The sequence below is a fragment of the Ammospiza caudacuta genome, chromosome 11 (assembly GCF_027887145.1).
Source record: "Ammospiza caudacuta isolate bAmmCau1 chromosome 11, bAmmCau1.pri, whole genome shotgun sequence".
Lineage (NCBI taxonomy): Eukaryota > Metazoa > Chordata > Aves > Passeriformes > Passerellidae > Ammospiza > Ammospiza caudacuta.
In genome coordinates, this window is record NC_080603.1 from 319,874 (window position 1) to 464,052 (window position 144,179).

Genomic DNA, 144,179 nt, shown 5'->3' on the forward strand with positions numbered 1-144,179 from the left:
ACTGGGCTGGGCTGGCAGGGCCCTGTAAAAGTCCTGTGGTGCAAGTGTCCTGCAATGAGCAGGGACATCCTTAAAGAGATCAGGTTGCTCGGAGCCCTTTGCCACCAGAGCTGGAATGGTTGCAGGGATAGGGCTCCCACAAGTTCTTGGGGCAAGCTGTCCCAGGGTTGCACCATGCTCCGAGTAAGCAAGTTCTTCCTTAGACCTACTCTGATTAGATGCCCTTTGTGTTTAAAAATATTTGTCCATATCCTATTGTAACTGGCCCTGTTAAAAAAGATGTCCCGCACTTTCTTCAAAGCCACTCTGAAGTCTTGGAAAGTGGCAATAAAGTCTCCCTGGGGCCTGTTCTTCACAAAACTGAATAACTCCAGCTCTCTCTGCATTTCCTGACAGGGGAGGTGCTCTGTCCTCTGACCGTTTCTGTTGCCCTCTTTTGTGATTTGGTGGGGTGTTCAGTTTTATCTAATGGCAAAAGAATTGAAGTAGAGCAACGCGGGGTACAGAGACATGAAATGGTGGTGGAGGAACCCAAGGAAGCCAGTCCCAGCTGAGCAGTCAGAGATTTGGCTGTGGGAAGGAGGGGCTGTGGGGGGCTCACTGTGAGCCTCTGAGGGGCCCTGGTTTGTGCCCCCCAGCCCACCCTCAGAGGTTTCTGCCACGCAAACAGGGACAGCTGGGAGGGACTTGTCCCAGCCCCATCTGCTGCCTGGCACACTCAAGCAGACAGGAACTGCGCCAGGGTTGCTGCCAGGTTGTGTGGCAGAGAGGGAACTGCAGGGCCCAGTGCCACTGGGCTGGCCCTGCTGGGAAGGAAGGTGCCATCCAGCACATGAGGGACAGAGCATGGAAAGGTAGACACTGCTTTCTGTCCCTGTGGGAATCAGCACAGTGCCTGTCTTTCAAAGACAGAGGCCTATGTGAGTCATTGGAGTTTCCTGAACGGAAGAAAACCCAGGGACAGAAAGCACCATTTCTAGAGCACTGGCAGGGCAAAAATCCCAGCATGATGAAGACATCACAATAAACAGATGAGTGGGATTCTGGGCCAGGTTTGCCTGTGATGGCAAGGTCTTGCACATTGGGGATGACTGGGGAGCAGATGGTCCCATTGCTCCTCTTTCTGGGTCTTTCCAGGAACTTGATGTATCCTGATTGAGTCCCTGAAGCAATGAGCTTGGAAAGTAATGGTTCACAGTTCTTTGTTGTATTTTTTTTTTTCCGGTGGACAGCATCCATTTGTAACTTCAGCCAAGCCACTATTCATCCTGGAACAACTCATCAACTCAGTGAAGAAGACGAATAAACCTAACCCTTAACCCTAACCCTAAACCCTAACCCTAACCTTAAATGCTAAGCCAAACCCAAACCCTAACCCTATCCCTATCTCTAACCCTTACCCTATCCCTAAGCCTAAGCCTAAATCTAAGCCTAAGTCTAACCCTCACCCTCACCCTAACCCTAACCCTAGGAGACGAGAACATAGCAATCATGTCAAGATGTTATCTCTGTTACCAATTTAGAGAAGGATTGTAGAGTAGGGTTGCTGAGGAGATTTGTAGCATAGAATTATAGATTAGAGTTGTAATTAATAAAGTTTCTGAAACATCAACTCATTTGGAAAATTCTCCTCCTTCTGACCCATTCAGAAAATTCAACATTTCCTTCTGAATTACTAATTGTTTTTTATTGGTGCTAAGTCACACATATGGCTTTTTTTGTATGGTTTCATAAGTGAGGAGGGCTCTTCTTCATTCATCCTCTCCAGACCACACTGCTTTTGGAATATGACCCACTGGCTGGTTATGGCACAGCTGTGGTATTTCTAGTTGAGGCAGAAAGAGCAATGGCATTTGAAGGCAAAACCAAAGGAAGAATGAGGCAGCCCAAACATCTTGTGCAGATGCAGGCTGCTATGAAAAAAAATTCGGTTAATATTTTTTTGGGAGAAAAAGTTACAAAGAGGCAGCCAGATCACTGGCCCTGCCCAAGTTCTGTGTGTTTTGTTATTGTAATCACGGGACATTGTTGCTAATTGCTCCTTTTGTATTAGCAGAGCCTTTCCCCAGGCTAAGTTTTACCTTTCTCAGAATAGGGAAGACACCTGAGAAGGTGGGGGGGAGTTATGCAAAGTGACTCCCAAGACCAGAATGCTTTGTGGGACCCCCGACTCCAAACTCACGGAGAAACCCCAAAAACAACGAGCCACCTAAGAGTTGAGAGACTGGAGTGATGTCTGGATGTGAGGAGCGGAGTGCTGGGCCTGCAAGAGATGCTGGAAACCTTCATCGTTCCTCACCCTGTCTTGGAGATCCCCGGGGCCAGGTCTGGGAGGGGAGCGAGACTCAGACCGAACTAACATCTGAAGGGGACATCACGCCCTGAAGGCTCCCACGAGGACTGGATTCCCCCAGCTCTGCCCCTGGTGGACAGAGCTGTGCATATCCTCCTCCTCTGAGTCGCCCTGGGAGACAACGGGACGCTGCAGACCCGTCGAGCCGCCCAGTCCTGAGCTGATCACTTTTAATAAAGGCATTAAAAAGGAGAAGAAGTCTCCTGGCCCTGTTTATTTCACAGGCCTTCAGCTGTGACTGGAGAGCATTGGGGTTCCTGCCACTTGGATTTGTATCCCTAAATGCAATAATCTCTTTGGCTGGAGGAGAGCCTTGCTCAAGTGAGAAAGCAGAAAGATCAGAGAGGGTGCTCGGGAAGGTCTCCTGTGGCGCAGAGCTGTCAGTGCCTGTGAGGTGAGAGCGGGCCCGGCCTTGCCCGGGCTGGAGCCCCAGCAGAGCCCTGGCAGAGGCCGCAGCAGCCTGAGTCCCGGCAGAGGCAGGCTGGAACGAGGCCCTTGGAGCTGCAAGAGGCAGCAGCCGGGCCCTGGGTGCCTCTTCCCGGGAGCGAGTGAATCCTCTGCTCTCAGAGCCCAGGTGGCAGCTGGCTGCTGCCGAGGGGAAGCGCAGCTGTGCTGGGCACAGCCCAGCCTGGAGGCATTGGCCGTCTGGAGTGTGCCCAGGAGCAGGGAAAGGCCAAGGGCAGCCACGGGCCGCTGGGCTGCCTGAGGATTCCTCCTCTTCTGCCAGCTGCCCTGCAACTCCTGGCAAAGGCTAGCAGTGTGTGCAGCACTCTGGGCACTGGGGCAGGGAGATGGGCTGCTTGGCAGGCTGGAGCACAGGGCAGCTCCTTCAGGCCCAGCACTCGTGCCAGGGGAAGCAAGGCCAGCGTGAGGCAGGGACAGCTTGGCAGGGCACATCTGCAGGAGCCAGCGCCTCACGCAGCTCTGGGAGGAAGCGCCTGCAACCCTGCAGTTTTGCACTGAGCCAGAGCAAAGGTGTGAGATGCAGAGTGTTTGGCAGAAATATTCAGGCCCAGCAGGCCAGCCTGCTTTGTGCTCTCTGTCGCACAGCAAGTGCTGTGCAATGCAGCTCTGAGCTGCTGGGAGAGAGGCAGTCGGGGATGTGCCTGAGGTGAGTCAAGGGGTTAGCTGGAAATGGAATTAGGATAATTGAAAAGTGCAGATGAGTTGAGGGGCCAGCTGGGAATAGAATTGGGATAGTAGAAGATTGCATATTTTAGTTAAGATTTTAAAATTAGATAAGAAGCTAAGTTAGTAATACAGCCAGCAGAAATCATGTACCCTAGTTAAAGAGTACCAAATATATTAGGAACATAAAGCTAGGAGTCACAGGGATAGAGGAAGCAATTGTGAAGAAGCTGAGACCATAGAAATACCTTGCCTTAAGAATAATTGAACAGTTAGGAGAGGCTTGGACCATGAGCAGCAGGTCCAAAGGTCTTGCCAGCTGGCCATGGGAGAAGAGTTCACCATGAGGAAGACGGCTTTCTTCTTCCCATAAAACCACTCCCTCATTTCAAAATCCCACTGACCCAGTTAAGGAAATACAATTGTTCAGCTGTAATAGATATTCAGCTGATAAAAATGTGAAGCAGGCAGATAATAATTATGTATTATGGGCCCTTTGAAACCTAATGTGAAACCTTTTCTGTAGAAACAGAGAGCAGGAGTCTGCAACTCCTTGCGCGTGTCTTTGGAAACCAGTTCACATGTGTCCAGTGCTGCAATAAATACCCTTCTTTTCTACAATAATTAGTTGAAGAGTCATCTGTCCATGCTTCAAGGGTTATGCTGGAGTAGTGAACTGATTTGGAAGGGAGCAGAAGAGTTTCAGTAGGCAATTTTTGGAAGAGATGGAAGGCTCTTTTGACTGAAGGGAAAGCTATTTGGAATGGAGTAATGATCCCAAAGTCCATACAATTGTATCTTTGTGTCTGAATTTAAATCAGAATTATTATAGACAGCTTCATGCAATTTGTGTACAGATTTATCAGTCTTCATTCTTTCTTTGGTGAATTTGTGTAAAAGACATGGGGTGGAACTTATCTGTAAGTGCAAGGACAGCATTATATGCTAGTTGTTGGCTCATCTGTAAGACTTGATAAATGCTCCTAGCCTGGGCAGTGGCAGTAGCCCAGGGCCCTTTGCCAAGTAACTGCTGTGCTGTTAAACCATACAGAGGATCACCCTGCACTCTAGGTCTTGCTGCTTCTTGAGCACAGTTTTCCTCCCAGCTTTTATGCAACATCTCCTGCTGATGGGGTGGCATTCTAAGTCTTTTTAGGGTATGCACATCAGCTGGAATTAATGTGTTAGATGTAAAAATATACTGCAGAAGTGATTGTGCAAGTTGGGATTTTCAAGCAAATTGTGAAATTGCAGCTCTAATTTTTTCTAAAATCTTCCAATTGAAAGGTTCTCAAACTCTACTTGCAGCATTAGTTACTACAGGAAAAGCTTCTACATCATTGGAGAGACAAGTCCCTTCTACAATAGCTTCTGGAATAACGTTTTTCTACTGTAGTTTCTGAGCTGCTTCTATTTCAAGGTCACATTCCAACTCTAATTCCACATTCTTTACAGCGTGAGAGGGAAGATTTTGTTTAACCAGCTTGAATGGTGGCTCAGAGACAGAATGGAGGAGTTTTTGCAAGAGAGTGGCCCTATTCAGCCAATGCACAATCCAGCCTGCTTGTAATAATGGACAATGAACACCTTCACAAAGAATGAATTATGGACATATTCAGAAATGGGCTCGGTATATCCTTGAAAAAGATACAAGAAGAAGAGTCATCAGGACTCAGCAAGTTTGTCAGCAAGCTTGGGAAAGTGAGCCATGGGTAGGCCAGACAACCCCAGCAAGATGCGTTAAAAATGAGACGATCCAATCAGCATTCTATTTTAGATGTGTGAACAGCTAGGATTAACCAATCATTTATTAGCTAGAGACACGAGGACAGTAGAGATTTATTATAATAGAGTATTTTTAGGAATAATAAATGTAGCTTCACTGGATCATATTGGTTATGTTGTGATGTCCCTGAACCTCTGCACCACGCACTTAAGTGTGGGTTGCTGTTCCCCAGAAAATGTACACATTTGGGGAAGTGCCCTTGGAAGAAAGAGGCTTGATTCCCAAGGAAACTGCTTCCCCAGGAGCCCCAGTGAGACAGGTACAAGTGTCTCCATTTGACGCCCTGTGTTTCCTTCAGTCCTTGAGGCCCCTTGCACTTTGCAGAGGGGCATGCAAAGGGAGAAGGCTGTGAAGAAATACAAATTATGTTCTCTTGATGCAGAGTGTGATTTTATACACTCTCTCCTATGGTGCAGATGCTCTTCATTTCTACTGCGTTGATTATTCTTATCAATTTTAATTTGCTCTTGCATTCTTCCCATAGAAAAGCTTTCCTTGTGTATTTGATTTATGTCTGCAAATGTTGATAAGTAACTTCAGGTACCTGAATTTAGTCCATTTCTCCTCTCGTTTTAATTTGAGAAAATGTCAGAATTACAGATGTATGCACTAAAATATCCAAGATTTCTGTGCAACAGAAAGATGAGTAAACAGTAGTACAGCCCAATCTACATTACCTTTAGCAGTTACCAAAGCCAGTAGGTATGCCTTCTTTCAGCAATATTACAAATAGATTGTTATATACAAATTATAATATAATAATATTGGCTTTACAGAAATATTAAAATGGGTTCTATATGTGTGATGTTAAAGTTGTGACCTTTATAACTTTTTTATAAAGATATAGTTTTTATTTCTGTTGTTAATTAAGCTTAGAGAGCTCCCAAGGCCTTGAACATACTTGAGACTGATTTTGCAATAAACTATCTTTTAAAAGTCTGTTTGGAAAGCAGAAGGTAGGAACATCAGTCATCTGTTGTGTTTGACTTCATTGTTATTTGAGATTGTAGTAAATACTGAGCCTGAGCTGGGATGAAGATTGTAATTGCTCATCTTTCCAAAGATAGATATGGATACTATTAACATGCCCTGTCTATTGTTCCTAACTGACTAATTTACTGCAGTAGTTTTATAGTGCATTTTTATTGTTGTAATGTCTAAATGTAGTGGGAGAATATATATTTGACTTGGAGTAGTTTGGCTTTTGTTTTTCGAATAATAAAACCACTCTCTTCAGCCTGGTGAAGAAGAAATCTGCTTCTGTCCTTGTGTACAGCTATGGGTTTGTTTACATAGCTTCTCCTTCTCTTTTCTGTCTAGGATTTCTCACCTGCAGTTTTCAGTAGAAAAGCAACAAACCTTTGAAAGGCTAAACCTCAACATAACTGTGACCCTCAATCAATACTTCCTTCTTCCAATTTCTAAAGATCTCTTTGTCCTGGGCACTCAGTATGGCCTTTTTCCTCGAAGTTCTTTGGCCGTCTTGAATGCTTACAATGTAAAAGGTAATCCCTGATCTATCTTCAACTCCCTGCTCAGATGCAAACTGCTGGAAGGGAGCTAGAACTAGTACTGGAGACCTGGCAGCTTGTCCAGGAACCAAAATTTTTGAAATAATGGTAATGTGGAGAAGCATGCAAGTCCAGGTTGGTGAACTCATATATGCAAGTACTTGCAGTTTCCTGACAGGACTTTACAGTTCAAGGGTATGGTCTCTTCTTATTTCTGTCCCTTAATGCTCAATCCTTGCCACATTTCTTCAACTTCTTTTGCATTGTCATCTTTTGTGTTTTCTTCCTCTCTTCTTCTCTCTGTGACTTTCTATGCAGGATGGATACCCGGCCATACACTGTCAGCTTGCTCAGTGACCGAGCAGTGATATGATGGTGTAGAAATTGTAGGCACACAGTAGGCAAATGTGTCATGCTTCTGTGTGCCCTCTGCAGGCAGACCTGCTTCCCAAACCTTCAGTCAGACTTGGAAAAAAGGCTTGTCACCACTACTTTGTTGTGGTTTATGCATTGATGAAGAAACACTTCCATCTCAGCCCGCTTAAGCCACTGCAGAGTAGGAATTGTTGCTTTGGCAGCAGATGTGCTGTCAGGGTCCTTACAGCTCCACAAGATGTGCCTCTTCTAGAACAGATTTTTGCATTTTTGTACAATAAAAACTGTGCTTTAAATTGCACCAGTGTAAGTCATGCCCTCATGTAGATGTTTTTTCAGACATAGATATTTATATATTTGCCCAGTGAATCGCCTCCTGGGCAGCAGGAACAAATGAGAAAGGAAACTGGGCTGATAAAACATGCTTCTGCTTCAACAAAAACCCCTCAGTCTTCCCTTTCCAGAGAAGGCTATAAACTTTTTCTTGATTGACCTAAAGGGGATAAACAAGTCCCTCCATGTCCTGATTTTTACTAGTCTCAAATTATTTAGAAAAGTTTTAATTTATTATTTTTTGGTGGGGGGGTGGTGGCGTTTGGGTCTGTACTTCAGACCTGTTCTCCCAGCAGTCAGGGACCTGCACAGCTGCTGTGGGTGGGGCAGGTGCTCAGGTAATTACCAACAGGTGCTTGGTAATTGCTAACAGCAGTTGAGGTGAGAAGTTGGCTTGTGCCTGGCTGAGGGCTTGAGGACTGTGGTGAGAGAAGGGATAGGGAGTGGAGTGGAAAATATTAGTTACACAAGCAAATCTGAGGTGTAGGTGGGATTTACCTGGATTAGGTACTGCATTTCATGGACTTGATCACAATTTATGAAGAACTGAACATTTAACTATGAGATAGGACTATTTAGTTGTTATTCTAAATGCTGCATTTACTAATATGCAATGTAGTTTCTTTCTATTTTGCTCAGAAGCTGTCTCAAAAACATTGAAGTCCAACTAAAGTCTTCATAAACCCAAGTTAATAGCTTACTTTTTGTTAAAAACAGAAGCTGAAAGGGCCAATGGCTCTTGCATTCAGTAATTCACACATTTTAAAAGAAGTGGTTCTCTTCTCTTCCTGTGGCTAGCTTGTCTCTTCAGGCTAGAAAACATTTCTGGGAGCATTTCCTTGCTGCTCCTATATCTCTATGCCCTTGGAATCTGATGCTAATACTTTATTTTTCTAAAATTAGAAAATTTTATATTTCTGTAGGCCCTTTCATTTTGTAATTTGCACTTGTCACTCGGGGGGGAAAAGAGTCTGATAACTTTTTTTTCTTGTAGGCCTCTCAAATTGCAGCCCATTGCATTTAGCTGCAAAATCCTAGGTCATGCTAACAGGATGCCTGAAATGGACACTGGTAGAGGGTAACAGAAATTGCCTGATACAGATGCTATCAACAATTTTAATTCCTGACAGTCCAGTATTTCCCTTACCTAAGGGATACCTGTTCATATTTCCTTCTCTTTTTCTTGCACCTCTCAGTTCTGTGATGACTGAGAAACAAAAATACAAAGTAAGGGTGTGCAGAGTAGATAGACTTCATGAGAATTAGGGGGCAATTTGACTATACACTGATCTGTATGATTGCCTTCTTATGTGAGATTGTGATGATGTTGTAATATATGTTGGGAAATAATTCATGCTATAAAAGCATGCATTTCATTAAGATTGCAAAATCCAAACAAGTCTCTGACCACAAGCAGCCTGAGAGGCAGGCGTCAAAATTCCGAAATTCCTGAAGGTGGCCAGATAACAATCGGCACTTTAGCCCAAGAATAGACACACCCAGTGCGACGATCACCATTATCCCGAGACATCGTCATGTCATCAGAAGACACCTAAGAGTGATCATTGCCCTGTTGATAACATCGATCAAGATAGCCAAAGTCGCCAGAAAGATCATGTGAATATGTGACTTCCCTGAATCCGATCAGTGCTGGCTATCAACAAGGAAATGGTGATTGTCCAGCTCTGCACAGTGAAAGAACCAAGTATGAATATGCAGAGTTACAAAAGAAATTGGGACTTCTTCCCTCAGGCGTAATAAACTGTATAAAGCATCCCTGCAAGAAGTGGCTCTCGTGAATGGTGGAGGGTCCAATGCAATAGAGGTGGGATCCAGGTTCACCCAGCACCGAACCCGGGCTCAACACTGTCTCTTTGGCTGTGGTGGTTTTGAAGACCATATTTTAGTAGCGGAAAAAGATAAAGAAATCTTTTCACATTTTTTATAATTTGGCTTTCGATTGATCACTCATAACAGTTCCATAAAGATAATTCCACATTTGGTGTCTTGGTGAGTAAATCAAGAGCACAATCAGTTCATGAAAAGCACCAATACAAGCTGGACTTCCCAGAGCAGCCAACTGAAAGAATCTGAAAAGAAGAAATGCAGGAAATGACTTGGTAAACCTTGCCAGGAAGATAAGTAACTTTTTTTCAGTAATCTATAATCCATTCCCTTGGCCTTTGGCTTTCTTAACATGACCATTTGCATCCCAGATTCTCCATGAAGTGTGAAGCCTGAGCTTGTGGAAGTGCCTGAAAGATGCCCTTTTTCTCTGCAGGGACATTGAGGCTAGAACAGGAGCCCGAGCACTGTCTGGGGAAGCCTCCTCCGAGCTGGAATTTGTGCCGTGCTAGGAGAGCAGGAGGAGGGGGAGAAGGCTGGCGCTGTGTGGCAGGAGCAGCAGGTTTGGGCCGCAGGACATTCCGTCTGCACTGCTGCCCCGCAATGGGCAGCTGTGCCCAGGGCTCTGGGCCTGGCCCCGTGTGCACTGAGCTCCCTGGGCTGGGCTCAGGTTCCCGCTGGGACGGGGCAAAGCCTGGGCTCAAACTGGGGGCAGCAGCAGTGCAAAACACCTCTGGGCATCTGCGTTTCCTGCTGCTGGGAAGGAGCAATGAAGTGAGTCAAGAAGTTCTGGTTTCTGTTTCTCCTGGTGGATTTTTTAATTCAATTTGACACTATGGAGACAATTTCTGTGACGGCCTCTGTCAGCTTATTCTATTTCAACAGTGCCAGCAACAGGGCTGTATTTGAGCACTGCAAATGTGGCCTGTGTGGCTTTAATTTCCCTTACTTTAGTGCTCAGGGGCTGGTGGGCATTCCAGTATCTGCTGATCTTTATGTCCAAGAAAAAAATACTGACTTCACTGTCATGAAAGCACCATGGGTAGCACCAACTGAAAGAGGCACTTGTAGTTTTATGGATAAAATTAAGTTGGCAAGCAGAAGAGGGCCAAGAGCAGCCATGATCTCGAATTCCCAAGGCAAAGGCACCAGCAGCCTCCTGCTGTCAGCTCAGGGTGAGCAAAACAGTGCTGAAAACAGCACTGGGACCCGATCCTTTCTTCCTCTGAGGGCTGGCTCGGGGCAGCAAAGGCGGGCCCTGAGCAGTCAGGGCTGTGTGTGGGTGCTGGTTGCTCTGCTCCAGAACTGAGCTGGAAAAAGCCCTTGGGATCCGAGGCAGGAGCAGGCGGGAAGGGGCCGGCACTGCTGCTGCTCCTGGCCGGGAGCCCTGGCGGGGCCGGGCCGGCGCCCCCTGCGCTGCGGCTGCTGCTGCTGCCAGAGCCGGGCGGGACTCGGGGACAGGGAACGGACACGGGGGGACAGCAAAGGCCGGGTGGCTGCAGGGATGGTGGCGCTGGGGCAAGCACCAGCACAGAGCTTCAGCCTGCAGTTAACCCCGAGGGAAATGCTGGGGAAAGGCTCCATTTCAGACTTTCTGCACTCGTGGCTGTGAAGGGACTGAAATGAAAGGAGAACAAGCAGGGCACGACCCCGCCTGCTTTGGGAGGAGCCCCGGGCCTGAGGCTGTGAGGGGCTTGAGGGGCCATGAGGGGCTGTGAGGGACCATCCGTCATGAGGGGCCATGAAGGGCCTTGAGAGGCCATGAGGGGCCATGGGGAACTCAGAGAGGCCTTAAGGCCCTGTGAGGGGCTGTGGGAGCCAGGCCCTTCATGGAACCAAGGGTCCATCATGTCCTAGCACGGCCTTGTGGAACCAAAGGGACCATGGTGCCACTATGGAGCCTCATGGTATCACAGGTCCATTGTTACACAGCAGCCACAGCCTGGCTGCAGAACCAAGGAGATCATTGTGACACTGCACAACTGTGCAAACCTGTGAGCCTACCAGGGAAAAGCCAGCAGAAATGGCCTGGAGAGACACACTGTAGGCTCTGGGCATTCCTCACAGCTCAGGGTGAGGAAAGAGGCTTCCCCATGGTGCTCTGCAGCACTATGTTAATTTTTCCCAGTTCTGTACTGTCCCTTGGCCTTCTCTACCCGTTTAACTCCTATAAGTTCATGTTCTGGTGAGTTCTCCCTTCTCTGTTTTCCCACTGGTGTGTAACCCTGCCCATCCACCCTGGCATTTACTATTGGTCCCTTCCATGTGTACCGCCCCTGAACCCTCAGAGCATTGGATCCCCGGTGCTCTACTCTGAACCCTCTTTTCCTGCATTTGTACCCTGGACTCTCCTTTGTCTTTGTTTTTGGCCCCTGGACACTTTCAGCATTTCTCTGTGTGTGTGTGTGTCTGTGAGTGTGTCTGTGTGTGTGTCTGTGTGTCTGTGTGTCTGTGTGTTTGTCTGTGTGTCTATGTGCTGGTGCTCTCGTGGTTCCTACCCATTGGCACAAGAAACTTGGGGACGGTTGTGTGCAGACCACCTCAGACTGCAACAATAACTCCTTTTTTCATTTACTTTGTGGTGGGAATGAACCATTCTGTCTAATCACGATCAGAATAAATCAGAGCTGTATTTATATAAATTTATCTGGTATTCAATCTTTAATGCTGGGGGGAAAATTGCATTAAAGTTCAATTCCACCTGTCTAATCTTTAACACCTTTGACAAAGTCTGGGGCTGGGATTGGATCCAACCGCTTCCAGTCACCTCTCTTTGAAGGAATTTTAGAAGTCTCGAGGCCCTGCAGGGGTTTGAGGATCCATGGTGGCTGTTAGGTGTCATTTCTCAACCTCATGTCTCAGCAGAAGTTTCTCCAATAAAGGAATAAAGGTTTTGCCTGAAGCTCCCTTTGTGCCCATGACAGGAACCCCTGTGAGTGTCTGGGACATCCCAGCTCTTTGGCTACCTGGGGACTCCTGGGATGTCACCGTGGAGCCCCTGTGAGTGCTTGTGACAGATTGGTGCCTTTGCAGCACAAGGTGCCCTGGGATGTCACCACGGAATGGCTGTGACTACCTCTGACCACACGGCTCTTTACCATCCCAGTAATCCCCTGGGAGGTCTCCATGGAGCCCCTGTCTGTGCCTGTGACATTCAAGCTCTGGAACAGCCTGGAGACTCTTGGAAAGTCCCCATGGAACACCTCGGAAGGCCTGTGACAAAACTGATCCTTAGCAGGCAATGATCACCAGCCCCCTGTTCCTATGGTCAGTTTCCATGGTAACCATCACCAGCCCCCTGTTGCTATGGTCAGTCCCTCGGCAGCTCCATGGAGACCCCATGCCAGGGGTGGTTGCCATGGACACCAGCTCAGGCCTGCAGCCACAGCCCGTTGCCATGGCAACCATTGGCAGCCCCATCCCCAGGCTCATGGGATCCCAGAACCACAGAATTGGCTGAGCTGGGAGAAACCCATCAGGATCCTCCAGTCCAACTGCTGGCCCTGCCCAGGACACCCCAACAATGCCAGCCTGGGCCTGGCAGTGCTGTACAAACGCTGCTGCAGCTCAGAGAGCCCTGGAGCTGGGACCCTTCCCTGGGGAGCCTGGGCAGGGCCCCAGCAGCCTCTGGGCAAAAACCTTTTCCTGACATCCAACCTGAGCCTGCCCTGACTCAGCTGCAGCCGTTCCCTCCACTCCTGTCCCTGAGCACCAGAGGGAAGAGGTTCCCACAGCCCCAGCCAGGGACCCGCTCCCAAGGCTGTTGCCATGGCCACCATGGCTGGGACCAGCTGGGATGCTTGGTTTCCATGGGCCAGGGTTCAGGAATGGGATTCCCCAATTTCCTGCTCCTGCTAAAACCGTGCTGCCCTCGCTGCCCTCCCGCCTTCCATGGAAAGCACAAAAGGCAAAGATTCCAGGCTGGGATAAAAACCATTTATTGGGAACAGCAATGAGATAAGGAACAAACAGGAACAAAAACAATATTGATAACAGAAGGGATAAATAAAACTGTTTACAGGGAAAATTAAACACAACTCACTGGGTCTTCCTGGCCACAATTTCCCATGCCTGGAAATTTCACCCTTCTCCTCAGGGAGAGAGAGAGTGCCTTTCCTGCCCCTGGCAATGACCTGAGGTGGGAGTAAATGTAATGACAGGGCCATGGCCAGACCCTCATGTTCTTCCATCCCACATCATGTCATTGGCAGGGGCAGGAAAAGGGACAGGTGTCTTCCTGGCATGGATCACAGGGAACATGGATCACCAGGGCTCTTTCCAATATGGGTCCTCCAATGAGGGATGAAGCTGGAGCTGGGCATGAAGCTCTTCTGCTGTTGGGCCACTGACAGAACGTCCCTTACCGGTGCTTCCATTGGTGGCTGGTCAAGGCAGAGCTCTGGGTGAAACTCATCCCACACTAGGGACACTCGAAGGACCTCTTCCCTGTGTGGATGCGCTGGTGCCTGATGAGGGTGAACTTATGCTTGAATCCCTTCCCACAGTCAGGGCAGCGGAAGGGCCTCCCCTCTGTGTGAATCCGCTCATGCAGACGGAGATTTGAGCTGGTCTGAAACCTCTTCCCACACGTGGGGCACTCATAGGGCCTCTCCCCAGTGTGGATGCGCTGGTGGATGATGAGGTGGGACTGGCGCTTGAAGCCCTTCCCACACTCAGGGCAGCAGAAAGGCCTCTCCCCAGTGTGAATGAGCTGGTGTCTGAGGAGATCGGAGCTGGTCCGAAAGCTCTTCTGGCACTCGGGACACTCGTAGGGCCTCTCCCCGGTGTGGATGCGTTGGTGGGTCACAAGGGTAGACCTGTAACTGAAGCCCTTCCCACACTCCCCACACTTGTAGGGCCATTCCCTTGTGTCGATCATCTGGTGGCTGATCAGGGTGCTGCTGTGCCTGAAGCTCTTCTCACACTCTGAGCACTTGTGGGCATTCTCCCGATCATGAAGCTGCTCACGAACCACCAGCTCTGTGCTCTGGCTGAAGCTCTGTCCACCTTCCTGGCTCAGGGTGGGTCTTCTCTCCTCAGAGCACCCTGGGCTGGGTTTGCAGCCCCTACTCCTGTGGGATCTCTGAGGCATTTCCTCCCAGCTGTAATTCTGCACCATGGCACTGCTCAAAATGGCCTCTTCCACAAGGTTCTGCTCGGGAGATTTGTCCTCCCTGGTCTCCATCCTCAGCTCCTTCTCTGGGGGAGGAAGGACAAGGAGAGGATGGGATTTGCCTCCATGCCAGAGGGAAAGGGAAGGAGATCCCCTCAGTGCATCCCTGGAAGGACGGCGTTGGCAGCAGGGTTGTCCTGCAGCCAGGGGCCGTGCTGGGCTGGGAGATGGAGCAGGAGAGAGGGGGAAAGGGGCACTGACTTCCTCCTCACCTGCCTGGGTGTCCTGGGGCATCTTCCTCTTCCTTGCAGTCTCTCCCTCCATCTGGCTAAGTTTTAGGAATGGGAAATTCTGTTTTGGGAGGAAAACAAGAAATGAGCACACTAAATTTTGTACCAGATTGAAGGTGAACCAGGGGGAGAGTCTAAGTCAGAATTCCAATTCAAAAACAAAATTAGGATCAAGGCAATGATACAGAAACACTGCCTTAAACTGACAGAGTCAGAATATAACCTGACACCATGTTGGTCAGGGTGGTGGCTGCAGTCCCATTAAATGGTGGCTGCAGTCCTGTTGGAGTGATGAACATGATTCTGTCCAAGAAGTGATGCTGTAGAAGAGTCTGGTCTTCCTCTGAAGGTCCACTGGTGGTTATGGAGCTCTTGTCCTCTGGGAATCCAGTAGGCAAGGTGCTGCTGGTGTTGCCAGCCTCAGCTTATATCCAGGTAGGAATTCTTGGATCCTCCCTCTGGGCGGAGCATCCCACAATGGGATGATGGAATTTTATTAGTCCTGCAGTGACACTCAATGGCCCATTCACAGAAGATATCTCCCCTGGAGGGCGTTATCAGAGGTGATTCATGGAAGAGATAAAGAACTCTGCCCCACCTGCTTATAGCAGTTGATGAAGATGGGGATTGAAAACATGCATTTGGTTACATCTTGCATTGCAACCTGAAACAGTGGGGTAATCCCTGCTCAGGGGGTGAACACCACCCCCCTTACCCAAACTGGCTCAGGTGTAAAACCCCCACCCTGGGAAGGCCACACACACAGGGGACAATGTCACACTTGCCCTGCCCCAGGTGACGTCTCTGTCCCTGTCACTCTCTTTCAAAGGCTGGAGGCTTTGCCAAATGTTAGAGTAATTTTTCTCTTTGTCCCTGTCACCTTTGTGACAGCTACACAGAGCTTCCCCTTCCTTTTCATAATCCGTATTGGGCCTAATTTCAACATTTCTTTCATCAGAATGTGCCAGCAGCTGAGCTGGAGCTGTGCAGGACCAATGGAATTTGGATTTGCCACAAAATAGCTTCTATTGTAAGTTTATAAAATTTTGGGATTTGTTTGCATTTCCATCACAAGTGACTTGTGGGAAAAGCAAATTCAAGGCATTTTATCTAGGATTAATTTTGATTTCTGACAAGAAACAACATTACTTTGTCCTGTGCCCAGGGTTGATCGAGGAGCCTCTGTGCCTCTCCCTCTGGGGTGTGCTTCGGGAGGTTTTACCCTGTCCCAGACCATTCCCTAGGGGGTTTGTCCCAGTCCCTGTCACCCCAGGCCATACCCCAGGGGTCTCCATCATTCTCACCCCAGGGGGGTCTCCCTCCCTCTCACCCCTGTGCCAGGGGATGCTCAGGGGTCTCTGTCCCCTCACCCTGGGGGACGCTCGGGGGGTCTCTATCCCTCTGGCCTCAGGCAATGCCTGTGCAGGGCTGGGGACCAGGGGCTCTGTGTCCCTCTCACCGCTGAGGGTGCTCGGGGCTGGGGGGGCTCTCTGACCTTCTCACACCTGGGGAGGCCGGGGGGGTCTCTGTCCCTCTCAGCCCTGCTGTGACCCCACCCAAACATCATCGGGGTCAGAGGGACAGAGACACCCCCAAAGCCCCAGAAGGGCTGAACTTGTGGCGGGAAAAAGCTCAGCTGCCCTTTTCTTCTGGTGCCTCCTCCTCTCCTCAGCTGAGGATGTCAAACTCCCCAGGAGCAGGAAAATCCCCATTCCCTGTTTCCTTGTAGCTGCAGCCTGGAACATCCACTCAGAGTGAAGAATTTTCTGATAGCTCTGCTGAATGACAATGGCAAGAGGTTTGTGAGAATGGGAAGAAATTGTGTTTTGATAGTAAATAAAATGTGTAAAATTATTTCGTTCTGACATATTCCTTTTCAGTCAGTTCTGGTTTATTTTCAGAGTGCCACCTTCTCAGCTGATTGTGTTTGTGCCTTCCTTTCTCTCCTACCTTTCTTTGCCTGCTCAGTTTCTCTCTCAGCATCTCCCTTGACCCAGGGCAGCTCCCACCAAAGACCCTGCCATGATTTAATTCCCAATCCCAGACCTACAACAACCATGGGTGAAGATATGAAGGCTGGCAGTGAAATGTCACTGTAGGATCTTGCTCTACTTTGCTTTTGGCTCCTTCTTGAGAGCTTTTCCTTCCAGGGCAGGAACACCTTTTGCTGGCAGGGAACTGGAATTCCAGCCCCTGGGAGTGTGTGCCATGGATCGCAGAGGGGCATTCCTGAGCCTTCCAGGACAGAGGGAATGGGGATTTTCCTGCTTCTGGTGAGTTTGACATCCTTGCCAAAGGAGAGGAGGAGGCACCAGAAGAAAAGGGCAGCTGGGCTTCATCTTTCCACTTGAATTAGGTGGGGGGGAAATCTCTCCTCCTGTCTGTAGCTGCTCCCACAGGGATGTGACAGCTGATATCAGAGCCCCAAGGGTCAAAGTCAGGGCTGCCCTCAGGGAATGCTCACCTCATATCTTGGAGCACCCAGTTGCCCCCCATGTGTGGAGGTGCCTGAGGAGGGCTGGGACAATGCCAGGGACATCCCGCAGTGATATCCCCTCTGTCCCACTCTGGGTGAGCTCAGTCTCAAACCTGACCCTGATCCTGGTCTCAATCTCACTCCATGTTTAGACACACTCACAGTTCTGTATTTATTCTCATCCCAGTGCCAAACTTGTTTAGCCCCAGACCCAATCACAACCCCAGCCCTAAAGCTCATCCCATGTCTACCCTTAACCCCAATCCCAGCTCTAATCCAAATCTCAGCCCCAACTCCAAGCCCAGCCCCAATTCCAGCCCCTTCCTAAATCCTCAGCCCCAAACCAAATCCCAGGTTCTGCCGTTCTGGGGGTTTGGGGGTGTCTCTCTCCCTCTGACCCCGATGATGTTTGGGTGGGGTCACAGCAGGGCTGAGAGGGACAGAGACCCCCCCGGCCTTCCCAGGTGTGATAAGGTCGGAGAGCCCCCCCAGCCCCGAGCACCCTCAGCGGTGAGAGGGACACAGAGCCCCTGGTCCCCAGCCCTGCACAGGCATTGCCTGAGGCCAGAGGGATAGAGACCCCCCCAGCGTCCCCCAGGGTGAGGGGACAGAGACCCCTGAGCATCCCCTGGGCTGAGAGAGACAGAGACTGCCCCGAGCACCCCCTGGCACAGGGGTGAGAGGGAGGGAGACCCCCCAGGCATTTCCTGGGGTGAGAATGATGGAGACCCCCTGGGGAATGGCCTGGGGTGACAGGGACAAGGACACTCCCAGGGTGAAGCCCTAAAGCAGATAGCCTTCCAGAAGTAATGGGTTAAAACATGGAATGAGAGGCATGTAAAGAAGGGCCTAGCACTAGAACACACGGAGAAAGCACAGCACTAGGAAAACAGAGCAATAAATTAGATAAAAGGTAGAGCATCATGACAGGGGAAGAGATAGGTATAGGAGAAACTAATAAGCTAAGCGGGTTTAGAGCCAGCAATGTCAAAACGACCCTAAGGGTTTTGCCAAGCCACGGGATCTAAGCCAAATACACCGGGAATTGACCAAATTAGGAAAAGAGTTCAAAAGTTTAAAGAGGAAGACTCATCGGAAAGACCCCGTCTATGATGAAGGCAACAGGAACGACCACCTGAAAATTCCCCAAAAGAGATGTCTCCACCTACGCTCCGCCCACGCTCCGCCTACACCACGCCCCATATGAATATGCATGATTATGTATCTGATCTGATGTAATCCTATACCCAAAATTGTATATAAGGCTTGCTTTTGCTATGTGAACTCAGAAATCCATTTTGTGATTTCTCCGACGCGTCGCTAATAAAAATACCTCCTGCTTAATTGACTTAAGCTGAGTCTGATTAGGCAGTCACTCTGCCTGTTTGGGCCAAAATTTGGCATCATTTTCTGGCGAGCCAGGCAGGAGATATGGCACCAGACAGGAGATCCAAGCCTTAAGGGTCCTCTCCCGAGCCGGGTCTGGGGTCGGGGTCTTCTGGGCGCCTCTGACGGCTTTTCGTCGGGAGAAGCTCCTTCCCTGGACCGGTGCTCTCGGATGGACGCTGGCTGCATCTCCTGCTCAATTAAGAGGTATTTTAATTGCCTATTGGCTTTAAGAGGTATTTGAATTGTTTGTTGGTTTTGGGATAAAGCGCTTTGTTTGGAAAACGAGGGTCAGACGTGACCGCTCGCAGGGTAAGCCGGAGGGACGCCTCGGTAAAAATCCCTGATTTTACGGGTTAAAGTCCCGTAAATACGATACGGGTTAAAGTCCCGTAAATACGGGTTAAAGTCCCGTAAATACGGTACGGGTTAAAGTCCCGTAAATACGGTACGGGTTAAAGTCCCGTAAATACGGGTTAAAGTCCCGTAAATACGGTACGGGTTAAAGTCCCGTAAATACGGGTTAAAGTCCCGTAAAAAGAGTACAAAAGGAAACGACTAGGTTATGGTAGAGAAGAGTTGAACTTGGTATCTTTGGTTTGTTTTGCTGTATGGGAGATTGCCTACTGTTCTTTGAGAACGGGAGAAAGATGTGTTAATTGGTGGTTTTATGTGTTTGTTTTATGTGTCCGTTGTAAAATCTTATAGGGGACGCTTTTATTACTTTCTATGTAAACAGATTAGAAATGTATGTGCATGAACTTGGGAACCCGGTATTTCACGGTCTATCGGCGACCAAGGCCATAAGGTAGGAACCTTTCACTGTACGAGTGTGTGTGGAGTAAGTGAGACGCAGCATCGCTGCGAAACGAGAGCGGAGTCCCGATCCACATTTCCTGGACGAAGCGAATGGAAATTGTGTGAATGAAGTGTTAAGGTATATTGGCATATAGTACTTGTGGAAAAGAGCACGAATACAGAGAATAGCCATGGGAAGCCAACAGAGTAAAGATATAAATATGAAAACCCCTTTAGGATGTATCCTAAAACACTGGAAGGACCTGGGAGGGATTCCAGGGGGAAACATAAGTAAAAAAAAAAAACACTTCTTAAGTATTGCACACAATGGTGGCCCCTGTACCGTCTTGATGACGGAGAAAAATGGCCACCAGAGGGGACAACTAACTATAATACCATTTTACAACTTATGCTCTTCCTCCGGCGGCTCAATAAATGGGATGAGGTAATATACGCAGACATGTTTTTCACCCTAAGGAATAAACCTGAGTGGCAAAATGAATGTGGAATTAATGTAGCCCCTCAGGACCCCCTAGTATTGGCTTTGGAAAGAATAGTGAATGACGGGGACCGGTGGGCCGTACCCTAGCAGACCCACTGGTTAAAATGGAGCTAGGGGAAGGTAAAAAGGAATTGAGCTTTTTAATTGATACGGGAGCAACTTTTTCGGTTTTAAATCAGGAATTGGTACCTAAAAGTGATGAATTTGTACAAGTTGTGGGAGCAACAGGCCAACCAGAAAAAGCTTACTTTTTGAAACCCATTAAATACAAAAATTGGGAAACAAATGGGAATACATCAGTTCCTGTATTTACCAAATTCGCCAAAGCCCTTATTGGGAAGAGACCTATTGGAAAACCTGGGAGCCATAATAAAGTTCAACAAGGACAAATTGGAATTTCAAGTAAACGATGAACAACTGATTACAGCCCTAAGCCTAACAATCAGTTGTGTGGAACCCAAACCTGAGAACCACAATTTCGAGCGAATCCTGAGCAAGACTTATCCATTGGTATGGGCTACGGATATACCTGGAAAATCAAAACGAGCGACACCGATTGTTGTCGAACTTAAGGTCGGGGCAAGACCGGTGGTAAGAAAACAATACCCTCTGAGGATAGAAGACAGAAAGGGAATTGAGCCCATAATCAAAAGGTTTTTAGAACTGGGGTTATTGGTAGAATGTGAATCGGATTTTAATACACCGATCTTGCCAGTAAAGAAACCTAATGGAACGTATAGGCTCGTTCAGGATCTGAGGGCAGTAAACGAAATAACCAAGACATTACACCCGGTGGTTGCTAATCCATATACGCTTTTAACTAGGCTAAAGGATAGCCTGGCCTGGTTCACCGTATTAGATTTGAAAGACGCATTCTTCTGCCTTCCCTTAGCCCCCGAGAGTCAAAGGATTTTTGCCTTTGAGTGGGAATCAGTAGATAGGGGGAGAAAGACCCAACTTACCTGGACACGGTTGCCCCAAGGCTGGTCTAACTCGCCCACGATCTTTGGGAATCAGTTAGCCAAAGAATTAGAACAATGGGAAGGGCCGCCGGGAGATGGCGCTCTCCTGCAGTACGTAGACGACCTCCTAATAGCGACAGTGACGGAGGAAGAATGCATTGAATGGACTATTTCCTTGTTGAATTTCCTGGGTTTAAGTGGATATCGAGTCTCTCAACAGAAAGCACAACTGGTGCAAAAGGAAGTGGTGTACCTGGGATACGAAATCTCCAGAGGACAGCGATCCCTGGGAGCAGCCAGGAAAGAGGCCATCTGCCAGATGCCCAAACCAGAGACGGTGAGAGACCTGCGCGCCTTTCTGGGGATGACAGGTTGGTGTCGGCTATGGATCTACCAGTATGGGATACTCGCTAAACCATTGTATGATTTGCTAAAAGAAACCAAGAATGTCCTAGTTTGGACTCCCGAGGCGGAAGGGGCCTTTAAGAGGCTGAAGCGGGAGCTGATGAGAGCACCAGCCTTAGGTCTCCCAGATGTGTCGAAACCATTCTGGCTATTTTCCCATGAGCGGCAAGGGATGGCCCTAGGAGTACTAGCACAGCAGTTGGGACCACACAAGAGAGCTGTGGCCTACTTCTCCAAGCGATTGGATGAAGTAAGTAAAGGATGGCCAGGCTGTCTGAGGGCAGTGGCCGCAGTGATAATTAACATAGAAGAGGCCAGGAAGCTTACGCTGGGCCAAAAGGTGACTGTGTTAGTATCCCACACTGTGTCAGCTGTGCTGGAACAGAAAGGCAACCATTGGTTGTCGCCTTCCAGATTTTTAAAGTACCAGGCCATCCTGGCTGAATCAGATGATGTAACCATTCAGGTAACTAATATTGTGAACCCAGCTTCATTCTTAGAAGGAAGAGCTCCAGCAGAACCCATCGAACATGACTGCCTGGAAACAATTGAAGCCGTCTACTCCAGTCGCCCAGATCTCAAAGAAGAGCCGTTCGAAGACGCGGACAACTGGTTTTCAGATGGCAGCAGCTTCGTGAGGCAAGGAGTAAGAATGGCTGGCTATGCAGTCACCACTACAGAGAGGGTAATTGAGTCAAACCCCCTGCCTGCAGGGACTTCATCTCAAAAAGCAGAGCTGATAGCCCTGACCCGAGCCCTGGAATTAGCAGAGAACATGCAAATTAATATATGGACAGACTCTAAATATGCCTTTTCTGTCGTACATGCTCATGGAGCCATCTGGAAAGAAAGAGGACTGTTGACTACACAAGGAAAAACAGTCAAACATGCAGAAGAGGTTCTGCGACTGCTGGAGGCGGTCCAACTCCCAACACAGGTGGCCATAATGCATTGCAAGGGGCACTTGAAAGGCAATACTATTCCAGAAATAGGGAACAGGAAGGCAGATACAGAAGCTAAATTGGCGGCCACAAGAAATAGGGAAGCGGAAATAGCGGCCCTAATACCAGGGGAGCTGGATATCAATATCCAGCCAGATTACCAAGAATCAGATCATAGGTGGATTCAAAGGAATAAGGGCAAAATACTAGAAAATGGTTGGGGTCGATTAGAAACAGGACAGTTAGTGATACCAGGAAACGTGATGTGGCAGTTTGTGAAGGCAGAACATGAGAAGGCCCATTGGGGCCTAGATTCGCTTTACCAATATTTGCAGACCAGAATAGCAGGACCAAAATTATTTACTACTATAAAACACGTTACGTCCCAGTGTGAACGGTGTCTGAAGAACAACCCAAACACAGGAACCAAAGTACACCTAGGAGCTATAAACCGAGGTAAATTCCCAGGTGAGATATGGCAAATTGATTTTTCTGAACTCCCAAGAAAAGGGGGGTTTCGGTACCTGTTGGTATTAACTGACACATTTTCTGGGTGGCCTGAAGCATTCCCCTGTAGGACAAATAAGGAAAGAGAGGTAACTAGAGTACTGTTGAATGAAATTATTCCACGGTTTGGGGTACCGAAGAGCATTTCTTCAGATAGAGGTACACATTTCTGTGCAAAAGTAGTGAAAGCAATAAGCAAAGCATTACAAATCAATTGGCAATTGCACACGCCCTACCGTCCACAGGCCAGTGGGCAAGTGGAAAAGATGAATCATCTTATCAAACAGCAAATTGCTAAAATATGCCAAGAGACTAATTTGCAGTGGTATCAAGCTTTGCCTATTGCTCTGCTGAGACTGAGAGTCAAGCCAAGATCGAAGGAAAAGTTAAGTCCTTTTGAAATTCTATATGGTAGACCTTATGCTATGCAAGCTGTAAATGGGGATGTCATAGACCAGATTGGTAATCAATACATTTACGATTATGTAATTGCGGTGGGGAAACAGTTTGATAAGAATGCTGCTGTGATGATAGAGCACCAACCTAAGCAACCTGATTGCAAATTGCATCCGTTTAACCCCGGTGATTGGGTGTATGTTAAGAATCTTTTAGGAAAACCCCTACAAGAAAAGTGGGAGGGACCTTTCCAAGTGCTGCTGACTACCTTCACCGCGGTTCGGATCAAGGAACGACCTACGTGGATCCACTATTCACGGGTCAAGAGAGCTCCGGAAAACAAACAAGAGGAGATTAAACCTGCCCTAGATGTACAGACTTCTGAGTCAGCTGTCTCCGCAGGATCACGTGAGAATCCAACATAAACTAACATTGACTTTGCCAAAACCTTTATCTCTCATAGCAGAATTTAATGCCGAAGCTAGAGCTGCATTGCGTAGCATGCCAATACAGTGGACAGGGTGGGTTGAAACATACAGTCAACAAGGACCTGACCCACAGGACCCTATTCACGATCAGCCGTGTTTTGGGTGTGGGGAAAGAAATTGTGTGGGACTAATTGGATTTCTTTGTGGAGGTTGTGATAGAAAATTTTGGAACGTACAAAGTTGTTTACTGGACCTCCAATGTTATGAGTGTAGCTGCAAAGAAGCAAGGGAAAATGACGACTATTTGGCCTTAGAGAAATTCGCCAACAGACCCATTTTAGAGGCTAGGGAATTGTTTGAAGCTCCCGAACAAATTGTATTAGGGTGGTGCCATTGGAAAGTACACCGCTGGTTACAATATTGTTTGAAACTTAGTCGTTCTAAGGTTTTATCGACCCGTTGCTATTCTTCTGTCCCACGACATCCACTAACAAGTGACCAAATTGGACCCTTTAAAAAACAAAGAGATTTAGACACTGAACTAGAAAAGGCTATTTTACGAGTAAAACAAATTCACATCAAGCAACGAGAACGCCAAAAGAAACAAAATTGACAGCCAGACATTATGACCCCGACTCCACCCCAAACCTTTACAACTCTGATCATTGGACTCTCGATAAGTATAGCTCTTCCCCAAGACTCTTCCCCAATAGACCCATGGTCTCATGCACATCAGTGTATCCACCCGGAATTAGGAATGAGCGGACCCTATTTCGAGGTTTATGCCTTACGTAACAATCAGCCATATGCAAGTGAAGTATGGGATCAGCCCTCCATGATAGCATACAAGGGAGACCAAATCCAAATTGGGTGTCGAGAGCTTGACCCAGCAGGAGAAAGAGAAGGAAAAACAAGGCGGCTGGTATTAACAATTCAACCCTCGATGCCAGCCTCTAAACAAAACCTAATTACCTTTAGTCTAGTGAAAATGGGCAAGCCTATTGCCTGGACTCAACAAAAGGGCCCAATTTCATGTCAGTGGAGCGACTTCAGGGAAGATCCACCTGGATCACAACCCCGAAACTCGGTGATTTATAGAGAAGATTCACTTGGGGAGCTACACCCTCAAAACATAACCTATGACCCTCACCCCCTTCTCCATTCTCCGGGAGAAATTGTAGCATCTAGTGGTCCTGAGGGAGGAAAAGCACTGTGTGAGATGGCATTTAGATTGGATCAGTCAATGACGTTCACATGTGAAAGGGAGTTGAAAACACTGGGACAGGGTTTTAGCTCCCTCGGGCGTGCTCTCGGGCGTGCTGTCGAATATAGGATACAATTACCAGGAGACGTGATCCCATTGTATCCAGATCTAGACTTGCCTCAAGAAACCACCCTACCAGTGGAGTGTAAAGCAGTACACAACCTAACCTTTATAGGGCCTCAGGTGATAAGAAAATCTAACGAACTAAAATTATTGTTAGACCCCACTTATTCCCTGAAAAAGGTGCAAATGAACATTCACACCGATATTACTTATTTGCAAAAGGATTGACGACCATTTATACAGCAAAGCCTTAAGGGATGGAATGCATGGCTAGCGACAAGGTCTCATCACAGAAAAACAAAAAGAGATCTAAGTGGGTGGATTGGCACCGGATTTGGCATAGTAAACACAATAGATCAAGAGGTATTAGTAAACAAATTAAGTACCGTCACATCGAGCTTAGGAAAGCTTAAGGTGCCTCTCAGTGCATCCATGCTTACATTAGCTGAAACACAATCGCTGGTGGTGAAATTACTAACCATGGTAGCAAACCATACTGCAGAGGATTTTGTAAAGCTCACTGACTACACAGGGGAACTCAGCAGAGACGTTGCACTCGCTATCCAATGCTCTCAGACGCAACAATGGGTACAATCAGTAGCGGCAGGAATAATGAGAGAAGGAACGTCAGGTATATTACCTCAAGAAATAAGGGAAACAATATTAAAGGACAATCACACTACACAATTTGAGAGGGACCATCAGGCTTGGTGGCAACTAGTGAACTTCACCTATGAGCCTCAACAAGAACACATTGAAGCTTATGTCCTCACCATTAGTGCGGCAGAGGAAAGAGCTATCTTTCCCATCCTCACTCTAGGGACAACACACCAAGAAGTCGTTGTTAGGCCAATAAACCATAACGTCTGGGCCAGTTATGATTACACCAAAAATAGGTGGCAATCGGTTAGCACAGAAGCATGCATCCCTAGAGGACAATTAGGCTATGTTTGCGAAAATGCTGTGGTAGAAGCCGAAGATTTATGCTTAGATGCTGAAAATAGTGTATGTACCTTAGAAATGCTTCCGCATGATAGAACACAATCACAAGTTTACTATATAGGAAATGGGTGTGCTTGCGTAAGGACAGCTTGTGACAACGTCACTATAGATAATTGCCTAGAAGAGACTAACAATACTAACTTTTGTGTATGCAACTTTACCAAGATCATAGGTTGTGATTTTCATTACACTGTCCCAATAACCACCCAACAGCTAATTAACGCAAATTTCAACCTATATCAAGAGATACCGAAATTACAAATAGGGATGGACGTCAAAATTCTCAAAGCAGTGCTTGCACACCCTGAAGTAAAGAAATTGGTGCAAAAGGTGAATCAAACAACTAAACGAATGGTATGGCAGATAGAACACAATTCAGAAAAGATAAAGAATGTCCTGACCGAAGTAGAACAAGTAGGCCAGCATCACTGGTGGGACATCTTTACAGGATACTCCCCAACAGCTACACAGGTCTTCCATTACCTGGTGCACCCAATGCTAGTAGTAATTGTAGCTTTGTTATTACTAACTCTTACAAACATTTGTTTGTGGTGGAGACTAAGGGGCATAATGAAGAGGACCCAAATGATTTGGGCAATGGTACGAGCCTATCAGCGTCCTGTGGGACCAGAACTTGACGAAAGAATTCGTAAGTTACAAGAAAAAGGGGGGAAATGAAGCCCTAAAGCAGATAGCCTTCCAGAAGTAATGGGTTAAAACATGGAATGAGAGGCATGTAAAGAAGGGCCTAGCACTAGAACACACGGAGAAAGCACAGCACTAGGAAAACAGAGCAATAAATTAGATAAAAGGTAGAGCATCATGACAGGGGAAGAGATAGGTATAGGAGAAACTAATAAGCTAAGCGGGTTTAGAGCCAGCAATGTCAAAACGACCCTAAGGGTTTTGCCAAGCCACGGGATCTAAGCCAAATACACCGGGAATTGACCAAATTAGGAAAAGAGTTCAAAAGTTTAAAGAGGAAGACTCATCGGAAAGACCCCGTCTATGATGAAGGCAACAGGAACGACCACCTGAAAATTCCCCAAAAGAGATGTCTCCACCTACGCTCCGCCCACGCTCCGCCTACACCACGCCCCATATGAATATGCATGATTATGTATCTGATCTGATGTAATCCTATACCCAAAATTGTATATAAGGCTTGCTTTTGCTATGTGAACTCAGAAATCCATTTTGTGATTTCTCCGACGCGTCGCTAATAAAAATACCTCCTGCTTAATTGACTTAAGCTGAGTCTGATTAGGCAGTCACTCTGCCTGTTTGGGCCAAAATTTGGCATCAAGGGCATGGGCTAGGGTGACAGGGACAGGGACAATCGCAACAAATTCCTCCTGAGCATCCCCCAGGGCAAGAGGCACAGAGACCCCTTGAGCATCCCCAGGGCACTGGACAAAATAAACTAGGCATAAATCAAACCTAATCCTACATAAAATACTTTGATGAATATTTGATTTTCCCGAGAGTCACATGTGATGGAAATGCAAACAAATCCCAAACAGGAGTAAACTGGCAATAGAAGAAATTCTGTGGCAATTCCAAGTTTCATTGGTTCCTGCACAGCTCCAGCTCAGCTGCTGGCAGGTTCCAATAAAAGGAAAGTGGAAATTAGGCCCAATCAGATTAATAGAAGGAAGGGGAAACTCTGTGTAGCTGTCACAAAGGTGACAGGGATGAAGAGAATAATGATTCTCACATTTGGCAAAGAACCCAAGCCTGTGAATTCCAGAGTTATTTGGGAATTTAGCTACTTGAATTGTGTTTTTTGTTGGACTTTTAGCAGCCTTGTGTTCCTCACCATGGGGTGAATGAACCTTGTCAGTCTCGCTGGTAACATTTGCTCCCTTTCCTCCAGTGATTTTAACAAACTTTTCAAGGAAGGACAACAAAATATTTTCTTTTTCACTGGCCACCTCTAACAGCCATTTTCCTCATCAGTTCTCCCATAAGGTGCTCAGAGGAAGCTGTGTCCAAGTTTCCAAGAGTTCCTCCAGAGAGAACCACAACCTCCTCAGAGGAGGGAACCATGCTGTTGTCAAAGGCACTTGGGGTCAGACAACGGTGCCCTAACCCACTATGGCAAAATAATGTCGCAATCTGCTTAAGAAAATTGTTGGAGAGATTCCTCTGCCACAGTTAAGATACTAACAAGACCAAATCCAAGGTGGATTTTATTGAACAGTAAATGTGAGGTAGAGAGTGAGTTGGAAAGAAAGAGAAAAGGGGGCAGAATAAGGGAGTGACAAGGGACAGAGGCCTCACCTGGAGCAGGGCCAACTGTGACATTGTCCCCTGTGTGTGTGGCCTTCCCAGGGTGGGGGTTTTACACCTGAGCCAGTTTGGGTAAGGGGGGTGGTGTTCACCCCCTGAGCAGGGATTACCCCACTGTTTCAGGTTGCAATGCAAGATGTAACCAAATGCATGTTTTCAATCCCCATCTTCATCAACTGCTATAAGCAGGTGGGGCAGAGTTCTTTATCTCTTCCATGAATCACCTCTGATAACGCCCTCCAGGGGAGATATCTTCTGTGAATGGGCCATTGAGTGTCACTGCAGGACTAATAAAATTCCATCATCCCATTGTGGGATGCTCCGCCCAGAGGGAGGATCCAAGAATTCCTACCTGGATATAAGCTGAGGCTGGCAACACCAGCAGCACCTTGCCTACTGGATTCCCAGAGGACAAGAGCTCCATAACCACCAGTGGACCTTCAGAGGAAGACCAGACTCTTCTACAGCATCACTTCTTGGACAGAATCATGTTCATCACTCCAACAGGACTGCAGCCACCATTTAATGGGACTGCAGCCACCACCCTGACCAACATGGTGTCAGGTTATATTCTGACTCTGTCAGTTTAAGGCAGTGTTTCTGTATCATTGCCTTGATCCTAATTTTGTTTTTGAATTGGAATTCTGACTTAGACTCTCCCCCTGGTTCACCTTCAATCTGGTACAAAATTTAGTGTGCTCATTTCTTGTTTTCCTCCCAAAACAGAATTTCCCATTCCTAAAACTTAGCCAGATGGAGGGAGAGGCTGCAAGGAAGAGGAAGATGCCCCAGGACACCCAGGCAGGTGAGGAGGAAGTCAGTGCCCCTTTCCCCCTCTCTCCTGCTCCATCTCCCAGCCCAGCACGGCCCCTGGCTGCAGGACAACCCTGCTGCCAACGCCGTCCTTCCAGGGATGCACTGAGGGGATCTCCTTCCCTTTCCCTCTGGCATGGAGGCAAATCCCATCCTCTCCTTGTCCTTCCTCCCCCAGAGAAGGAGCTGAGGATGGAGACCAGGGAGGACAAATCTCCCGAGCAGAACCTTGTGGAAGAGGCCATTTTGAGCAGTGCCATGGTGCAGAATTACAGCTGGGAGGAAATGCCTCAGAGATCCCACAGGAGTAGGGGCTGCAAACCCAGCCCAGGGTGCTCTGAGGAGAGAAGACCCACCCTGAGCCAGGAAGGTGGACAGAGCTTCAGCCAGAGCACAGAGCTGGTGGTTCGTGAGCAGCTTCATGATCGGGAGAATGCCCACAAGTGCTCAGAGTGTGAGAAGAGCTTCAGGCACAGCAGCACCCTGATCAGCCACCAGATGATCGACACAAGGGAATGGCCCTACAAGTGTGGGGAGTGTGGGAAGGGCTTCAGTTACAGGTCTACCCTTGTGACCCACCAACGCATCCACACCGGGGAGAGGCCCTACGAGTGTCCCGAGTGCCAGAAGAGCTTTCGGACCAGCTCCGATCTCCTCAGACACCAGCTCATTCACACTGGGGAGAGGCCTTTCTGCTGCCCTGAGTGTGGGAAGGGCTTCAAGCGCCAGTCCCACCTCATCATCCACCAGCGCATCCACACTGGGGAGAGGCCCTATGAGTGCCCCACGTGTGGGAAGAGGTTTCAGACCAGCTCAAATCTCCGTCTGCATGAGCGGATTCACACAGAGGGGAGGCCCTTCCGCTGCCCTGACTGTGGGAAGGGATTCAAGCATAAGTTCACCCTCATCAGGCACCAGCGCATCCACACAGGGAAGAGGTCCTTCGAGTGTCCCTAGTGTGGGATGAGTTTCACCCAGAGCTCTGCCTTGACCAGCCACCAATGGAAGCACCGGTAAGGGACGTTCTGTCAGTGGCCCAACAGCAGAAGAGCTTCATGCCCAGCTCCAGCTTCATCCCTCATTGGAGGACCCATATTGGAAAGAGCCCTGGTGATCCATGTTCCCTGTGATCCATGCCAGGAAGACACCTGTCCCTTTTCCTGCCCCTGCCAATGACATGATGTGGGATGGAAGAACATGAGGGTCTGGCCATGGCCCTGTCATTACATTTACTCCCACCTCAGGTCATTGCCAGGGGCAGGAAAGGCACTCTCTCTCTCCCTGAGGAGAAGGGTGAAATTTCCAGGCATGGGAAATTGTGGCCAGGAAGACCCAGTGAGTTGTGTTTAATTTTCCCTGTAAACAGTTTTATTTATCCCTTCTGTTATCAATATTGTTTTTGTTCCTGTTTGTTCCTTATCTCATTGCTGTTCCCAATAAATGGTTTTTATCCCAGCCTGGAATCTTTGCCTTTTGTGCTTTCCATGGAAGGCGGGAGGGCAGCGAGGGCAGCACGGTTTTAGCAGGAGCAGGAAATTGGGGAATCCCATTCCTGAACCCTGGCCCATGGAAACCAAGCATCCCAGCTGGTCCCAGCCATGGTGGCCATGGCAACAGCCTTGGGAGCGGGTCCCTGGCTGGGGCTGTGGGAACCTCTTCCCTCTGGTGCTCAGGGACAGGAGTGGAGGGAACGGCTGCAGCTGAGTCAGGGCAGGCTCAGGTTGGATGTCAGGAAAAGGTTTTTGCCCAGAGGCTGCTGGGGCCCTGCCCAGGCTCCCCAGGGAAGGGTCCCAGCTCCAGGGCTCTCTGAGCTGCAGCAGCGTTTGTACAGCACTGCCAGGCCCAGGCTGGCATTGTTGGGGTGTCCTGGGCAGGGCCAGCAGTTGGACTGGAGGATCCTGATGGGTTTCTCCCAGCTCAGCCAATTCTGTGGTTCTGGGATCCCATGAGCCTGGGGATGGGGCTGCCAATGGTTGCCATGGCAACGGGCTGTGGCTGCAGGCCTGAGCTGGTGTCCATGGCAACCACCCCTGGCATGGGGTCTCCATGGAGCTGCCGAGGGACTGACCATAGCAACAGGGGGCTGGTGATGGTTACCATGGAAACTGACCATAGGAACAGGGGGCTGGTGATCATTGCCTGCTAAGGATCAGTTTTGTCACAGGCCTTCCGAGGTGTTCCATGGGGACTTTCCAAGAGTCTCCAGGCTGTTCCAGAGCTTGAATGTCACAGGCACAGACAGGGGCTCCATGGAGACCTCCCAGGGGATTACTGGGATGGTAAAGAGCCGTGTGGTCAGAGGTAGTCACAGCCATTCCGTGGTGACATCCCAGGGCACCTTGTGCTGCAAAGGCACCAATCTGTCACAAGCACTCACAGGGGCTCCACGGTGACATCCCAGGAGTCCCCAGGTAGCCAAAGAGCTGGGATGTCCCAGACACTCACAGGGGTTCCTGTCATGGGCACAAAGGGAGCTTCAGGCAAAACCTTTATTCCTTTATTGGAGAAACTTCTGCTGAGACATGAGGTTGAGAAATGACACCTAACAGCCACCATGGATCCTCAAACCCCTGCAGGGCCTCGAGACTTCTAAAATTCCTTCAAAGAGAGGTGACTGGAAGCGGTTGGATCCAATCCCAGCCCCAGACTTTGTCAAAGGTGTTAAAGATTAGACAGGTGGAATTGAACTTTAATGCAATTTTCCCCCCAGCATTAAAGATTGAATACCAGATAAATTTATATAAATACAGCTCTGATTTATTCTGATCGTGATTAGACAGAATGGTTCATTCCCACCACAAAGTAAATGAAAAAAGGAGTTATTGTTGCAGTCTGAGGTGGTCTGCACACAACTGTCCCCAAGTTTCTTGTGCCAATGGGTAGGAACCACGAGAGCACCAGCACATAGACACACAGACAAACACACAGACACACAGACACACAGACACACACACAGACACACTCACAGACACACACACACACAGAGAAATGCTGAAAGTGTCCAGGGGCCAAAAACAAAGACAAAGGAGAGTCCAGGGTACAAATGCAGGAAAAGAGGGTTCAGAGTAGAGCACCGGGGATCCAATGCTCTGAGGGTTCAGGGGCGGTACACATGGAAGGGACCAATAGTAAATGCCAGGGTGGATGGGCAGGGTTACACACCAGTGGGAAAACAGAGAAGGGAGAACTCACCAGAACATGAACTTATAGGAGTTAAACGGGTAGAGAAGGCCAAGGGACAGTACAGAACTGGGAAAAATTAACATAGTGCTGCAGAGCACCATGGGGAAGCCTCTTTCCTCACCCTGAGCTGTGAGGAATGCCCAGAGCCTACAGTGTGTCTCTCCAGGCCATTTCTGCTGGCTTTTCCCTGGTAGGCTCACAGGTTTGCACAGTTGTGCAGTGTCACAATGATCTCCTTGGTTCTGCAGCCAGGCTGTGGCTGCTGTGTAACAATGGACCTGTGATACCATGAGGCTCCATAGTGGCACCATGGTCCCTTTGGTTCAACAAGGCCGTGCTAGGACATGATGGACCCTTGGTTCCATGAAGGGCCTGGCTCCCACAGCCCCTCACAGGGCCTTAAGGCCTCTCTGAGTTCCCCATGGCCCCTCATGGCCTCTCAAGGCCCTTCATGGCCCCTCATTGTTATGAACAAAAATTCGGTTAATATTTTTTTGTGAGAAAAAGTTACAAAAAGGCAGCCAGAGCACTGTAGCTGCCGAAGTTCTGCGTGTTTTGTTATTGTAATCATGGGTCGTTGTGGCTAATCGCTCCTTTTGTATTAGCAGAGCCTTGCCCGAGGCTAAGTTTTACCTTTCCCAGAATAGTGAAGACACCTGAGAAGGTGGGGGGGTTATGTAAAGTGACTCCAAGACCAGCATTCTGTGTGGGTCCCCCACTCCGAATGTACTGAGAAAACCCCAAAACCAACGAGCCATATAAGAGTTGAGAGACTGAAGTGATGTCTGGATGCGAGGAGCGGAGTGCTGGGCCTGCAGAGATGCTGGAAGCCTTCATTGTTCCTCACCCTGTCTTCGAGAGCCCCCGGGGCAGGTCTGGGAGGAAGCGAGACCCAGACCAAACCAACATCTGATGGGGACACCACGCCCTAAAGGCTCCCACGAGGACCGGATCCCCCAGCTCTGCCCCTTGTGGACAAAGCTGTGCATATCCTCCTCCTCTGAGTCGCCCTGGGCGCCACGACAGGGACTGCAGCCCTGCCGACCTGCCCACTCCTGAGCTGATCACTTTTAATAAAGGCATTAAAAAGGAGAAGAAGTCTCCTGGCCCTGTTTATTTCACTCATGACAGATGGCCCCTCACAGCCCCTCACAGCCCCTCTCAGCCTCAGGCCTGGGGCTCCACCCAAGGCAGGAGAACAGGTTGGGCCCTACTTGTTCTGCTTTCATTTCAGTCCCTTCACAGCCATGAGTACAGAAAGGCTGAAATGGAGCCTTTCCCCAGCGTTTCCCTCGGGGTTAATTGCGGGCTGAAGCTCTGTGCTGGCCCCGGCCCCAGCACCACCATCCCTGCAGCCGCCAGGCCTTTGCTGTCCCCCCGTGTCCGTTCCCTGTCCCCGAGTCCCGCCCGGCTCTGGCAGCAGCAGCAGCCGCAGCGCAGGGGGCGCCGGCCCGGCCCAGCCGGGGCTCCCGGCCAGGAGCAGCAGCAGCGCCAGCCCCTTCCCACCTGCTCCTGCCTCAGCTCCCAAGGGCTTTTTCCAGCTCAGTTCTGGAGCAGAGCAACCAGCACCCACACACAGCCCTGACTGCTCAGGGCCCGCCTGTGCTGCCCCGAGCCAGCCCTCAGAGGAAGAAAGGATTGGGTTCCAGCACTGTTTCCAGCTCTGTTTTACTCACCCTGAGGTGAAAGGAAGAGGCTGCTTGTGTATTACAGCAACCTGAGTGGGTCGCTGGGGTGGTGAGAGAAAGACGAGAATCTTGTTTCTTGATCAGAAGGCTGAATTTATTGATATATGATATATAATACATTATGACTATACTAATAGGAATAAAGAGAGAAGTTGCAGAGCTGCTAAGCTAAGCTAAGAATAGAAAGAAAGAATCTATAACAAAGTTGTGTCCAGGGACTCTGTCCCCAGCTTGCTCCTGTGATTGGCTCTTAATTATAAACATCAGAACATGAACCAATCACAGGTGCATCTTATTGCATTCCACAGCAGCTGATAACAATTGTTTACATTCTCTTCCTCTGGGGCCCTCAGCTTCCCAGAAAATGCAGAAATCTGAAAGAAAGTATTTCTGTGAAAAAATGTCTGCGACACTGGTGCCTTTGCCTTGGGAACTGCAGATCATGGCTGCTCTTGGCCCTCTTCTGCTTGCCACCTGAATTTTATCCATAAAAATGCAAGTGCCTCTTTCAGTTGGTGCTACCCATGGTGCTTTCATGACAGTGAAGTCAGTATTTTTGTCACAGGCATAAAGATCAGCAGATACTGAAAAGCTCACCAGCCCCTGAACACTAAGATGAGGGGAATTAAAGCCACACAGGCCACATTTGCAGCGCTCAAATACAGCCCTGTTGCTGACGTTGTTGAAATAGAATAAGCTGACAGAGGCTGTCACAGAATTTGCCTCCGCAATGTGGAATTAAATAAAAAAATCCACCAGGAGAAACAGAAACCAGAACTTCTCGACTCGCTTCATTGCTCCTTCCTAGCAGCAGGAAACACAGATGCCCAGAGGTGTTTTGCACTGCTGCTGCCCCCAGTTTGAGCCCAGGCTCTGCCCAGTCCCAGCGGGAACCTGAGCCCAGCCCAGGGAGCTCAGTGCACGCGGGGCCAGGCCCAGAGCCCCGGGCACGGCCGCCCATTGCGGGGCAGCGGCACAGACGGAATGTCCTGCGGCCCAAACCTGCTGCTCCTGCCACACAGCGCCAGCCTTCTCCCCCTCCTCCTCCTCTCACAGCACGGCACAAATTCCAGCTTGGAGGAGGCTGCCCCAGAGAGGGCTCCAGCTCCTGTTCCAGCCTGAGTGTCCCTGCAGAGGAACAGGGCATCTTTCAGCCACTTCCACAAGCTCAGGCTTCACACTTCATAGGGAATCTGGGATGCAAATGGCCTTGCTAAGAAAGCCAAAAGATGAGGGAATGGATTAGTAATTAGTAGAAAAATTTACCCTTCTTCCAGGCAAGGTTCACCCGGTCATTCCCTGCATTTCTCCTTTTCAGATTGTTTCAGTCAGCTACTCTGAGAGGTCCATCTTGTTCTGGTACTTATCATGAACTGATTGTGCTCTTGATTTATGCACCAAGGCACCAGATGTGGAATTCAGAAACAAACTCCCTCTGTCAGAGCATTTTCACATTCCAGATAATTTTCAAGATGTCCAGTGACGGGTTGGAATGATCGTCACACAACTCTCCACTTGAGGCTGCAGGCTCTGGAGATTCTTTCTCTGCATTCAGCCAGGCTTGTATTCCCTAACAATTCTTTGTACCACCCCCTATTTTCTTAGCCTAGAAAAGCAACAATGAAAACCTTACCCATAGCACAACTCCCCAGTCCACCAGGAAAAGAAAGGACAAGTTGTCAAGTCCTCAAAACTTTTGTCCTGTTTTGCTGCAAGAGTCCTGCTGCACACAGTGTGGAAAGCCAAGAGAAGCCGCAGTTGGTGGCACGTCTTGTGACAAGAGCTCAACCTCATTCTCCAGGAAAGGTCTCTGAGAAGAGCAGACAGGATCACAGAGAAGATTCCTGGAAAACTGAACCAGCATTCCAGAAGTGAAATGAAAATGGAAAGAAATCATCTGAAATGTTTTCCTCAGTTTATTTCTATGCTCCTCTTTTCCATCTTGCAATACTTCTCCATGCCATGAGTTCTAAATGCATCTCACCTCTAAGATCAACGACTTAGTGAGTTTTAGACACACTAAAATACCATGACCTGCACAGTTTGCCTTCCCCTGTTTTTGTTGGAAAGCAAAGCTGGAGACACAAGTGCAGCGCTTGGGTCAGGCACAAATCCTGCAGTCAGGGAATGTGCTCTGGCAGTGTGTGACCCTCAGCAGGGACAATGCTCAGCAATGCTGCAGGCAGGGAATGTGCCCCGGCAGTGTGTGACCCTCAGCAGGGACAATGCTCAGCAGCGTTGCTGTGCTCGGTCTCCATGGAACCATGCCAGGAGCAGCTGCTGAGCACAGAAGCCATCGCAGCCCCCGCCCTGCTCCAGAGCCCCTTGGCAGGGTGGGCTCCTGCCCTGGCTCTTTGTGCCAGGAGCTGGCAGCGCTGGGTGCAAGGAGTCCAGGGAGGGCACAGAAACGCTGGGTGAGAAATGCTGGGGCACAGCGAGATGGGCGAGTGCAGCTGGCCAGGGCAGAGGAGCAGCACGCACAGGGGGCACAGCCTGCAGGACGGATGGCCAAGGAGAGAAAACATCTTCTCAGGAGGGTGGAGAACAAACTTTTAGTTGCAAACTTCAGAGAATGAGGTACTTGGGAAATCTTAAATAGCATTGAATTACAGTAAATCACTTCATAAAGCACTGACTTAGCAAACTCTAACCTGTCCAACTTCAAGTTATCCAGATTTCGAGACGATGAAGTCAGGAGAAGAGAGAGAGGGAGACAGAGATCCACAGTCAGTCATGGATCTCAGCTGCTGTGAGCTCCAGGGCCGTGGGATGTGTCAGTGTCACACCCGTGTCACAGCCTGACCTGCTCTGGTCCCTCTCTCAGGTGGGGTTTTTGGGGTACCAGGGGCTTGGCAATCACTTTGGGGCTGGGCCAGAGGCTGCAGTGGCTGGGTTGGGGCAGTGACCACCCCACCTATGCAGAACTCTCCCTGCCCCCAAACACGCACTGGAGATGTCTGGGGCCGTTCATCATTTCTCTGCTCTCCAGCACCAAGGCAACGGACTCTGGCTACAGCTCTGAGCTCGTGCCCAAGGCAACCACCCCTGGCAATGGGGGTCCATGGAGCTGCTCTCAGGAAAGACCCCCAAGAGCTGGGGAGTGCCCAAAACTGCCTCAGAAACATGAGATACTCCAAAATCTCTTCAGGAATGTGGATTATTCAAGAACTCATTCAGTAATGGGCTCCCCCTCCCTTCATCATCCCCAAACTTTGGCTGTCTCATTCCAGACCCCAGCCCACCTCCCCAGTCAATCCCCAACCCATCCCACCCCTCCTGGACATCAACGCCCCCTTTCCAAGCCATATTTCCCCCATTTCCCACCTCCCAAACCCCATCCCACCCATCCTGCCCCACCTAATGCCCATGTCAAGCCTCCTGATTTGAAGGCCACTTTGCTCAATCCCCTTCCAACCCCATTCCACACCAAAGAGCTGTGGAATCCAGGAGTTTTGGGGTGGGATTGAGTAGTTTTCAGTGGCATTGAGTTGACAGATTGAACCCTCTTGTCTCTTTTAGTGCCAAGAAAGGGAAACAAGTACATCAAATACCCCCAAATTCTCCCAATTATCTCCCTGAATCCCAGATTGCCCTGAAACACAAGTAAAAAGTGAGGCTTTAGATGCCCTTGATGAATTTATTGAGTTTTACCCCAATTTTCTCTTTTTTAAAGAGATGAAGATGAATCCAAAGAAAATTAGGGTCAAAACAAAAGAAAGTCCAACCGCCTTCCCAATGCAGATCACCAGGAATGTGGATGGCCAGGGCTCTGACCAACGTGGGTCCTCCCATGGGGGATGAAGCTGGAGCAGAGCATGAAGCTCCCCCTGCAGCTGGGGCACTCACAGGGCTGCCCTTACCGGTGCCTCTGTTAGTGTTGGGTAAAGAACGAGCGGTCTGAGAAGCTCTTTCCACACTGGGGACACTCTTAGGGCCTCTCCCCGGTGTGGATGCGCCGGTGGGTGACGAGGGTGGAGTTGTGCCTGAAGCCCTTCCTGCAGTCAGGGCAGCAGAAGGGCCTCTCCTCGGTGTGAATGCGCTCATGTACAAGGAGGTGGGTGCTGGTGTGAAACCTCTTCTGACACTGGGGACACTCGTAGGGCCTCTCCCCAGTGTGGAACCTCTGGTGGACAACCAGGTCAGACCTGTGGCTGAAGTTCATCCCACATTCCGAGCACTCGTAGGGCCGTTCCCCAGTGTGGATCCTCTGGTGGCAGATCCGGTTGAATCTCTTCCTGAAGCTCTTCCCACACTCCAAGCACTCATAGGGCCTCTCGCTGGCATGAAGCTGCTCATGGGCCACCAGCTCTGTGCTCTGGCTGAAGCTCTGTCCACCTTCCTGGCCCAGGGTGGGTCTTCTCTCCTCAGAGCACCCTGGGCTGGGTTTGCAGCCCCTCCTTGTGTGGAATTGCTGGGGCTTTTCCTCCCCATTGGGTTCCTGCACTGTGGAGTCACTCAAAACAGCCTCTTCCATGAGGTTCTGCTGTGGGGATTTGTCCTCCCTGGTCTCCATCCTCAGCTCCTTCCCTGGGGAAGGAAGGACAAGGAGAGGATGGGATTTGCCTCCTTGCCACCCGAAAGGGGAAGGAAATCCCCCCAGTGCATCCCCATCAGGACGGGGTTTGCAGCAGGGTTGTCCTGCAGCCGGGGCCCGTGCTGGGCTGGGAGATGGAGCAGGAGAGAGGGGGAAAGGGGCACTGACTTCCTCCTCACCTGCCTGGGTGTCCTGGGGCATCTTCCTCTTCCTCCAAGCCTTCTCCTCCTCCATATTGCCAAGATTTGGGAATGGGAAATCCTGGTTTGGGGAAAAACAAGGTGTGAATGCCTTGGGCTGGGGATTCCTCCCACCCAAGTCCATCACCAGAAGTCATCTGGTGTCCATAAAATCCTTCAAAAATCAAGAGTGAATCAAAAAAAGCCACCAGGATTTTCCCGTTTCCCGTCTCTTGGGTTCTGGTGGTCCCCTGTCTCAGGGCTGTTGGAGATCCCATGGGCACTGGGGATCTCCCCTCTCCAGGGTCCTGCTTGGGGATGTTGGGGGGTTTTGGGGTCCCCTTCTCCAGCTTCACCCCAGTCCTGTCACTAGGGGCTGTCCCCTCTTCCCACCACCCTGTCCTGGTTTAGGGCAAATTTGGGAGAAAATCTCCAAAAGAGTTTCCTCTAGAAAGAAGATTCAAGTGGCCCCTCCTCCAACCAGATCAAGAAAATATTTCCATGGAGAAAAGGGGAAAAAACCTGTTTATTTAACAGGCAAAGCATTCACCAGCACAAAAAATGAACAATATTAAAAAAGAAAACTTCTTGCCGCTCCAAAAGAGATGACAAACTCAGAAAGTCCCTCCGTGGGCTGTAGCTCAGCTCACTCAGTCTCTTATCAGTCTCTTATGAGTCTGTTAACGGCCCCTCCAGCACTGGAACTGCTGCGGCCCAGGCTCAGCCTGGTCGGCCACAGGTGTGAGCTGCCAGTGGTGTTCTGGGTGTTCAGTCCAGAGCAGGTTTAAACAGCTCCAAAGAAATAGAAAAACCACAGTTGGGGGAACTTCTCTGCCTCAGCGAGCTAAAACTAACTAAAAGCAAAGGAGAGCTCTGTCCTGCTGTCTGTCCAACTGCAGACAACCAATACCTTAGGTTTTAAATTTTTCCATTCTGTTTTGATGTGCAGCTTTTAGCTTTATATTAAGTGTTACTGGGATCTTTTCACAGGGTGGTGAAGACAAAACAATCCTTTTCTAGCTGGAGACTCAAGGACAATCTCTTAAAACTTCAGGCCCAAAGCATAAACAACGTGAAAAGAGGAGAGCAGGCATGCAAGCAAGGAAGATGTAACTTCATAATTTGAAACTATTAATTGAGCAGTTAACTTCTATATACAAATGGACTAAAACTCATAAAAATGTGAGATCTCATGAGCAAGCCCTCTTTTGCTCCCATCTTGGAGCCATCCACACAGAGCCACAGCTGTGGCTCCTCTGCTGCCAGGGTGTGGCCTTTGAAGGCACTTCAATAAAAATCAACTTTACTCCTCTTAACTCCGTCTGGCCTCTCTTCCAGCTCCATAAGGTACAACAGTGCAGGAGCCGGAATGTGGAGGAGTGAGTTCAGTGTATGAAAACAAACTACTGCTTCTCCCTCCTCCCCTTCGCTCTCAGAACCAGCCTTAAAGGTGCAGAACTCATTTCTGGGCTAAACGGACCTATGGGGGTACGAGCATCATGAAGTCACCCCAGGACACCCCTGTCAGGGTCAGGGGGTCTCGTCCCCGCCTCATCTCCGGGCTGCCGGGGGTCCCCCAGCTCCGGTATCGCCCCTTTCCCTCTCCCCCCCCCGGGGGTCCCCCGTTCCACAGCCCCGGCTCTCACGGGGATCCCCAAAACCAATGTCCCGCCCCGTCGGTACCGGGCCATCCCCACGTGGACCCCCCGGACCCTCCCGAGGGGCGATCGCGGCTCCTCTCCCCCCGAAAAAGCTCCTCTCAGGGAGCCCGGAGATATCCGGGGCTCGAGTCCGGGATCTGCTGGCTCCGAACACTCTCCAAAAAATCCTCCCGGAGACCCCTGGCTGGAGCCGGGGCGAGCTCGGCCTCCGCCCTCACCTGCGGCTCGGGGCTGGGGGCGATGCTCCCGGGGCAGGGGTGCTGCAGGCTCGGCGTGCGGGCGCTGCGAGCGCCGCGATTCTCCCGCTCCTGCTCCTCCTCTCCCTCCTCTTGCTCCCGCATTTCCTTCGCTCCAGCCCGGATCCCCCTTTCCCACCGCTCTGCCCCGCGGCCCCGCAGCACCGGCTGCTGGGTGGGGGAGCCCCCGATCGGCCCCAGGGCTGGGCAGGGGGCTCGGGGACCCCCCCGGGGCGGATCCGTCCCCCCGGCCCCGAGCACCCTCAGCGGTGAGAGGGACACAGAGCCCCTGTCCCCAGCCCTGCACAGGCATTGCCTGAGGCCAGAGGGATGGAGACCCGCCGAGCACCCCCTGGGCTGAGAGGGACAGAGACTGCCCCGAGCATCTCCTGGCACAGGGTGTGAGGGGGAGTGGAACCCCCAGGCATTCCCTGGGGTGAGAACGATGGAGACCCCATGGGAATGGCCTGGGGTGACAGGGACAGGGACAACCCCTCCAGCCCCTCCCAAGGATTCCCAGGCCATGACGTACAGAGACCCCTCAAGCATCCACTGGGCACTGTGTTATAAATGAGAAGCTTGACTGGGCCAATATTCAAGCAGCAATCAATTTATTAATTAATATGGTAAAGCATGAGCAATACAGCACTGGGTACAGTGGGGGAAGTTTTCCCTCCAACTGCACACCAATAGTTGAGGCTTACAGGTACTTATAGGGGTACTCATCAGCTTTATCAGCAGTTTCTATTCCCAATTTTTACATCCCAATTCTATACCTATTGTGAATTAATTTTTCTCAGGATGCATCCCAGAAAGGAGTATCTCCAGATGGTGGTGGTTCAATTTCCGAAAGAAGGAAGAAATCTCCCAGATGGTGTGGTCCAGCTCTCCAGATGTGGGTCCACCTTTTAATTGCAAGGACTATAAATCTCATAACAGTGATGTCCAGCTACTCTTGGTCGAAACCATAAATCCTTGAGTTGATGTTCATCTTCCTTTCTCATGCTGCTGTTCACAGTTTTAAGTGTGTGATAAGCCTGTTTCCTTTTATATATTCTAAAGCTATAGTTTCAAAGATCCTTACTACAAGAAGTATTCTCAAATTATACTTCAAGAGGTTATTATTATTGCAAAACTCTTTAAGACTTATCTACAAGCAGAAAGTTCCTGTCAAAAAGCAATATCCTAAAAGCGTTAATTCAAATGCTCCTATATCACTTTAAGACTTATCAAGGATAATTACAAACAAAAGATAGATAGGTTCAAAGACCTTCTTCCAAGCTTTGCTTTCCTCAGTAATTATTAGAATTCATCTTTATACCTGTCCCATGGTCAGTTTCCACACAAATTACAATCACAAATACCACGTTGCCTGTATGTACCTGGCACGAAACACAGCTTTGTATTTCACAGGGGGGCACAGGGACGGCTCCTTTGAGAAGCTGCTGGAAGCTTCCACCGTGTCTGGCACAGCCAATTCCTGGTGGCTTCAAAGATGGACCTGCTGCTGGCAAAGGCTGGGCCAGTTACAAATGGTGGCAATGCCTCTGTGATAACAGATTTTAAAAGAAATCAAAATAGAGATTGTGGCGCAGTTTAAACTCCAGTCAGAGGAGAGCAGAGGGAGAACATGTGAGAAAAACAACTCTGCAGACATCAAGGTCGGTGCAGAAGGAGGGGCAGGAGGTGCTCCAGGCCCTGGAGACCCAGGCACCCTGCAGGAGAGCCATGGAGAGAGGGGCCCTGCTCCCAGGCTGCAGCAGCCTGTCCCTGGAAGAATGCACCCCCTGGAAGAGTGACCCATGCTGCAGCAGTTTGGGAAGGACTGTTGTCCCTGGCATGGACTCACACTGCAGCAGTTTGCAGAGGGCTGCTGCCCCTGAAATGGACTCACATGGGAGAAGCTCCTGCAGAACTGTCTCCCTTGGGAGGGACCCACGGTGCAGCAGGGGAACCACTCCTCTCCCTGAGCAGGGGCAGAAGCCATGGGTGATGAACTGACCATAACCCCCATTCCCTGTCTCCCTGCACTGCTGGGATGGGAGACAGAGCTGGAAGGAGGGAGGTGAGGGGCTTATTTTATTTCCCCTTTTCCTGCTCTGACCTTGACAGTAATAAATGAATTTCATATCTCTAAGCTAAGCCTGTTTTTCCCAGGACAGTATTTGATGAGCTATCTCGCCCGGTCCTTATCTCAACCCATGAACCCTTTATTAAATTCTCTTTGTCCAGCTGCAGAGGGGAGTGAGTGAGCAGCCCACATGGATGCCTGGCATTTGGCCTGGGTCAACCCACGACACCTTGGTGCCACAGGGTCACAATGGACCCTTGGCTCTATGGGGTCTCATTGGTTCCATCAGGCCCTGCAGGGCCACTTAATTCAACAAGGCCCCAAAGTTTCACAGTGGTCTTCAGGATTCCATGAGGCCCTGCAATGTCAAAATGGACCTTTGGATCCATGGGGGCCCACAGTGTCACAATGGGCTCTTTTGGTCCTACAGCTTCACAATGGCCCCTGGGTTCCATGTGTCCTGCACTGTTCCATGAATCCTTAGTTCCATGGGGTCCTCTGGGGTCACAATGGTCTCCTTGGTTTCATGGTGCCACAGTTGCCATAATTTCCATGGTATCACAACTGCCCTTGGATCCCAAGAGGCCCCAGAGTGTGACAATGGCCCTTTGCTTCCATGACACCCTGCAGTGTCACAATGGTGCCCATGATTCCATCAGGCCCTGCAGTGTCACCGTGGACAGTTGGTTCAATGACACTCCATAATGTCACCACGGCCCCTTGGTTCTACAGAGCCCCACTGTGTCACTGTGGTCCCTTTGCTTCCAAGGCTCAGAAGTGCCAGAATGACCCTTTGGTTCCATCAGGCCTTGAAGTTTCAAAATGGTCTCCATGGTTTCATGAGTACCCCCTGTGTCACAAGAGACTCTTGGTTCCCTGAAATTCTTCAGTGTCACAATTGACTCCTTGGTTCCATGAAGGAGTCCTGCTGTGTCACAATGTCCATGGTTCCATGAGTGTCCATAGTGTCACCACGGTCTCCTTGGATCCCCAGTATCACCATGGTCTCCTTGGATCCCCAGTATCACCATGATCTCCTTGGTACCATCCAGGCCTTTTAACAAGAGATAGGGAGCCATTCTGTGCCTTAGATGAAAAGCTGCAGAACTCATGGTTGTGAGGCTGTGTCACTGACAAGAAACAAAAACCACCTGAATCTGAACGCCAAATATCATCTCAAGTACCTTCAATCCCAGCCTCGACAGAGATAGAAAATACAAACAGATTCTACAGTAAATCAAAAACAGGGACCATATTTTGAATGCAGGCAAAATGCATTCAAGTGCATTTGAATGCACTCGCTATGATGGGGAGGTGATAATCCCCTATTCCAAGAGTGAACTTACGAAGGGCTGACTATTGAAGGAACTACAGAGAACCACAATATAAGAAAAGCAGGTGGCACAAGTAATTCTGGGATAGGGAGCCCAGAAAGCAAGAGCAGATGAACCAGTGCAGTTGCCACCAAGAAGATCACGTTCACACGCTGTGGGCAGCAACCCCATCAGGCCGTGTCACCATCCCCTGGTACAAGGGGGGTCACGATGGTTCATTTCACTGATCTCAGGGTGCAAAGACACACAGCAGGGGACTTTCAGTATTGACCAAAACAAATGCACCTTTTTGTGAGTGCCCACAGGAGATGCAACAGAAAGATTAGAAAGGAGATGAAGGATAGAGAGACAGAGAAAAGGAGGGGGGGGAATAGCTGCCACCAGAGAGATTAAATCATCCTCATGGTCCGGCCAATAGATCCGTCTGGTCATGTCAGGGACAGTCTCAAAGTCTTTGGTTAACTCAGGGCTCTTTTATAATCTACCGCCGGAAGGGGAGCAGGACGGCACATGGAGGGAACAGTGGAGAATAAATCCATTGGGAGCAGGTACAGACAGTCCAGTTCTGAACACACAAACCGGTGCCAGCAGTGAGTGGGGCCCGTTGTTTCAGGACTGGTTCCTATGGGAAACCTCCTGCTTCCCATGGCAGACATCCCGCTCCAGTCAGGCCAGCACCCCTGGGTTAGAATTTGAAGGGTCTCAGTCTCAGTCCTTGGGGAGGGCTTCAATCTCTGTCCTTGTAGGCAGCTGTGAGGCAGATGAGGGATCTTTGGACCGTCTCTTACAGACTGACATCCCAAAACATAAAAATAATTATGCCTTTCCCCTTATAAAGAAAATTTACTGAATTCATAAAATTTAAATTATTTTTCTTATTTATAATAGTATTATTCTATATTTGTATTACCAAATTGTAATATTTATATTTTAAAGTCCATACCTTTTGAGCAAGCAAAAAAATTATTGGTCATTGGTTCTAAGTAACATAATTCCCTTCATTAATTCATTGAACAGTGTGGCTATTGATTTCTCCTTCTTTATGCTAATTAGTACCATTAAAAATCCTTTTGTGATTTTTTTTTATCATTTTCACAGACACGGTAAAAAGGGCCATTTGGGGTCTGTGCAGAACTTTCTGGGGCACATTTGGGGCAGTTTTGGGTCTGGGAAGGGAATTCAGAGAGAACTTGAGGGTCTGGAGGACACTTCGGGGAGCCGGGTGGGCACTTGGAGGGGCACTCAGGATTCCGAGGGACAGTTCGGGGTCCGGGGCAGCACTTGGGGGTCCAGGGGGGCCCTTGGAGGTCAGGGAGGGGAATTTGGGGCCCTTCGGGGTCCGGGCGGGCCCTTGGGGGACTCTGGCGGGGCTCTCTGGGGCGCGGGGGGTGATGGGAGTTGAAGGCGCGGGTGTATTGCAGTTTATCGTGGCCGCCGAGCATCACGGGAGTTCGAAGCGCAGCTGCAATGGCTCTCAGTGGAGGCGCAGCGCATGACGGGAGATGAAGTCCCGGCTCCAACAGCGCTGGACGTGTGCCGTGGAGCATGATGGAAGCCGTAGTCCCGAAAGTGGCTCGAACGCGGCGTTTGCAGGTGCAGGAAGGCTCTTCGGGGAAACTTCTGCATCGAGCCCCGACTTGAGGTCCTCGGGGGAACGCAAACGGTTCGGGAGCACTTGCGGGGATCTTGGGGAGCTCTAACCGGGCTCTTTAGGGCCCAGCGCACGGCAGGAGTTTTAGGCGCCGGACGGTGTTCTGAGGGGCTCTGGGAGAGGAGAAGAGATGAATTCCCAGAAGTGGCTGTACCGGGCATCTGAGGGATTGGGAAAACTCAGGGGGTCCGGGGACGCTTCTGGGGGGTCCTGAATGGGTGCTGAGGGGGCACTGAGGGATCCTGGAGGGTCTGGGGGACACTTAAGGGACAAAGGGGTGGCGGATCCCGGGGGGGGGGGGGGTGTCTGTGGAGCGCAGGGCATGACGGGAGTTGCAGTCCCGACTCCAATGGGGCTCAGTCGGGCCGCGGGGCATGACGGGAGTTGTGGGTACCGTAGGCACCGTCCCCGAGTCTGCGTTCTCTGGTGCTGATTGGATTCGGGCGATTACGGGCGGGAGTCTCAGCAAATGGGATGCTGGATTCGGGCGATTACGGGCGGGAGTCTTGGCAAATGGGATGCGGTGGAGGCGGGAACAGCCCATTCAACCTCTCCAGTCCCTCCCAGTACAGCCCAGTTCATCCCGAGTGCAGACCAGTACACCCCCAGTACAGCCCAGTTCATCCCAAGTAGAACCCAGTACAAACCCAGTGCCCCTCCAGTCCCTCCCAGTACAGCCCAGTCCCTCCCAATACACCCGAGTTGATTACCAGTCCCTCCCAGTTCCCCCCAGTGTCATCGACACGATGCCCAGTGTCCCCAGTCCTCCCTGCAATGGCCCCAGTGTCTCCAGTTTGACCCAGTATCCCCCAGTATGTCCTGGTATGTCCCAGTCTGTCTCAGTGCACCCCCAGAGTCCATTCCCAGTCCACAGAGATTCCCCTTCAGCACTCCCCGTGTTCACAGGTTGTCCCAATATCCCCCAGTGTCACTCCCAGTATGTCCCAGTCTCTCCCACAATGTTCCCAGTGTTCCCCAGTATGTCCCAGTCCTCCCCAGTGTCACTCCCAGTATGTCCCAGTGTCTCCCACAGTGTTCCTAGTGTTCCCCAGTATGTCCCAGTCCTCCCCAGTGTTTCCAAGGACAGTTTCATTTCTCACGGTGGCCGTGGCAGCCAAACCCAGCAGTGGGGTCAGTGCAGTGCCCATGGCCACAGCCCCTTGCAGTGGCCCAGTGCAGCTTGGGCTGATGATCCACCCTCACAGCTGGCCCAGGGCAGCTCTGCAGTGCCTTTGGTGGCACCTGGGGCTGGCACACACCTGAGCAGTGTGTCTGTTTGCACTGGGGAAACTCAGCAGTTTGAGATTGCTGCAAAAACAACAAAAAGGGAAAACCCCTCTTAGGCTGGGTGCAGCCAGCTCTGCAAGCACAGCAGGGCCCAGGGCAGTGAGCACAGACAGGATGGGGCTGGGCAATGTGGAGCAAGGCTGTCCACACTGGGTCAGAGCTCCAGGCACAGCTTCTGTGAGCAGGCCAGAGCTGCTGAGGAGAGACCCTGGGTCAATATCAATCACAGAATGCTGCAATCATCTCTGCTCTAAAGAGAAATTTAATAAAAGACACCCTTTAAAATAGGAATGTATATTTTATTACTGCTCTTTGAAATCTTTCTCCATAACTGGACTAGGAAAACTTTAATGACCCTCTCAGGGCTTTGCTGTTGTTTACATCAGACTCAGTCCTTGAGAGTGTCTTGAAAAAACTTCTCAGGAACTCAAAGTTAAATTTAGACTCCAAAGTTTCTTGAAGTTTTAATGGGTCCCACAGAGGGACACGACTGCCTGCCTCTGCCTGCTCACACAAAGGTTCCTTCTGGGGGACGTGCTGCACCACAGCCCTGTCCTTGCAGGGAAATTCCTTTCTGTTTGGGTCCTGTCTGGCTCTCCCTATCTGCCCTTTGCATTTATTCTTTCTTTATTCTGGGTGTTCTCTATTTTTCCAAAAGGATCCACCATCTCTGAAACCTCCCTTCAATCCCTCCCATGGCTTCTCTGCTGTCCTCAGTCTCCACTCCACTGAGCACAGAGCTGCTTTGTCCCTGTACATGAATTTGCTGTTTCAGAGGGTGTCATTTATTCAGGCCAGAGCTCTAGTGAGGGATAACTCCCAACCTCACATGGACATGTAATTCTACCAGCGTGTTGCTTATATACAGTCACTAAATGTGAATTACAATTTACCCATTTTCATAAAACCCACCCCAAGTTCCCAGATTCACTCCTTGTTTTCTCTGTCCCTGCACTCCTGAGCCAGATGTCTTCATCTTCTCTTCCAACCATCCTTGCTGGGAAAGCAGCCCCTGCATGCCTTGTTCCTGTGCTGAAAGTTCACAGGCAGGGTAAAAATGGAATGCACCCTTTTGGTATCAGCCCCAGGCTTTGTGTGGGCAGGCAGAGGCAGGCAGGAGGCAGAGCTGTCAGCAAAGGAAGGGCCCAGCCAGGTGGGGCAGCCGGGGGATGCCAACAGCCTGCAGGGACAGAGGCGCAGGGCAGGGACACCGTGGGACAGCCTGGGCTGCACAGGGCACAGGGATGGGCAGCAGCTGCAAGACAGCCCTGCCAGAGCCAACTTGGGCAGCACTTTGGCCATGGCTGCTGGCCCTGGGCCTGAGGCAGGAGCAGGAGACAAGTGACCCTTGCAGGGCTGGGGCCTCATTGCCTCCTTGTCCCTGCTCAGCAGCCTGGCAGGGGCCGCCCCATGCTCCTGCCCTTGCCATTGCACATCCCCACATGCCAGTGCCCATCCCAGCAAGAGCCCTGAGCAAGGAGGGAGGGACAGGATCTGCCTGGCCAGGGGCTGGGGCTCAGGCCTTGGCCCTTGGAATTCCTCAAACGCATCCAGCTTTGCTCAGCACCAGAGACACCTTTGCCTTGTTTCTCCCCAGCTGTCATCACTGCCTTCAGTGTTCTGCTCTAACTGGAACCTGGGGACACTTTCCCAGTTGTGTCTCTCAGTGGGAGCCATTAAAACTCCAAGAAAATTTGGAGTCTAAATTTAACTTTGAGTTCTTGAGAAGTTTTTTGAAGACACTCTCAAGGACTGAGTCTGATGTAAACAACAGCAAAGCCCTGAGAGGGTCATTAAAGTTTTCCTAGTCCAGTTATGGAGAAAGATTTCAAAAAACAGTAATAAAATACACATTCCCATTTTAAAGGGTGTCTTTTATTAAATTTCCCTTTAGAGCAGAGGTGATTGCAGCGTTCTGTGATTGATATTGACCCAGGGTCTCTCCTCAGCAGCTCTGGCCTGCTCACAGAAGCTGTGCCTGGAGCTCTGACCCAGTGTGGACAGCCTTGCTCCACATTGCCCAGCCCCATCCTGTCTGTGCTCACTCCCCTGGGACCTGTGGTGCTTGCAGAGCTGGCTGCACCCAGCCTAAGAGGGGTTTTCCCTTTTTGTTGTTTTTGCAGCAATCTCAAACTGCTGAGTTTCCCCAGTGCAAACAGACACACTGCTCAGGTGTGTGCCAGCCCCAGGTGCCACCAAAGGCACTGCAGAGCTGCCCTGGGCCAGCTGTGAGGGTGGATCATCAGCCCAAGCTGCACTGGGCCCCTGCAAGGGGCTGTGGCCATGGGCACTGCACTGACCCCACTGCTGGGTTTGGCTGCCACAGTCACCGTGAGAAATGAAACTGTCCTTGGAAACACTGGGGAGGACTGGGACATACTGGGGAACACTGGGAACGCTGTGGGAGACACTGGGACATACTGGGAGTGACACTGGGGAGGACTGGGACATACTGGGGACACTAGGAACGCTGTGGGAGACACTGGGACACACTGGGAGTGACACTGGGGCAAACTGGGACATACTGGAGACACTGGGGCCATTGTGGAAAAGACTGGGGACACTGGGGCATCCTGTGGATGACACTGGAGGGAACTGGAAGGGACTGGGAATAAACTCAGGGTGATTGGGAGGGACGGGGCAATACTGGGAGGGACTGGAGGGGCACTGGGGTTGTATTGGCCTTTAATTGGGATGAACTGGGCTGTACTGGGGTTGTACTGGTCTGTACTCGGGATGAACTGGGCTGTACTGGGAGGGACTGGACAGGTTGAATGGGCTCTTCCCGCCTTTGACACATCCCATTTGCCGAGACTCCCGCCCGTCATCACTCGAAGCCAATCAGCGCCAGAGAACGCAGACTCGTGGACGGTGCCTACGGTAGCCACAACTCCCGTCATGCCCCGCGGCCTCATTGAGCCCCATTGGAGCCGGGACTACAACCCCCGTCATGCCCCGCGCTCCACAGAACCCCGGGATCCGCCACCCCTTTGTCCCTTAAGTGTCCCCCAGACCCTCCAGGATCCCTCAGTGCCCCCTCAGCGCCCATTCGGAACCCCCTAAAAGCGCCCCCGGACCCCCTGCGTGCTCCCGACCCCACAGATGCCCGGTACAGCCACTTCTGGGAGTTCATCTCATCTCCTCCCCCGCGGCCCCAGAGCCCCTCAGAACACAGTCTTGCGCCTAAAACTCCTGCCTTGCCCCGCGCCCTAAAGAGCCTTGTTCGAGGTCTTCGAACTCCCCGCAAGTTCTCTCGAACCGCTTACGTTCCCCCGAGGATCTCAAGTCGCGGCTCGGACGCAGAAGTCTCCCCCGAGAGCCTTCCCGGACTCCCAAACAAAGCGTTGGAGCCACTTCTGGGACTTCGGCTCCCATCATGCTCTGCGGCGCATGTCCAGCGCAGTTCCACTTGGGACTTCTTCTCCCGTCATGCCCTGCACCCGACTGAGAGCCATTGCAGCTGCGCCTCAAACTCCCGTGATGCTCCGCGGCCCTGTTTAACCGTATTAGACCGTCGCCTACAACTCCCATAAACCTTCGCGCCCCAGAGATCCCAGTCAGAGCCTCCCAAGGGCCCGCCCGGACCCCGAAGGGCCCCAAATTCCCCTCCCTGACCTCCAGGGCCACCCTGGACGCCCGGGTGCTGCTCCAGACCGCGAACCGTCCCTTGGAATCCCTGAGTGCCCCTCCAAGTGCCCACCCGGCTCTTGCAAGGTTCCTCCAGACCATCAAGTTCTCTCTGAATTCCCTCTCCAGACCCAGAACTGCCCCAAATGTGCCCCAGAAATGTCTCTATGGACCGCAAAGTGGCCTTTTTTTACCCTGTCTGTGAAAATGATAAAAAAGATGACAAAAGGATTTAAAATGGGACTAATAAGCATAAAGGAGAAATCAAGAGCCACACTGGGCAGTGAATTAATGTTGGGAATCATGTTACTTAGAACCAATGACCAATACATTTTTTGCGTGCTAAAATGGTATGAGTTTCTTAATATAAACATTCAAATTTGGTAATACAAATATAGAATAATAATACTTTAAATAAGAAAAATAATTTTAATAATTCAGGTAATTTTCTTTTAAGGGGAGATGAATAATTATTTTTATGTTTTGCGATGTCAGTCTGTAAGAGACGGTCCAAATATCCCTCATCTGCCTCACAGCTGCTGTCAAGGACGGAGATTAAAGCCCTCCCCAAGGACTGAGACTGAGACCCTTCAAATTCTAACCCAGGGGTGCTGGCCTGACTGGAGCGGGATGTCTGCCATGGGAAGCAGGAGGTTTCCCATAGGAACCAGTCCTGAAACAACGGGCCCCACTCACTGCTGGCACCGGTTTGTGTGTTCAGAACTGGACTGTCTGTGCCTCTTCCCAATGGATTTATTCTCCACTGTTCCCTCTATGTGCCGTCCTGCTCCCCTCTCGGCTGTAGATTATAAAAGAGCCCTGAGTTAACCAAAGACTTTGAGACTCTCCCCAATGTGACCAGATGGATCTATTGGCCGGACCACGAGGATTTCATCTCTCTGTTGGCAGCTATTCCCCCCTCCTTTTCTCTGTCTCTCTATCCTTTCTCCCCATTCTAATCCTTGTGCTGCATCTGCTGTGGGCACTCAATAAAAGGTGCATTTGTTTTGGTTAATACTGAAAGTCCCCTGCTGTGTGTCATTGCACCCTGAGATCGCTGAAACGAACCATCGTGACCCCCCTTGTACCAGCGGATGGTGACACGGCCTGATGGGGTTGCTGCCCACAGCGGGTGAACGTGATCTTCTTGGTGGCAACTGCACTGGTTCATCTGCTCTTGCTTTCTGGGCTCCCTATCGCAGTATCACCTATGGCACCTGCTTTTCTTATATTGTGGTTCTCTGCAGTTCCTTCAATAGTCAGCCCTTCTTAAGTTCACGCTTGGAACAGGGGATCATCACCTCCCCATCATATCGAGTGCATTTGAATGCACTTGAATGCATTTTGCCTGCATTCAAAATATGGTCCCTGTTTTTGATTTACTGGGGAATCTCTGTTTGTATTTTCTACCTCTGTCGAGGCTGGGATTGAATGTACTTGAGATGATATTTGGCGTTCAGATTCAGGTGGTTTTTGTTTCTAATCAGTGACACAGCCTCACAACCATGAGTTCTGCAGCCTTTCATCTAAGGCACAAAATGGCTCCCTATCTCTTGTTACAAGGCCTGGATGGTACCAAGGAGACCATGGTGACACCATGGACACTCATGGAACCATGGCATTGTGACACAGCAGGGCTTCATGGAACCAAGGAGTCAACTGGGACTCTACCAAACCTCGTGGAACCAAGGGCCCATTGTGACACTGAAGAACTTCAGGGAACCAGGAGTCTCTTGTGACACAGGGGGTACTCATGAAGCCATAGGGACCATTTTGAAACTTCAAGGCCTGATGGAACCAAAGGGTCATTCTGGCACTTCTGAGCCTTGGAACCAAGGAGACCACAGTGACACAGTGGGGCTCTGTAGAACCAAGGGGCCGTGGTGACATTGTGGAGTGTCATTGAACCAACAGTCCACGGTGACACTGCAGGGCCTGATGGAATCATGGACACCATTGTGACACTGCAAGGCGTCATGGAAGCAAGGGGCCATTGTGACACTCTGGGGCCCCTTGGACTCCAAGGGCAGTTGTGATACCATGGAAATTATGGCAACTGTGGCACCATGAAACCAAGGAGACCATTGTGACCCTACAGGACCCCATGGAACTAAGGATTCATGGAACAGTGCAGGACACATGGAACCCAGGGGCCATTGTGTAGCTGTAGAACCAAAAGAGCCCATTGTGACACTGTGGGCCCTCATGGATCCAAAGGTCCATTTTGACATTGCAGGGCCTCATGGAATCCTGGAGACCACTGTGAAACTTTGGGGCCTTGTTGAATTAAGTGGCCCTGCAGGGCCTGATGGAACCAATGAGACCCCATAGAGCCAAGGGTCCATTGTGACCCTGTGGCACCAAGGTGTCGTGGGTTGACCCAGGCCAACTGCCAGGCATCCATGTGGGTTGCTCGCTGACTCCCCTCTGCAGCTGGACAAAGAAAATTTAATAAAGGGTTCATGGGTTGAGATAAGGACTGGGTGAGATCACTTATCAAATACTGTCCTGGGAAAAACAGGCTTAGCTTAGAGATATGAAATTCATTTATTACTGTCAAGGTCAGAGCAGGAAAAGGGGAAATAAAATAAGCCCTTTCCCTCCCTCCTTCCAGCTCTACCTCCCACCCCAGCAGTGCAGCGAGACAGGGAATGGGGGTTATGGTCAGTTCATCACCCATGGCTTCTGCCCCTGCTCAGGGAGAGGAGTGGTTCCCCTGCTGCACCGTGGGTCCCTCCCAAGGGAGACAGTTCTGCAGGAGCTTCTCCCATGTGAGTCCATTTCAGGGGCAGCAGCCCTCTGCAAACTGCTGCAGTGTGAGTCCATGCCAGGGACAACAGTCCTTCCCAAACTGCTGCAGCATGGATCACTCTTCCAGGGGTGCATTCCTCCAGGGACAGGCTGCTCCAGCCTGGGAGCAGGGCCCCTCTCTCCATGGCTCTCCTGCAGGGTGCCTGGGTCTCCAGGGCCTGGAGCACCTCCTGCCCCTCCATCTGCACTGACCTTGAGGTCTGCAGAGTTGTTCTTCTCACATGTTCTCCCTCTGCTCTCCTCTGACTGGAGTTTAAACTGCGCCACAATCTCTATTTTGATTTCTTTTAAAATCTGTTATCACAGAGGCATTGCCACCATTTGTAACTGGCCCAGCCTTTGCCAGCAGCAGGTCCATCTTTGAAGCCACCAGGAATTGGCTGTGCCAGACACGGTGGAAGCTTCCAGCAGCTTCTCAAAGGAGCCGTCCCTGTGCCCCCCTGTGAAATACAAAGCTGTGTTTCGTGCCAGGTACATACAGGCAACGTGGTATTTGTGATTGTAATTTGTGTGGAAACTGACCATGGGACAGGTATAAAGATGAATTCTAATAATTACTGAGGAAAGCAAAGCTTGGAAGAAGGTCTTTGAACCTATCTATCTTTTGTTTGTAATTATCCTTGATAAGTCTTAAAGTGATATAGGAGCATTTGAATTAACGCTTTTAGGATATTGCTTTTTGACAGGAACTTTCTGCTTGTAGATAAGTCTTAAAGAGTTTTGCAATAATAATAACCTCTTGAAGTATAATTTGAGAATACTTCTTGTAGTAAGGATCTTTGAAACTATAGCTTTAGAATATATAAAAGGAAACAGGCTTATCACACACTTAAAACTGTGAACAGCAGCATGAGAAAGGAAGATGAACATCAACTCAAGGATTTAGGGTTTCGACCAAGAGTAGCTGGACATCACTGTTATGAGATTTATAGTCCTTGCAATTAAAAGGTGGACCCACATCTGGAGAGCTGGACCACACCATCTGGGAGATTTCTTCCTTCTTTCGGAAATCGAACCACCACCATCTGGAGATACTCCTTTCTGGGATGCATCCTGAGAAAAATTAATTCACAAAGGTATAGAATTGGGATGTAAAAATTTGGAATAGAAACTGCTGATAAAGCTGATGAGTACCCCTATAAGTACCTGTAAGCCTCAACTATTGGTGTGCAGTTGGAGGGAAAACTTCCCCCACTGTACCCAGTGCTGTATTGCTCATGCTTTACCATATTAATTAATAAATTGATTGCTGCTTGAATATTGGCCCAGTCAAGCTTCTCATTTATAACACAGTGCCCAGTGGATGCTTGAGGGGTCTCTGTACGTCATGGCCTGGGAATCCTTGGGAGGGGCTGGAGGGGTTGTCCCTGTCCCTGTCACCCCAGGCCATTCCCATGGGGTCTCCATCGTTCTCACCCCAGGGAATGCCTGGGGGTTCCACTCCCCCTCACACCCTGTGCCAGGAGATGCTCGGGGCAGTCTCTGTCCCTCTCAGCCCAGGGGGTGCTCGGCGGGTCTCCATCCCTCTGGCCTCAGGCAATGCCTGTGCAGGGCTGGGGACAGGGGCTCTGTGTCCCTCTCACCGCTGAGGGTGCTCGGGGCCGGGGGGACGGATCCGCCCCGGGGGGGTCCCCGAGCCCCCTGCCCAGCCCTGGGGCCGATCGGGGGCTCCCCCACCCAGCAGCCGGTGCTGCGGGGCTGCGGGGCAGAGCGGTGGGAAAGGCGGATCCGGGCTGGAGCGAAGGAAATGCGGGAGCAAGAGGAGGGAGAGGAGGAGCAGGAGCGGGAGAATCGCGGCGCTCGCAGCGCCCGCACGCCGAGCCTGCAGCACCCCCTGCCCCGGGAGCATCGCCCCCAGCCCCGAGCCGCAGGTGAGGGCGGAGGCCGAGCTCGCCCCGGCTCCAGCCAGGGGTCTCCGGGAGGATTTTTTGGAGAGTGTTCGGAGCCAGCAGATCCCGGACTCGAGCCCCGGATATCTCCGGGCTCCCTGAGAGGAGCTTTTTCGGGGGGAGAGGAGCCGCGATCGCCCCTCGGGAGGGTCCGGGGGGTCCACGTGGGGATGGCCCGGTACCGACGGGGCGGGACATTGGTTTTGGGGATCCCCGTGAGAGCCGGGGCTGTGGAACGGGGGACCCCCGGGGGGGGGGAGAGGGAAAGGGGCGATACCGGAGCTGGGGGACCCCCGGCAGCCCGGAGATGAGGCGGGGACGAGACCCCCTGACCCTGACAGGGGTGTCCTGGGGTGACTTCATGATGCTCGTACCCCCATAGGTCCGTTTAGCCCAGAAATGAGTTCTGCACCTTTAAGGCTGGTTCTGAGAGCGAAGGGGAGGAGGGAGAAGCAGTAGTTTGTTTTCATACACTGAACTCACTCCTCCACATTCCGGCTCCTGCACTGTTGTACCTTATGGAGCTGGAAGAGAGGCCAGACGGAGTTAAGAGGAGTAAAGTTGATTTTTATTGAAGTGCCTTCAAAGGCCACACCCTGGCAGCAGAGGAGCCACAGCTGTGGCTCTGTGTGGATGGCTCCAAGATGGGAGCAAAAGAGGGCTTGCTCATGAGATCTCACATTTTTATGAGTTTTAGTCCATTTGTATATAGAAGTTAACTGCTCAATTAATAGTTTCAAATTATGAAGTTACATCTTCCTTGCTTGCATGCCTGCTCTCCTCTTTTCACGTTGTTTATGCTTTGGGCCTGAAGTTTTAAGAGATTGTCCTTGAGTCTCCAGCTAGAAAAGGATTGTTTTGTCTTCACCACCCTGTGAAAAGATCCCAGTAACACTTAATATAAAGCTAAAAGCTGCACATCAAAACAGAATGGAAAAATTTAAAACCTAAGGTATTGGTTGTCTGCAGTTGGACAGACAGCAGGACAGAGCTCTCCTTTGCTTTTAGTTAGTTTTAGCTCGCTGAGGCAGAGAAGTTCCCCCAACTGTGGTTTTTCTATTTCTTTGGAGCTGTTTAAACCTGCTCTGGACTGAACACCCAGAACACCACTGGCAGCTCACACCTGTGGCCGACCAGGCTGAGCCTGGGCCGCAGCAGTTCCAGTGCTGGAGGGGCCGTTAACAGACTCATAAGAGACTGATAAGAGACTGAGTGAGCTGAGCTACAGCCCACGGAGGGACTTTCTGAGTTTGTCATCTCTTTTGGAGCGGCAAGAAGTTTTCTTTTTTAATATTGTTCATTTTTTGTGCTGGTGATGCCGAATTTGCCCCAAAAGGCGAGAATAACTGCTTAAGAGACTCAGCCTAAGTCAGATAAGCAGGAGGTATTTTATTACGACGCGTCGGAGAAATCACGAAATGGATTTCTGGATTATGCACCGCAAAAGCGGGTTTTTATACAATTTTAAACAAGGATTACATCATTTATTACATGCATATTCATAGGCAGGCGGAGTCTTCTGGGAATTCTTGATCTTCCTCAGTTAAATTTTAAGCTTTTCCTAATTTGGTCTTCTTCCTGTTATCCTTGGCATGTTTTTCCATGACTTAGCTGAAGTAACTGTTGTACTTGGCTTGATCCTAACGGCTTGGCAGGTCACTTTAACTTATTGGCTTCCACTTCTTCTTCTTCAAATATTCTAATTCCAAAGTTTCTTCTGTGAGTGTATTTTAGATTACCTATCCAAATATTGTGAGTGTATTTTTACATTGCCTTACCTAAGTATCTGATCAAAGATCTTCCTGAAAGTGTATTTTAGGTTATTTATTAACTGCTGCAATTCCCTTAATATATTTTGAGTGTCTTTAATTCTTTTATTTTTCAGAAGCTATTAACCATTATAATAAATGGCTTCATTTCCCCCCTTTTCTTATTACTTACGAATTCTTTCGTCAAATTCTAACCCTGTAGGGCGCTGATATGCTCGTACCATAGCCCAGATCATTTGGGTTCTTTTCATTATAATTCTCAGTCTCCACCACATGCAAATATTTGTAAGAGTTAATAGTAACAGAACTATGATTATTATTAGCGTTGGGTGCACCAGATAGTTAAAGACTTGTGTAGCTGTTGGGGAATATCCTACAAAGATATCCCACCAATGATGCTGGCCTACTTGTTCTACTTTAGTCAGGACATTCTGTATTTTTTCTGAATTATGTTCTACCTGCCATACCATTCGTTTGGTTGTTTGATTTACCTTTTGTATTAATTCCCTTACTTTAGGATGTGTGAGCATTGCTTTAAGGACTTCGACGTCCATCCCTATTTGTAATTTCGGTATCTCTTGATATAGGTCAAAATCTGCATTAATTAGCTGTTGAGTAGTTATTGGGACAGTATAATGAAAGTCACAACCTACTATCTTGGTGAAGTTGCATACACAAAAGTTAGTATTGTTAGTCTTTTCTTGGCAATTATCTATGGTGACGTTATCGCAAGCTGTCCTCACACAAGCGCACCCATTCCCTATATAATAAACTTGTGATTGTGTTCTATTATGCGGAAGCATTTCAAAAGTACATACACTGTTTTCAGCATCTAAACATAGATCTTCCGCTTCTACTACAGCGTTTTCACAGACATAGCCTAATTGTCCTCTAGGAATACATGCTTCTGTGTTAACCGATTGCCACCTATTTTTGGTATTATCATAACTAGCCCAGACATTATGGTCTATGGGCTTGACAATAACATTTTGATGTATTGTCCCTAGAGTGAGGATAGGAAAGATAGCTCTTTCCTCTGCTGCACTAATGGTGAGGACATAGGCTTCAATGTGTTCCTGTTGAGGGTCATAAGTGAAATTTACTAATTGCCACCAGGCTTGGTGGTCCTTCTCAAATTGTGTAGTATGATTGTTCTTTAGTATTGTTTCTCTTATCTCTTGAGGTAATATACCCGACATTCCTTCTCTCATTATTCCTGCAGCTACTGATTGTACCCATTGTTGTGTCTGAGGGCACTGGATAGCTAGTGCAATTTCTTTGCTAAGCTCCCCTGTATAGTTAGCGAACTTCAAAAAATCCTCTTCAGTATGGTTTGCTACCATGGTTAGTAGTTTTACTACTAGTGATTGTGTTTCTGCTAATGTGAGCATGGATGAACTGAGGGGCATTTTTAGCTTTCCTAAGTTCGAAGTAACGGTACTTAATTTATTCACTAATACTTCTTGATCTATCGTGTTTAATATACCAAATCCAGTGCCAATCCATCCACTTAGATCTCTTTGTACTCTTCTATGATGAGACCTTGTTGCTAGCCATGCATTCCATCCCTTAAGGCTTTGCTGTATAAATGGTTGGCAACCCTTTTGCAAATACGTAATATCGGTGTGAAGGTTCATCTGCACCTTTTTCAGGGAATAAGTGGGGTCTAACAATAATTTTTGTTCATTAGATTTTCTTATCACCTGAGGCCCTATAAAGGTTAGGTTATGTACTACTTTACATACCACTGGTAGGGTGGTTTCTTGAGGCAAGTCTAAATCTGGATACAATGGGATCACGTCTTCTGGTAATTGTATCCTATAATCGACAGCACGCCCGAGAGCACGCCCGAGGGAGCTAAAACCCTGTCCCAGTGTTTTCAACTCCCTTTCACATGTGAACATCATTGACTGATCCAATCTAAATGCCATCTCACACAGTGCTTTCCCTCCCTCAGGACCACTAGATATTACAATTTCTCCCGGGGAATGGAGAAGAGGGTGAGGGTCATAGGTTATGTTTTGAGGGCGTAGCTCCCCAAGTGAATCTTCTCTATAAATCACCCCCTTTATCGGTTGTCGTGATCCGGGTGGATCCTCCCTGAAGTCGCTCCACTGACATGAAATTGGGCCTTTTTGCTGGATCCAAACTGTGGGCCTGCCCATTTTCACTGGACTAAAGGTAATTAGGTTATGTTTAAAGGCTGGCATCAAGGGTTTAATTGTTAATACTAGCCGCCTTGTTTTCCCTTCCTCTGGGTCGAGTTCTCGACACCCAATTTGGACTTGGTCTCCCTTGTATGCTACCATGGAGGGCTGATCCCACACCTCACTTGCATATGGCTGATTGTTTCGTAAGGCATAAACCTCGAAATAGGGCCCTCTCGTTCCCAACTCTGGGTGGATACACTGGTGCGCATGAGACCATGGGTCTATTGGGGCAGAGCCTTGGGGAAGCACTATCGTTAGTCCAATGATTAGAGTTGTAAAGGTTTGGGGTGGAGTCGGGGTCATAATGTCTGGCTGTCAATTTTGTTTCTTTTGGCGTTCTTGTTGCTTGGTGTGAATTTGCTTTACTCGTAAAATAATCTTTTCTAGTTCAGTGTCTAGATCTCTTTGTTTTTTAAAAGGTCCAATTTGGTCACTTATTAGTGGATGTCGTGGGACAGAAGAATAGCAACGGGTCGATAAAACCTTAGAACGACTAAGTTTCAAACAATATTGTAACCAGCGGTGTACTTTCCAATGGCACCACCCTAATACAATTTGTTCGGGTGCTTCAAACAATTCCCTAGCCTCTAAAATGGATCTGTTGGCGAATTTCTCTAAGGCCAAATAGTCGTCATTCTCCCTTGCTTCTTTGCAGCTACACTCATAACATTGGAGGTCCAGTAAACAACTTTGTACGTTCCAAAATTTTCTATCACAACCTCCACAAAGAAATCCAATTAGTCCCACACAATTTCTTTCCCCACACCCAAAACACGGCTGATCGTGAATAGGGTCCTGTGGGTCAGGTCCTTGTTGACTGTATGTTTCAACCCACCCTGTCCACTGTATTGGCGTGCTACGCAATGCAGCTCTAGCTTCGGCATTAAATTCTGCTATGAGGGATAAAGGTTTTGGCAAAGTCAATGTTAGTTTATGTTGAATTCTCACGTGATCCTGCGGAGACAGCTGACTCAGAAGTCTGTACATCTAGGGCAGGTTTGATCTCCTCTTGTTTGTTTTCCGGAGCTCTCTTGACCCGTGAATAGTGGATCCACGTAGGTCGCTCCTTGATCCGAACCGCGGTGAAGGTAGTCAGCAGCACTTGGAAAGGTCCCTCCCACTTTTCTTGTAGGGGTTTTCCTAAAAGATTCTTAACATATACCCAATCACCGGGGTTAAACGGATGCAATTTGCAATCAGGTTGCTTAGGTTGGTGTTCTATCACCACAGTAGCATTCTTATCAAACTGTTTCCCCACCGTAATTACATAATCATAAATATACTGATTACCGATTTGGTCTATAACGTCTCCATTTACAACTTGCATAGCGTAAGGTCTACCATACAAAATTTCAAATGGGCTTAACTTCTCTCTTGATCTTGGTTTGACTCTCAGCCTGAGCAAAGCAATAGGCAAAGCCTGATACCACTGCAAATTAGTCTCCTGGCATATTTTGGCAATTTGCTGTTTGATGAGATGATTCATCTTTTCCACTTGCCCACTGGCCTGTGGGCGATAAGGTGTGTGTAGTTGCCATTTGATTTGTAATGCTTTGCTTATTGCTCTCACCACTTTTGCACAGAAGTGTGTACCTCTATCCGAGGAAATGCTCTTTGGTACCCCAAACCGTGGAATAATTTCATTCAACAGTACTTTGGTCACTTCTCTTTCCTTATTTGTCCTACAAGGGAATGCTTCAGGCCACCCAGAAAATGTATCAGTTATTACCAACAAATACCGAAACCCCCCTTTTCTTGGGAGTTCAGAAAAATCAATTTGCCATACTTCACCTGGGAATTTACCTCGATTTATGGCTCCTTGATGTACTTTGGTTCCTGTGTTCGGGTTATTTTTCAGACACCGCTCGCACTGGGACGTAACGTGTTTTATAGTAGTAAATAATTTTGGTCCTGCTATTCTGGTCTGCAAATATTGGTAAAGCGAATCTAGGCCCCAATGGGCCTTCTCATGTTCTGCCTTCACAAACTGCCACATCACGTTTCCTGGTATCACTAACTGTCCTGTTTCTAATCGACCCCAACCATTTTCTAGTATTTTGCCCTTATTCCTTTGAATCCATCTATGATCTGACTCTTGGTAATCTGGCTGGATATTGATATCCAGCTCCCCTGGTATTAGGGCCGCTATTTCCGCTTCCCTATTTCTTGTGGCCGCCAATTTAGCTTCTGTGTCTGCCTTCCTGTTCCCTATCTCTGGTATAGTGTTACCTTTCAGATGTCCCTTACAATGCATTATGGCCACTTGTGCTGGGAGTTGGACCGCCTCTAGCAATCGCAGAATCTCTTCTGCATGTTTGACTGTTTTTCCTTGTGTAGTCAATAGTCCTCTTTCTTTCCAGATGGCCCCATGAGCATGTACAACAGAGAAGGCATATTTAGAGTCTGTCCATATATTAATTTGCATGTTTTCTGCCAATTCCAAGGCTCGGGTCAGAGCTATCAGCTCTGCCTTTTGAGCTGAAGTCCCTGCAGGCAAGGGGTTTGACTCAATTACCCTTTCTGTAGTGGTGACTGCATAGCCAGCCATTCTTACTCCTTGCTTCACGAAGCTGCTGCCATCTGAGAACCAGTTGTCCGCACCTTCGAGCGGCTCTTCTTTGAGATCTGGGCGACTGGAATAGACGGCTTCAATTGTTTCCAGGCAGTCGTGTTCGATGGGTTCTGCTAGGGCTCTCCCTTCCAGAAATGAAGCTGGGTTCACAATGTTAGTTACCTGAATGGTTACGTCATCTGATTCAGCCAAGATGGCCTGGTATTTTAGGAATCTGGATGGGGACAACCAATGGTTGCCTTTCTGTTCCAGCACGGCTGACACAGTGTGAGATACTAACACAGTCATCTTTTGGCCCAGTGTGAGCTTTCTGGCCTCTTCTATGTTAATTATCACTGCAGCCACTGCCCTCAGACAGCCTGGCCATCCTTTACTTACTTCATCCAGTCGCTTGGAGAAGTAGGCCACAGCTCTCTTGTGTGTTCCCAACTGCTGTGCCAGGACTCCTAGGGCCATCCCTTGTCGTTCATGGGAGAACAGCCAGAATGGTTTTGATACATCTGGGAGACCTAAAGCCGGTGCCCTCATTAGCTCCAGCTTCAACTTCTTGAAGGCCTCTTCTGCCTCGGGAGTCCAAACTAGAACATCCTTGGTTTCTTTCAACAAATCGTACAGTGGTTTAGCAAGTATCCCGTACTGGTAGATCCACAGCCGACACCAACCTGTCATTCCCAGAAAGGCGCGCAGGTCTCTCACCGTCTCTGGTTTGGGCATTTGACAGATGGCCTCTTTCCTAGCTGCTCCCAGGGATCGCTGTCCTCTGGAGACTTCGTATCCCAGGTACACTACTTCTTTTTGCACCAGCTGTGCTTTCTGTTGAGAGACTCGGTATCCACTTAAACCCAGGAAATTTAACAAGGAAATAGTCCATTCAATGCATTCTTCCTCTGTCACTGTTGCTATTAAAAGGTCATCTACGTATTGCAGAAGGGTGCCATCTCCCAGCGGCCTTTCCCACTGTTCTAATTCTTTGGCTAATTGATTCCCAAAAATCGTAGGGGAGTTTGTCCATCCTTGGGGCAATACCGTCCAGGTAAGTTGGGTCTTTCTTCCTTTATCTACAGATTCCCATTCAAAGGCAAAAATCTTTTGACTCTCGGGAGCTAAGGGAAGGCAGAAAAATGCATCTTTCAAGTCTAATACAGTGAACCAGGTCAAATTATCCTTGAGTCTAGTTAAAAGCGTGTATGGATTAGCAACTAAAGGATGTAATATCTTGGTTATTTCGTTTACTGCTCTCAAGTCCTGAACTAGTCTGTAAGCTCCATTAGGTTTCTTTACTGGCAAGATTGGTGTATTAAAATCCGATTCACATTCTACCAATAACCCCAGTTCCAAAAACCTTTTGATTATGGGCTCAATCCCCTTCCTGTCTTCTATTCTCAAAGGGTATTGTTTTCTTACCACCGGTCTTGCCCCATCTTTAAGTTCAACAACAATCGGTGCTGCTTGTTTTGATTTTCCAGGTATATCAGTAGCCCATACTAATGGGTATGCCTCGCTCAGGATTCGCTCAAAATTGTGATTCTCAGGTTTAGGTTTCACACAACTGATTGTTAGGCTTAGGGCTGTAATCAGTTGTTCTTCTTTTACTTGAAATTCAAATCTGTCCTTTTTGAACTTTATTATAGCTCCCAAGTTTTCTAATAAGTCTCTCCCTAGTAGAGGTTTTGGCGAATTTGGCAAATACAGAAACTGGTGTATTCCCATTTGTTTCCCAATTTTGTATTTGATAGGTTTCAAAAAGTAAGCCTTTTCTGGTTGGCCTGTTGCTCCCACAACTTGTACAAATTCATCACTTTTAGGTACCAATTCTTGATTTAAAACTGAAAAGGTTGCTCCCGTATCAATCAAAAAGTCCAATTCCTTTTTACCTTCCCCTAGCTCCATTTTAACCAGTGGGTCTGCTAGGGTATGGCCCACCGGTCCCCCTCATTCACTTTCTTGCTGTGTGGTGGTAGTGGTGACCATTAACCTTCTCTTTAACTGGGGGCATTCCTGTTTCCAGTGTCCCGTCTGTAGGCAGTATGCACATTGATCTGGCCCTACTCTAGCTGGGTGGGGTTGGAACCTTCCTCCCCCTCTCACCGGGTAGCCTCTACCCCTACCCCTGGTTCCAGGTTCCGAGTGACCTGTCTTCTGAGCTGCCACTGCCACAGCCACTACTCGAGCTATCCTCCTGTCCTCCCTTTTCTTCTCCTCAACTTCTCTATTATTATATACCTTCCATGCCTCATTCAACAAGGCCTCCAGGTTTTTATTTTCTGGATGTTCAAGCTTTTGCAATTTCTTTCTGATGTCTGGGTTACTCTGTCCCATCATTAATCCTAACAGGTGTTGTTTCCCTTCTTCCGTTGCTGGGTCCAGGGGTGTGTATTGTCTCATGGCTGCCCTAAGTCTATCCAAAAACTCTGACGGGGTCTCATCCTTTCCCTGCCTAATGTCATATAACATCGACCAATTGATAGCCTTAGGGATCGCATTACGCAAGCCCATCGCTATCAGCTTTCTGTACTGTACCAATCGTCGATAGTGCTCTTCGTTGCCCGGATCCCATTCTGGTTTACTGCTGGGGAAATTATCTTCTAGTCTCCCTGATAATACTTGAGCATGTCGTTTTCCTGTTTCCAATACGAGTTCCCTTTCTGTATCTGTCAATTCTGACAACATCACCTCTATATCTTCCCAATCAATATCTAAATTCTTTGCCATTAATTCAAACCTCTTCGCTACTCCCTCTGGATTCCTCCTGAAGTTCCTTGCCTCATCCCTCCAATTGTTCAGATCACTTGTGGAGAACGGTACCTTTACCCTGGTCCTTTCTCCTACCATTGGCATAAGTTGTCGGAGAGGAGCTATTGTATGGTTCCGTTCCTCTTCTTGCTTTGCTTCCCTCCGTGCCACAGATCTGGTATAATACGAATGACTAGTCCCTTCCCCAGGATCTTCCTGTGCCTCAATGTCTTCCCTATTCTTTCTCTTCTCTTTTCTCTTTCCCTTTCCCTGTTCTTCATCTTCACCTTCTATTTCTGTTAACTCTTTTCCTACTACCCCCCTGGCATGGTTTACACAGTCCAGCCGCGCCTCGCTCTGCATCTGTCGCCTTTCTTCCCGCATCTGCCGGCGCCTATCCTGTTCCGGGCTACTGTCCTCATCTTCTGTTCCCCTTCCATCTCTCTTATCCTCTATCTGAATTATTATATTCAGCTTCTGTGAGTTGTTCTCTGCCTCCCTTTCGCATGTCTCAGTGTCATTCTTCTCACTATACCTTAGCTTAGAGACGTTGCCTCCCAGTGAGTTATCCCCAGTCCTCGGTGTGCTAGTTTCTATTCTACAGGTACCTGATTTCCCAAAACCTCCACTTCTGGGTGTACTACCATCCCCATATGGACTTAGTTCGGGGAGGCTGCGTGTCTCCCCTCGACTCTCTGTTCCATGTGGGCTGCCTTCTTCCCTCTCAACTTCTAATCTGGGTGGGCTGTCAGCATCCTTGTAGCTTCCCGACCCCTGTGGACTATCTGGTCCCTGCGGGCTGCTTTCCTTCTTGTCCATCCCCGATTTTAATAGACTATCCTCCTCCCAAGTGTTATCTAGTTTCTGAGGACTGTGCCCAAACTTAGATTTCCACCATCGTTCCAGCTCCTTTAAGGGGCTAGGATCCCCTTGTTCCTCCTTTGGCCTGGGAAGAGGCCCTTCCCGTCCTGGGGCGAATGGATGGTATTCCCACAGGCTTATTTCGCTCTCCTTTCCACTATCCCTTCTTGTCAATTTAAGACATTGTTGCCCAATGCTACATGCATCACAGCACCGTTCTTTAGGCTTTGAACCTTTCTTATCTTTTTCCAGGGCTAGCACTAGGGGGTCCTGAGGTGCTACATTTACCCCGCACTCTTTTTGCCACTCCGGTTTATTTCTTAGGGTAAAGAACATATCAGCATACATCACTTCGTCCCATTTGTTAAGTCGGCGAAGGAAAAGCATCAATTGCAAAATAGTATTATAATTAGTTGTTCCCTCCGGCGGCCATTTCTCATTGTCATCTAACTTGTACAATGGCCACCACTGCGTACAATATTTAAGGAGTGTCTTTTTACTTATGTTTCCCCCCGGGATCCCTCCCAAGTCCTTCCAGTGTTTTAGGATACATCCTAAGGGGGTTTTCATATTTACGTCCTTACTCTGTTGACTTCCCATAGTTATTCCCTGTGTTGGTTTAACACTTCACACACAATTTTCAGTCGCTTTTGTCCTGGCTTCTCGCGTCGCAGCGATGCTGCATCTTATTCACTCTCAACCATACACGCGCACCTTTATAAAGGAATTCCTACCTTATGGTCTATATCAGAACAGACTGTTACCGGGTTTGGTCACGCGAGGTCACCTACAGACCGTGAGACACCGGTTTGCCAGATTCGTGCAATCGCAACCGTAGACAGTGTAACAATTGCAGGAGGTCACAATTTTCTTCCGGATATCTATCAACTTATTCTCTTCTAAAAATTATAGAGAGAGCAGCAAAATATTTTTTTTGTAAGATTTTGCAACAAACACATAGAACAGACACAAAAGATCACCGGCTGACAGACCTCTTCAGATAGCAGTTTCAGTTCTTAACCCTTAATTCACAGTATTACAACATCAAGCACAATGTTAAAACAGTTTCCCATACAGACCAAAAAATACCAAGATAAACAAACACTTCTTTCAGCAGGACTTTTGTCCTTTTCTTTACAAAAACAATGCCGGGAATCTCCTGGCAAACCAATGCTAGCAACAACCCTGGCAAACCAATGCTAGCAACCCAATGGGATTCGTTACCGGGGCGTCCCCCAGCTTTCCCTTCGGGCGGTCACGTCTGACCCCCGTTTCCTTACCAATAAAACCAATAAACAATTAAAATACCTCTTAATTGAAGCAGGAGATGCAGGGAACCCTCCGTCCACCAAGGCGCCAGTCCAGGGGGGGTCTCTTCTTGACAAAAATTCGTCAGGGGCGCCCAGAGAATCCCGACCCCGGACCCGGCCCGGGAGGACCTCAGGGCCCGGATCTCCTGTCTCGTCCCATCTGGGTCGCCAGAAAATGATGCCGAATTTGCCCCAAAAGGCGAGAATAACTGCTTAAGAGACTCAGCCTAAGTCAGATAAGCAGGAGGTATTTTATTACGACGCGTCGGAGAAATCACGAAATGGATTTCTGGATTATGCACCGCAAAAGCGGGTTTTTATACAATTTTAAACAAGGATTACATCATTTATTACATGCATATTCATAGGCAGGCGGAGTCTTCTGGGAATTCTTGATCTTCCTCAGTTAAATTTTAAGCTTTTCCTAATTTGGTCTTCTTCCTGTTATCCTTGGCATGTTTTTCCATGACTTAGCTGAAGTAACTGTTGTACTTGGCTTGATCCTAACGGCTTGGCAGGTCACTTTAACTTATTGGCTTCCACTTCTTCTTCTTCAAATATTCTAATTCCAAAGTTTCTTCTGTGAGTGTATTTTAGATTACCTATCCAAATATTGTGAGTGTATTTTTACATTGCCTTACCTAAGTATCTGATCAAAGATCTTCCTGAAAGTGTATTTTAGGTTATTTATTAACTGCTGCAATTCCCTTAATATATTTTGAGTGTCTTTAATTCTTTTATTTTTCAGAAGCTATTAACCATTATAATAAATGGCTTCACTGGTGAATGCTTTGCCTGTTAAATAAACAGGTTTTTTCCCCTTTTCTCCATGGAAATATTTTCTTGATCTGGTTGGAGGAGGGGCCACTTGAATCTTCTTTCTAGAGGAAACTCTTTTGGAGATTTTCTCCCAAATTTGCCCTAAACCAGGACAGGGTGGTGGGAAGAGGGGACAGCCCCTAGTGACAGGACTGGGGTGAAGCTGGAGAAGGGGACCCCAAAACCCCCCAACATCCCCAAGCAGGACCCTGGAGAGGGGAGATCCCCAGTGCCCATGGGATCTCCAACAGCCCTGAGACAGGGGACCACCAGAACCCAAGAGACGGGAAACGGGAAAATCCTGGTGGCTTTTTTTGATTCACTCTTGATTTTTGAAGGATTTTATGGACACCAGATGACTTCTGGTGATGGACTTGGGTGGGAGGAATCCCCAGCCCAAGGCATTCACACCTTGTTTTTCCCCAAACCAGGATTTCCCATTCCCAAATCTTGGCAATATGGAGGAGGAGAAGGCTTGGAGGAAGAGGAAGATGCCCCAGGACAACCAGGCAGGTGAGGAGGAAGTCAGTGCCCCTTTCCCCCTCTCTCCTGCTCCATCTCCCAGCCCAGCACGGGCCCCGGCTGCAGGACAACCCTGCTGCAAACCCCGTCCTGATGGGGATGCACTGGGGGGATTTCCTTCCCCTTTCGGGTGGCAAGGAGGCAAATCCCATCCTCTCCTTGTCCTTCCTTCCCCAGGGAAGGAGCTGAGGATGGAGACCAGGGAGGACAAATCCCCACAGCAGAACCTCATGGAAGAGGCTGTTTTGAGTGACTCCACAGTGCAGGAACCCAATGGGGAGGAAAAGCCCCAGCAATTCCACACAAGGAGGGGCTGCAAACCCAGCCCAGGGTGCTCTGAGGAGAGAAGACCCACCCTGGGCCAGGAAGGTGGACAGAGCTTCAGCCAGAGCACAGAGCTGGTGGCCCATGAGCAGCTTCATGCCAGCGAGAGGCCCTATGAGTGCTTGGAGTGTGGGAAGAGCTTCAGGAAGAGATTCAACCTGATCTGCCACCAGAGGATCCACACTGGGGAACGGCCCTACGAGTGCTTGGAATGTGGGATGAACTTCAGCCACAGGTCTGACCTGGTTGTCCACCAGAGGTTCCACACTGGGGAGAGGCCCTACGAGTGTCCCCAGTGTCAGAAGAGGTTTCACACCAGCACCCACCTCCTTGTACATGAGCGCATTCACACCGAGGAGAGGCCCTTCTGCTGCCCTGACTGCAGGAAGGGCTTCAGGCACAACTCCACCCTCATCACCCACCGGCGCATCCACACCGGGGAGAGGCCCTAAGAGTGTCCCCAGTGTGGAAAGAGCTTCTCAGACCGCTCGTTCTTTACCCAACACTAACGGAGACACCGGTAAGGGCAGCCCTGTGAGTGCCCCAGCTGCAGGGGGAGCTTCATGCTCTGCTCCAGCTTCATCCCCCATGGGAGGACCCACGTTGGTCAGAGCCCTGGCCATCCACATTCCTGGTGATCTGCATTGGGAAGGCGGTTGGACTTTCTTTTGTTTTGACCCTAATTTTCTTTGGATTCATCTTCATCTCTTTAAAAAAGAGAAAATTGGGGTAAAACTCAATAAATTCATCAAGGGCATCTAAAGCCTCACTTTTTACTTGTGTTTCAGGGCAATCTGGGATTCAGGGAGATAATTGGGAGAATTTGGGGGTATTTGATGTACTTGTTTCCCTTTCTTGGCACTAAAAGAGACAAGAGGGTTCAATCTGTCAACTCAATGCCACTGAAAACTACTCAATCCCACCCCAAAACTCCTGGATTCCACAGCTCTTTGGTGTGGAATGGGGTTGGAAGGGGATTGAGCAAAGTGGCCTTCAAATCAGGAGGCTTGACATGGGCATTAGGTGGGGCAGGATGGGTGGGATGGGGTTTGGGAGGTGGGAAATGGGGGAAATATGGCTTGGAAAGGGGGCGTTGATGTCCAGGAGGGGTGGGATGGGTTGGGGATTGACTGGGGAGGTGGGCTGGGGTCTGGAATGAGACAGCCAAAGTTTGGGGATGATGAAGGGAGGGGGAGCCCATTACTGAATGAGTTCTTGAATAATCCACATTCCTGAAGAGATTTTGGAGTATCTCATGTTTCTGAGGCAGTTTTTGGGCACTCCCCAGCTCTTGGGGGTCTTTCCTGAGAGCAGCTCCATGGACCCCCATTGCCAGGGGTGGTTGCCTTGGGCACGAGCTCAGAGCTGTAGCCAGAGTCCGTTGCCTTGGTGCTGGAGAGCAGAGAAATGATGAACAGCCCCAGACATCTCCAGTGCGTGTTTGGGGGCAGGGAGAGTTCTGCATAGGTGGGGTGGTCACTGCCCCAACCCAGCCACTGCAGCCTCTGGCCCAGCCCCAAAGTGATTGCCAAGCCCCTGGTACCCCAAAAACCCCACCTGAGAGAGGGACCAGAGCAGGTCAGGCTGTGACACGGGTGTGACACTGACACATCCCACGGCCCTGGAGCTCACAGCAGCTGAGATCCATGACTGACTGTGGATCTCTGTCTCCCTCTCTCTCTTCTCCTGACTTCATCTTCTCGAAATCTGGATAACTTGAAGTTGGACAGGTTAGAGTTTGCTAAGTCAGTGCTTTATGAAGTGATTTACTGTAATTCAATGCTATTTAAGATTTCCCAAATACCTCATTCTCTGAAGTTTGCAACTAAAAGTTTGTTCTCCACCCTCCTGAGAAGATGTTTTCTCTCCTTGGCCATCTGTCCTGCAGGCTGTGCCCCCTGTGCGTGCTGCTCCTCTGCCCTGGCCAGCTGCACTCGCCCATCTCGCTGTGCCCCAGCATTTCTCACCCAGCGTTTCTGTGCCCTCCCTGGACTCCTTGCACCCAGCGCTGCCAGCTCCTGGCACAAAGAGCCAGGGCAGGAGCCCACCCTGCCAAGGGGCTCTGGAGCAGGGCGGGGGCTGCGATGGCTTCTGTGCTCAGCAGCTGCTCCTGGCATGGTTCCATGGAGACCGAGCACAGCAACGCTGCTGAGCATTGTCCCTGCTGAGGGTCACACACTGCCGGGGCACATTCCCTGCCTGCAGCATTGCTGAGCATTGTCCCTGCTGAGGGTCACACACTGCCAGAGCACATTCCCTGACTGCAGGATTTGTGCCTGACCCAAGCGCTGCACTTGTGTCTCCAGCTTTGCTTTCCAACAAAAACAGGGGAAGGCAAACTGTGCAGGTCATGGTATTTTAGTGTGTCTAAAACTCACTAAGTCGTTGATCTTAGAGGTGAGATGCATTTAGAACTTATGGCATGGAGAAGTATTGCAAGATGGAAAAGAGGAGCATAGAAATAAACTGAGGAAAACATTTCAGATGATTTCTTTCCATTTTCATTTCACTTCTGGAATGCTGGTTCAGTTTTCCAGGAATCTTCTCTGTGATCCTGTCTGCTCTTCTCAGAGACCTTTCCTGGAGAATGAGGTTGAGCTCTTGTCACAAGACGTGCCACCAACTGCGGCTTCTCTTGGCTTTCCACACTGTGTGCAGCAGGACTCTTGCAGCAAAACAGGACAAAAGTTTTGAGGACTTGACAACTTGTCCTTTCTTTTCCTGGTGGACTGGGGAGTTGTGCTATGGGTAAGGTTTTCATTGTTGCTTTTCTAGGCTAAGAAAATAGGGGGTGGTACAAAGAATTGTTAGGGAATACAAGCCTGGCTGAATGCAGAGAAAGAATCTCCAGAGCCTGCAGCCTCAAGTGGAGAGTTGTGTGACGATCATTCCAACCCGTCACTGGACATCTTGAAAATTATCTGGAATGTGAAAATGCTCTGACAGAGGGAGTTTGTTTCTGAATTCCACATCTGGTGCCTTGGTGCATAAATCAAGAGCACAATCAGTTCATGATAAGTACCAGAACAAGATGGACCTCTCAGAGTAGCTGACTGAAACAATCTGAAAAGGAGAAATGCAGGGAATGACCGGGTGAACCTTGCCTGGAAGAAGGGTAAATTTTTCTACTAATTACTAATCCATTCCCTCATCTTTTGGCTTTCTTAGCAAGGCCATTTGCATCCCAGATTCCCTATGAAGTGTGAAGCCTGAGCTTGTGGAAGTGGCTGAAAGATGCCCTGTTCCTCTGCAGGGACACTCAGGCTGGAACAGGAGCTGGAGCCCTCTCTGGGGCAGCCTCCTCCAAGCTGGAATTTGTGCCGTGCTGTGAGAGGAGGAGGAGGGGGAGAAGGCTGGCGCTGTGTGGCAGGAGCAGCAGGTTTGGGCCGCAGGACATTCCGTCTGTGCCGCTGCCCCGCAATGGGCGGCCGTGCCCGGGGCTCTGGGCCTGGCCCCGTGTGCACTGAGCTCCCTGGGCTGGGCTCAGGTTCCCGCTGGGACTGGGCAGAGCCTGGGCTCAAACTGGGGGCAGCAGCAGTGCAAAACACCTCTGGGCATCTGTGTTTCCTGCTGCTAGGAAGGAGCAATGAAGTGAGTCAAGAAGTTCTGGTTTCTGTTTCTCCTGGTGGATTTTTTTATTTAATTCCACATTGCGGAGGCAAATTCTGTGACAGCCTCTGTCAGCTTATTCTATTTCAACAACGTCAGCAACAGGGCTGTATTTGAGCGCTGCAAATGTGGCCTGTGTGGCTTTAATTCCCCTCATCTTAGTGTTCAGGGGCTGGTGAGCTTTTCAGTATCTGCTGATCTTTATGCCTGTGACAAAAATACTGACTTCACTGTCATGAAAGCACCATGGGTAGCACCAACTGAAAGAGGCACTTGCATTTTTATGGATAAAATTCAGGTGGCAAGCAGAAGAGGGCCAAGAGCAGCCATGATCTGCAGTTCCCAAGGCAAAGGCACCAGTGTCGCAGACATTTTTTCACAGAAATACTTTCTTTCAGATTTCTGCATTTTCTGGGAAGCTGAGGGCCCCAGAGGAAGAGAATGTAAACAATTGTTATCAGCTGCTGTGGAATGCAATAAGATGCACCTGTGATTGGTTCATGTTCTGATGTTTATAATTAAGAGCCAATCACAGGAGCAAGCTGGGGACAGAGTCCCTGGACTCAACTTTGTTATAGATTCTTTCTTTCTATTCTTAGCTTAGCTTAGCAGCTCTGCAACTTCTCTCTTTATTCCTATTAGTATAGTCATAATGTATTATATATCATATATCAATAAATTCAGCCTTCTGATCAAGAAACAAGATTCTCGTCTTTCTCTCACCACCCCAGCGACCCACTCAGGTTGCTGTAATACACCAGCAGCCTCTTCCTTTCACCTCAGGGTGAGTAAAACAGAGCTGGAAACAGTGCTGGAACCCAATCCTTTCTTCCTCTGAGGGCTGGCTCGGGGCAGCACAGGCGGGCCCTGAGCAGTCAGGGCTGTGTGTGGGTGCTGGTTGCTCTGCTCCAGAACTGAGCTGGAAAAAGCCCTTGGGAGCAGAGGCAGGAGCAGGCGGGAAGGGGCCGGCGCTGCTGCTGCTCCTGGCCGGGAGCCCCGGCTGGGCCGGGCCGGCGCCCCCTGCGCTGCGGCTGCTGCTGCTGCCAGAGCCGGGCGGGACTCGGGGACAGGGAACGGACACGGGGGGGGACAGCAAAGGCCGGGTGGCTGCAGGGATGGTGGCGCTGGGGCCGGGGCCAGCACAGAGCTTCAGCCCACAATTAACCCCGAGGGAAATGCTGGGGAAAGGCTCCATTTCAGCCTTTCTGTACTCATGGCTGTGAAGGGACTGAAATGAAAGCAGAACAAGTAGGGCCCAACCTGTTCTCCTGCCTTGGGTGGAGCCCCAGGCCTGAGGCTGAGAGGGGCTGTGAGGGGCTGTGAGGGGCCATCTGTCATGAGTGAAATAAACAGGGCCAGGAGACTTCTTCTCCTTTTTAATGCCTTTATTAAAAGTGATCAGCTCAGGAGTGGGCAGGTCGGCAGGGCTGCAGTCCCTGTCGTGGCGCCCAGGGCGACTCAGAGGAGGAGGATATGCACAGCTTTGTCCACAAGGGGCAGAGCTGGGGGATCCGGTCCTCGTGGGAGCCTTTAGGGCGTGGTGTCCCCATCAGATGTTGGTTTGGTCTGGGTCTCGCTTCCTCCCAGACCTGGCCCTGGGGGCTCTCGAAGACAGGGTGAGGAACAATGAAGGCTTCCAGCATCTCTGCAGGCCCAGCACTCCGCTCCTCGCATCCAGACATCACTTCAGTCTCTCAACTCTTATATGGCTCGTTGGTTTTGGGGTTTTCTCAGTACATTCGGAGTGGGGGACCCACACAGAATGCTGGTCTTGGAGTCACTTTACATAACCCCCCCACCTTCTCAGGTGTCTTCACTATTCTGGGAAAGGTAAAACTTAGCCTCGGGCAAGGCTCTGCTAATACAAAAGGAGCGATTAGCCACAACGACCCATGATTACAATAACAAAACACGCAGAACTTCGGCAGCTACAGTGCTCTGGCTGCCTTTTTGTAACTTTTTCTCACAAAAAAATATTAACCGAATTTTTGTTCATAACAATGAGGGGCCATGAAGGGCCTTGAGAGGCCATGAGGGGCCATGGGGAACTCAGAGAGGCCTTAAGGCCCTGTGAGGGGCTGTGGGAGCCAGGCCCTTCATGGAACCAAGGGTCCATCATGTCCTAGCACGGCCTTGTGGAACCAAAGGGACCATGGTGCCACTATGGAGCCTCATGGTATCACAGGTCCATTGTTACACAGCAGCCACAGCCTGGCTGCAGAACCAAGGAGATCATTGTGATACTGCACAACTGTGCAAACCTGTGAGCCTACCAGGGAAAAGCCAGCAGAAATGGCCTGGAGAGACACACTGTAGGCTCTGGGCATTCCTCACAGCTCAGGGTGAGGAAAGAGGCTTCCCCATGGTGCTCTGCAGCACTATGTTAATTTTTCCCAGTTCTGTACTGTCCCTTGGCCTTCTCTACCCGTTTAACTCCTATAAGTTCATGTTCTGGTGAGTTCTCCCTTCTCTGTTTTCCCACTGGTGTGTAACCCTGCCCATCCACCCTGGCATTTACTATTGGTCCCTTCTATGTGTACAGCCCCTGAACCCTCAGAGCATTGGATCCCCGGTGCTCTACTCTGAACCCTCTTTTCCTGCATTTGTACCCTGGACTCTCCTTTGTCTTTGTTTTTGGCCCCTGGACACTTTCAGCATTTCTCTGTGTGTGTGTGTGTCTGTGAGTGTGTCTGTGTGTGTGTGTCTGTGTGTCTGTGTGTCTGTGTGTCTGTGTGTTTGTCTGTGTGTCTATGTGCTGGTGCTCTCGTGGTTCCTACCCATTGGCACAAGAAACTTGGGGACGGTTGTGTGCAGACCACCTCAGACTGCAACAATAACTCCTTTTTTCATTTACTTTGTGGTGGGAATGAACCATTCTGTCTAATCACGATCAGAATAAATCAGAGCTGTATTTATATAAATTTATCTGGTATTCAATCTTTAATGCTGGGGGGAAAATTGCATTAAAGTTCAATTCCACCTGTCTAATCTTTAACACCTTTGACAAAGTCTGGGGCTGGGATTGGATCCAACCGCTTCCAGTCACCTCTCTTTGAAGGAATTTTAGAAGTCTCGAGGCCCTGCAGGGGTTTGAGGATCCATGGTGGCTGTTAGGTGTCATTTCTCAACCTCATGTCTCAGCAGAAGTTTCTCCAATAAAGGAATAAAGGTTTTGCCTGAAGCTCCCTTTGTGCCCATGACAGGAACCCCTGTGAGTGTCTGGGACATCCCAGCTCTTTGGCTACCTGGGGACTCCTGGGATGTCACTGTGGAGCCCCTGTGAGTGCTTGTGACAGATTGGTGCCTTTGCAGCACAAGGTGCCCTGGGATGTCACCACGGAATGGCTGTGACTACCTCTGACCACACGGCTCTTTACCATCCCAGTAATCCCCTGGGAGGTCTCCATGGAGCCCCTGTCTGTGCCTGTGACATTCAAGCTCTGGAACAGCCTGGAGACTCTTGGAAAGTCCCCATGGAACACCTCGGAAGGCCTGTGACAAAACTGATCCTTAGCAGGCAATGATCACCAGCCCCCTGTTCCTATGGTCAGTTTCCATGGTAACCATCACCAGCCCCCTGTTGCTATGGTCAGTCCCTCGGCAGCTCCATGGAGACCCCATGCCAGGGGTGGTTGCCATGGACACCAGCTCAGGCCTGCAGCCACAGCCCGTTGCCATGGCAACCATTGGCAGCCCCATCCCCAGGCTCATGGGATCCCAGAACCACAGAATTGGCTGAGCTGGGAGAAACCCATCAGGATCCTCCAGTCCAACTGCTGGCCCTGCCCAGGACACCCCAACAATGCCAGCCTGGGCCTGGCAGTGCTGTACAAACGCTGCTGCAGCTCAGAGAGCCCTGGAGCTGGGACCCTTCCCTGGGGAGCCTGGGCAGGGCCCCAGCAGCCTCTGGGCAAAAACCTTTTCCTGACATCCAACCTGAGCCTGCCCTGACTCAGCTGCAGCCGTTCCCTCCACTCCTGTCCCTGAGCACCAGAGGGAAGAGGTTCCCACAGCCCCAGCCAGGGACCCGCTCCCAAGGCTGTTGCCATGGCCACCATGGCTGGGACCAGCTGGGATGCTTGGTTTCCATGGGCCAGGGTTCAGGAATGGGATTCCCCAATTTCCTGCTCCTGCTAAAACCGTGCTGCCCTCGCTGCCCTCCCGCCTTCCATGGAAAGCACAAAAGGCAAAGATTCCAGGCTGGGATAAAAACCATTTATTGGGAACAGCAATGAGATAAGGAACAAACAGGAACAAAAACAATATTGATAACAGAAGGGATAAATAAAACTGTTTACAGGGAAAATTAAACACAACTCACTGGGTCTTCCTGGCCACAATTTCCCATGCCTGGAAATTTCACCCTTCTCCTCAGGGAGAGAGAGAGTGCCTTTCCTGCCCCTGGCAATGACCTGAGGTGGGAGTAAATGTAATGACAGGGCCATGGCCAGACCCTCATGTTCTTCCATCCCACATCATGTCATTGGCAGGGGCAGGAAAAGGGACAGGTGTCTTCCTGGCATGGATCACAGGGAACATGGATCACCAGGGCTCTTTCCAATATGGGTCCTCCAATGAGGGATGAAGCTGGAGCTGGGCATGAAGCTCTTCTGCTGTTGGGCCACTGACAGAACGTCCCTTACCGGTGCTTCCATTGGTGGCTGGTCAAGGCAGAGCTCTGGGTGAAACTCATCCCACACTAGGGACACTCGAAGGACCTCTTCCCTGTGTGGATGCGCTGGTGCCTGATGAGGGTGAACTTATGCTTGAATCCCTTCCCACAGTCAGGGCAGCGGAAGGGCCTCCCCTCTGTGTGAATCCGCTCATGCAGACGGAGATTTGAGCTGGTCTGAAACCTCTTCCCACACGTGGGGCACTCATAGGGCCTCTCCCCAGTGTGGATGCGCTGGTGGATGATGAGGTGGGACTGGCGCTTGAAGCCCTTCCCACACTCAGGGCAGCAGAAAGGCCTCTCCCCAGTGTGAATGAGCTGGTGTCTGAGGAGATCGGAGCTGGTCCGAAAGCTCTTCTGGCACTCGGGACACTCGTAGGGCCTCTCCCCGGTGTGGATGCGTTGGTGGGTCACAAGGGTAGACCTGTAACTGAAGCCCTTCCCACACTCCCCACACTTGTAGGGCCATTCCCTTGTGTCGATCATCTGGTGGCTGATCAGGGTGCTGCTGTGCCTGAAGCTCTTCTCACACTCTGAGCACTTGTGGGCATTCTCCCGATCATGAAGCTGCTCACGAACCACCAGCTCTGTGCTCTGGCTGAAGCTCTGTCCACCTTCCTGGCTCAGGGTGGGTCTTCTCTCCTCAGAGCACCCTGGGCTGGGTTTGCAGCCCCTACTCCTGTGGGATCTCTGAGGCATTTCCTCCCAGCTGTAATTCTGCACCATGGCACTGCTCAAAATGGCCTCTTCCACAAGGTTCTGCTCGGGAGATTTGTCCTCCCTGGTCTCCATCCTCAGCTCCTTCTCTGGGGGAGGAAGGACAAGGAGAGGATGGGATTTGCCTCCATGCCAGAGGGAAAGGGAAGGAGATCCCCTCAGTGCATCCCTGGAAGGACGGCGTTGGCAGCAGGGTTGTCCTGCAGCCAGGGGCCGTGCTGGGCTGGGAGATGGAGCAGGAGAGAGGGGGAAAGGGGCACTGACTTCCTCCTCACCTGCCTGGGTGTCCTGGGGCATCTTCCTCTTCCTTGCAGTCTCTCCCTCCATCTGGCTAAGTTTTAGGAATGGGAAATTCTGTTTTGGGAGGAAAACAAGAAATGAGCACACTAAATTTTGTACCAGATTGAAGGTGAACCAGGGGGAGAGTCTAAGTCAGAATTCCAATTCAAAAAACAAAATTAGGATCAAGGCAATGATACAGAAACACTGCCTTAAACTGACAGAGTCAGAATATAACCTGACACCATGTTGGTCAGGGTGGTGGCTGCAGTCCCATTAAATGGTGGCTGCAGTCCTGTTGGAGTGATGAACATGATTCTGTCCAAGAAGTGATGCTGTAGAAGAGTCTGGTCTTCCTCTGAAGGTCCACTGGTGGTTATGGAGCTCTTGTCCTCTGGGAATCCAGTAGGCAAGGTGCTGCTGGTGTTGCCAGCCTCAGCTTATATCCAGGTAGGAATTCTTGGATCCTCCCTCTGGGCGGAGCATCCCACAATGGGATGATGGAATTTTATTAGTCCTGCAGTGACACTCAATGGCCCATTCACAGAAGATATCTCCCCTGGAGGGCGTTATCAGAGGTGATTCATGGAAGAGATAAAGAACTCTGCCCCACCTGCTTATAGCAGTTGATGAAGATGGGGATTGAAAACATGCATTTGGTTACATCTTGCATTGCAACCTGAAACAGTGGGGTAATCCCTGCTCAGGGGGTGAACACCACCCCCCTTACCCAAACTGGCTCAGGTGTAAAACCCCCACCCTGGGAAGGCCACACACACAGGGGACAATGTCACACTTGCCCTGCCCCAGGTGACGTCTCTGTCCCTGTCACTCTCTTTCAAAGGCTGGAGGCTTTGCCAAATGTTAGAGTAATTTTTCTCTTTGTCCCTGTCACCTTTGTGACAGCTACACAGAGCTTCCCCTTCCTTTTCATAATCCGTATTGGGCCTAATTTCAACATTTCTTTCATCAGAATGTGCCAGCAGCTGAGCTGGAGCTGTGCAGGACCAATGGAATTTGGATTTGCCACAAAATAGCTTCTATTGTAAGTTTATAAAATTTTGGGATTTGTTTGCATTTCCATCACAAGTGACTTGTGGGAAAAGCAAATTCAAGGCATTTTATCTAGGATTAATTTTGATTTCTGACAAGAAACAACATTACTTTGTCCTGTGCCCAGGGTTGATCGAGGAGCCTCTGTGCCTCTCCCTCTGGGGTGTGCTTCGGGAGGTTTTACCCTGTCCCAGACCATTCCCTAGGGGGTTTGTCCCAGTCCCTGTCACCCCAGGCCATACCCCAGGGGTCTCCATCATTCTCACCCCAGGGGGGTCTCCCTCCCTCTCACCCCTGTGCCAGGGGATGCTCAGGGGTCTCTGTCCCCTCACCCTGGGGGACGCTCGGGGGGTCTCTATCCCTCTGGCCTCAGGCAATGCCTGTGCAGGGCTGGGGACCAGGGGCTCTGTGTCCCTCTCACCGCTGAGGGTGCTCGGGGCTGGGGGGGCTCTCTGACCTTCTCACACCTGGGGAGGCCGGGGGGGTCTCTGTCCCTCTCAGCCCTGCTGTGACCCCACCCAAACATCATCGGGGTCAGAGGGACAGAGACACCCCCAAAGCCCCAGAAGGGCTGAACTTGTGGCGGGAAAAAGCTCAGCTGCCCTTTTCTTCTGGTGCCTCCTCCTCTCCTCAGCTGAGGATGTCAAACTCCCCAGGAGCAGGAAAATCCCCATTCCCTGTTTCCTTGTAGCTGCAGCCTGGAACATCCACTCAGAGTGAAGAATTTTCTGATAGCTCTGCTGAATGACAATGGCAAGAGGTTTGTGAGAATGGGAAGAAATTGTGTTTTGATAGTAAATAAAATGTGTAAAATTATTTCGTTCTGACATATTCCTTTTCAGTCAGTTCTGGTTTATTTTCAGAGTGCCACCTTCTCAGCTGATTGTGTTTGTGCCTTCCTTTCTCTCCTACCTTTCTTTGCCTGCTCAGTTTCTCTCTCAGCATCTCCCTTGACCCAGGGCAGCTCCCACCAAAGACCCTGCCATGATTTAATTCCCAATCCCAGACCTACAACAACCATGGGTGAAGATATGAAGGCTGGCAGTGAAATGTCACTGTAGGATCTTGCTCTACTTTGCTTTTGGCTCCTTCTTGAGAGCTTTTCCTTCCAGGGCAGGAACACCTTTTGCTGGCAGGGAACTGGAATTCCAGCCCCTGGGAGTGTGTGCCATGGATCGCAGAGGGGCATTCCTGAGCCTTCCAGGACAGAGGGAATGGGGATTTTCCTGCTTCTGGTGAGTTTGACATCCTTGCCAAAGGAGAGGAGGAGGCACCAGAAGAAAAGGGCAGCTGGGCTTCATCTTTCCACTTGAATTAGGTGGGGGGGAAATCTCTCCTCCTGTCTGTAGCTGCTCCCACAGGGATGTGACAGCTGATATCAGAGCCCCAAGGGTCAAAGTCAGGGCTGCCCTCAGGGAATGCTCACCTCATATCTTGGAGCACCCAGTTGCCCCCCATGTGTGGAGGTGCCTGAGGAGGGCTGGGACAATGCCAGGGACATCCCGCAGTGATATCCCCTCTGTCCCACTCTGGGTGAGCTCAGTCTCAAACCTGACCCTGATCCTGGTCTCAATCTCACTCCATGTTTAGACACACTCACAGTTCTGTATTTATTCTCATCCCAGTGCCAAACTTGTTTAGCCCCAGACCCAATCACAACCCCAGCCCTAAAGCTCATCCCATGTCTACCCTTAACCCCAATCCCAGCTCTAATCCAAATCTCAGCCCCAACTCCAAGCCCAGCCCCAATTCCAGCCCCTTCCTAAATCCTCAGCCCCAAACCAAATCCCAGGTTCTGCCGTTCTGGGGGTTTGGGGGTGTCTCTCTCCCTCTGACCCCGATGATGTTTGGGTGGGGTCACAGCAGGGCTGAGAGGGACAGAGACCCCCCCGGCCTTCCCAGGTGTGATAAGGTCGGAGAGCCCCCCCAGCCCCGAGCACCCTCAGCGGTGAGAGGGACACAGAGCCCCTGGTCCCCAGCCCTGCACAGGCATTGCCTGAGGCCAGAGGGATAGAGACCCCCCCAGCGTCCCCCAGGGTGAGGGGACAGAGACCCCTGAGCATCCCCTGGGCTGAGAGAGACAGAGACTGCCCCGAGCACCCCCTGGCACAGGGGTGAGAGGGAGGGAGACCCCCCAGGCATTTCCTGGGGTGAGAATGATGGAGACCCCCTGGGGAATGGCCTGGGGTGACAGGGACAAGGACACTCCCAGGGTGAAGCCCTAAAGCAGATAGCCTTCCAGAAGTAATGGGTTAAAACATGGAATGAGAGGCATGTAAAGAAGGGCCTAGCACTAGAACACACGGAGAAAGCACAGCACTAGGAAAACAGAGCAATAAATTAGATAAAAGGTAGAGCATCATGACAGGGGAAGAGATAGGTATAGGAGAAACTAATAAGCTAAGCGGGTTTAGAGCCAGCAATGTCAAAACGACCCTAAGGGTTTTGCCAAGCCACGGGATCTAAGCCAAATACACCGGGAATTGACCAAATTAGGAAAAGAGTTCAAAAGTTTAAAGAGGAAGACTCATCGGAAAGACCCCGTCTATGATGAAGGCAACAGGAACGACCACCTGAAAATTCCCCAAAAGAGATGTCTCCACCTACGCTCCGCCCACGCTCCGCCTACACCACGCCCCATATGAATATGCATGATTATGTATCTGATCTGATGTAATCCTATACCCAAAATTGTATATAAGGCTTGCTTTTGCTATGTGAACTCAGAAATCCATTTTGTGATTTCTCCGACGCGTCGCTAATAAAAATACCTCCTGCTTAATTGACTTAAGCTGAGTCTGATTAGGCAGTCACTCTGCCTGTTTGGGCCAAAATTTGGCATCATTTTCTGGCGAGCCAGGCAGGAGATATGGCACCAGACAGGAGATCCAAGCCTTAAGGGTCCTCTCCCGAGCCGGGTCTGGGGTCGGGGTCTTCTGGGCGCCTCTGACGGCTTTTCGTCGGGAGAAGCTCCTTCCCTGGACCGGTGCTCTCGGATGGACGCTGGCTGCATCTCCTGCTCAATTAAGAGGTATTTTAATTGCCTATTGGCTTTAAGAGGTATTTGAATTGTTTGTTGGTTTTGGGATAAAGCGCTTTGTTTGGAAAACGAGGGTCAGACGTGACCGCTCGCAGGGTAAGCCGGAGGGACGCCTCGGTAAAAATCCCTGATTTTACGGGTTAAAGTCCCGTAAATACGATACGGGTTAAAGTCCCGTAAATACGGGTTAAAGTCCCGTAAATACGGTACGGGTTAAAGTCCCGTAAATACGGTACGGGTTAAAGTCCCGTAAATACGGGTTAAAGTCCCGTAAATACGGTACGGGTTAAAGTCCCGTAAATACGGGTTAAAGTCCCGTAAAAAGAGTACAAAAGGAAACGACTAGGTTATGGTAGAGAAGAGTTGAACTTGGTATCTTTGGTTTGTTTTGCTGTATGGGAGATTGCCTACTGTTCTTTGAGAACGGGAGAAAGATGTGTTAATTGGTGGTTTTATGTGTTTGTTTTATGTGTCCGTTGTAAAATCTTATAGGGGACGCTTTTATTACTTTCTATGTAAACAGATTAGAAATATATGTGCATGAACTTGGGAACCCGGTATTTCACGGTCTATCGGCGACCAAGGCCATAAGGTAGGAACCTTTCACTGTACGAGTGTGTGTGGAGTAAGTGAGACGCAGCATCGCTGCGAAACGAGAGCGGAGTCCCGATCCACATTTCCTGGACGAAGCGAATGGAAATTGTGTGAATGAAGTGTTAAGGTATATTGGCATATAGTACTTGTGGAAAAGAGCACGAATACAGAGAATAGCCATGGGAAGCCAACAGAGTAAAGATATAAATATGAAAACCCCTTTAGGATGTATCCTAAAACACTGGAAGGACCTGGGAGGGATTCCAGGGGGAAACATAAGTAAAAAAAAAAAACACTTCTTAAGTATTGCACACAATGGTGGCCCCTGTACCGTCTTGATGACGGAGAAAAATGGCCACCAGAGGGGACAACTAACTATAATACCATTTTACAACTTATGCTCTTCCTCCGGCGGCTCAATAAATGGGATGAGGTAATATACGCAGACATGTTTTTCACCCTAAGGAATAAACCTGAGTGGCAAAATGAATGTGGAATTAATGTAGCCCCTCAGGACCCCCTAGTATTGGCTTTGGAAAGAATAGTGAATGACGGGGACCGGTGGGCCGTACCCTAGCAGACCCACTGGTTAAAATGGAGCTAGGGGAAGGTAAAAAGGAATTGAGCTTTTTAATTGATACGGGAGCAACTTTTTCGGTTTTAAATCAGGAATTGGTACCTAAAAGTGATGAATTTGTACAAGTTGTGGGAGCAACAGGCCAACCAGAAAAAGCTTACTTTTTGAAACCCATTAAATACAAAAATTGGGAAACAAATGGGAATACATCAGTTCCTGTATTTACCAAATTCGCCAAAGCCCTTATTGGGAAGAGACCTATTGGAAAACCTGGGAGCCATAATAAAGTTCAACAAGGACAAATTGGAATTTCAAGTAAACGATGAACAACTGATTACAGCCCTAAGCCTAACAATCAGTTGTGTGGAACCCAAACCTGAGAACCACAATTTCGAGCGAATCCTGAGCAAGACTTATCCATTGGTATGGGCTACGGATATACCTGGAAAATCAAAACGAGCGACACCGATTGTTGTCGAACTTAAGGTCGGGGCAAGACCGGTGGTAAGAAAACAATACCCTCTGAGGATAGAAGACAGAAAGGGAATTGAGCCCATAATCAAAAGGTTTTTAGAACTGGGGTTATTGGTAGAATGTGAATCGGATTTTAATACACCGATCTTGCCAGTAAAGAAACCTAATGGAACGTATAGGCTCGTTCAGGATCTGAGGGCAGTAAACGAAATAACCAAGACATTACACCCGGTGGTTGCTAATCCATATACGCTTTTAACTAGGCTAAAGGATAGCCTGGCCTGGTTCACCGTATTAGATTTGAAAGACGCATTCTTCTGCCTTCCCTTAGCCCCCGAGAGTCAAAGGATTTTTGCCTTTGAGTGGGAATCAGTAGATAGGGGGAGAAAGACCCAACTTACCTGGACACGGTTGCCCCAAGGCTGGTCTAACTCGCCCACGATCTTTGGGAATCAGTTAGCCAAAGAATTAGAACAATGGGAAGGGCCGCCGGGAGATGGCGCTCTCCTGCAGTACGTAGACGACCTCCTAATAGCGACAGTGACGGAGGAAGAATGCATTGAATGGACTATTTCCTTGTTGAATTTCCTGGGTTTAAGTGGATATCGAGTCTCTCAACAGAAAGCACAACTGGTGCAAAAGGAAGTGGTGTACCTGGGATACGAAATCTCCAGAGGACAGCGATCCCTGGGAGCAGCCAGGAAAGAGGCCATCTGCCAGATGCCCAAACCAGAGACGGTGAGAGACCTGCGCGCCTTTCTGGGGATGACAGGTTGGTGTCGGCTATGGATCTACCAGTATGGGATACTCGCTAAACCATTGTATGATTTGCTAAAAGAAACCAAGAATGTCCTAGTTTGGACTCCCGAGGCGGAAGGGGCCTTTAAGAGGCTGAAGCGGGAGCTGATGAGAGCACCAGCCTTAGGTCTCCCAGATGTGTCGAAACCATTCTGGCTATTTTCCCATGAGCGGCAAGGGATGGCCCTAGGAGTACTAGCACAGCAGTTGGGACCACACAAGAGAGCTGTGGCCTACTTCTCCAAGCGATTGGATGAAGAAAGTAAAGGATGGCCAGGCTGTCTGAGGGCAGTGGCCGCAGTGATAATTAACATAGAAGAGGCCAGGAAGCTTACGCTGGGCCAAAAGGTGACTGTGTTAGTATCCCACACTGTGTCAGCTGTGCTGGAACAGAAAGGCAACCATTGGTTGTCGCCTTCCAGATTTTTAAAGTACCAGGCCATCCTGGCTGAATCAGATGATGTAACCATTCAGGTAACTAATATTGTGAACCCAGCTTCATTCTTAGAAGGAAGAGCTCCAGCAGAACCCATCGAACATGACTGCCTGGAAACAATTGAAGCCGTCTACTCCAGTCGCCCAGATCTCAAAGAAGAGCCGTTCGAAGACGCGGACAACTGGTTTTCAGATGGCAGCAGCTTCGTGAGGCAAGGAGTAAGAATGGCTGGCTATGCAGTCACCACTACAGAGAGGGTAATTGAGTCAAACCCCCTGCCTGCAGGGACTTCATCTCAAAAAGCAGAGCTGATAGCCCTGACCCGAGCCCTGGAATTAGCAGAGAACATGCAAATTAATATATGGACAGACTCTAAATATGCCTTTTCTGTCGTACATGCTCATGGAGCCATCTGGAAAGAAAGAGGACTGTTGACTACACAAGGAAAAACAGTCAAACATGCAGAAGAGGTTCTGCGACTGCTGGAGGCGGTCCAACTCCCAACACAGGTGGCCATAATGCATTGCAAGGGGCACTTGAAAGGCAATACTATTCCAGAAATAGGGAACAGGAAGGCAGATACAGAAGCTAAATTGGCGGCCACAAGAAATAGGGAAGCGGAAATAGCGGCCCTAATACCAGGGGAGCTGGATATCAATATCCAGCCAGATTACCAAGAATCAGATCATAGGTGGATTCAAAGGAATAAGGGCAAAATACTAGAAAATGGTTGGGGTCGATTAGAAACAGGACAGTTAGTGATACCAGGAAACGTGATGTGGCAGTTTGTGAAGGCAGAACATGAGAAGGCCCATTGGGGCCTAGATTCGCTTTACCAATATTTGCAGACCAGAATAGCAGGACCAAAATTATTTACTACTATAAAACACGTTACGTCCCAGTGTGAACGGTGTCTGAAGAACAACCCAAACACAGGAACCAAAGTACACCTAGGAGCTATAAACCGAGGTAAATTCCCAGGTGAGATATGGCAAATTGATTTTTCTGAACTCCCAAGAAAAGGGGGGTTTCGGTACCTGTTGGTATTAACTGACACATTTTCTGGGTGGCCTGAAGCATTCCCCTGTAGGACAAATAAGGAAAGAGAGGTAACTAGAGTACTGTTGAATGAAATTATTCCACGGTTTGGGGTACCGAAGAGCATTTCTTCAGATAGAGGTACACATTTCTGTGCAAAAGTAGTGAAAGCAATAAGCAAAGCATTACAAATCAATTGGCAATTGCACACGCCCTACCGTCCACAGGCCAGTGGGCAAGTGGAAAAGATGAATCATCTTATCAAACAGCAAATTGCTAAAATATGCCAAGAGACTAATTTGCAGTGGTATCAAGCTTTGCCTATTGCTCTGCTGAGACTGAGAGTCAAGCCAAGATCGAAGGAAAAGTTAAGTCCTTTTGAAATTCTATATGGTAGACCTTATGCTATGCAAGCTGTAAATGGGGATGTCATAGACCAGATTGGTAATCAATACATTTACGATTATGTAATTGCGGTGGGGAAACAGTTTGATAAGAATGCTGCTGTGATGATAGAGCACCAACCTAAGCAACCTGATTGCAAATTGCATCCGTTTAACCCCGGTGATTGGGTGTATGTTAAGAATCTTTTAGGAAAACCCCTACAAGAAAAGTGGGAGGGACCTTTCCAAGTGCTGCTGACTACCTTCACCGCGGTTCGGATCAAGGAACGACCTACGTGGATCCACTATTCACGGGTCAAGAGAGCTCCGGAAAACAAACAAGAGGAGATTAAACCTGCCCTAGATGTACAGACTTCTGAGTCAGCTGTCTCCGCAGGATCACGTGAGAATCCAACATAAACTAACATTGACTTTGCCAAAACCTTTATCTCTCATAGCAGAATTTAATGCCGAAGCTAGAGCTGCATTGCGTAGCATGCCAATACAGTGGACAGGGTGGGTTGAAACATACAGTCAACAAGGACCTGACCCACAGGACCCTATTCACGATCAGCCGTGTTTTGGGTGTGGGGAAAGAAATTGTGTGGGACTAATTGGATTTCTTTGTGGAGGTTGTGATAGAAAATTTTGGAACGTACAAAGTTGTTTACTGGACCTCCAATGTTATGAGTGTAGCTGCAAAGAAGCAAGGGAAAATGACGACTATTTGGCCTTAGAGAAATTCGCCAACAGACCCATTTTAGAGGCTAGGGAATTGTTTGAAGCTCCCGAACAAATTGTATTAGGGTGGTGCCATTGGAAAGTACACCGCTGGTTACAATATTGTTTGAAACTTAGTCGTTCTAAGGTTTTATCGACCCGTTGCTATTCTTCTGTCCCACGACATCCACTAACAAGTGACCAAATTGGACCCTTTAAAAAACAAAGAGATTTAGACACTGAACTAGAAAAGGCTATTTTACGAGTAAAACAAATTCACATCAAGCAACGAGAACGCCAAAAGAAACAAAATTGACAGCCAGACATTATGACCCCGACTCCACCCCAAACCTTTACAACTCTGATCATTGGACTCTCGATAAGTATAGCTCTTCCCCAAGACTCTTCCCCAATAGACCCATGGTCTCATGCACATCAGTGTATCCACCCGGAATTAGGAATGAGCGGACCCTATTTCGAGGTTTATGCCTTACGTAACAATCAGCCATATGCAAGTGAAGTATGGGATCAGCCCTCCATGATAGCATACAAGGGAGACCAAATCCAAATTGGGTGTCGAGAGCTTGACCCAGCAGGAGAAAGAGAAGGAAAAACAAGGCGGCTGGTATTAACAATTCAACCCTCGATGCCAGCCTCTAAACAAAACCTAATTACCTTTAGTCTAGTGAAAATGGGCAAGCCTATTGCCTGGACTCAACAAAAGGGCCCAATTTCATGTCAGTGGAGCGACTTCAGGGAAGATCCACCTGGATCACAACCCCGAAACTCGGTGATTTATAGAGAAGATTCACTTGGGGAGCTACACCCTCAAAACATAACCTATGACCCTCACCCCCTTCTCCATTCTCCGGGAGAAATTGTAGCATCTAGTGGTCCTGAGGGAGGAAAAGCACTGTGTGAGATGGCATTTAGATTGGATCAGTCAATGACGTTCACATGTGAAAGGGAGTTGAAAACACTGGGACAGGGTTTTAGCTCCCTCGGGCGTGCTCTCGGGCGTGCTGTCGAATATAGGATACAATTACCAGGAGACGTGATCCCATTGTATCCAGATCTAGACTTGCCTCAAGAAACCACCCTACCAGTGGAGTGTAAAGCAGTACACAACCTAACCTTTATAGGGCCTCAGGTGATAAGAAAATCTAACGAACTAAAATTATTGTTAGACCCCACTTATTCCCTGAAAAAGGTGCAAATGAACATTCACACCGATATTACTTATTTGCAAAAGGATTGACGACCATTTATACAGCAAAGCCTTAAGGGATGGAATGCATGGCTAGCGACAAGGTCTCATCACAGAAAAACAAAAAGAGATCTAAGTGGGTGGATTGGCACCGGATTTGGCATAGTAAACACAATAGATCAAGAGGTATTAGTAAACAAATTAAGTACCGTCACATCGAGCTTAGGAAAGCTTAAGGTGCCTCTCAGTGCATCCATGCTTACATTAGCTGAAACACAATCGCTGGTGGTGAAATTACTAACCATGGTAGCAAACCATACTGCAGAGGATTTTGTAAAGCTCACTGACTACACAGGGGAACTCAGCAGAGACGTTGCACTCGCTATCCAATGCTCTCAGACGCAACAATGGGTACAATCAGTAGCGGCAGGAATAATGAGAGAAGGAACGTCAGGTATATTACCTCAAGAAATAAGGGAAACAATATTAAAGGACAATCACACTACACAATTTGAGAGGGACCATCAGGCTTGGTGGCAACTAGTGAACTTCACCTATGAGCCTCAACAAGAACACATTGAAGCTTATGTCCTCACCATTAGTGCAGCAGAGGAAAGAGCTATCTTTCCCATCCTCACTCTAGGGACAACACACCAAGAAGTCGTTGTTAGGCCAATAAACCATAACGTCTGGGCCAGTTATGATTACACCAAAAATAGGTGGCAATCGGTTAGCACAGAAGCATGCATCCCTAGAGGACAATTAGGCTATGTTTGCGAAAATGCTGTGGTAGAAGCCGAAGATTTATGCTTAGATGCTGAAAATAGTGTATGTACCTTAGAAATGCTTCCGCATGATAGAACACAATCACAAGTTTACTATATAGGAAATGGGTGTGCTTGCGTAAGGACAGCTTGTGACAACGTCACTATAGATAATTGCCTAGAAGAGACTAACAATACTAACTTTTGTGTATGCAACTTTACCAAGATCATAGGTTGTGATTTTCATTACACTGTCCCAATAACCACCCAACAGCTAATTAACGCAAATTTCAACCTATATCAAGAGATACCGAAATTACAAATAGGGATGGACGTCAAAATTCTCAAAGCAGTGCTTGCACACCCTGAAGTAAAGAAATTGGTGCAAAAGGTGAATCAAACAACTAAACGAATGGTATGGCAGATAGAACACAATTCAGAAAAGATAAAGAATGTCCTGACCGAAGTAGAACAAGTAGGCCAGCATCACTGGTGGGACATCTTTACAGGATACTCCCCAACAGCTACACAGGTCTTCCATTACCTGGTGCACCCAATGCTAGTAGTAATTGTAGCTTTGTTATTACTAACTCTTACAAACATTTGTTTGTGGTGGAGACTAAGGGGCATAATGAAGAGGACCCAAATGATTTGGGCAATGGTACGAGCCTATCAGCGTCCTGTGGGACCAGAACTTGACGAAAGAATTCGTAAGTTACAAGAAAAAGGGGGGAAATGAAGCCCTAAAGCAGATAGCCTTCCAGAAGTAATGGGTTAAAACATGGAATGAGAGGCATGTAAAGAAGGGCCTAGCACTAGAACACACGGAGAAAGCACAGCACTAGGAAAACAGAGCAATAAATTAGATAAAAGGTAGAGCATCATGACAGGGGAAGAGATAGGTATAGGAGAAACTAATAAGCTAAGCGGGTTTAGAGCCAGCAATGTCAAAACGACCCTAAGGGTTTTGCCAAGCCACGGGATCTAAGCCAAATACACCGGGAATTGACCAAATTAGGAAAAGAGTTCAAAAGTTTAAAGAGGAAGACTCATCGGAAAGACCCCGTCTATGATGAAGGCAACAGGAACGACCACCTGAAAATTCCCCAAAAGAGATGTCTCCACCTACGCTCCGCCCACGCTCCGCCTACACCACGCCCCATATGAATATGCATGATTATGTATCTGATCTGATGTAATCCTATACCCAAAATTGTATATAAGGCTTGCTTTTGCTATGTGAACTCAGAAATCCATTTTGTGATTTCTCCGACGCGTCGCTAATAAAAATACCTCCTGCTTAATTGACTTAAGCTGAGTCTGATTAGGCAGTCACTCTGCCTGTTTGGGCCAAAATTTGGCATCAAGGGCATGGGCTAGGGTGACAGGGACAGGGACAATCGCAACAAATTCCTCCTGAGCATCCCCCAGGGCAAGAGGCACAGAGACCCCTTGAGCATCCCCAGGGCACTGGACAAAATAAACTAGGCATAAATCAAACCTAATCCTACATAAAATACTTTGATGAATATTTGATTTTCCCGAGAGTCACATGTGATGGAAATGCAAACAAATCCCAAACAGGAGTAAACTGGCAATAGAAGAAATTCTGTGGCAATTCCAAGTTTCATTGGTTCCTGCACAGCTCCAGCTCAGCTGCTGGCAGGTTCCAATAAAAGGAAAGTGGAAATTAGGCCCAATCAGATTAATAGAAGGAAGGGGAAACTCTGTGTAGCTGTCACAAAGGTGACAGGGATGAAGAGAATAATGATTCTCACATTTGGCAAAGAACCCAAGCCTGTGAATTCCAGAGTTATTTGGGAATTTAGCTACTTGAATTGTGTTTTTTGTTGGACTTTTAGCAGCCTTGTGTTCCTCACCATGGGGTGAATGAACCTTGTCAGTCTCGCTGGTAACATTTGCTCCCTTTCCTCCAGTGATTTTAACAAACTTTTCAAGGAAGGACAACAAAATATTTTCTTTTTCACTGGCCACCTCTAACAGCCATTTTCCTCATCAGTTCTCCCATAAGGTGCTCAGAGGAAGCTGTGTCCAAGTTTCCAAGAGTTCCTCCAGAGAGAACCACAACCTCCTCAGAGGAGGGAACCATGCTGTTGTCAAAGGCACTTGGGGTCAGACAACGGTGCCCTAACCCACTATGGCAAAATAATGTCGCAATCTGCTTAAGAAAATTGTTGGAGAGATTCCTCTGCCACAGTTAAGATACTAACAAGACCAAATCCAAGGTGGATTTTATTGAACAGTAAATGTGAGGTAGAGAGTGAGTTGGAAAGAAAGAGAAAAGGGGAGAGAATAAGGGAGTGACAAGGGACAGAGGCCTCACCTGGAGCAGGGCCAACTGTGACATTGTCCCCTGTGTGTGTGGCCTTCCCAGGGTGGGGGTTTTACACCTGAGCCAGTTTGGGTAAGGGGGGTGGTGTTCACCCCCTGAGCAGGGATTACCCCACTGTTTCAGGTTGCAATGCAAGATGTAACCAAATGCATGTTTTCAATCCCCATCTTCATCAACTGCTATAAGCAGGTGGGGCAGAGTTCTTTATCTCTTCCATGAATCACCTCTGATAACGCCCTCCAGGGGAGATATCTTCTGTGAATGGGCCATTGAGTGTCACTGCTGGACTAATAAAATTCCATCATCCCATTGTGGGATGCTCCGCCCAGAGGGAGGATCCAAGAATTCCTACCTGGATATAAGCTGAGGCTGGCAACACCAGCAGCACCTTGCCTACTGGATTCCCAGAGGACAAGAGCTCCATAACCACCAGTGGACCTTCAGAGGAAGACCAGACTCTTCTACAGCATCACTTCTTGGACAGAATCATGTTCATCACTCCAACAGGACTGCAGCCACCATTTAATGGGACTGCAGCCACCACCCTGACCAACATGGTGTCAGGTTATATTCTGACTCTGTCAGTTTAAGGCAGTGTTTCTGTATCATTGCCTTGATCCTAATTTTGTTTTTGAATTGGAATTCTGACTTAGACTCTCCCCCTGGTTCACCTTCAATCTGGTACAAAATTTAGTGTGCTCATTTCTTGTTTTCCTCCCAAAACAGAATTTCCCATTCCTAAAACTTAGCCAGATGGAGGGAGAGACTGCAAGGAAGAGGAAGATGCCCCAGGACACCCAGGCAGGTGAGGAGGAAGTCAGTGCCCCTTTCCCCCTCTCTCCTGCTCCATCTCCCAGCCCAGCACGGCCCCTGGCTGCAGGACAACCCTGCTGCCAACGCCGTCCTTCCAGGGATGCACTGAGGGGATCTCCTTCCCTTTCCCTCTGGCATGGAGGCAAATCCCATCCTCTCCTTGTCCTTCCTCCCCCAGAGAAGGAGCTGAGGATGGAGACCAGGGAGGACAAATCTCCCGAGCAGAACCTTGTGGAAGAGGCCATTTTGAGCAGTGCCATGGTGCAGAATTACAGCTGGGAGGAAATGCCTCAGAGATCCCACAGGAGTAGGGGCTGCAAACCCAGCCCAGGGTGCTCTGAGGAGAGAAGACCCACCCTGAGCCAGGAAGGTGGACAGAGCTTCAGCCAGAGCACAGAGCTGGTGGTTCGTGAGCAGCTTCATGATCGGGAGAATGCCCACAAGTGCTCAGAGTGTGAGAAGAGCTTCAGGCACAGCAGCACCCTGATCAGCCACCAGATGATCGACACAAGGGAATGGCCCTACAAGTGTGGGGAGTGTGGGAAGGGCTTCAGTTACAGGTCTACCCTTGTGACCCACCAACGCATCCACACCGGGGAGAGGCCCTACGAGTGTCCCGAGTGCCAGAAGAGCTTTCGGACCAGCTCCGATCTCCTCAGACACCAGCTCATTCACACTGGGGAGAGGCCTTTCTGCTGCCCTGAGTGTGGGAAGGGCTTCAAGCGCCAGTCCCACCTCATCATCCACCAGCGCATCCACACTGGGGAGAGGCCCTATGAGTGCCCCACGTGTGGGAAGAGGTTTCAGACCAGCTCAAATCTCCGTCTGCATGAGCGGATTCACACAGAGGGGAGGCCCTTCCGCTGCCCTGACTGTGGGAAGGGATTCAAGCATAAGTTCACCCTCATCAGGCACCAGCGCATCCACACAGGGAAGAGGTCCTTCGAGTGTCCCTAGTGTGGGATGAGTTTCACCCAGAGCTCTGCCTTGACCAGCCACCAATGGAAGCACCGGTAAGGGACGTTCTGTCAGTGGCCCAACAGCAGAAGAGCTTCATGCCCAGCTCCAGCTTCATCCCTCATTGGAGGACCCATATTGGAAAGAGCCCTGGTGATCCATGTTCCCTGTGATCCATGCCAGGAAGACACCTGTCCCTTTTCCTGCCCCTGCCAATGACATGATGTGGGATGGAAGAACATGAGGGTCTGGCCATGGCCCTGTCATTACATTTACTCCCACCTCAGGTCATTGCCAGGGGCAGGAAAGGCACTCTCTCTCTCCCTGAGGAGAAGGGTGAAATTTCCAGGCATGGGAAATTGTGGCCAGGAAGACCCAGTGAGTTGTGTTTAATTTTCCCTGTAAACAGTTTTATTTATCCCTTCTGTTATCAATATTGTTTTTGTTCCTGTTTGTTCCTTATCTCATTGCTGTTCCCAATAAATGGTTTTTATCCCAGCCTGGAATCTTTGCCTTTTGTGCTTTCCATGGAAGGCGGGAGGGCAGCGAGGGCAGCACGGTTTTAGCAGGAGCAGGAAATTGGGGAATCCCATTCCTGAACCCTGGCCCATGGAAACCAAGCATCCCAGCTGGTCCCAGCCATGGTGGCCATGGCAACAGCCTTGGGAGCGGGTCCCTGGCTGGGGCTGTGGGAACCTCTTCCCTCTGGTGCTCAGGGACAGGAGTGGAGGGAACGGCTGCAGCTGAGTCAGGGCAGGCTCAGGTTGGATGTCAGGAAAAGGTTTTTGCCCAGAGGCTGCTGGGGCCCTGCCCAGGCTCCCCAGGGAAGAGTCCCAGCTCCAGGGCTCTCTGAGCTCCAGCAGCGTTTGTACAGCACTGCCAGGCCCAGGCTGGCATTGTTGGGGTGTCCTGGGCAGGGCCAGCAGTTGGACTGGAGGATCCTGATGGGTTTCTCCCAGCTCAGCCAATTCTGTGGTTCTGGGATCCCATGAGCCTGGGGATGGGGCTGCCAATGGTTGCCATGGCAACGGGCTGTGGCTGCAGGCCTGAGCTGGTGTCCATGGCAACCACCCCTGGCATGGGGTCTCCATGGAGCTGCCGAGGGACTGACCATAGCAACAGGGGGCTGGTGATGGTTACCATGGAAACTGACCATAGGAACAGGGGGCTGGTGATCATTGCCTGCTAAGGATCAGTTTTGTCACAGGCCTTCCGAGGTGTTCCATGGGGACTTTCCAAGAGTCTCCAGGCTGTTCCAGAGCTTGAATGTCACAGGCACAGACAGGGGCTCCATGGAGACCTCCCAGGGGATTACTGGGATGGTAAAGAGCCGTGTGGTCAGAGGTAGTCACAGCCATTCCGTGGTGACATCCCAGGGCACCTTGTGCTGCAAAGGCACCAATCTGTCACAAGCACTCACAGGGGCTCCACGGTGACATCCCAGGAGTCCCCAGGTAGCCAAAGAGCTGGGATGTCCCAGACACTCACAGGGGTTCCTGTCATGGGCACAAAGGGAGCTTCAGGCAAAACCTTTATTCCTTTATTGGAGAAACTTCTGCTGAGACATGAGGTTGAGAAATGACACCTAACAGCCACCATGGATCCTCAAACCCCTGCAGGGCCTCGAGACTTCTAAAATTCCTTCAAAGAGAGGTGACTGGAAGCGGTTGGATCCAATCCCAGCCCCAGACTTTGTCAAAGGTGTTAAAGATTAGACAGGTGGAATTGAACTTTAATGCAATTTTCCCCCCAGCATTAAAGATTGAATACCAGATAAATTTATATAAATACAGCTCTGATTTATTCTGATCGTGATTAGACAGAATGGTTCATTCCCACCACAAAGTAAATGAAAAAAGGAGTTATTGTTGCAGTCTGAGGTGGTCTGCACACAACCGTCCCCAAGTTTCTTGTGCCAATGGGTAGGAACCACGAGAGCACCAGCACATAGACACACAGACAAACACACAGACACACAGACACACAGACACACACACAGACACACTCACAGACACACACACACACAGAGAAATGCTGAAAGTGTCCAGGGGCCAAAAACAAAGACAAAGGAGAGTCCGGGGTACAAATGCAGGAAAAGAGGGTTCAGAGTAGAGCACCGGGGATCCAATGCTCTGAGGGTTCAGGGGCGGTACACATGGAAGGGACCAATAGTAAATGCCAGGGTGGATGGGCAGGGTTACACACCAGTGGGAAAACAGAGAAGGGAGAACTCACCAGAACATGAACTTATAGGAGTTAAACGGGTAGAGAAGGCCAAGGGACAGTACAGAACTGGGAAAAATTAACATAGTGCTGCAGAGCACCATGGGGAAGCCTCTTTCCTCACCCTGAGCTGTGAGGAATGCCCAGAGCCTACAGTGTGTCTCTCCAGGCCATTTCTGCTGGCTTTTCCCTGGTAGGCTCACAGGTTTGCACAGTTGTGCAGTGTCACAATGATCTCCTTGGTTCTGCAGCCAGGCTGTGGCTGCTGTGTAACAATGGACCTGTGATACCATGAGGCTCCATAGTGGCACCATGGTCCCTTTGGTTCCACAAGGCCGTGCTAGGACATGATGGACCCTTGGTTCCATGAAGGGCCTGGCTCCCACAGCCCCTCACAGGGCCTTAAGGCCTCTCTGAGTTCCCCATGGCCCCTCATGGCCTCTCAAGGCCCTTCATGGCCCCTCATGACGGATGGTCCCTCACAGCCCCTCATGGCCCCTCAAGCCCCTCACAGCCTCAGGCCCGGGGCTCCTCCCAAAGCAGGCGGGGTCGTGCCCTGCTTGTTCTCCTTTCATTTCAGTCCCTTCACAGCCACGAGTGCAGAAAGTCTGAAATGGAGCCTTTCCCCAGCATTTCCCTCGGGGTTAACTGCAGGCTGAAGCTCTGTGCTGGTGCTTGCCCCAGCGCCACCATCCCTGCAGCCACCCGGCCTTTGCTGTCCCCCCCGTCCGTTCCCTGTCCCCGAGTCCCGCCCGGCTCTGGCAGCAGCAGCAGCCGCAGCGCAGGGGGCGCCGGCCCGGCCCCGCCGGGGCTCCCGGCCAGGAGCAGCAGCAGTGCCGGCCCCTTCCCGCCTGCTCCTGCCTCGGATCCCAAGGGCTTTTTCCAGCTCAGTTCTGGAGCAGAGCAACCAGCACCCACACACAGCCCTGACTGCTCAGGGCCCGCCTTTGCTGCCCCGAGCCAGCCCTCAGAGGAAGAAAGGATCGGGTCCCAGTGCTGTTTTCAGCACTGTTTTGCTCACCCTGAGCTGACAGCAGGAGGCTGCTGGTGCCTTTGCCTTGGGAATTCGAGATCATGGCTGCTCTTGGCCCTCTTCTGCTTGCCAACTTAATTTTATCCATAAAACTACAAGTGCCTCTTTCAGTTGGTGCTACCCATGGTGCTTTCATGACAGTGAAGTCAGTATTTTTTTCTTGGACATAAAGATCAGCAGATACTGGAATGCCCACCAGCCCCTGAGCACTAAAGTAAGGGAAATTAAAGCCACACAGGCCACATTTGCAGTGCTCAAATACAGCCCTGTTGCTGGCACTGTTGAAATAGAATAAGCTGACAGAGGCCGTCACAGAAATTGTCTCCATAGTGTCAAATTGAATTAAAAAATCCACCAGGAGAAACAGAAACCAGAACTTCTTGACTCACTTCATTGCTCCTTCCCAGCAGCAGGAAACGCAGATGCCCAGAGGTGTTTTGCACTGCTGCTGCCCCCAGTTTGAGCCCAGGCTTTGCCCCGTCCCAGCGGGAACCTGAGCCCAGCCCAGGGAGCTCAGTGCACACGGGGCCAGGCCCAGAGCCCTGGGCACAGCTGCCCATTGCGGGGCAGCAGTGCAGACGGAATGTCCTGCGGCCCAAACCTGCTGCTCCTGCCACACAGCGCCAGCCTTCTCCCCCTCCTCCTGCTCTCCTAGCACGGCACAAATTCCAGCTCGGAGGAGGCTTCCCCAGACAGTGCTCGGGCTCCTGTTCTAGCCTCAATGTCCCTGCAGAGAAAAAGGGCATCTTTCAGGCACTTCCACAAGCTCAGGCTTCACACTTCATGGAGAATCTGGGATGCAAATGGTCATGTTAAGAAAGCCAAAGGCCAAGGGAATGGATTATAGATTACTGAAAAAAAGTTACTTATCTTCCTGGCAAGGTTTACCAAGTCATTTCCTGCATTTCTTCTTTTCAGATTCTTTCAGTTGGCTGCTCTGGGAAGTCCAGCTTGTATTGGTGCTTTTCATGAACTGATTGTGCTCTTGATTTACTCACCAAGACACCAAATGTGGAATTATCTTTATGGAACTGTTATGAGTGATCAGTCGAAAGCCAAATTATAAAAAATGTGAAAAGATTTCTTTATCTTTTTCCGCTACTAAAATATGGTCTTCAAAACCACCACAGCCAAAGAGACAGTGTTGAGCCCGGGTTCGGTGCTGGGTGAACCTGGATCCCACCTCTATTGCATTGGACCCTCCACCATTCACGAGAGCCACTTCTTGCAGGGATGCTTTATACAGTTTATTACGCCTGAGGGAAGAAGTCCCAATTTCTTTTGTAACTCTGCATATTCATACTTGGTTCTTTCACTGTGCAGAGCTGGACAATCACCATTTCCTTGTTGATAGCCAGCACTGATCGGATTCAGGGAAGTCACATATTCACATGATCTTTCTGGCGACTTTGGCTATCTTGATCGATGTTATCAACAGGGCAATGATCACTCTTAGGTGTCTTCTGATGACATGACGATGTCTCGGGATAATGGTGATCGTCGCACTGGGTGTGTCTATTCTTGGGCTAAAGTGCCGATTGTTATCTGGCCACCTTCAGGAATTTCGGAATTTTGACGCCTGCCTCTCAGGCTGCTTGTGGTCAGAGACTTGTTTGGATTTTGCAATCTTAATGAAATGCATGCTTTTATAGCATGAATTATTTCCCAACATATATTACAACATCATCACAATCTCACATAAGAAGGCAATCATACAGATCAGTGTATAGTCAAATTGCCCCCTAATTCTCATGAAGTCTATCTACTCTGCACACCCTTACTTTGTATTTTTGTTTCTCAGTCATCACAGAACTGAGAGGTGCAAGAAAAAGAGAAGGAAATATGAACAGGTATCCCTTAGGTAAGGGAAATACTGGACTGTCAGGAATTAAAATTGTTGATAGCATCTGTATCAGGCAATTTCTGTTACCCTCTACCAGTGTCCATTTCAGGCATCCTGTTAGCATGACCTAGGATTTTGCAGCTAAATGCAATGGGCTGCAATTTGAGAGGCCTACAAGAAAAAAAAGTTATCAGACTCTTTTCCCCCCCGAGTGACAAGTGCAAATTACAAAATGAAAGGGCCTACAGAAATATAAAATTTTCTAATTTTAGAAAAATAAAGTATTAGCATCAGATTCCAAGGGCATAGAGATATAGGAGCAGCAAGGAAATGCTCCCAGAAATGTTTTCTAGCCTGAAGAGACAAGCTAGCCACAGGAAGAGAAGAGAACCACTTCTTTTAAAATGTGTGAATTACTGAATGCAAGAGCCATTGGCCCTTTCAGCTTCTGTTTTTAACAAAAAGTAAGCTATTAACTTGGGTTTATGAAGACTTTAGTTGGACTTCAATGTTTTTGAGACAGCTTCTGAGCAAAATAGAAAGAAACTACATTGCATATTAGTAAATGCAGCATTTAGAATAACAACTAAATAGTCCTATCTCATAGTTAAATGTTCAGTTCTTCATAAATTGTGATCAAGTCCATGAAATGCAGTACCTAATCCAGGTAAATCCCACCTACACCTCAGATTTGCTTGTGTAACTAATATTTTCCACTCCACTCCCTATCCCTTCTCTCACCACAGTCCTCAAGCCCTCAGCCAGGCACAAGCCAACTTCTCACCTCAACTGCTGTTAGCAATTACCAAGCACCTGTTGGTAATTACCTGAGCACCTGCCCCACCCACAGCAGCTGTGCAGGTCCCTGACTGCTGGGAGAACAGGTCTGAAGTACAGACCCAAACGCCACCACCCCCCCACCAAAAAATAATAAATTAAAACTTTTCTAAATAATTTGAGACTAGTAAAAATCAGGACATGGAGGGACTTGTTTATCCCCTTTAGGTCAATCAAGAAAAAGTTTATAGCCTTCTCTGGAAAGGGAAGACTGAGGGGTTTTTGTTGAAGCAGAAGCATGTTTTATCAGCCCAGTTTCCTTTCTCATTTGTTCCTGCTGCCCAGGAGGCGATTCACTGGGCAAATATATAAATATCTATGTCTGAAAAAACATCTACATGAGGGCATGACTTACACTGGTGCAATTTAAAGCACAGTTTTTATTGTACAAAAATGCAAAAATCTGTTCTAGAAGAGGCACATCTTGTGGAGCTGTAAGGACCCTGACAGCACATCTGCTGCCAAAGCAACAATTCCTACTCTGCAGTGGCTTAAGCGGGCTGAGATGGAAGTGTTTCTTCATCAATGCATAAACCACAACAAAGTAGTGGTGACAAGCCTTTTTTCCAAGTCTGACTGAAGGTTTGGGAAGCAGGTCTGCCTGCAGAGGGCACACAGAAGCATGACACATTTGCCTACTGTGTGCCTACAATTTCTACACCATCATATCACTGCTCGGTCACTGAGCAAGCTGACAGTGTATGGCCGGGTATCCATCCTGCATAGAAAGTCACAGAGAGAAGAAGAGAGGAAGAAAACACAAAAGATGACAATGCAAAAGAAGTTGAAGAAATGTGGCAAGGATTGAGCATTAAGGGACAGAAATAAGAAGAGACCATACCCTTGAACTGTAAAGTCCTGTCAGGAAACTGCAAGTACTTGCATATATGAGTTCACCAACCTGGACTTGCATGCTTCTCCACATTACCATTATTTCAAAAATTTTGGTTCCTGGACAAGCTGCCAGGTCTCCAGTACTAGTTCTAGCTCCCTTCCAGCAGTTTGCATCTGAGCAGGGAGTTGAAGATAGATCAGGGATTACCTTTTACATTGTAAGCATTCAAGACGGCCAAAGAACTTCGAGGAAAAAGGCCATACTGAGTGCCCAGGACAAAGAGATCTTTAGAAATTGGAAGAAGGAAGTATTGATTGAGGGTCACAGTTATGTTGAGGTTTAGCCTTTCAAAGGTTTGTTGCTTTTCTACTGAAAACTGCAGGTGAGAAATCCTAGACAGAAAAGAGAAGGAGAAGCTATGTAAACAAATCCATAGCTGTACACAAGGACAGAAGCAGATTTCTTCTTCACCAGGCTGAAGAGAGTGGTTTTATTATTCGAAAAACAAAAGCCAAACTACTCCAAGTCAAATATATATTCTCCCACTACATTTAGACATTACAACAATAAAAATGCACTATAAAACTACTGCAGTAAATTAGTCAGTTAGGAACAATAGACAGGGCATGTTAATAGTATCCATATCTATCTTTGGAAAGATGAGCAATTACAATCTTCATCCCAGCTCAGGCTCAGTATTTACTACAATCTCAAATAACAATGAAGTCAAACACAACAGATGACTGATGTTCCTACCTTCTGCTTTCCAAACAGACTTTTAAAAGATAGTTTATTGCAAAATCAGTCTCAAGTATGTTCAAGGCCTTGGGAGCTCTCTAAGCTTAATTAACAACAGAAATAAAAACTATATCTTTATAAAAAAGTTATAAAGGTCACAACTTTAACATCACACATATAGAACCCATTTTAATATTTCTGTAAAGCCAATATTATTATATTATAATTTGTATATAACAATCTATTTGTAATATTGCTGAAAGAAGGCATACCTACTGGCTTTGGTAACTGCTAAAGGTAATGTAGATTGGGCTGTACTACTGTTTACTCATCTTTCTGTTGCACAGAAATCTTGGATATTTTAGTGCATACATCTGTAATTCTGACATTTTCTCAAATTAAAACGAGAGGAGAAATGGACTAAATTCAGGTACCTGAAGTTACTTATCAACATTTGCAGACATAAATCAAATACACAAGGAAAGCTTTTCTATGGGAAGAATGCAAGAGCAAATTAAAATTGATAAGAATAATCAACGCAGTAGAAATGAAGAGCATCTGCACCATAGGAGAGAGTGTATAAAATCACACTCTGCATCAAGAGAACATAATTTGTATTTCTTCACAGCCTTCTCCCTTTGCATGCCCCTCTGCAAAGTGCAAGGGGCCTCAAGGACTGAAGGAAACACAGGGCGTCAAATGGAGACACTTGTACCTGTCTCACTGGGGCTCCTGGGGAAGCAGTTTCCTTGGGAATCAAGCCTCTTTCTTCCAAGGGCACTTCCCCAAATGTGTACATTTTCTGGGGAACAGCAACCCACACTTAAGTGCGTGGTGCAGAGGTTCAGGGACATCACAACATAACCAATATGATCCAGTGAAGCTACATTTATTATTCCTAAAAATACTCTATTATAATAAATCTCTACTGTCCTCGTGTCTCTAGCTAATAAATGATTGGTTAATCCTAGCTGTTCACACATCTAAAATAGAATGCTGATTGGATCGTCTCATTTTTAACGCATCTTGCTGGGGTTGTCTGGCCTACCCATGGCTCACTTTCCCAAGCTTGCTGACAAACTTGCTGAGTCCTGATGACTCTTCTTCTTGTATCTTTTTCAAGGATATACCGAGCCCATTTCTGAATATGTCCATAATTCATTCTTTGTGAAGGTGTTCATTGTCCATTATTACAAGCAGGCTGGATTGTGCATTGGCTGAATAGGGCCACTCTCTTGCAAAAACTCCTCCATTCTGTCTCTGAGCCACCATTCAAGCTGGTTAAACAAAATCTTCCCTCTCACGCTCTAAAGAATGTGGAATTAGAGTTGGAATGTGACCTTGAAATAGAAGCAGCTCAGAAACTACAGTAGAAAAACGTTATTCCAGAAGCTATTGTAGAAGGGACTTGTCTCTCCAATGATGTAGAAGCTTTTCCTGTAGTAACTAATGCTGCAAGTAGAGTTTGAGAACCTTTCAATTGGAAGATTTTAGAAAAAATTAGAGCTGCAATTTCACAATTTGCTTGAAAATCCCAACTTGCACAGTCACTTCTGCAGTATATTTTTCCATCTAAAACATTCATTCCAGCTGATGTGCATACCCTAAAAAGACTTAGAATGCCACCCCATCAGCAGGAGATGTTGCATAAAAGCTGGGAGGAAAACTGTGCTCAAGAAGCAGCAAGACCTAGAGTGCAGGGTGATCCTCTGTATGGTTTAACAGCACAGCAGTTACTTGGCAAAGGGCCCTGGGCTACTGCCACTGCCCAGACTAGGAGCATTTATCAAGTCTTACAGATGAGCCAACAACTAGCATATAATGCTATCCTTGCACTTCCAGATAAGTTGCACACTACATCTTTTACACAAATTTGCCAAAGAAAGAATGAAGACTGATAAATCTGTACACAAATTGCATGAAGCTGTCTATAATAATTCTGATTTAAATTCAGACACAAAGATACAATTGTATGGACTTTGGGATCATTACTCCATTCCAAATAGCTTTCCCTTCAGTCAAAAGAGCCTTCCATCTCTTCCAAAAATTGCCTACTGAAACTCTTCTGCTCCCTTCCAAATCAGTTCACTACTCCAGCATAACCCTTGAAGCATGGACAGATGACTCTTCAACTAATTATTGTAGAAAAGAAGGGTATTTATTGCAGCACTGGACACATGTGAACTGGTTTCCAAAGACACGCGCAAGGAGTTGCAGACTCCTGCTCTCTGTTTCTACAGAAAAGGTTTCACATTAGGTTTCAAAGGGCCCATAATACATAATTATTATCTGCCTGCTTCACATTTTTATCAGCTGAATATCTATTACAGCTGAACAATTGTATTTCCTTAACTGGGTCAGTGGGATTTTGAAATGAGGGAGTGGTTTTATGGGAAGAAGAAAGCCGTCTTCCTCATGGTGAACTCTTCTCCCATGGCCAGCTGGCAAGACCTTTGGACCTGCTGCTCATGGTCCAAGCCTCTCCTAACTGTTCAATTATTCTTAAGGCAAGGTATTTCTATGGTCTCAGCTTCTTCACAATTGCTTCCTCTATCCCTGTGACTCCTAGCTTTATGTTCCTAATATATTTGGTACTCTTTAACTAGGGTACATGATTTCTGCTGGCTGTATTACTAACTTAGCTTCTTATCTAATTTTAAAATCTTAACTAAAATATGCAATCTTCTACTATCCCAATTCTATTCCCAGCTGGCCCCTCAACTCATCTGCACTTTTCAATTATCCTAATTCCATTTCCAGCTAACCCCTTGACTCACCTCAGGCACATCCCCGACTGCCTCTCTCCCAGCAGCTCAGAGCTGCATTGCACAGCACTTGCTGTGCGACAGAGAGCACAAAGCAGGCTGGCCTGCTGGGCCTGAATATTTCTGCCAAACACTCTGCATCTCACACCTTTGCTCTGGCTCAGTGCAGAACTGCAGGGTTGCAGGCGCTTCCTCCCAGAGCTGCGTGAGGCGCTGGCTCCTGCAGATGGGCCCTGCCAAGCTGTCCCTGCCTCACACTGGCCTTGCTTCCCCTGGCACGAGTGCTGGGCCTGAAGGAGCTGCCCTGTGCTCCAGCCTGCCGAGCAGCCCATCTCCCTGCCCCAGTGCCCAGAGTGCTGCACACACTGCTGGCCTTTGCCAGGAGTTGCAGGGCAGCTGGCAGAAGAGGAGGAATCCTCAGGCAGCCCAGCGGCCCGTGGCTGCCCTTGGCCTTTCCCTGCTCCTGGGCACACTCCAGACGGCCAATGCCTCCAGGCTGGGCTGTGCCCAGCACGGCTGCGCTTCCCCTCGGCAGCAGCCAGCTGCCACCTGGGCTCTGAGAGCAGAGGATTCACTCGCTCCCAGGAAGAGGCACCCAGGGCCTGGCTGCTGCCTCTTGCAGCTCCAAGGGCCTCCTTCCAGCCTGCCTCTGCCGGGACTCAGGCTGCTGCGGCCTCTGCCAGGGCTCTGCTGGGGCTCCAGCCTGGGCAAGGCCGGGCCCGCTCTCACCTCACAGGCACTGACAGCTCTGCGCCACAGGAGACCTTCCCGATCACCCTCTCTGATCTTTCTGCTTTCTCACTTGAGCAAGGCTCTCCTCCAGCCAAAGAGATTATTGCATTTAGGGATACAAATCCAAGTGGCAGGAACCCCAATGCTCTCCAGTCACAGCTGAAGGCCTGTGAAATAAAAAGGGCCAGGAGACTTCTTCTCCTTTTTAATGCCTTTATTAAAAGTGATCAGCTCAGGATTGGGCGGCTCGACGGGTCTGCAGCGTCCCGTTGTCTCCCAGGGCGACTCAGAGGAGGAGGATATGCACAGCTCTGTCCACCAGGGGCAGAGCTGGGGGAATCCAGTCCTCGTGGGAGCCTTCAGGGCGTGATGTCCCCTTCAGATGTTAGTTCGGTCTGAGTCTTGCTCCCCTCCCAGACCTGGCCGCGGGGATCTCCAAGACAGGGTGAGGAACGATGAAGGTTTCCAGCATCTCTTGCAGGCCCAGCACTCCGCTCCTCACATCCAGACATCACTCCAGTCTCTCAACTCTTAGGTGGCTCGTTGTTTTTGGGGTTTCTCCGTGAGTTTGGAGTCGGGGGTCCCACAAAGCATTCTGGTCTTGGGAGTCACTTTGCATAACTCCCCCCCACCTTCTCAGGTGTCTTCCCTATTCTGAGAAAGGTAAAACTTAGCCTGGGGAAAGGCTCTGCTAATACAAAAGGAGCAATTAGCAACAATGTCCCGTGATTACAATAACAAAACACACAGAACTTGGGCAGGGCCAGTGATCTGGCTGCCTCTTTGTAACTTTTTCTCCCAAAAAAATATTAACCGAATTTTTTTTCATAACAGCCTGCATCTGCACAAGATGTTTGGGCTGCCTCATTCTTCCTTTGGTTTTGCCTTCAAATGCCATTGCTCTTTCTGCCTCAACTAGAAATACCACAGCTGTGCCATAACCAGCCAGTGGGTCATATTCCAAAAGCAGTGTGGTCTGGAGAGGATGAATGAAGAAGAGCCCTCCTCACTTATGAAACCATACAAAAAAAGCCATATGTGTGACTTAGCACCAATAAAAAACAATTAGTAATTCAGAAGGAAATGTTGAATTTTCTGAATGGGTCAGAAGGAGGAGAATTTTCCAAATGAGTTGATGTTTCAGAAACTTTATTAATTACAACTCTAATCTATAATTCTATGCTACAAATCTCCTCAGCAACCCTACTCTACAATCCTTCTCTAAATTGGTAACAGAGATAACATCTTGACATGATTGCTATGTTCTCGTCTCCTAGGGTTAGGGTTAGGGTGAGGGTGAGGGTTAGACTTAGGCTTAGATTTAGGCTTAGATTTAGGCTTAGGCTTAGGGATAGGGTAAGGGTTAGAGATAGGGATAGGGTTAGGGTTTGGGTTTGGCTTAGCATTTAAGGTTAGGGTTAGGGTTTAGGGTTAGGGTTAAGGGTTAGGTTTATTCGTCTTCTTCACTGAGTTGATGAGTTGTTCCAGGATGAATAGTGGCTTGGCTGAAGTTACAAATGGATGCTGTCCACCGGAAAAAAAAAAAATACAACAAAGAACTGTGAACCATTACTTTCCAAGCTCATTGCTTCAGGGACTCAATCAGGATACATCAAGTTCCTGGAAAGACCCAGAAAGAGGAGCAATGGGACCATCTGCTCCCCAGTCATCCCCAATGTGCAAGACCTTGCCATCACAGGCAAACCTGGCCCAGAATCCCACTCATCTGTTTATTGTGATGTCTTCATCATGCTGGGATTTTTGCCCTGCCAGTGCTCTAGAAATGGTGCTTTCTGTCCCTGGGTTTTCTTCCGTTCAGGAAACTCCAATGACTCACATAGGCCTCTGTCTTTGAAAGACAGGCACTGTGCTGATTCCCACAGGGACAGAAAGCAGTGTCTACCTTTCCATGCTCTGTCCCTCGTGTGCTGGATGGCACCTTCCTTCCCAGCAGGGCCAGCCCAGTGGCACTGGGCCCTGCAGTTCCCTCTCTGCCACACAACCTGGCAGCAACCCTGGCGCAGTTCCCGTATGCTTGAGTGTGCCAGGCAGCAGATGGGGCTGGGACAAGTCCCTCCCAGCTGTCCCTGTTTGCATGGCAGAAACCTCTGAGGGTGGGCTGGGGGTCACAAACCAGGGCCCCTCAGAGGCTCACAGTGATCCCCCCACAGCCCCTCCTTCCCACAGCCAAATCTCTGACTGCTCAGCTGGGACTGGCTTCCTTGGGTTCCTCCACCACCATTTCATGTCTCTGTACCCCGCGTTGCTCTACTTCAATTCTTTTGCCATTAGATAAAACTGAACACCCCACCAAATCACAAAAGAGGGCAACAGAAATGGTCAGAGGACAGAGCACCTCTCCTGTCAGGAAATGCAGAGAGAGCTGGAGTTATTCAGTTTTGTGAAGAACAGGTCCCAGGGAGACTTTATTGCCACTTTCCAAGACTTCAGAGTGGCTTTGAAGAAAGTGCGGGACATCTTTTTTAACAGGGCCAGTTACAATAGGATATGGACAAATATTTTTAAACACAAAGGGCATCTAATCAGAGTAGGTCTAAGGAAGAACTTGCTTACTCGGAGCATGGTGCAACCCTGGGACAGCTTGCCCCAAGAACTTGTGGGAGCCCTATCCCTGCAACCATTCCAGCTCTGGTGGCAAAGGGCTCTGAGCAACCTGATCTCTTTAAGGATGTCCCTGCTCATTGCAGGACACTTGCACCACAGGACTTTTACAGGGCCCTGCCAGCCCAGCCCAGTCTAGGATTCCTCAGTGTTTGCATTTGAAGAGCACCAAGAGTGGAGGTGAGGAGGAAGGGGGCTCATCTGCTGCCTTGGGCGTGAGTGGAGGAGGAGCCCATCCCTCAGAGCCTGTTTCACCTGCAGCCCCTTCACATTTTACCTGCAGGAGCTCCTTGGCAGACCAGCGCTGCTCCTCGTCTGTCTGCAGGCAGCAGCTCAGGAAGTCACGCAGCAAAGCCGAGAGGAGCTTGGGCTGCCGCAGCTTTGGGGTCCCTACTGTGGCTATCAGGTGTGTAGCCTGGAGAAAAAGGAGACACCAGGCTCCACCTCCTGCTTTCACATCTCTAAGGCTCTCCCAGATCCCTTTGTTTTTACCTCTGTTCTTCAGTGGCAGTTTCTGCCCTGGCACAGACCCAGAGATGACTTTCCCTTACCAACCAAAAACTCAAACCCCGATGCAGCCACAGCTTTTCCACCATCCTGCAGATCTTGCCTTGGCAGCTGATTTCATTGACTGACCTAGTTAGTGGGAACTACATCAGCAAAAGGACATTTGCTTCTCTGAGGATTCATACCAGCTTGAGAGGCTTTTTGGAAGAGGGACTTTGCTATACTAACTAATTTCAAGGGTTAGTACATGAAAGGCATCTCTGCAGTGCTTGTTGGTCCTTTAAGCGCACATGCCCTAGAACAAAACTCATCAAGCTTTTTGTGCTGTTCTTGAAAACAATGGTTATTGGAAGAAAAGAAAGGAAATCCATCAGTTAATACCCAGGTAGGGAAACAAACATTTACAATCTCCTCTTCAACACAGACACATTAAGATGCCTGCACAAATGTATTGGGATGAAAATGCCTGCTTGGGCACACAGGAGCCACCTGCAACTCTGTCTCTCAGCAGTGTGAAAATTTCAGCTTCCCATTTTTGCAGCAAAAGAAAAATTGTCTAGGTCAGAAGAAGGAGACGTTCCATCCCTATGGTCACCCTCTAGTCATTTGGCTACTCAAGTCAATGCATTAATGGTAGGCCCATCCCAGAAAGTGCCAGGAATCACTGGGAGGTTTTGGCAGGCTCTCCAAATCACCAGGCTCTGGCTTGGTGATGGGCAGAATGTGCCTTGGGCTAGGAGAGAAACACGGTCACTGAGTGTTTCAGCAGCACTGCACAAGAAGCAGAAGAGACTCTGTGGCCTTTAAACCTTTATGCCCAGGTTTCAGGCCCATGTTTCCCAGTGAGAAGAAACTGCACACGGAGCTAGGTTCCTCTCTAAAGACCACAGTTTTAGCAACTTTGTTGGGTTTGGGTTTCCTTCCTTCATTTCTGGAAAGATAACAACAGTTTTAAGATGCTTTTTTCCTGTTATTAAGGCCATCTACACAGACAAAAGAACTGGAACCACTAACCCAAAGGAAAGTGTTGCCTGAGAATAGAGTTTGTTTGGAGTTTGTTTGCATGTGGTAAGGCTTGAGTTCCCCCACTGATACAACCAAAGCTACAGCAGATGCTGATGTGTTGCAGGGACATTTGTAGCAGGGGACGTTGGTGGAAGTACTCCCAGAGATGGCAATGGGATTTTGTCCAGTGGCACACAGGACAGGGGACAGGTGAGAAAGATGGTGGGATCAGTGATATTTGCTCCTTACTGCGCCAGAACTTTCACTCAAGTAAGAGGTTCTTGTTCTATCATTTCAATTCCCACAATTCCAAAAGACCATATGTCCACTTTGGGGCCATATGGTTGACCTGTCACCACTTCAGGCGCCATCCACCAAGGAGTCCCGGTTAGCGAGCAGCGTTTGCTCTGCTCATGGGTGAGCTGAGTAGAGAGGCCAAAATCAGCTGAGGAGAAAGCAAAATACTGCTTTTATTTGAATTCTGTGCAATTAGGAAAGCAAGCAAAAGAATTCCCCAGTAGAAGTTTGAAAATGTGTTGTTGAATCTCCTGGCATTGGCGACTTTTAAAAATCCCCCCAATTTTACACTGCCTCTAGCAGTGGCTTTTGTTCTTTGGAAACTTTAGACTTGTAACTCCCTCCCTCTGGAAGGGACACACACAGAGCAAGGCCACGCTTGACTGCTTGTGGCTCCTTCTACCTCTGTGCACGTTGCAACCGTGCCGTCAGCTCGCAGCAGGGGTGCCTGCACTGCCACCAGAACCATTTTTGGGGAGCTGGCAGTCACGCCAAGCAGCCCCACACCCACATCAATGGAATGCTGCACCTGACCAAGAATATACTGACCCAGTTTGACAGAGCCGTTGGTTCTGAGAAGGATGTTGTCGCTCTTCACGTCTCGATGGATCACATCGTTTGAATGAAGAAAATCCAGTCCTTGCAGGCACTGAGAGAGAAAACAGAAAGAGGAGGGCAAAAATGAGTGATGTGATTTCATCACACAAGAAAGGAAACAGCTCCAAAAGATTCCCTCTCCAGGGGAATGGGGAGTAATGGCAGAACAGTAGTGGCCACTGAGAGGAAGAGCTTGCTGCTCCAACACTTGCAGAGCAGGACCTTTCTGAGGAAAGGCACGTCAGCTTTTGAAAGAGCAACAGCACCTGCTGTTGTAGGCTGTCCCCTGCCAACCAGCCAGGATGACTCGTGCTGCAGTGCATGTGCTCAGAAGCAAAGAGCATTCTGGCTGCACTCCTATCCTTTTTAGCTGAGGATTGACAGAAACGAGTCTCTCTCTTTTTTCTTTGCTGTTTGTTTCAAATCCTGCCACAGCACCTTTGCTTTTACAGGACAGGAATGCAGTGAAGACAGACTCCAGGCAAACATTTAGAGAGGCAAGGTGGAGAACAGCAAACACAAATGCAAGAGACAGAGCGAGAATACAACAGCAGGAGATAAGAGTACTGGCACTGAGTACAGGGAGTGCAGGGGCACTGGCAGGCCTTTCACTTGAGATGCTTTTACTTGCCCATAGAATAGCAGCAACACAGAAACAAGCTTGGCACAGGAAACCTCTCCTGTTCTGAGCCCCTGTTTCTCAGACAATGCTGCCCAAGCCCTTGGAAACACAGATGGGATTGCTGACCTCCCGACTCATGGCTGCTGTCTCATCTTCTGACAGGCAGGTCTTGCTGATGATATCGCTCAGGACACCTCCATCCATGTACTCTATAACCAGCAAGAGTTCCTCGCCCCGAAGGTAGCTGAAAGAAGAAAACCAGGGCGTGGAGATGAATGTACATGGCTACGTTGTTTTTTTGCTTCCGTGTTTCTTATTTCCAGATGCCTTTGTGACAAGGACAGAATCAAAGGACTAGATATTCCCTCTTGGCTGTGCATTGTTTGCAATCTGTGCAGTCTCAAGGAGAAAGACACATCTGTGAAAAAGGAGATGTCTTAGATGGGCAGCAAATGAAAAGTGCGGTTTAGAAACAGCCCAGATAAAAAACCTGGCATGGTGTTTCTGGAAATAAGCACCTAGTCTTCCTGGCATGCACAGCAATGGCAAAGGGAAATCCACTTTATGATGGTTCATCTGCACTTAAGAAACTTTAAAAAATCAGTCCCAAATAAATGTGGAGGCAGTGAACTTTGAGGCTATTGAGTTAGGAAGATACAGCTGATCCAGGTATTGAATAATTTTGGAATAATTATCAAACTAGGTGTGCCAGGGAAGACTCATGCAGACAAGATGCACTCTCTTCTCATCCATTGGAGAGGAGTAGAGAAATATGAATAAAAATTAACAGCTCTACTTTCTGCCACTGACCAAAGTGGGTTTTTAACCTCTCATGTTTGCTTTATGTAAACACACATCCATGGGATAAGACCATGACCTCTCACCTGTCTAAATGATTCACAACACTGGGACTCCTATACCTCTTCATGATCTTTATTTCATTAAAGGTTAGCTCCTTCCTCCTCAGTCCTTGAAGATTTATTTTTTTTTATTGTCACCTAAAATGACATTGAAAATCAGTAACTTGAGAGGTTGGTGGCACGAGACCAAAAGGCACGTGGAGCGAGTGATTTTGCAATGACACATCTGAGCTGTGCCAAACTGCCTTGTGATTAGGCACTGCAGTAATCAGGAACTGACATTCCAACAGCCCATTTCTCTGCTCCCTTGGGAGCCAGTTACAGGACACGTGGGGCCACTGACATTTTGCCTTGACCACTTGGTAACAACGGTGTCTCAGTTATCACCCACAAACCTCTGACCGCACTCTCTGCTGCTTGGTTTGGGACTCAGAAGAAGGAATCCATGCCTTAATACTCTGTGGATACATCTTGTGATATGGGCAGGGCTTAGGGCTTTCAGGGATGCCTTGCAGATCTCTCCCTATGTGCAGTTCCCAAGTGCAGCACTGCAGGTGGCTAAGGAACTACCAGTAACTTTCAGATGGATTTGCTGGCAGCCAGAAATGAGAATCCAGGACTCTGAAGCTGTAGCCCCAAAGAGCAGTGAGGTGCTCGCAGGCACCACCTTTGTTTTAGCAATGGAGAGCGAGTGAGCGCGTCCTTCTCTGAAAGGAACCGCTGCCCTCCGTGCCTTCCTTCCGGCAGCTGAGGAGGACAAAGTCCCAAATGTGTTCTGTGAGCTCCAGCCACAGCTCACACCAGAGGGGAAAGCCCTCGAGTGCAGCAGAGCCTGCAGGGGCTGTTGACATTTACCTCTCCTCCTGTGGCACTGTCGAGTGCTCTGTAAACATCTCCAAACCCCCTAGAAACAAAACAGAAGCAAAGAAAGGAGAAGCTGTTTAGATCTTGCAGTGAAAGCCAGCCCACACAGGAGATCTCTGCTGGAAGTGTCAAAATCTGCAGGATGCAGGAGGGCTCTGCCAGAAGGCAGGTGATGCATTTTCCTCTCAAGTGCATGGGCACTGGGCCTGTTCCTGAAGCACTAGGGTTCAACTTCTAAAAGGAGGTTAGTCTTTCCTCTTGGGTTTCACTGTCTAAACAGTGTGGTTCCTATCCTGACCACAGAGTGTTTCCTTTTTCAAACCAGGGGAAAGAATTGTTCCTGGGAACTGTTATCTCACAGCTTTGATAGGGCATAGGTTGCTCTTTCAGACAAGCAAGTTTCTTCTCTTTTCATTAGTGTGCCAGTATGATTTTGAGACATACAAAAAATGCTAAAGAAATTAACACAGAGCTGTCCCACACTTGAGAGACAAGGAGACCTTCCAGGTCCTGTTCCTTGATGCAGGCAAGACCTTGGTAGCAATGCATCTCTGACAATGCCTTCTGAGCCCACTCACAAATTCTGAGCAGCATTGAGAGATAGGACAATCTATCCCCAGTGTGTGAACATCTTTGCAGCTGGCCTGACTTCACGCTGGATAGACATTCCACCAGAAAAACACCTGGCCCCTGGTTGTGCAAGAGTAACTGCTGTTGGACTCACCCGCTGCCAATATATTTCAGATGCGTGTATTTCATCAGGGGATTTTCAGTGGGGTTCACCATTCTCCCTGAGGGAAACAAAATGCAAGATGCTGACTTTAAAGCAAAGATCCCAGCTTCCAGGAGATACAAAAGGCAGCCCCAGTGCCTGGAGCTCTGAGCCCTTTGTGGTCGGCTGGGTAACAACAACCACAAGCAGGCAGACAGCCCTGCAGCACAGGTGGCCAGCACAGAGACTGATTTTGTACAGTCCTTTGAAGAGTTCTCTTGACAGGAAACAAAGCACAGGGACATACAATCCCAGGAGAGGAGGACATCTTCCCCACCTTTCAGCAGTTTGCCAAAGGAATGCCTTCCCATTTGTAAACCAGAGCAGCTCCAGCTGTAACTGATCCTGACAGGGCTTTCAGCATCAGGACCCTGACCTGTTTATGAGCAGGCTGAGCTCAAAGATGCCCCTCTCCCAGCTAAGGAAGGCTCCAGCCTCTGCAGTCCCTCCAGCCCTCAGGGACAGGGCAGCGACCACAACAAGGCTGGCAAAGCCCAAGCATGAGCACTGACAGGCACTGATGGGAAGAAGCCAAAGCCAGCCAGAGCCCCGGACAAGCTGTTGCCCCCATTCAGGACACACCAGGATGGGCTTTGAGATCAGCCACACCAAGGCACAGATCAGTGCCCTTTTTGTCCCAACAGGTGATGGCAGACACAGAATCCACTGGGCTCTGGTCTCAGCCCCACCAGGTCTCTTATCAGAGAGCACAGCACTGGCAGCTGTTACGGGCAAGAAGCAGATTCATTGGGTTGTGCTGCAGAATCACAAAGGGCTTGATGTGTTCTCCTAGAGACTGATCTGAGCAGGGCTTGGGCCAATGGGCAGGATTCTAACAGTCATGGGAAAGAGTGGGAATCGGGTATGGAAAAGTGCCATGGATCTGAGGAATATACCATGGCTGGGCTGGAGGCTCTCTCCTGAGAAATGCCTGCAGTACAGTTTTATCTGATCGCGCCACTTGGATGTGTCTCCTGGACACATCTTTATAAGCAGAAAACTAGAAGCTTAAATAAAGGTTGTCATCAAAGTCTCTGTTTTTTCTTTGGGGGCACATGGAAAACACCTCATGCTCTCTATTTGTCCTGTAACCTGATGTTCTTTCAAAGTAGTTCTTATTGACAAAAAGATAGCATTCTCTTATTGACAAAAATATAGCATTCTCATGAAAATAAACTGTAGATGCAGTAGTGGTAACAGTAACAGTCATAAAAATGACATCAGTAAGACATGGGGTAGAAGGGCTCCTTCAGGATGGAGAAAAACACAACAAAAAACCCCCACCAAAAATGAACAACACAAAAGCAATCCCACCGCCCCCCCAAAAAAAAAAACAAAACAACAAAACAATCCCCAACCAAAACGACAAAACTCCAAAGTCAGTCCATTTCTGTGAAGTTCTTTTGCTCTGATGACTGGTTGGAAGTCAGGAGTGTAAGGAGAATTTAGGAAGCTAAAAATTCTGTTCAGTTTGGCCACTAGCACCCAGGACTTGCCTAGATCATTTGCTAGGTCACAGCCTTCTGCAGATCCAAAAACAATCCCTGCATCAGCCTTTAGCAGAGAGGGAAGCTCAGGCAAGCCCAAGCCACTCCCAGGTGCCCTCAGAGGCAACAGGAACACCCAGAGCTCTCTCGCTGCCTCGGAGCACAGCACTGCCTCTGGGGAGTCCTAAATGGCCCTGTGACACCAAGCTCAGGAGGAGCATTTGGTACAGCTCTGCTGACACCTGCACACAATACACTGTCCCTCAGATAAGAGACACCCCAGACGTACCCAGCAGCTCCAGGTACTCCTCCTCAATCTCCTTTTCCCAGGATCTGCCCGAGCCTGAGTTCCCAGGTTTCACACAAGTGTTTGGTAGTCAGGGAGAGGCGCTGCGGAGGATTGTCTCGATGTTACGCAAAGGCAGGACCCTCTGTTTCCCGTAGATAAGACCCTCAGTTACTCATAGATAAGAAACTAACAATAGGAATGTGGCCCCACTAACAATAGGAATGTTGCCCCACTGAAGTCAGCAACCTTCCATTCCTTACCCAGCACTTTTCCATTCCCTACTAACCATAGATAAGAAAGACAAACCCCTTTTTGACGTAGAGACCCCTTAGACTATAAGACCCCACGAAAAGAAGTAATAAACGCCTTTTGACCGTCCATCATATTGATGTCTGCGTGTGTCATTGGCCCGAACGGCCCTGGAGAGTGGGCTGTCGAGCTGTACCTCAGAACCAGGTCACCTGCCTTGATATAGAAGGCAACATTTTGGTGCCGGGACCCGGGACAGCGGCTTGCGCCCGGGGAACGGGGATACTCCTGGACAGAAGACAGTGGCTGTGGCAGCAGGTCTGACCACAGCGGGGAGGACGCTCCCGGACCAGAGTGGACCATGGAATCCACAGCGAAGGTCGTAAGTCAGGCTCATGAGGGATGGGGAATTAAAGGTGAGCTCAGGAATTCTAATCTTGCTATTGCAAGGCTCCTAGAGCTGGGGACGATCGAACGTCCGGTAAATATATTATATTCGGAAGCGCGGGAGTAGTGCACTGCCGCCTCAGCAGAGGACTCTAAGTCCGCAGGCAGTGGTAAAAAACCTCAAAGCGTGGGGGAAAATAGAAGAGGCCCTACGCGAGACGTTAGAAGAACAGGAGATGCGGGAAGCCGCGCGTATACGTTTATTAGCTACACCAAAGCCAGGGGTGGGGGCCGCAATGCAGACCGCCTCTGAGAGTGATCGGATTGAAGGCGGGAATATGCGGGGGCCGGGCGCGTTCCACCCCTTCCCGAGCCCGAGCCCAGACCCCCCAGAGCCCCCAGGAGACCCCCCGGAACCCCCAGGGGACCCCCCGACCTTCCCGCGGAGCCCGCCGGGTCCTAGCCCCCCCACAGATTCGTCCGAAAAATCCGCGGTTTCTCTATCCGTCTCTTCCCTGCCGGCCGCCGGTCCGGCGCAAGAAGCAGAGCAGCGCGCGCGATGCTTCTGGCAGGGACTCGCGGAGGAGGCGTGGAACGAGGCCGGATTGTCGGACCCCACCGGGATCGGTAAAACTCGCCCCTGCCATGTGCGTTTAAAAATGGCGCCAAACCACATGGCGAGGACGGAAGGGAGGAGGCGGGGGGCGGAAACGGAGTCAGCCTGCTTAACAACGCATGCGCGGGCGAGCGGGGAGAGGGGGCGGCCTCCGCGGTAGAGTGCAAAACCAATCAGAGCGCTCTATTCAAATTAGGTCCTTATAGGGCAAGGACCTCCCCCGGCAGGAGGCGGGGGGACCCCAGGGGGAGGGAGCAGCACCGCCCCCAAAGGGAGGAGCGAGGTCGAAGCCGCACAAAATGGCACAGAGCGCCGGAAGTGTACCGGCAGTCAGCTTCCGCCTCAGAGTCAAGTAACAGCTGCTCAGACAGCTCGGAAGAGCCGACTGAGCCCGGCTGGAACTCGGAAACCGAGAGAGCAGAATTAATGCGGTTTTGAGCGAAACCGAATAAAGCTTTAAACAATATCGGGATACAATCGCAACACAAACTCACTGATTGGGGAAAAATAAAAGCAGCCTGTGGGGACCGGGCACCGGCAGCCTCCATGCACGCTTTCCCGGGGGGGGGTTGCCGGAGCGCGGGAGAACCAACAAAGGGCATATACCCCAGTTAACCCAAAAGAAGCCAAAGCGATTTCAGAAATAGGGATCAACTCAGCTGTAGTACCCACTCTCGAGGACGACCTTTCTAGCAATAACGATCTGCTCACTTTTGATATTACGCAAATAAACCGCATGCATTTTCATGGGGCGGGGCGGATTGTATTTAAGCGGGAATGGCAGCACGACCGCGTTAGCCCAGGCTTCCGGGGAAGGGCAGCAACACAGCGAGCTGTCCCCAGCCGGCACAGCTTTCCCTGGCAGCACCCTCACTCCAAGCATCCCGGCCCCGGGAAAACGGGACGTCCTTTCCATGCTCGGATTTCGGATTACAAATTTATCCTGAGGGCCATTGCCGTACACCCTCCGCTGCCAATCAAGTTGACTTGGAAATCATCAGACCCTGTATGGGTGGAGCAGTGGCCCCTAACAGAGCCTCGAATGGCAGCCTTGCAGGAACTGGTCGACCGCGAACTGCAAAAGGGTCACGTAGAACCCTCCACCAGCCTATGGAACACCCCTGTATTCGTGATCCCCAAAGGTCCGGACAAGGCTATCGTCTCGTCCACGACCTGAGAGAGGTGAACAAGATGGTCTGACCCATGGGTCCAGTCCAGACATTGCTACCCGCAAACTCAGCCATCCCCGCAGGGCAGCCGTGCGCAGTACTGGATATCAAGGACTGTTTCTTTTCAATACCCCTGCACCCTGAGGACAGAGAACGATTCGCCTTTTCCGTGGTGTTTCGGAACGGCGAGCGGCCCAACCTTCGCTTCCAATGGAGAGTGCTCCCACAAGGCCTGGTCGACAGCCCAACCATATGCCAGATCACCGTGGACAAAGCACTGATGCCAGTCCGACACTCCTATCCCACCGCAACCACCATCCACTACATGGACGACATCCTAGTTGCAGCACCATCGACAAGCCAAGTAGATGACCTGGTGACCAGAATCACAGAGACCCTTCAGGCCAACGGCTTCGAGATCACGAGCGCAAAGATCAAGAGAGGACCCTGTGTGACCTTCCTGGGAGTAGGAATCACAAGCTCCTATGTGACACCCCCCAAGATGAAGATCAACCGAGAAGTCGAGACGCTCCACGATGTGCAACGCCTGGTGGGATCGCTGCAGTGGCTTCGCAACATTGTCCTGATTCCTCCCGAGGTCATGGACCTTCGGTATGACCTCCTGAAAGGAAAGCACCCCTGGGAACACAAGGAGCTGACACCGCAAGCAACGAGCTCCCTCGACTTCACTGAAAGCCAGATGTCCACTGGCACACTTGCCAGGTGGAACCCAGCCATGCCACTGGACCTGTACGTCCACTTTACACCGAAGGGGGGAGTGGGAGCACTGGCCCAAGGACTTGCTGAAAAGGCCCGACCGATTCAATGGGTGGTCCTCGGAAGACCCGCTCGTGCATTTTCCCCAGGAATCGAATGCATCGCCAGCCTCATCATGAAAGGCAGGAGACTCGCCTTGAAACACCTAGGGACCGAGCCGACAAGCATCCACCTTCCGTTTCGCAAGCAGCCGACCACGGAGTCAGCCACAATATCGGAGTACCTGGCCCTTGCTCTCTCCGGCTTTGGAGGAGAAATCTCCTACTCCTCCAAGCCAACCTGGACGAAGCTGCTGACCATAGTCGACATAGACATGCCAGCGAATGTCAAGGACAGACCGCAGCCAGGACCAACGGTCTTCACAGACGCTTCCTCCACGACTTCAACCGCAGCAGCAGTGTGGCAGGCAGGAGAGCAATGGCACTGCGTCAAAGCGTGTGACCCCACACTGTCAGTGCAACAGCTGGAGGCAGCAGCAGTGGTTTTGGCGTGCGGGCTCTTCCAAGACGAACACCTCAACATCATAACGGACTCTATATTCGTGGCAAGGCTCTGTGTAGCCATGGCAGGACCAGGTGTGTCAACATCAGCAGCAGCCCTAATGCTGGAAGAAGCACTCTCCTCGCGACAGGGCACTGTGTCAGTCATTCACATCAACAGCCATGACCCAGTCAAAGGTTACTTCCAGATCGGCAACGACAAAGCAGACGCCGCAACAAAAGGCGTTCGGACCTTGCAAAGAGCTCGTCAACTGCATGAGTCGCTCCACATCGGAGTCAAAGCACTGGTGAAGAGATGCGGAATCTCGACGGCGGACGCAAAACATGTGGTAGCCACCTGCCCTTACTGCCAGAAGTCACCCCTTTGGACCTACGGGGTCAACCCGAGAGGTCTCAAGCCCTCAGAAATCTGGCAGTCGGACTTCACCTGGTGCGAACTGCTGAAGCCCCGAGCATGGCTTGCAGTGACAGTGGACACTTATAGCGGAACGATCATAGCCACACAGCACCCCAAAACTAACTCCAAAGCCACAATTCAGCACTGGCTGACAGCCATGGCTCGGCTTGGTATCCCCAAGCAGATCAAAATGGACAACGGCTCCAATTTCACCTCCAAACAAGTACAGGCATTCGCCTCGAAATGGGGCATCACGTTAGTGCAAGGCATCCCATATAACAGTACCGGGCAGGCCATAGTTGAGAGAGCAAACCAGACCCTGAAAACCAAGATAGAAGTGTTGGCAAAAGCAGAGGGCTTTGCCAATGCCATTCCCCCAGGAGATCAGGCACGTATGCTGGCAACCGCTTTGCTGGCACTGAATCAATTCCCTAGGGGAGATGAAATAACAGCCCCGTCCAAAAACACTGGGCCACTCGAACGCTAGAAGAGGGCCCACAGGTGGTAATCAGAAACGAGCTAGGCGAGTGGGAACGGGGCTGGAGGCTGATGCTCATGGGGCGAGGGTACGCGGCTGTCAAAAAGGACGGCAAAATCAGGTGGTGTCTACTTAAGTCGATTAAACCGGACCTTCATAGTGAGCAGAATGAGACTGACGAGAATTGTGAGTCTTTGTTTACAGGACCTGCTCGTGGGACGTGCTCGTGACGCGTACATCCCGGTTCCAGACGAAAGCGACAGACCACCAAGCCGTCAGGCAGCACCCGAGAGACCCGCACGGGTGAGACCCAAGCACCAAGGGTGTTTCTACGTGATTTTGCTGTTGGGGCTTGTCGCCAGAGGGCAAGCCAGCCCAGACCACTACCCCCATCGGCCATTCAGGTGGGTCATGCGACACCTTAGTAGTGGCAAAGTACTCAGAGAAATCACCACACCAAACACCCCATCCTTCGTGCTCCGTATCACCGACCTGTTTCCAGGACAGCCAAGGGTAAACCCCTATTCCCCACACGTCACACACTCGTACCTATCCTACTGGTGCCCAGCTTCAAACCCTGGGAAAAGCTACTGCAATCACCCAAGGTGGGGATATTGTGGGCACTGGGGCTGCGAAACCATAGTTACAGACGCCAGACTGTCGGGGCCTGGGTGGGATCCACACAGTTCACCTGGCCACCCAGCGGCTGCAAAACACCCTTCTTCTCCCACGGAAACTTCCATCGAAACCAACATAAAGTCCCTAGTTTTCGGGCGTCCACAGATTATAACATGACGGTCTTGCAGCCACATCACCCTAGCTGGGCCACAGGTAAAACGTGAACAGTGGTCCTTCAAGGGTCAAAAGAGAGGGTGAACGTGCAAATTATCAGGCTCCAACCGTTGGCACCCCAAGCGGTCGGACCCAACAAAGCGATTAAAAGCGTGCCGAAAGGAAGAAATATAACCTACCCCAAAACCTTACCCACAGGGGTCAGCAATGTCCCAAACGGTCAAGCGGAAACCTTTCAGATGAGCCGCTTAACCGGGTCAGACACAGACCCAATCCTTCGTATGTTAGAAGCTACCTTTGTATCCCTGAATGAATCCAACCCTAACCTAACCAATCCTGCTGGCTTTGTTACGATGTCAAACCCCCCTTTTATGAAGGAGTCGCTCTAAACACTCCCTTCAGTTATTCCTCAGCCGACGCCCCTCACCAGTGCAGATGGGATACCCCTCGCAAGGGAATCACCCTGAGTCAAGTCACAGGCCGAGGCAGATGCTTTGGCAGTGCAACCCTAGCTAAGCGGGGAGGCAACATCTGCACCAAAATTGTCAAGCCTAACAGGAAAAACACTAAGTGGGCAGTCCCATCCACATCGGGGATGTGGGTTTGCCAGCGATCCGGAGTGAGTCCTTGTGTGTTCCTTCCCAAATTCAATGACTCTAACGACTTCTATGTCCAAGTTCTGATTGTTCCTAGGGTCTTGTACCACTCAGACGAAGAGATGTACCATCTTCTTGAGGGACCTAGCCGGATCCACAAAAGAGAAATAATAACAGGCAACGATCGATGAGGACCGGCAGAGGATCGAGAAATCCATCTTTCTAGAGAAGTCAGTCTCCTCACTCTCAGAAGTGGTCCTGCAGAACAGGCGAGACCTGGACCTCCTGTTCATGCAGCAAGGGCGCCTGTGTGCCGCCTTGAAAGGGTTTCTATGTAGACTACACGGGAGTAGCGAGAGACTCCATGGCAGAACTCCGGAACCGACTGGCTCAGAGACAGAAAGACAGGGAAGCCCAACAGGGCTGGTACGAGTCCTGGTTCAATCAATCACCTTGGCTAACCACCCTGATTTCTGCCTTGATAGGTCCATTGGCGATGCTGTTTCTAACAGTCACCTTCGGACCATGCCTGCTGAACAAGTTGGTCTCGTTTGTTCAGAGCCGCCTGGAACGGAACAACATCCAGCTCATAGGGCGACGCCAATTGCTGTGAATTTGACCAGGGAATTCAACCAAGGAACACTGCCAGTCACGAGATTTTCTAAACTTGTCTGGCAAAAGCTTACTCAGGTTTCCCAAAACCCCTTTCCCTTGTCAAGTTACAACCTTATACCTCATTTCAGTACCTATGTATATGACTACCTCATTCATTTGTGAAAAGGGGGGGGGAGATGTGGTAGTCAGGGAGAGGCGCTGCGGAAGATTGTCACGATGTTACGCAAAGGCAGGACCCTCTGTTTCCCGTAGATAAGACCCTCAGTTACTCATAGATAAGAAACTAACAATAGGAATGTGGCCCCACTAACAATAGGAATGTTGCCCCACTGAAGTCAGCAACCTTCCATTCCTTACCCAGCACTTTTCCATTCCCTACTAACCATAGATAAGAAAGACAAACCCCTTTTTGACGTAGAGACCCCTTAGACTAGAAGACCCCACGAGAAGAAGTAATAAACGCCTTTTGACCGTCCATCATATTGATGTCTGCGTGTGTCATTGGCCCGAACGGCCCTGGAGAGTGGGCTGTCGAGCTGTACCTCAGAACCAGGTCACCTGCCTTGATATAGAAGGCAACACAAGGGCTTCCTCGAGGTGATGCTGCTGCGGCAGCAGGTTCAGAGCCCATGATGTGCTGGATCTGGAGCATTTCTGGTGGGCACTGTTCCTGTGCCTCACTTCTAACTTGGGGTTCTTCATTGCCACACATTCCCTGGAAGTCTTCGCCGGCTGCCCGGTGAGACATCAACACTTGCACTTCAAGTCAAACAGAACAAAGCAGTCAGACACTACAGCTTGTCCCTGTCAGCCAGGAGTCATCGACTGTGAGGAAAGGCAAAGAACAGATTGACAGGGGATACAACAGCTTGTTTCAATCCTCCATCTGGGTCACCAAGTTCCACTGTAAAAACACCTCAAGAAAAAAGGAGAGCAGGAACAGGCCAGCAGGAATCAATTTGGATGACTTCTGGCCAAAAGGCCAAAGGACAAGTTTCACTGTCCAGGCCAGCATTTGAGATTCAGCACACCAGGAAATGTCCTTCAGAGTGACTGTGATACACACACTACAGCAGCATGGCACTCAGAGGCATGGCCCCACTCCCTGCTGCTCTGCACTGGAAAGGCAAGAAGGGCAGAAACCACCAGATTGGTGACTGCAGTGGCTGCATCCCTCTTTCACTCACCTGGTTTTGCAGAGACTGATGGAAGCAATTAAGTTTCTCTCTGATGATTTTAATTTCTTTCTCCAGCTGCTTATGCCTTGCCTTGATCATACTGTGAGCTGTCTGAAGCTCTGCATCCAGCTGTTCCTTCATGTTCTCTAACAAACAAAGGAGAGAACATTTCATGAGTGGAGTGGCTGCCACTCTTTCATTCACCTGGTTTTGTTGATCGCCCCTCTGCTGATGGAGATGCTCCTCTTGAATTCTTCCCATGTCTTCCTTGTTCTTTCTCTTCACTGCCATGATGTCACTCTGAGCTTCGGGCAGCTCTGCTTGTGGCTCTGCCTTGATGTTCTGTACACACAAAAGAAGAGCAAGGGACTGAGAGCTGCCATTAGGCTCAGCTTTTTTCCTCTTGCAGCCTCAAAAATCACATTTATTCAGCCCCTTCTTTCTGCTTCCCTCCCCACATCTGCCTCCATTGCAAATCTCCTGTCCCAGGGCTGATCTCTGCAGATTCCAAGGCACTGTCCTTTCAGTGCCTGTGGGACTCCTGGCCTCCTCTGTCCCAGGAGCTCTGGTTTATGCCCCTTTTCCTGCCCTTCCCTCTGTGCCCTGGCCAGTCAGGCTCACCTGGCCATTCTCCTGTGGCTCTTCCACCTGCTGCCTGAGCTGCTCTTCCTGCCCTCGGGCAGGGAACAGCTCTCCCTGAGTCTGGCATGGCAGCTCAGATGAGGCAGTGTGCTCCTGCTCTTTCTCTAGAAGCACCTGCACAGAAAGCAGGAGAAGATGGGTTTCAACTTCCCATACGCCCTTTGTGGGCCAAGACTCACAGACTGCTGGGCTCACACGTTCCCAAAGCACTGTGCTGCTGCTCTCCTGGGTCGTTCTCTGCCCGAGGGGAGACACAGATTCCAAAGTGACCCTGGCCCTACAATCAGGGGCCATCTGGGACTGAAGCTCCAACAGCCTCTCAGGCAGCTGACAGGGAAGGGGTGGCATTTCTCAAGGGTCTGGTGAGGGCCTCCCTTTGCTTCTGCCGTGTCCTGTTTGTCTTTCAGTAGTCACTGACTCCCCGCCCTGTCCCACAGCTCCATCGTGGCTCTGCAGGAGCTTCCTGGGTGAGCTCACTCCTTGTGAGAGACACTTCTGGAGTTCACGTTCTCTTCAGGCCTGCACCTGCTTTGTGACTTCCTGACATCCACACTCTTGTTGGAAATCCGGGTCATTCAGGAGATGAGGATGCATGCAGAGATCTCTGATGGAAGTCAGAGAACCTCTATGGTCACCTCAGTATATGGAGGAGGACCAAGGTGTTTCTTCTCCCTCTTTGTCAACTGAGAATTCTGACCAGCAGTAACAGAGTTTCTCATAAGGCCCCATTAACGAATGCACTTACAGAGCCCTGGGGGTGCCAGTGAAGGAAACCATGTGTCATGTATGGCATGGCATGTATGACCAAAGTCACCAAACACCACCTAAACAGGGAATTGTTCCATCTTTCTAGGAGAGGCGGAAGTTTAAAGAATTAACTGGAGACTTCAGGGCACAAGAGGCTGGAGGAGGAAAACAGCACTGAGGGGAAAAAAACACCATCTCTGGAGGGGGAAACAACTGTGCCTACTCAGAATCGGTCAAGGGAACATGTCTCAAATACTCTCCAGAAAGGGATGCTTTATGTGACCTTTGTGCCTCCAACTGCCTTGGACCAGAGCCAGGAAGATTCAATTATGTAAATGTTACATAGATAGATAGATAGATAGATAGACAGACAGATAGATAGATAGGCAGATCCTATTACTGAAATCTCCCTTTACTGTCCTCTCTGTTGCTACAGATATCAAAATTTGGTAGCCAGTGCCCCACTCAGCTACAATCCTGAACTTGCTCTCCTGTTGCTGCAGTAACCCACACTCTTGGGGAATCTGGAGTGTGTGGGTCCTTATGGATTGCAATCAGACCCAGAGCATTGCACTGGGAACGGCTCTCTTTGTGCATCTGTGCTCGGGCAAGTTCTTCTCTTGGACTCGCCCACACTGATGGTGCTAAAGTGGCTGGAATCAGAAATGCAGCCCAGCCCCTCCCAGCTCCTCTAATCTCTGAGGGCCAGCTGGAATGCAAGGGCATTGATTTCCTGGTCAGTTCCCAAATACAAGACACACTGATTCCCTGGGCTGCCAAAAGACACAGGAGCCATTAACTTGAAAAGGATGGGCAAGCCCTACTGGATGGTCTGGCACCAGAACAGCTCATTCTGCACCAAAATCCCTGCCCCAAACTATGTGTTCTTGTGCAAAAATACTGCCTTATCCAGAACTGCCTCCTTGAAAACTAAAATTCTAGCAGAATTTCTCCCAGTGCCGTAAAAGGGTAGGAAAGATTGAGAAAAAGCTCCCTTGCTCCCTGGAGAAGGAGAAATTACACAAGCCTTCTCCTTCTATTAAACAAACAAATAAACAAAATATGAAAGTGTTACCTACTCCAGTGTCTAAAGCACTTGGATGCAGTGAAGGGATGTTTGGCAGGCAAACAGCCCTTGTGCTGAGCATTGGCTCTATGGATCTAAGGCAGGGATCTATGGCAGTCTGCCTGAAGGTCCCTCATGAGCCCCCATGGTCCAGGCTAAAGCTCCCTCAGCACCTCCTCCCTGGCCTTGTGCTGCACCCCTTGCCCAGCTCCCCTGTCCTTGTGTGCCCACGCTGCAGCCCCTCCATGACTTTCTGCTTCCCAGGGCCCACAGCTGCACACAGCACTCCAGCTGTGGCCGCAGCGCTGCCCAGCACAGGGCCACGCTCCCTGCCCTGCTCCTGCTGCCCCACTGCTGCTGGCACAGCCACCGTGCCCTTGGCCTTCTTGGCCCCCTGGCCCCAGGCTGCCTCATCTTCAGCTGCTCACGGCCGCCAGCCCTGCGTCCTTTGGACCCACGCAGCTCCCCAGCCACAAAGGTGCCCATTGCACTTCAGATACAGCAGGCACCGTTGCAAGATGGCCTTCCTGTTCTACCACCTCATGTTCCAAGTAGATATCATAAAGTTTGATAGGAATAGGATTCTAAGTCCCTCTGTTTAAATTAAAATGATCCAATTCAACTTTACAGGAAATTGCTCTTAATTAAATTTTCCCTATCTGCTGTCTGCAAGCATTGTTCTCTTTTCAAAACTAGGTTTTTAGTTCTTCAAACTCTGAGAAGGAAATTTAAAAATATCTATCTCTGCCTTTATTATTTTTGTTACAGGCATGAATATGGATTTTCTCTTGGTCTTCCTAGCTGGCCCTGTACAGTCTATTGCTACTGGCCAAGCTCACATCTTCCTCTACAATTCTTAAACACCAGGAACATGAAATGTTCCTTTCTCACTCACCTCAGGATTTTCAGCACTGCTGAATACATGCTTCAGGTGTCCTGTAGTGGGAAGAGAAAATGAACCAGATCCTGTCAGAAAACTGCCTGGGCTGCTGAATCCAACAGAACAAGTCAACCCAAACAGAGATGATTTCCCGTTTCACAACATCCCTCCAGGAGACACATTTCATTCACACAGCAAGCAAGAGATCAGGACAATCTTCTTGCTTGTGCCTACACTGCAGCCAGTTTAGTCAGGAAATGGATACAAATATGATCAAGCAAATGCAAAGTGTTTTTAACACTCAATGCTCCTGTTCTACCAAACACATAAGACAGCTTCTGAAATCCTCTCCTTCAGGTACTCTTTTTTTTTCAGTCAATGTCATGCACTAATTCTGATTAACTTGCAGCAAACAGTTGCCCAGAAAAGCTTCCCCAAAATCCCCCAGAGGTGGTGCAGTTCTATTGTGGAAAAGCACAACAGCATTTCCTTTCAAAGGGAACAACTATTTTAGCACTCAGTAAAAGGTCAAGTTAGTCAAATCCTTTCATGACAAAATTTAAAAAGAAATAAGCTTTCTCTGAATTCTGGGAACAACTGCAGAGTTTTTGTAAGGCCTCTCAAGAAAGTCTGCCAGTCTATATTATCAAAGGTGTCCTGCTTGTCCCAGCAACCTGAGGAAATGACAGACTCTGCTGCCACAGACTCTCCCATGGAGGGAACGGAAGCCCTGCAGGTTCCCCTGCAAATGCTGCCCCTATGGCTACAGACACCCCCTTTTAGCTGAACCTCTTGACAGGAGCTTTACCAAACCAGTGGCATCCTAACGCTCTTTCTCATTCAAAATCAGAAACTCAGCCCCCAAGAAAGAGCAGGAAGACATACAAAAACCAGGTTAGGATACACCCTAACCTAAGCAGAAGGGAAGCCTCTTCTTACGTGCGAAATTCGTAAAATAATAAATGGAATAAGTAATGCCATATGCAGCAAAAGCTGCAGTGGCCAGATGGTTAATTACTGGCATTTCTGCAATTTTTCTAAAAGCTAAAAAAACAAGCCTCTTGTCAGTGGGCAGCTGCCTACTGACAGATGCTTTGACCAGGAGGGTTCTCCTGATCTGAGCAAGGCCTAGGGCTGCTCTGACACTCAGGCCTTCCGTGCACCAAGGCAACCTTCTGATGCCACTATGACGACGTGGCAACCATGCCCTGACATCACAAAGGGACAGCTCTGTGTTGGTCTGTGAGTTTATGCAAAGCAATAACCAACCTTCCCTACAGAAAACACAAAAGAGCTTGGGAAGTTCTTCTCTGTCACAAAGCAGCACAAAATCCCCTCATGGGCCAAACCCTGTTGTTCAGGGGATCCAAGAAGAACTCCAAGAGTGCCCCAAGCACCTACAGCCTGTACCTCAACTGAGCACTCAGATGGGACACAAGCAAAGGAAACCAGACCAAGACAATGGCCCACAGCATTGCACATGTGAGAAATGACTCTCACTTTTAAAATTTTTAAGGTTTAGTAAACCTTTACAAAGGACTGACTAAGGAAAAATTGCAGCATTAGGAGTCTCTGTGACTAGCAGCCATGTGCCCATCTACAAAAAGGATGCTCTGCCTTTTATACCCTTAGCCCCTCCAAAAGTTTTGTCAGTCAACTCTTTCTCTGCTGTCCATTGGTCGAGATTACTTTCCTGCATCCTGACTGGAGGTCAGGTGTTGTTACACCCTGCCTGCTGGTCACAAGCCAGCCCTCCCCAAATGCCCTGATTACCCAGGCTGTTACAAGGGGAATGGGAAAGAGGACTATGGGAGGATATATAACAATATAATCACTACACATTTGAACATCTACATAACATCTACTTCTTAATTGTCAGAGCCAACCATTGCATTACTCGTCCAGAACACACAGAACCAGGAGAGAAGCCACTGTTGGCATCACAGCTGAAATGCTTCCTAACAAATCTCCCCACATATTTGCACCTTTATTGGACATGCCCAGGGCTCTGGTGCGTGTACATTTCTGCCTTTCTTCCCCTTTGGCAGCAGTCAAACTGGCAGCATCTGCCCGCCAGCAGCAGCTGCTCCAAGCTGGGAACGCCACTGGCGGTGCTGATTTCCAGAGGCTTCTGTGTGCCAGGGGAAGCCAAGGCAGGAGCGGGTTGAACGGCGCTGGCGCTGCTGCTGCTCTGTGCCAGAGAGCCCCGGCTGGGCAGGGCACGGTGCCCACTGCACTGCGGGCTCCTTCTCCTGCCACAGCTGGGCACACCTGGCAACAAGGCATGACAACCTGTGGGCAAGCCAAGGGCTTTCTGGGGCTGCACTGCTCTGCACACACCCAGCACACCTGCAGCATAGAGTTTTAACCGTCAAACAGGTAAACCAGAGGGAAACAGCTGGAAAAGATTTTCTTACCTGTTCAACAGAAGTCTTCAAAGTGAACGTTAGCAGGCCCAATCCCTGCTGCCAGCTCAGGGTTAGAAGAGAGGCAATCCTTGATCTCAGCACTGGGTGTGTGGGGAATCACTTCCCTAACACGTGCACACCCAGCAATCTCACTTACGAGTTTCTATCCATGGATCTAAGACATATTCAATACTTTGCTGAAGCTCACAGGCTAAATATTTCCCCAAATTATTTGATTTACTGATTGATACTTACTGACTTATTGATACTTAAATCACTTCTCCGAATTTACTGACATGAGAATAGGAGTGTCCTGTAGGTCCCTGCCGGTCTTTGACACAGGTTCAGGAGGAGACCCATGCACAAAATGACCCAGGACAAAACTGGGCTTGCAAAACAAATTCATTCTATATGTTGCAGTAGCAAATAATACATACCAACCCCTGGATTCCCAAAAATATGCTGAGCAGGAGAAGGAGGTGGAGCGTGGTGCTCAGCAGCAGGGGCAGGTAGGCAGTGCACTTTCAGGACATCCCCTGGATCAAAACCATGTGCATCTCATCCTTCTCACCCTTCCAGCTCAGAACCAGGCCTTGTATCTCCAGCTCAGGAGTGGAATTTCCCAGTTACGGCATCAGCTCACACATGGCTGGAGTGTGAGATGAGGCCAATGAATCAAGGATTTAAAAGAACTGCAAGAGTTAAAATTTTAGCAAGATTTAGTTAGGGGGAAAGAGTATAGCAAGAAGAGTAGACATAATAAGGGATGGTTAATTTTTAGCAGATAAGGTAGTTAAGGCTAGGGTAATATATCGCTTGCCTGTCTTTACTATGTTTAAAGAAGCGGGATGGGATGCGGATTTCTTTGTGACAAAGAAGAGGACCGTAGCCTGCACCTGGGACCCAAAACTACAGCTACAGCCAAGGGGTGCGAAAGCCTGCCAACAGCTCATAAGGAAAGAGGTCAAATTGAGGAAGACGTCTTGGCCTTCATCAGAAGGAGACCATTCCCCACTTTAAAACCCACCAACCCATTTGAAGTGAAAGACTGCAGAAACATGAAGGAACTTTGGACTCAATTACAATATATTTTAATACAAAGGGTGGTAGACAGTGTTGCCTAATCAATATGTATTAGGTTTTTTGGCAATTATATGAATATGTAAGACATTCTAGATAAGTAGAGAGCCAGTGATTTTTCACACATGCCTTCAGGAGACAACTCCTCGTGTGCCTGGCGCTGTAATAAACATACCACCTTCTACCTTTAACTGTGGCGAGTTCTATTCCACACCTCATTTGGTGACTGCGGCAGGAACGCTTCTCTACTCCAGCAAGAACAACTGGGCTCTGGACATCTCTGGGCGCTGCCAGGACATTCCTTTCCTGGAGGCACCTCCACTCTTGGCTGTTCCTCGTGGGGGACAGACAAGACTGCTGGGACTGTGGAGAAAGGGAATGTTTAACTCTGTATAAAGTAACCCGTAAGGCGTATGCAGGGGAAGGGCTGTTCACAAGTCACACAGAGACGTCCTGTGCACGACGTACGCCTGTACAGTTTGGGTTTGGGTCTGGCTGCTGGCAGAAAGGATTTGCTGTGTTAATCAGGACCTGCTAGCAATTCTGGGGGTGAATTGAGCAAATCCAGTTCTATTGCTGCTATTTTTCCTGTGTGTTGTAATTGTGGTTGTGTTTTCAGTGTGTGAATGTTTGAGGAAGATGATGTGGGTGGATGCTGATGTGGTGGTGGATGGTGTGTATTGTGTTGAGAAAACTGAGCACTCTGTCCCCTCATACAGAGATACTTCTTTCCCGGTGAGCCTGTGTGTGTGGACTTTCTAGTTGCAGGGGTTGGTACTCCCTGTGACACCGGGTGCCTGGGTATACAGAGGGGTTGAGTGATTTTTCTCCCACACTGTGGTCATTTGGGACTACATGGTTGTGTTTGGGGAGATTTTAGGATTTTGTTTTCAACAAGTGCAGCAATTTATGCAGAAAACTACAGTGTGGTGATTTATTATGTTAAAGTCTGCTAGTTCCTTTCTACCACCTCTCCTCCCCCAGGGTTTCAAATCTCCTGCCATGAGGTGGACGCTCTCTTTCCTCCCCTGGATACTCCCTATCTCTCCTGGAGTTGCTCTCCATTAAAGCTGTGGGACTTTGGTCCTGGGAAGAGAGAGTGCCTCTTGTCTTTTGCTTTTGTCCTTGTCAGTGTCACTGGGTCCAGAGCTCGCCAAACTGATCCCCCACAAGATGAAAACTGACAAATGGCCCCACATACACAGCTCAAAAATTGGCCACAATTTTGATGGACTGGGGTGTTTGCCACGCTTTTGGAATTCCTTATTCCTGTGCACACAGGTGTCTGAGCTTCCTCCCTGCCTGAGGTGGGGAATGCTGGGGGTGCTGGGGCAGCTGCTGGGGGAGCTTCCAGGCCTGGTGCTGTGAAACCTCCCCACCAGCTCTCAGGAGGAGGTGACACAGAGCATATTAATGACATTTTCTAGTGGTGCTTAATTGGGAGGAGCAGTAAATGCCAGACAGTGAACTAATGCTGAGTGAAGAAGGGACAGAAAGAAATAAAATGAGATTCAGGCTCTGAGCCTCTTCTTCCCATCAGTAATCCATCTCATCCTTACCTGTGCCTGTTACATGTCTTCCTTTTGCATGTAAAAATGTTTTGTTTTGAAGTAACAAACAATCTGGAGAGTGGTAGACTTGCCTTTGTAGGAAAGAAAGGAAAGAAAAATGGAGGCAGGCTTTGCTGCTTCGTTGCTCAGCAGCTCTAACCAGAGTCTGGGGTCAGGGTGTGAGCTGAGCCCCCAGACTGGGTCTGGCTCCTCTGTTTTCCTCTGAGCACGCTGGTGTGGGACATCCCATCCACCCAGGCACAGCTGGAGTCAGGCACAGTGTCCCCATGTGCCACCAGCACGGGATGCCCCAGCCTCAGCCGGGTCCCCAGCCCTGGCACTGGTGGCTCCTGGAGCTGGGGACGCAGCTGTGGGGAGCTCTGCTGCTCACTGGGATTTGTCTCCTGGTAGTTTTTAATCATTATTTTATTAAGGGACAAGGTGTGGCGCCCTCAGATAACTTATTATGGATGCTCTGGCAATGTGATTATTTCAGTACTGCAGCACTGCCGGTGTGTTTTGCTGAAACATTCACATATTGATTCCAAGTTCCTTTGTTGCCTGTACTAGAAAGTAAGTCGCTTTTCCCTCACTCCCTGTGTGGTGAGAAACACAGAGTAAAGGAAAGTAGATGTTATCTGAGGCTTGCTCACACACCAAGGTAATTTTTGAGAGCTGCAGAGCCACTTACTGACTCATAACTGGGGCTTGTTTTCAAACCCTTGATAGATTTTTGAATTCTCTTACAATGGCAAACACGGATGCTCACTTGGGGACAAGCCAGGAATCTGCCTCAGTGAGCTGGATCACCTTTGTTCTGCTTGCTCCAGCCTTCCCAGGGGACATTCCTGTGCCAACGGGGACAGGGTGGTGCTGCAGGGGGAAGAGTCTCCTGTCCCTCTTGGGTTCCTCTTGATGGGCAGCCAGTGGCTGGCAGCTTTGTTCAAGGGGTGGGGATGGGATGGGATGGGATGGGATGGGATGGGATGGGATGGGATGGGATGGGATGGGATGGGATGGGGAAGCCACTGCCAGGAGTGCAGTGAGTTACTGCACAACCTTGGTGGGAGGTTTGCAGGTCAGTGTGTGATGTACAACTTGCCAGCCTGTAGCTGTGCAGTGAGTTGGGGCTCAGCCCTGTCCCCATGCTGGAACACAAACCCACCTGTGGTAAGTGGAATGATGTGCTGGAAAGGAGCCCAGGATGAGACCTTTCTCCTTTAGCGAGGGAACACAGCTGGTCATTTGGTTGCTCTAGAAGAAGAGAGATGGGGTTCTTTGGTTATCACTGCGTGCTGCATATTCCACCAGCAGCCCTCTGCTTTTACTAATGTGGTGCATAACGTGCCTGATCCTCCCTCAGTTGTGAGCCTGGTGGAAGCATGTCCTGTTTTCCATTTGTTTATTAATTTATAATCTTGTTTTTAGCCTCTGCAAAGCTTGATATTGGTATGGAGCCTGGGAAACGTGCACAGAGCAAAATAACAGATAGTTGTGATTTGGTTACAAGGCAATAATTCAAGTGGACAGGTTTAACTGATAACATAAAGCACACGAGAGAAATCCCTTTGGTTTATAAATGTCAGCAGAGCCCCTGTGAGGGAGCTGCTGCCTGGTGCTGCTGCTCCAGCCAATATATTATAAGGAGATATAAACAGATGTCTGAAAAAATCTGGCTGACCAAGATTAAAAGAATGGGGCTATAAATTAAAGTCTTCCTCGGCGTCTCTTTAAGCATCTTTATGGACAGCGTGCATCCAAATGAAGGAGTGCCAGTGCTCAGAGTGACCTCCAGGTGCTTTGGGCTGCAGAGGCAGCACCCATGGGTGGGGACAGCTTGTGGGGACAGCAGTGTCCGTCAGAGCTGGCATGGGAGACCAAAGCCTGTCCTGGTGCTTCTGCAGCTGATAAAGGGATTAAATCAGGAGCAGGAATAACACCATCCCTGCAGCGTCGCCAAAGGATCAGTGTCTCCTGCTTGGAAAATAAACGCTGTCACTCTGCTTTGACATTTATTCCCAATGAAGGCCTTGTCATTTGTGCAGTGACAAGGGTTTCATCCTCTGGGAGTACTTTTCCTGTTGGACACTGTCTTTTTGGCTGTGAGGCAGCTGAGTGACTGAGGAGCAGGTGGGTGGCACGTCCCCAGCAGCGGCATTGGGAGCTCTGCTCACACCCTGGGGCTTTCTCCTGATCCATCATCCCAAGGCAATGCAATAACACCTATTCCAACTGAGAGCAGGTTCAGATTGGATATTAGGGAGGAATTCTTCCCTGTGAGGGTGGGCAGGCCCTGGCACAGGGTGCCCAGAGCAGCTGGGGCTGCCCGTGGATCCCTGGCAGTGCCAAAGGCCAGGCTGGACATTGGGACAGTGGGAGGTGTCCCTGCCATGGCAGGGGTGGCACTGGGTGGGCTTTAAGGTTCCTTTCCACCCAAGCCATTCTGTGAGTCTGTGATCTTATTTTTAATTGATTTTAATTTATTTTAGTTGTGGTTAAAAAAATCCCAAGAGTGGGATATTTTTTAATTGGTAAGGGTTCTAAACCAATTGTGGGATCAGGAATTTGCTGCTTCCCTCTCCACAGCTGGAACCCTTCTGGCAGGTTTGTGGAGGGGATTTGACAGCTATTTCTACTCACTGGGTAGTTGATTTAGAGCTGGGAAATTAACTAGAATGGAAACTCTTCTTTCCCTTTATGAGGAGCAAGGGATGAGGTCTGGCAGCTGTAGGATTTGCAGCTCTCAGGGAAGAGGGACAATTCAGTAACACATCTATGCAGTGCCTACCTGTGGATACACATATTTTATTTGTCTGAGGTGTCAAGGAGAAAAAATGTTACGAAATGGCTTAAATGAAAGCGTGGTTTTGTATTTTTTAAATTGAGTTTCATTTCCCAAATGCAACTTAATGCAAACAATAAGTAAAAAATTAATTTCTCTCGGGAAAAAGCTATTAACAGAATGGTTCTGTTTTAGCAGCATGTGAAGCTGTGTAATTGCTTACACATGTATTGCTCCAGTGTGTGCTCCCAGTTGTTGAATAGTATCAAATTATAGGAATCAAAAAGAATCAACTATTTTTAAGGGAAATGTCTAGAAGCTACATACTGAAACATGATTAAAATTCAAGATTTCCATCTTACTTGTCTAAATCAGCAATTTTAATCACATTATTCAAGCCAACCCACCCTCAAACACACTTTTGACTTCAAAATACCCCAAACTAAATAAGACAGAAGACCTTCCTTGACCTTCCTGTAACATTTTTATGTGTCAGTGTTAATCTTTTTGTTGAAAACAGAGACGTTTTTCATGGTTTATTTATTAAAGCAGCGCATTTGTCCTGCTGTGCCATGAACCTGGGCTGCTGTGCTGGGTGGGGAGGGGAAATCTCTGGAGCACCAAGAGCTGCTTAAACACATCAGAGCTGTGAGTTTTGCTCTGGGGTTTGGATGCTCCTGGTTAAATCCCATTTAGTGTGCAAAGGAGGAGCAGGAAGGGTTTGTGCCTTGGCTGATGCAGCCTCGGGGATTTGGCTGTGCTGGGGGTGCAGCTCATGTGCACCAGGCCTGGGATTGGTTTTGTTTTCTGCTTGCTGATTAGACAGATGAGTAATGCCATGGTTGACTCTCACAATTAAAAAGAAAATGTTCAGAGAAGTTTTATAGTTATGTTTTACCCCCTTGTGTTGTTATCAGGGATGCCCTGGGTTTGGGACATTTGGGAGGGTCACTCGTTCCTGTGGCAGCACCTGAGCCCCACTCACGGTGTCAGGAAGGGGCAGGGAAGGAGGAGTCAATGGACAGAACTTTGGGGGGGCTAAAGGGTTAAAAGATGAAACCTCCCTGGTGTGGGTGAGCACATGGTGGGGAAATCCTCTGCTCCCAGCACTGTAATCTTTTCTCTATTCTGTCTGCTGTTGTATTTCTGATAAGGTTTTAATAAACCTTTTAAATTTTTTGGAAGTGAGTAGCATTTCTCACACTGAGAACAGAAACAGGAGGGCTGGTCCCCCCAGCCCCCCACCCTTCTGGAGCCTGCTCCTGTGCTTTCCCTTTGGGTGATTCCCTCAATGGGATTCCATCCACCTCCTTCCCCTCCCTGGCAGGCTGCTGTGGCTGGATGCAGCTGGAGCTGTGCTGTGCTCCCTGTCAGGGGCCATTCCCGGCTGTGTGACAGCCCAGAGCTGCCACAGCCACTGCTGGGGCTGTGACCTGGCCTGCCCAGCGCTGGTGGCAGGGTCAGGAACGCTTTGGGCTTTGGGGGGAGGCAGCCAGCCGGGCCCTGGCTGTGTCTGCGGAGGAGGGGATCGTCCTCCCGCCTCCCGTTCAGCCCGCGATGGCATTTCATCCTTCAGAGCCTGGCCTGGAAGGGACCTCACAGCTCACCTTGTTCCCCCTCCCTGCCGTGGGCAGGGACATCTCCCACTAGAGCAGGTTAGCATTGGCTGTGTTTTCCTTGCTGGCAGAGCCCTGTCCTGGTGTTGCCCGAGCCAGGGACAGGAGATGTGGTGTTGGCCTTTTCATGGAGATCCTACAAACTCCTTTCTGACCAGCACTCCACCGCCAGCAAGGGGCACACATTGGTGAGGGCACCAAATTCCTGCAGAGCCCGATTTCTCAGCATGGGAAGATGCTCCCATAGATAGACAGAGATTAAAGGTCCTGTGTATCACAAATTTAAGGAGCAGGAGAAGGTTGGGATCTGTCCATAGAAAGCATTCCAAGTGTGGAGGAGGAACATGTAGCCTATCCTCCCCTAAAACGGGGAGATAGTCACACCTGTCCTCTCACATATGCAACCAATGCAGCTTCCAGTGGACAGGACTGATGGAGAGAAAGAGAGTCTACCAGAAATACAAACCTTGTTTTAATAGGAAATCCTCCAAGATGGATTTTCCTGCATTTTCTAAAAGCATTTATACCTATTGGATGACTACAGGCTTTGAAATGTTTCTGTCTGAATTGTGACAAACATCCCAGTCTTACACAGGAGGGACCAGGTCCTTTGATCAGGGAAATGTCTCTTTGGTCTTGAACAGGGAGGGATCAATCCAGTTGTTCCCAAGACCAGAGCTTTTTGTCTGTGAGTACATGCATTTATTCTACAAAATAATTACCCTTGCCTTCACTTCCCTTTGGTAGGAGATGCTCCCTGTCTCCTGCAAGCTGTTACTCTATCCCAGGTATCTTTTTAGGTAAAAGAAAGAGAGAAAGGAAAGGCTGAATAAGAAATCCTCCTCAGAAGGGGGAAGATGAGCAGCTTTGGTCTGTCTGTCCATCTGTGAGCAGCTCTGTGGCTGTTCACCTGCGTCCTTGCTGTCCTGGGCAGGCAGAATTCCTGCATTAGGAGAAGAAGAAATGCCATCAAGAGGTAGCAACAAAATATTGCCTCCCTTGACCCCAGTGCTGGGCTGGCCATTGAGATGTGTTTGTGGTGAAAACCACTCTGAATTTCGTATCTTTTCTGCATTTAAAACGGAAGCTTAATGTATTCTGTGTATTTTTGTTGGCAGATAGTAGTGATCATAAATTCCTTTTAATACAGTATTTTTACACCAGTACAGCCTTGATGTGCAGCATACCTGGCTGTACTCTGTGGGATGCTTTGATTTCCCTTTGGCAGCTGCATTTTATTCTGTCTGCCCCAGTCAGACACAATTCCCCTTTCTCCATGTAGCTTCCAAATCCACTCCTGGTGTGGAGTTTTAGTGCTCTGCTAGGACCTGGGCTAGAAGGGAAGGAATCAGTGTCTGCTGGGCTCAGGGTTCCACCTCCACTGTGGATCAGAGCCAGCCTGGCAGCGGAGGGACACCTTGGGTGGCTCAGGGTGGCAATTCTGCGAGGGAAAAGCAGCACTTCAGGGGTGCTGCTGCATGGGAGGAGGTCAGTGGTAGATATCCCACTCCTCACTGTATGGGATGGGGAGGAGCTGCTCCCAAGGAGGAGCACATGTCTCCAGTTCCCAGTTCCTCCCCAAGCTGGAGCAGTGCAGTGCTCTGAAATAACGTGACCTTTGCTTGCAGGTCAGGCTGTTCCTGCAGAGTCACACGTGCGGCTGAACCTGCGGACAGGAGAGAGAGAAGCCAAACTCCCGGACAGAGAATATGGGGAAGGTGACACGAGAGAAGAGAGAAGAAGAAAAAGATACAGATATACAGGGCTTTGGGTTGGGTGGGCTGTGGGATTCATGCCTTTTATTAGAGGCCAGGTTCCCTGGTACACTCAATTCCTGCATCTTCCAGAGACTTCATTGCTGGGTGAGGAGCTCAGCAGTGCTGAAAGCAGAGGCCTGTCCTTTGTGTTCCATTTGGGATGGCAGTGGAAGTGCCCTGAGTACACTTTCAGAGCACTTCATGGCTTCTCATGCCACGACATCAAAACAGCTTCCACATAGCCTGTGGAGTTCTGGCAAAGTCTTTGGGTTGTCCTTGATTTGCTGTGTTTGGAGTGTGATGGTTCTCCCTGCGCTTTTTAGGCCGAGCTACTTCCAGGAGTCTGCTTTTGGAATTTATCTGCTGCAAACTAAAAACCTTTCTCCCGTACTGCCGTGATGACATCTTGTACTGCAACATGCAAAATGATTTGAGCTTCTGCTCAAACTAATGTTGCCTTAGCTAGGCTAGCATCATGGTGTAAGGATGTCCTAATGGTTAATGCTTCGGCCATTTGTGCAATGGTAGGTTTTAGGGACAGTGACATGAGGGATGAGAGAAAGAGGAAAAAGAGACATGCAGGTCGTTGGGTTAGATAGCCTGTGGAATTTATGCCGTTTATTGGAGTCGAGAATCTCTGCAGCACATAATTCCTGCCTCTTTCTGAGATTTCATTGTGGGTGAGGAGCTCAGCAGTGCTGAAAGGAGAGGCCTGTCCTTTGTGTTCCCTTTGGGATGGCAGTGGAAGTGCCCTGAGTGCACAATCAGAGGCACCTTCATGGCTTCTCATGCCACGACACCAAAACTAAATGTGCAAGGTGGCTTCCTAGAATGACATTTAGTCCTTTGAAATATCTGCAGGCAGTGGTCTGAAACTGCTTTCTGAGCCTGCTCCTTGGGATCAGCAGTGAGGGGCTGAGGGCTGGCCTGAGCCCGGTGCTGTGTTCCCCTGGGAGCAGCCGCACAGGCTCACGTGCAGAGCAGGCCCTGCCAGTGGCCCTGGAGATCTCACCTGCCCTGCAGCCACAATTGTCAAGGTGCTATAAACATCAGCTGGTGCTGACTTTCCCCTTGGACCCTTTGGTTTAGTCACTATGGGGAATTTCTTTCCTGAAGCCCGTGGGATTTCCCCCTGGCAGCTGTGAAGGGGATGCTCGGGGAGTGTGGGGCTTTGGGGGCAGCTGCCCGGGCAGGGGCTGAGCTCAGGGCCCTGTTGGGCCCATGGCCCCCATCAGCAGCAGCAGCAGCAGCAGCAGCAGCAGCCCCAGGGCCCAAAGCCCCGTGCCCCCTGCCCAGCACAGGCTGCCCTGTCCCTGCAGCTGTCACCCGAGTGGGGCCCAAGGGCCAGTGGCTGCTGGCAGCAGCAGGAATGCGGGCAGGGTGAGGCTGCCCTGTCTTGGCTTTTGTCTCTGCAACAATGCGGGCTCAGGGCAGTGCAGAGCAGGCTGGGATGCAGAGCCCAGGGTCTTTGGAGGCACAAAGGCCTAAAGATCAGTCCCTGCAGCAGCCAAGATGCAGGTGGCCCAGTTGCCAAGGCTGTGGTGGCCTTCTGTGCGTGCAGGTGGATTTTGCATGGCTGTGGCCTGCTGGCGGCTCTGGGCCCAGGAGTGCCTGTGGCTGCAGCAGGAAGGGTGGCTGAAGGTTTGCTGCCTGCTTTGGTGGCATGGCTGCAGGGGCCAGTGCTGTGAGAGCCCCCTGTGTGAGAGCTGGTGAGAGCTGAGCTCTTGGGGACAGCGCTGTGCCCCAGGCCAGGAAGAGCAGCAGTGCCCAGTGCCAGGAGTGGTGTCAGTGGGAGCCCCTGTGCACAGGGACCCCCAGCCCCAGGGTGGCCGTGCCAGCACCCCCAAAGACGCCTGCCCGTGGGAACGCAGAACAAGTGGAACCCACAAGTGTGCAAAGGCTGCCTTTGCCCAAAGGAATGGCCAAGAGAAGTCAGGTTTTAAAAAGAAACAGGATTTATTTGCCGAAGATCGGCAAATCTAGGATTTACAGAACATTTTTTGCTATGACACTCATTATAACTGTAACAACAACAATGTAGAGAACATATTTACATGAGATCCGAGGGGCTAACAATCTTCAAAACATATTTACAGAAAACTTCTAATGTAGGGAACATATTTACAGAAATCTTCAAAACTTTCAAACGTATTTACAAACGCGTGGCATCTGTGCCATCATGTGCATGTGCCCTGGAAGAAAGGAAACAGCAGAGCTGGACTCAGCTTCCAGCACTGGGCCCAGCAGGGCTGGCAGCTGGGCCCCAGGGGCTGGGCCGGGGCTGGCAGGGCTGATGTGGCCCCAGGCAAGGGCAGGGCAGGTCGGGGCTGGTGCTTGTGGCAGCACAATCCAGGCCCCCTGCGGGCACCGTGTCCCTGAGCGGGGCCATCAGCCCAGCCCCAGCCTGGCGTCAGGGCACCCAGTGTGTGTGTGGGCAGGGCGTAGGAAGCATCTGCCTGTCTTACCTGTGGGGTTCCATCTTTATCCAAGGACCATGGGCTCCTCCTCATCCTTCACGTCAACGTCCATTTCCTCGGTGTCATCCTCCTCATCTACGTCCATCTGCTCGGTGGTCTCCTCCTCGTCTACTTCCATGTCCTCCACAGTGGAGGACATGGAAGTAGAGGAGGAGTCCACCTCCATCATTTCTTCGTCATCCAGCCCCCGGTCCACTTCCATAGCCTCTACAGTGTCTCTGTCAATCTGCAAGGGGCAGCACAATCTCCCAGTGGGCTTCCTGTCCCACACCATCCTTTCCCACATGGCTGCAGCCTGCCCAAGCCGGGTGCCCCCTGCCTGGCATGGCACTGTACCTCCATTGGCACAGAAGAGCACATCCTGCTGGGATTGGCACTCCAGAGCCGGCGGCAGGGAAAGCCCAGGCAGCAGCAGCAGCACCTCCGCGCTGAGGGTCAGAGTGCAGGGTGAGCGGCAACTGACTCTTGGCAGCCGGTGAAGTGTCTGCTGTGCTCATTTCCAGGTCCTGGATGTTCCACCTGGAACCCTTTGGGAGCTGTGATGTCACTGAAGTTTCAGGGCCGCTGCGCAGTGGGAGATGGGGATGGCAGAATGATCAAATCCTTGAATGGTTTTGCTTGGATGGGACCCTCAAGATGATGTGGCTCCAAGCTGAGCAAGCTCCCAGCAGAGCAGGTTGCTGCGGTCCCTGTCTCACCTGGCCTTGGATGTTGCTGGGGATGGGGCATCCCCAGCCTCTGTGCACTGGTCCCTGTGTCAGGGACAAGCACCCTGAGAGTAAAGAACTTCTTCCCATCATCAAATCTCCTCTACCTCTTGCAGTTTGATCCCATTCCCCCTTGTCCTGTCACTACAGTTCCTGACCAAGAGTCCTCTCCCACTTCCCTGGGTCAGGCTGTTCCTGCAGGGTCACACGTGTGGCTGGACCTGCAGACAGGGCAGGGAAGCCAAGTTCCCAGTAAGAGAAAATGGGGAAAATGACACGTGAGATGAGAGAAGGCGGAAAATGTAGAAAAATGCAAGGCATTGGTTGGGTTGGGCAACGGGATTCATGCCTTGTATTAGAGGCCAGGTTCCCTCGTGCACTCAGTTTCTGTGTTCCAGCCTGCCCACAGCCAGCCTCTGTGAGGGATCTGCACTCCCAGAGCTGGGAGCACACTAGCTTAAACTGCTGGTGAATGAGGCGAGTGAGGGATCTTTGTGTGGAACTCCAAACACTGTGGATTGCCCTGAAGAGGGTTTAGGAAGGGGACAAATTGGGGCTGGGCACACAGATGGAAAATGGGAGAAAAATCAGGGTAGCATTGCAGTGAGCCAGGACGAAAACTGTAGAAGAGAGGGGAGAACCTTCCAGGGGGTGTACATATAAGGAAAACACAGCAGTTCAACTCGGTGATACGAAACAAACGAGCTGTATCATCGGGAGCCTGCAAACGCCCATGGGTGGCACCATTGCATTCAGAGCGGTGTCTCTCTTTTTCCTTGGTCACTTTGCCCTGAGGTATTACAGTTCCAGTGGTAGGCCCCGGGGCCCTCACAACTCCCCCCTTTTTGTTGTCTATAAAGAAGGCTTCTGCCCTAGAGTTTTGGAGGCATTTAGCAAAATAGGACGAAATAACCAACACAATGAATACAATAAACAAAGTCCACACAAGAGTCTTAACTAAAGATGAAAGCCAGCCTTTCATCCCCCCTTTGTTTGGAAAGTCCAGTGAACCAGTCGTAGTTGCCTTCCATCTGGATCTTTTTTCCTTGATCTTTTAGCAGCTGGATGCCCTGGTATACTGACTCCCTATGTGACAGCAGGTTGAAAAAACACATGCCTTCAAATGCCTGACAGGCATGGCCATGGACAAGAAATTGTGGCCTGTCTGTGGAAGCACCCAGCTGAAGGCATGTGGCTCAGTGAGGAGCATCCAGATTCCTGCTGCAGTGGCAACCAACGGCAGCATCCTCTGACTTTAGCTAATTTAGTATCTGGTGGCTTTGGTGGCCGAAAATTAAACAGATAAAGAGATTAGAAGATGAAATTTAAGTTGTGGTGCCACTAAACTTTCTCTCCCGTAAGGCAAGGGTGTGAACGCAGCTTATTAGAAGAATCATGTATCAATGCTAAAATATAATTTTTACAAATGTTAAGACATAGATCCTGGTTAGTGGTGTCTGAGCTATCTTGGTCTTGGTGTGTGTGGTCAACGCTGCTTAGGAGATCTTCTTCTGTCCTTCTCCTTGTGCTTTTCCAGGCTGCTGCTGTCCCTCTTAGGCTTCTGTTCTGTTCTTCTGGTGGTGGCTCTGGTGTTTGCCTCACCGTTCCCAGAAAGAGTTTTTATATATTTTGCTTGGATCGATCCTAGGAGTGTTGCTGTAAAGACAAGGGCATCTTCTCTTCCCCAAGTATTTGATAGGAAAGGGCCCATAAATTGTTTAGATTCAGGGTCTTTGATCAACACAGGTGGCTGTTCTTTTAATTGGGCTGCAGCTGAATTAGTAAACTGCCTGATGACTGGGGGAGTTGGCTCCATAAAGGAGTTGGTCAAAAAGTTGAATACATAAAAGGCCTTGGCCAGTCTCTCAATGGAAGATAATATCTGGAGTACCCCTCTCAGTTGATCAAGGATCCTTTTGATGGAACATTGGGCCCTCTCCGCTATGCACTGTCCTGTGGCGGAGTGTGGCATGCCTGTGACATGTTTTATACCCCAGTGGACAGAAACTTGTTGGAATCAGTGTGAGGTATATGCAGGAGCACTATCAGTTTTAATTTCCTGTGGAAGTGCTAAGGTGGAAAAAACTAAAAAGTAATATTTTATAGCCTCTTCTGATTTTTCACCAGCGTGGGCAGAGGCAAAAATCCCAGTGGAAGAGGTGTCGATTGAGACGTGGATGTATTTTAGTCTGGCGAAAGTGGCTTAGTGTGTGATGTCTGATTGCCAGATGTGGAGACTCTCTAGTGCTCTTGGATTGACTGCAGCTCTGAGAGAAGCAAGGCCATGTTCATGACAATTTGGGCCGGTGGCTACAACGGATCTTGCCGGGTCTCAGGTAATTTTGAACATCCTGTGCAGCACAGAAATGGTTTGATGGTAGAATTGGTGGCTGATCTTTGCCTGTTTAAAGACTGTCTGAGGCGTATTGCAGTGGTTCAGATGTTTCAAGTAGGCAATTGAGGTGCTCTGGAGTGAGAAGTAAGTATATATTCACAAGGTCTCTTCCTGCAAGGGAGCACTGATGTTTTCTAGCTTTCCTGATTAATTGTGTAATACCTTTCTGTTGGGTTGTTATCATTTCAGTAGGTTGGTGTGCTCTGAAGACACATTCAATTTGTATTTGGCGATCTGAGATAGCTGAGTCCCCCTGAAACAATAATGTATGGAATTTTGGACTTACACCAAGCATTGCCAGGGAGAAAGGAAAATCAGGGTGGTGTCTGTGTGCCTGTTTAGTTTGAATCACCCAGGATACCTTTTGTACAGCTGCTTTTGCCTCCAGTGTCAGTGATCACAGGAATCGAGTCCTTCACTGCCTTTAAGGAGCAGCAGGAACAGTGGCACGAGATCTTCTGTGGTGATTCCCAGCAGTGAGCGTACCCAACTGATGCTTCCACAGAGCTGGTGGAATTCATGCAGAGTCTTTGGGTTGTCCTTGATGTGCAGTGTTTAGCCTGTGATGGTTCTCTCTGTGCATTTTAGGCCGAGATACTTCCAGGGGGCTGTCTTTTGGACTTTATCTGTTGCAATCTCAAAACCTTTCTGCTGTCCCGCAGTGATGACATCCTGTACTGCAAAGTGCAAAATGATCAGAGCTTCTGCACAAACTAATATATGGTCCATGTAATGAAAAATGATAGCATTAGGACATCTTTTCCGGCTTTGCGAAAGAAATAGGGCTGCAAGGCATTGACATGTAGTTGGGTTCTTCTTCATTCCCTTGAGGCAATACAGTCCACTGGTACCTCTGTTAAGGTGCTTGTCGATTTGGGGATGGAAAAAGCAAACAAGGGGCTTTCATTGGGGTGCAAGGAGAAGTCAAAAAAGCAGTCATTTAGACGTATAACAAGTATCTACCAGTCTCGGGGTATCATGGAGGCTGAGGGCAGGCTGGACTGGAGGGCACCCGTGTCCTTGATGGCCTCGTTGATTTTCCTGAGGTCCTGCAGCAGCCGCCTCTTGTCTTTGCCAGGCTTTCATATGGTGATGACAGGTGCATTGCAGGGGCTAGTAGATGGTACAATGTGGCCCACAGACAGCTGCTCCTGCATGAGGGACTGCAGGGCCTTTAACTTTCTGCCTGGGAGGGGCCACTGATCCACCCATATGGGGTCGTTGAACTTGCAGGTTGACTAAAGGGTGGCACGCTACTCAGTGGCCCCGTCTAGAAATCCTGAGGTGTTGATAGGATCTCTAGCCCTGTCCCCCTTTGGGACAAGAGGTCTTCTTCTCAAATTGTTATTGGTGCCTGGGTGATGAATGATCTTACTGTAGCAACTGTGCCCTCAGGACCTTGATGCAGATGGTACCTTGACTCCAGAAGCTGGTAGTGGCACTCCCAATGGCTAAAATTACCCCAGCAGCTGGAACCAAGGGCCATTCTTTTAGCCAATCAGAGCAGGAAATTAACGTGATGTCAGCTCCTGTATCTAATACTCGTGAAAGATATCTTGTTCTCCCTTTACATGACAAAGCACACGTTAGAATGGGACTGTTTCTGCCTGTTGTCTGTGCCCACATCACCATTGGATCAGCTGGTGTGGTGATCATGTCCAGTAGGGGGTAGGCACTGGCTATAACTGTTCCTTTTGGAATGAAAAGGGGAGAGTCTAAGCATAGAGCCTGGACAGTTACCTCCTGCAAAGACGTCAAGGCAAGTACCTCAGGTAGTAGAGTGAGTGTCTCCATCCCTTCCCTGGTGTTGGTTAAAATCAAAATGTCTCTGGGCCGTTCTTCAGGCCCGTATTTGCCTGTGGGAATACGGTGAACATAAATATCGTGGATTGGAATTGAAAAGGCACTTACTAGATGCCTTTAGGTTCTAGGGCAGAGCTGTCTTCTGTCGAGTTTACTGCAGTGATCGAGCTGTCCCGCTGGATCTGAGAAGGTCGCTGTGCTGGTTCTTCACGATGTTGGGGAGAGTAGGGCGGAATGGCCTCGCGTTTGGTGTCATTGTTCGGGGCCTTTCTGTGTCTATGTGGGGTTTCCCGCAGGCCACCGGTTTTGCTGGTGTTGTAAAGCATGCGGACGAGGGGGGCAGTGGGGATAGTGACTGTGACACCTAGAAGGTCCCTCGTAATAGCCTGTATTTTTACAATTCTATTGAGAATGCCTCATCTCTCCACATTTAAAGCAAGATCCTTTTTCATGTGTGTGCCAGGGAATATGCTGGGAGGCTACTAGCACCTGTACTACACCGTGACAGGAAGCATTATCTCGGCTAGCATCACAGTATAAGGATGCCCTAATGGTGCATGCCTCGACCATTTGTGCAACGGTAGGCTTTCTGTTGAGGGGTAGCGAAGGTAAAATGTCTTTAAAGGTGTTGTTAGCATTTGTTTCAGCAAGTTTAGTAAGCAGTACCTTCCTGGCTTTTGGATGTTCAAGTTTCTTCTCTATTACTTGTGTAAGGGGATCAATAAATTTTAGAAGGGATTTCCCAGGTCCCTGCAGGTCTCTTCTAACAGAGCTCAGGGAAGGTCTATTGAATTAGGTTTAGTGAAATCTTCCTCATTGGCTAGATGGTCTAGTGTTAGGTATGCCCACCTGTCTTCTCTAGC

At 49.3% G+C, this 144,179-nt stretch overlaps 1 protein-coding gene and 1 pseudogene across 1 annotated transcript; one reads left to right on the forward strand and one right to left on the reverse strand.

Annotated features, from left to right (window-relative positions):
• The first annotated feature begins 19,342 nt into the window (after positions 1–19,342).
• LOC131562621 (zinc finger protein 883-like) lies at positions 19,343–92,784 on the forward strand (annotated as a pseudogene).
• LOC131562350 (gastrula zinc finger protein XlCGF49.1-like) lies at positions 76,489–77,313 on the reverse strand. Its single transcript, XM_058812005.1, is given in 2 exon segments — positions 76,489–77,088; positions 77,245–77,313. Coding segments are annotated over 2 exon segments (669 nt in total).
• Positions 92,785–144,179: the final 51,395 nt, after the last annotated feature.